The sequence below is a fragment of the Aquila chrysaetos genome, chromosome 5 (assembly GCF_900496995.4).
Source record: "Aquila chrysaetos chrysaetos chromosome 5, bAquChr1.4, whole genome shotgun sequence".
Classification (NCBI taxonomy): domain Eukaryota; kingdom Metazoa; phylum Chordata; class Aves; order Accipitriformes; family Accipitridae; genus Aquila; species Aquila chrysaetos.
The window spans coordinates 52,404,142-52,532,933 of NC_044008.1; the positions used below are offsets into that span (position 1 = coordinate 52,404,142).

The window sequence follows — 128,792 nt, forward strand, 5'->3', positions numbered from 1 at the left end:
TCATTGCTGAGCCACGTGGCCTGCAAAACCAATCAGAATAATATTTATTGAGTTAGAATCACTAGCCTGTGCCAAACTCTGGTTTTAACAACTAGAATGCTACTGGTAATCAAGCCAGCTCATGAAGACCTTGCCCAGTGTGTCTACCTACACAGCAGCGATCACAGCCTTAAGTCACAGCTCTGTCATGAGCACTGCTGGGCTTAGCCACAGCAGGATAAGGTTTCATCATCCCCCTCTGCATCTTTTTTCTCCTTAAGAAGTTTCCACCTTCATGGTGGGGATGGGAGAAAGGGATGGTAACCTACCTTATAATTCAGCTGGCCCAGGTCACAGCTTAAAGCAGTGGTGGAGATGCGTTAGTGCTAAAATGCTGGGTTATGAACTGCGGTATAGACACACAACCTTTTGTGCTACTTTTATGCTAGTGTCAATAATGTCCAGCAGAAAATACTGGGAGAGGCATTGATCATTTACAACACTACGGCTAAATGTGCTGGAGCTGGTCTGTCAGAGCCCTTGCTCTTGGAAGAGAGGAATTGGGAGAAATACAAACCATAAAACAGAAGGTTATCTACTAACAAGACATCCCAGTGTAGTTCAAAATCAATATTAAGTCTTGAGTAAATCAGAGAAAGTAAAGCAATAAGTAAACAGGAAAAATCATAAACATTACAGACCTATGTATTAGTCTATATCTAACACCAAAAAAGTTACTTCTCCAGGATTTTTTCTCCAGTGCTACAACAGATTTTCTGCATCATCTTGGGAAGATGCATAATTTCTCTCTGCCATGGTGTTAGATAATACTTCCCTACCTTATAAAAGCTCACGTTGCAAGTTGCTGAGTGTCAAAGAATACTCATTAGATAGGATTATATCAGGTCCTGAAGAAGGGAGAGGACCTGCAAAAGGCAGATAAAAATGGGATGAGTTCAGTTATCTTTGGGAGTCAGTGGAAGCTGAGGGCATGGCAGATGCTCAGGTGTTCTCAGGCTCGGTCTCTTGATAAGGAAGAATTTCCCTAACCAACATGCAGGGAGCAGGTTTAGCACAGGGGCAAGTATTCACACTCTTTAATACTCAGTGGGCAAACTGATTAATTGCAAAAGAATGTTGTTTGATTTCTCATTTGCACCACTTGTAGAAAATATTTCAGTGGAGTCAGCACTGACTCGTCTCTTGAGGAATGAGTTCCTGGTAAGGTCTTGGGAAACATTTGAGTAAAGTTTCAAATGGGTCAGGTCCTGTGAATGATGGGGTGGCAAAGAACAATCCTGCAAAAGCTTTGCTTGTTCAACAAAGCAGTGTAGTTATCAGATGTGCAGGGGCTGCACTAGCATGGGGGTCCCTGGTGGTGAAAAGTCTAAATACATAGTGACAAAGATGAAAGAAGACAGGGGTGAGCACTAGCAGATGGCTGGGCATGTTACTCCTTACAGCATTATGTATATTAACTTGAATAAGGCAGAATGGGAAACACTGAAGAGTGCCAGCATTTGGGAAGTCACCAGTACTTTGAATTCATCTAATAGCTAAACCAAGTGACATTTTTTATGCATGGGTTTTATATCCTTTAAAATGATTTCCACCTGTTATCAGTGTAATAACTATGGACAGATTAGAACAAGCAACACTGACCATTTCTGTGCACAGACAAGAATCTTCCACCTGCAGTTGAGTTCCCTTCCTTGGCTGTTACCTTTATTGCGTTATGTATACCAGAGCATCAACCCTTCAGCTTTGCAGCACTTTGTCATGTCCAGGTAATTAAAAGAATGCCACTGCACCTGGTAGAACTATAAAAATGTCCTTATAAAAGTCTCAGCAGCATTTAATATTTTATTCATTGCTATGTTGTTGTGTTTTGCCTGCAGTAAAACAGCCTCATGGAAGTGAGACATTACCACTGAGGCCTAACAAACATTCTCCCTTCAACATGTTATATTAGCTCTGTGTCTTTTTTGCCCTTCCAGTTTTGGATCCTTGTTTTTAACAATCTTTCTGCTTTCTTGAAAAGGAAAAAAAAAAAACAAAACAAACCATACCTTTCTTTTGCTAGAGCAGGGAACTAGGACAGGCAGTGTTTAAGCTTTCATCCCTTCTCCATATGTGGAAAAGACTGTCTGAAAACTTTATTTCCCAGGGAAATATATTCCATGTTTTAACCTTGTGATGTCTGAATAATTGCCTTGCATATAACATTATCTCTGCTATTAGTGACCCAGGAACTAGGAAGAAAAATAAAACAAAGTTTCATATATACAAAAACACTGATAGTTCTATTACAGAAGGTGTAGGAGGCCAAACCACACAAGCACAGACATAGCTATTAAAGGAAAATTAGAAAGTTGCCGACACAAGCTGTTCAGAAATAAATTTTCAGGTCCCCCAAAGCCACATGATTAGCTTACAGACTTTTGGTTTTCAAAATACAGGTTCGGTGTGCTCTTATGTGTCTTCACTTTTTGATATGCTGGGGAATCACATGAAACCAGCTTTATTTTACAAGTTTGGAGGCTGAAAGTTTAATAGATATTCTTGAGTGATAACATGATTCCAGAATTGAGAGATTTCGGAAAACCACCACCAAGGCCACATGGCCAGCGGTAACGCTTTAAGATTTAGCATCATTAGCCTGTTCAATTCTAGCAAAATAACTGATGTTCCCATACATGCATTTCCCTGTAGGCATGCTATGTTTTTCCATCAAGCAACTTTGTCTCAGAGAAAAAGGACTCTGTCTAGGATTTACAGACTTCTTGTTGCACAAAGGAAAGCAAAAGCAAGTTGGGACATCGTGAAATTCCCATTATGTTCTGTGTATGCTCAGATCATCCATAAGTACATATGCAGTATGTCTGACTCATCCCCAAATCCTGGATGTGAGGATAGGAGTCCCAGGTGGAGATTGTGCCAACAGTGCAATAAGCAACATGACTAACATCTATCATATGTAGTTTGTTTTCTTGTCCTTTTTTTCCAAGGGAAGGACCACATGTCTTGGCAGGTACTATTAGCGCTCTCTTTGTATCCAAGAACACAAGCTCTAGGAATTGCACCTAGCACAGGAAGCAAAAGGTGGTGGTGCCTGTGACAGCCATGAGCCCCTGAGGGCACTCATTACTTATTCTGGGATGGGGCCTGTCCCCCGCCCAGACAAGCTGCACTGTCATTTTGCAGAATCCCATTTATCCGAGGGATGCAGCTGCCAGCTAGGTGTTTAGTCTGAGGGTCTGGATGATGGGGTATGCCAAGTCCAGCCATTTGAGCATCTTGCTGTAATGCTCAAAATTCACGTCGAGAAAAGAAAAAAAAAATGAGACAAGGCTTGGAAAAAGAAAATACAGAATGATATTCAGTCTAACTGTACCAAGCTGTGTGAAGGTGAAGAGGTGAAATGAATATGCCAAGCCCAAGCCAAATCAGTGGCACAGTCAGCCATAGGCTGAAAGCGCAGTCTCAGGGGACAGTCCACCCTACTGTGACTTTCATCCAACACCAACCCATTGATACAATTTTTAAAAAGTCTCAGCAAAAGCAATTTATACTTTCTCGAGTATTTTGACATATTCAAACACTAAGTCATTCTGCTGATTTGAAAAGCAAAACCCTCATTCTAGATGGAAAAGGAAAACATCACTCATTTAGTTTCACTAAGTACAGTCAGTGACAGCACCAGTGTTGCCAATTCTGGACATTAGGTCTTACAATATTCACTGTTTTTCTGAAAACAGGAAATTATGTGTAGCTCATGAAAAACAAATGCCCTGAATTTCTAGTCTTCATGGTTGCAAATAAGAGCTTGAAGACCTGAAATGGGTGTGCATCACAACCTTAGAAAACCCAAACACTAACTGAAAATATGCATTTTATTGTTTTTGCTCATCCTTGTGATTTTAAGTCATGCATGACTTTTCTTGGAGGCCTGACTCACAGCTTTTAAATGTTCATATGGGGCTGCAGTATCCCACAAAGAATGAAATGCAACTGTAAGAGTTGTACCCATGTTATGGGGCAACCAAGAAAACATGAAGCATTTTGTATTTGCCAGCAATTTTTGTTTCATGTTGGCAAACACGAGGAGTCTCATGCTCTTGGTGTTTTATGGGACCAGAGAAAGCTGATGAAGAGCAAGGCGAGGGGAGGAAGGATTCCTGCCTAACTTGAAAATAGGTGAAAGTTGATCCTGAGAAAAAAAATAAACTGAATTTAACTGCTACCGCTGTGTTAATGAACGGTTGGGAAGACAGCAAGGGCAGGCATGTGTTTATATCGCAGAGCTGGTAATAAGGAATTCTTGTTCTTGCCCTGATTCTGCCACTGACTCATCCAGCAGGGTTAGGCCTACTTCAGTTCTCACTTCAGAGTAGATTAGACTTAACTATAGACCCAGCTGCTGTCACATTTACTCATGTTGAGTAACACTTTCTTCCCTGGTGACACTATTTGTGAAGGAAGAAACTCCATAGTTCACAGAAGGTTACTGACTGAGCCCCACTGTAGAAACAGAAAAGATAAGAAGCATCTGCAGCACAGAGGTGCTCTAAGGCCTAGCTAATTAGGTCTATGCCTAATGCATCTCTTAATTAGTTGAGCCGTATGTAGATATTGGGATCAGTTACTGATCTGCTTCTCTCCAGGCTTTCCTTTGGGAACAAATGATCAGGAACTGAGGAAGGTTTGGGAGTTGAGATTTGCTCAGCTGGCAAGCCCACGGACTCATCCCACGTAGCCGTCAAGGTAACAGAGGACAACCTAGACCCTCTTCCATAACTCTGAACCAGCGACAGAGAGGGTGAAGAATTCACAATATCTTTATGAATATGCTTCTAAAAATTCTTTTACTTAAGTCTAAGATGCTCCGCTCCAGAACTGAGCTGGGTTTGGAGCCCAGTATAAACCCCGTTTGTAGTGCTGCCAGCCTTCAGTGCACACAGCATACCAACACCCAAACTCGTTAGCAATCACTGACAGCACGAGAGTGCTATTCAGTAAACCCTTCCAGGGAGTTTTTTCTCACTTAGCCAAATGTTTGATTGAAAAATAAAGTTTTAAAATTCAATCAGTTGCATAGATCCCTGGACATCATTTGTTCAGGAAATTATTTGGTTAATACTGATGAGTATTATCAACATTAATATATATATTATTTAGAGGTGCCAGTTAATATGATATATCTGCTTTTGTCAATGTCAGCACTGTGCCATGCCTCCATTCCCCCTTGGAGGCATCCTTTGTAAAATGGCTGCAGATCTATTAATAAGCACTACATTAGAAACTAAATCTCATAAAAACTACATCTGTTACAAATGTATTATTGTGGCTATGTTGTTTAAAAATAAGAAGTGAACTTTTCTCTTGATAACCCCTCAGATTTCAAATAAACTACATGTGGAGTGGATTCAGGCCAGTGCATCATCTGTGCTCTTATGGAGGCCCTTACTTTTTTACTTTTGATTAGAAATGTTTTGCATCATCTTCCTTTGCTCAGTCATCTCAAAGAAAACATTGCCCTGCTACACTTCCCAATTCCTAAATTATCTAGTTCACATTTATTGTGATCTAGTCTGGTACACAAAAATCAGGCTGGGCAGCTAAAGACTATCTGGTATTAAACACACACTTCAGAACTTATAGCTGCCATAAACCCCTCACCTTTATGCTTACTGGCTCAAGAACTTCATGTCCCCCTTTTATGACACATCCATAACTTACAGCAACATAAAAACACATCTTGTCTTTCCTGATAATTTTGCCATCCTGCTATTTTATGAGCCAGTCGGTTGGTCTGCGAGTACATGCACCGGGTACTGTATCTTGATGAAGGAACTGGATTATTGCCAAATAAAACAGTCAGACTATTATTATGGCTAATATGCTAGAAGTGTTTGCAATGGGTTTTTAAATAATCCTCTACATTTATATTGCACCATTCATCCTGAAGAGAACCAAGGTGCTGTGGAGGCTGATAATGGGTCTTTTTGCTCATTGCTAAAACGTAACTGCTGCTAAGCTGGAGAAATAGTGACCATCCTGCACAAACAGCGTTATGTGAGTGCAGTAGGTAATGAAGCAAACAATAATATTGCCATTTGAAATCACAAGCTAATTACTTGATTTGAAATTTGATGAGGACATAAGAGCTGATATGCTGCTGCTTGTAAAAATATGCCCTGAAGTATTTTGGGGTTGTTTCATCACTTGTGAGTGATGACACTTCCACCACTGTTAGGTTCCCTGCATCACACTTGGCACGCTATTTCCAGCTGAGCTCAGGGACAAGATTGTGACTTAAGCACTGAAACCTTCATTTCTAGCAGCACACAAGTTTCTCTAAAATATTTCCTAAGCAGTCCAGTGACTTGTGAAGCCCAGCTCCCTTTGGCTTAGGAGAACTTGAGCGTACACAGATTTACTACAGCCCAAACACGTGATACACACGGGAAGGTGCCCGACAGGCAGCCTTCAGCCAGGGATGTGTCAGCGCTTTGCTGATGTCTGAGTTGTAATGCAGATAATACCACACTATTTAACAGACAGTGAATCTTTCCTAAATGTGGTAGGAGGACATGTAGCATTCTACTGGACTTGAGACGCATCAGTGGTGCATTCCCACAGTCTGCCCTAACTTCTGCTTTGGGGCTGGCTCTGCCACATATACTTAAAGGATAGGAAAATCAGAGTTGAATATAGGAAAGGTGAGAAATTCTTCTATCTAAATCATTTTTTTTTATTCATTGTGTTGCTATATGTAGTTATGAAAGGACTTGGTTATTATCTGAAATAGCAGATAGTTCCTGACAGACTGTCCATATCATGCTGCCTATATAACCTATCATTATAGCAATAGACCTGTACTGCAAGTGAAGACAACTGATCAGATCTTCCCTTTAAAAATTATTGCCAAAGGCAGATGGGAAGTACCGAAACAGCATACACCAAAGCTGAAATCTTGCTTACAGGGAAGATATGGGAAAAATTCACTACAGAAGTAGTGATTTGTGTCCAAATTGGATCCAACGCCAAATTCTTTGCATGTTAAAGATCACCTAGACCCTACAGCTGAGTGTCATTTTTGAAGCCAGGAGCCCAACTCAGTCAAGAGTTGCCCAACTGGACTCTTGAGACCTAGAGTAAGAAAGGTGCATTCCTAGCAGCAGGATAAAAGCTGGATTCATGGTACAGGCTTTGGATCCATTACAGCGAGCACTGATGTCCCAGGACATCTTTATCTTAATGCCAGTCTCCCCCTCTCACTTACAGTATTGGGAACTGAGGCATTTGCATTGCAGTGCTGTATTTTCTCTCTGGCTCCCATGCATCAAGCATAGTATGTCAAACAAACAGTTTCAGATAGTGCTTGTTTTCTGTGCTTAACCAAAATCATTAGGCAAATTATTTAGCAGGGTGCACAGGGATTTAGCAGTAGGATTCCCATTAATATGACAAGACATACATGGCTAAATCTCTGCACTAACATTTCCCTACACAGTATTGCCTTAATACTCTTTTTAACTTCAATAGTTTGTTCTGTCTATACAGAGATGCTATAGACAAACTGAAGGTAAGGCTCCCCAGATTTTAATCACTCAAGAGTCGATATTCCCTTTCTTTGGGTTCCTCAAGCCAGAATAAATCCTGTGATATTGCATGACAAAAGTACAATGTGCCAAATTAAAAGCACTGTAATAGCTGAAACCAATTGCTATTGATCAGTCCTTTGTAGGCTGATAACTCAACTGCTCTCTGGAAATAAATTTCTACAAATTCCTTAGGAGTCAACACTGACTGATGCAATCATTTACCCATGATAACAAGGGCTAGCCTGTGCTGACTCAGCATTCTTCCCAATTTAAATATGTCAGAAGGTACCAAAATCCCGAACTTTATTAAATTGGGGGTGGGGACTGGAGACATCAACATTAGTTTGTTTAGTGTTAAATATGACACAATGTCTTGTCACCATACCCTAACTCAAATAAGTACAGGGACACAGGCAGAAAGACACCACCAGTGAAGGTATTTAGCTTTAACAGTGAACTTCTTATCTATCATTTTGGTTGTTTAACCACTGAGCCTGCTGTAAAACATACCAGTGTACAGAACAAACTTTCACCGAATATCAAACAGGTACCTCAGGGTAGAAAGATGATTTACAACATTAATGCACCACCATTCAGATAGCTCCAGAGTCACATGCAAGAATCATCTCTTGAAGGCTCCGATGGACAAGTGGGATTGATTTACAGTAAGGCAGCAAGAGAGATTTGCCTCTGCTGTCAGGCTGGCTCAGCTCTCACATCACAGCTACTGCACTGCTCCAAACTGAGACCCAGGGGATTAAGGACAACTGAAATCGGTGTTTGTCCACCTTGATCTGCTGAGTTCTAGGTTGCAGCAGAGCAGATTCCGCTTGATGAATAGGTGAGCTGTCTTTGCTGGAAGGGGGAGAGGTGGGAGGGAACGACTTCTGGAAGAAGGAACCACAACAGTTGGTCGCAAGGCAAGTGATCAGCATGTGTGAATCAGACCACCCGTTCTGGATTGTTAGATCTCTGCAAAACCATTAAAAGGAACAAAAGAATAAAGCTGTGGGGAATTCACCTATCTAGCAGAGCCTGTCTTGGCTGGGAGTTATGAGCTACACACAAGAAGGTACTAATTTAAATTCTATGGTTTGTATTATCAAAGAGGGCTGACTGGATGATCTGACTCAAATAACCATACATTTATCAGAAGGAAGGAACCTATTTTGACCTTATTCACATCCAGTTGCAACCTGGCTAATGTAAATATAAAGCAGAGGTAAAATGCTACCAAGCCATGACTGCAATAACTACCTGGGGAAATGACTACACAGGGTATAGGGCAACCAACCTAGAGCACAACCTCTTTTTATGGCTGGCAGCTAAGAAATAAGTATTGTATTTTTGCATTTGGTCTGGACTTGGCGAGAGCCAATAATCCTGCAGCTCGGAAGTGACATTTTTAGTGAGTCACTTTTCACAGCAGAACACCACTTTCAGTGTATTACTGGGGTTATAAATGTTTGCCTCGGCACTCCTATCTTGTTAGTATCACCAGGAATCGGGGAATACATTTGCTAAAACTGAACCCTATTCCAGAGTATGAACTTCTGGATCACACTTTGTTATCCAGCCCTGTTTCCTCAGAAGACAACAGAAGTATTTGTAACTCTTTGGAATTGAGATGGAGGCTTTACAGGTTGGATCCTGCAGCTGCATACTACCTCCCTCCGCACAGGAGGATGCGCCATTAGTAAAACTTACATATGTGCATGTGAGGCTGCAGGACAGGGCTTTAAACCTGCAGAAAGGAAGAAAGAAGATTGGATTGCGTGGATGTTTTAGGATAAAAACATTAGTGTCTCAAAGAGACACAATAACTAGACATCTCCAATGCACCTAAACCGCTTCCTGATTTCACAGGGGGCCATGGTTAATGTAGAAAGTGTTTGGCAAGGAATTATTAGAATAAAACCCCAGTTATTTTCTTTGTTGGGTATCCAGCTGGACACCATGAACAGAAAACCTGACTACATCATGCAAGTGTGTTGTGCTTTTTATCTTCTAAGGGAGATCAGTTTCTATTAGATTTATAGTTAATTAACTATAAATGTAGTTTATTACCATTACAATTACTTCCAATTTTCCATTTGGAAAACATTACATACTTACAAAACTATTTTTTTATTATAAAATGAGATTTTTACCTTTTTATGAAATCTATCATTTTAAAATATTTTGGAGAGCTACACAACAAGTTAATTTAGTACACTAAACACTAAAGAATCTGACCATGACTGAATAGGAATCCACTCACAAATTGACTATGCAGAAAAAGTGATTAGCAAGTAACAAGGAGAGACTAAAAAAGAAGTGTTGTCCTACACCAGTTTCCAGATTATACAAAATTAGCTTCTATCTCAATGGTTAAAAAGGCAAAATGTTTTCAGGAGCAAGTACCTTGGATCAAAGATCAATGCACAAGAAAACAAATTGCCTCAGAGTGTGGTATCACAGTTTAATAGAATAATTTTACAGCTAGCAAGCCTTACTGTGAAAGAAAAGTGATTTGAAAAGATGAACTTGATAAAACCATCTTTCAGATTGCCTCACAAGCACTCAATCTTTGGTGACTTAACCAAAACATATGTGCAAAGAATTACAAGGTCTACATCTTTGGCATCTCTAAGGCAGATCTATCTGCTAGCTACAGCATCATGTGGGAGAAAAATGGGATCCGAGAGGTATACACACACATACGTATATATATAAACACCAAAACCAGCATCTCACTCTATAACATGCTACATTAGACTATGTATTAAAACTAGCACCTAGGCCTGGCTGAGATCAAGGCTCCAGCATGCTCACTGCTGTACAAATAAACAGCTCCACTGACTTCCAACAAAGGATGGAAGAAAACAAATATTAGGGCTCTGACTCACACACAGATGGCAAATGACTGGAGCGATGCGCCTTTGAGTCAGCTCTTACCTGCTTCAGCTCCATTTGGCTTGTGGCCACAGACTTGTTGTCATCAGTAGCCTAGGCTAAGACATCCCAGCATGACCCAGAGCAGCTGAAACACACACATAAAATCCCCCCTAACATGCCTCCTTGGGAAGGCTTCTAAATATAGGCAAAAGACACACACCTGAATGTAATTCTCTAATTTCCTCTATTTTAGAGGCGGGGAACTGAGTCACAGAGAGAGACCAGTAGTTTTTTTAAGGTTAGGTAAGAAAGCTGTGGTATAAGTAGAAAATTAAATCATATTTGCTGAATCAGCAAATCTTTTGGAGAAGCCCATCCAACAGATGGGGCAACCAAAACTCAGAGAGTTGGAGGGGTCTGCCAGGCCATAGGAACACCAAGTTTTATACCGAATATAATGATTCTAGGTTTTGCGGCTTGCCACCTTTTGTAGAGAGCACTGGTCCCTACCAATAGATCCAGCTAAGGACTGAGCTGTACTCAAGTGGGACAACAACTCTCAATCCCCTGTAGGCAGCCAGAAAAATGAACTCCCTCTGGAACTGCAGTGGCCATTTATTAACTCAGGAATATAAAGGAGGGATGTAAAGCAAACTAATTACGTTTGATGGGGGCTTTTTGGATCTGGGTTCTGAGTTGCAAAATAGATTGGGAATGTTTATTGTCAAGCCTCCAAAAGGAGATTAAGGGGAAAGGAGAAACAAGGATGTTGCTATTATTTACGTTGCTTGAGCACTGGCCATTGGAAATGCATTTCTCATTGAGTGATTAACAGTTGTCCAGCACAAAGAGCAAATAGAAACCTTGTCTAACTCAGTCGATCCCATTCTCTCTGGTCTTGCTGCATTAAATCATGTGAAACTGGCTGTTTTATTTACTGTCGCTCCTTAATATCATTAGTCTGCTGTGATGTCATGTTTCAAAATCAGGAATAATTAAGAAAACGTAAGAGATCTTTAACTAAAGTTCTTTTCCCTTGAAAATCGATAACTTTAGGCTTCATTTAGCTCCCTGTAGATAGATTCACATCCCTGCACAGATGAAGTTACTAAAATCAATAGAGCTTTGCTGAGGCACAGGGGGTCAGTCTGTGCAGAGCTCCTCTGACTTCATGAGCAAAGCACTCGCTGCTGGGTCCAAGCTTCCATCTGCATTTGGGTTTAAAAAGGTTTCTCAGCTCTAGAATACACTATGAAAGCCCTTGATTAAGTCATTATGATGCATAATACCCTGGCATGCCAAGAATCTAGTCCCAAATTGATACAAAGGCAAGTCTGCTAAGGATGAATGGGTATTCTGGGGTTTTATTGTGAAAACTCAAAATTACATACACTGAACTGCTGGTATGGAGTTTGCTTGCTGTTGCTACCGATAGCCATTAAAATGCCTCACGGATGAAATGCAATCATCCTCACTGTTGCCTAATGAAAGACTATCACGGTCCCGCTCCCGCTGTTTTGTGAAGCCAGTGGGCTTTGTGTCAGCTCAGCACTTCTCCCCACGCTTAGTGAGCTGGGGCAGGAAACTCCTCCTGGCTTTCATGGGTGAAACACCCAGCACAAGACAATCCCTGCTCCCGACTGGGGCCTTTAGGTGTTGCTTTATTGCCTGTAACAGTCAGCACAAATAAGTAAATGCTCTGCATTATTTGAAAGGGTCTAAAAGAATTTGGCTTTCTGAAAGACAGAGCATTCTAGGGCCTGAGCAGGCACTGGTATTAGCATCATTACTAACATGCTTACAGGCTTAATTCCCTAGATGAACTGGGGGCTCTATACACAGCCATGGCAATGAAGTGATGGGCAAATGTAATTCAAAGCACAGAGCACTGTAAAGTTATATGATTAAAAAATGAGCTCAAGAGCAAATTTCTTTCTGCTTTGGTTAAAGAATGGCAGCAGGTTTGGATAACTAGTCATGGTAGCATCAGCTTCCTTCACACTTATTTAATGGGATGTCATTTCACTTAAAAAGATTGAGGGGATAGTATTACATGCTCAGACAGCACAGCAATGAATGTGGTATAAATACCTGTGGAGACAGATTAGTTAGCTATTTCTGCTCACAGCCTTCTCCTAGGAGCACAGAAATGCCATCTCAGCATGCTTTTTTGGAGGATCAGAAAATCATAACAAACACATGGATAAAAATATACCATGAGAGTTACAGCTAATTTCTTGCTATAATTTGCAGCAATTTACACATAATCATTGTGGGTTTGAAAATACTGCACAGTGCCAACAGGAGAGTGTCTGCTGAAATGGTGCAAATCAGAAGAATGAGACATGCAGTTTGGATTAAAAAACCCTCCAGAAGGGTTGTTTGGGATATTAGGTTCACAAGTTCTTCCCTGCAGTTGACTTATGCAGGAGATTTTATTCTACCACATGCAGTCCAGTTTCTTAGGCTATAGGTGGATGGAACGAGTTTCATACCAACTGCTTTTAGACTTCAGAAAAGTCTTATCAAACAGCAATGTAGTCTGTGTCTTCCTCGTATGTTAGATGAAGGGATTTTTTTTTTTTTTTTTAAAAAAGGCTGTAAAACATAGGCCTTAGCACCACAACATTTTCATGCAAACACACATTTGAGAAGGTAATAAAATTGTAGCAAAATTACTGAATTAGGGTTCAGAAATGTGTTTTAATTTAAATATTTATTTCCAGCATATGAAAATTACTGAAATTGCATTACACATTAATTTCCTTAAACATAATTTCTATTCAACGATCTGGATTGATTATAAAAGAGGACAATATTGTACACTGTACATTTGTAGTTTTGTCCATTTTTATAACTTTAAAATAATTCAAAACAATTTGAAAGGGGAATAAAAACAAATGTGCCCCCAGACTGGAACCCTGCATATAAAACAAACTAAAGCTGAGCTATGAACCTCCATGAAGAGTGATTTATAGTAGAAATACTAGCATTCCTACAACACTTTTATGGGGTCATCAACAGAGGGGATATCATAAAAGGGGGGTGAAATGATTTATAAAAAGAATACATTATCTTCTAAAGGAAAGATATTTCATCTATGAATCACTAACACTTGACCCAGTGCAAAGGTTTCTAGTAGTAACAGAAGCAGATGCAGGCTTGATTTAAATAAGGGAGAAGTACAGGAGCAGATGCAGGCCTGATTTAGATGAGGGAGAAGCACAGAAGCAAGCACGCTCCTGGGAGGGCTGATGTAGAGGACTGCAAACCTCGGAGGCATCCAGGTAAATTGTACCTGGTGAAGTGAGCTTGAATTTTGAAGAAGTGATTTAGTTTAAAACCATGAGATACATATGCTTCCCTTGGAAAATCAAAGAGCAAAGAATTTAAAAGCATGCCTAACTTTACATTGTTAGTAGCCTTATTGAATAGCTCCAATTTTTTTTTCAAAGGTACCTAAAGGAACTGGGCACCTATATCCTGTTCACATTCAGTGGAAACTCTTTACCTAAATCTTGTTCATATTTGGAAACTCTCATCCAGTGGGACTCTGTATGCTATGTAAGGCTCAGATATGTTACTGAAATGCTGTCTCACCATATTTTGAGTAGCACCGCTATTTAAAGTAGCTTTAAAGCATTGGTGCAGCTGATGTTGAATGCCTGTCTCTCCTGATGGCATTATGTCTTTGGAAGACACAGATCTGAACCAAAGCTGCAGATCAATATACAGATGGACTTTGCACATGTCCACGTTGCACCTGCCATAGCAGAATGGACCAGAAGTCAAGACCACCCTTCACTTGTGGGTGCGAGGGACACACAAAGTTTTGGTGATCATATTGAGGCATGAGCTCTCGACTTCTTATTTCCTGAATACTCACAAGCAGACCTTTCTATTTTTTTTCCTTCTGGGAGCAAGTATTTTCAGCAATGAAGCTGGCTTCAGCAGACAGTGTTTCTGCTGGCTTCTGTGAGATCTTGCTAAGCTTCTACCAAGACTACTTGTTCTTGCTCCATTGTCTGGGAAGCTTAGGGAGCCTTACGTTTCTGTGGCTCACTGCTGACAGCTATGACTACTTGTTCAAATTCTTCTAATCCTAGATAAACATTTGGAAAGGCTTATGAGAATGTAGAACATGTGTCTACACACATGCATATGATGACACATGGCACATGCATAGTGGAGCAGCGTGTTCGGCCGCCCCGTTGATTCATCATGATGAGAGAAGCTGGGATCCAGAAGAAGCCAAGTTCTGAGCTGAGATGAGTTACCAGAGGAAGTGACGAGGCAGCAGCTGAATCCTGAGGAGCACAGCCAAACCTGGCCCTTCCCATAGTCCCCTTATGTCACTGGAGCGTATAGAGGAGTCATAAGGGGAGCAGAATGGCCTCTCGGAGAAATCTTCTCATGCTTCAGCAATGGAGAGCCACAGTGAGCATCTTCATATCATCCATCCTCCCAGCATTTGCTGCGTGGTATTTTGGGAACAGGAGAGAGCTTATGCCGTATTGCTCAGCCCGCAGTCATTCTGGACCTCACCACAGCTCAACAGTAAGCTGGAGCAGCTTCTTGCTTTAGTTTATGCTGGGGACCACTTTGGCTTTCCAATTGGCCCAGAAAATCTAAGTTGGCCCAGAAGATGCAAAACCAGCTACATCCTCCTATCCTTCCTGGAGTTCGTCTTCTGTGCTTCTCTGAGACACGCAGAATATAAGCTGGCTCTAAGTCTCTGTTTCACTTGCCACAGAATTTAAGATCCAGGATCCTGCTATTTCGTCTCCATCCTAGAAACATTAGGAGATGGGCTGAAGTGTTTTAGAATGAACTGCTCCCAAAACTTCTTACAGAGATGACCTTTCCAAGCTTTGGACGGGAGACTTGGTGCTTCTCAGCTGACGGAATTCTTCGGGAAACACAATACCATTTAGTAATTTAGATCATTGCCGGGCCTGAGCCCCAATCCTACTGTATTTTAGTTCTTTGCTGCAGAGCGAACCTCAAAGCCCAGAGGACCCGAGCGCGTGTACTCGCGGCCCGGGGCGGTGAGGGGTTTCTCCTGTGCCGGGCTCCTTCCTTCCTCTGCGTGCAGCCAGGACGGCTGCGACTAGGTGGCAGCACTCCACTGGGCAAACCCAGCCTCTGAATTTAGTACCAACTAACCATTTCAGCTCACAGAAAAGCCAGCTTGCATATTCCGGTTTACAGGAAAAACAGAGGGTAAATAAAAGTCACCAAAGCCTCCTGAAGTCTTACATCAGGGCTGTGCAGGACAGCTGGAAAGCTACAAGTGAACTGAGCTGTTCTTTTGCAATGAAATCCAATACCACACAAAAATCACCCTGGTTTGGACACCAGAAAGAGAAGAAAACCAGAAAAAATTCTGCAATAATTTTCTCAAGGCCTCAGACTGTTCCTCCAGACAAAGCTCACAGCTCCCACATTCACCTGGAACTGGAACAACTCTGGCAAGGCAGATGCCGCACAAATAGCTCAATGAAGCTTTTGTCATTTTGGCTTAGTTTTGCCTCGAACGCGATGAGATAACATCGTCTCTCACAAGTCAATTTTATGAGGATCTGTCAACTCAGTTCCCATCTGTTCTGGAAAATAAGCCTTTTCAGGTTAGGCTAGGATGTGGAGTCAAATCCACAGAACACAGATTTAAACTGAAGTATTTGAAGCCCCGTGCTATTGCCAGGTAGCAAGGGGAGGGTTCGCATTTGAGCTTCCACGTCAAGCTGGTTTCTGTTTCAAACCTTTTATTAACACTTACCATTTATCAAAGAAAAAGTGTATACAGCAAAGAGGAAAAGAAGGAAGAAGCAGTGCAGTGTATAAGAATGCAGTCTAAGCAGCACTGGGGAGACAGAGCAGGTAGGAAGAAAAGTAGAGATACATTAAGTTAAAGGTATTCACTTACAACTACAAAATGCAAATAAAGTCTGGTAGGAGAAGGGAAGGCACTGCCTAACGTAGAAAATGATAATCAGCGCGTTAGAGTGGCACAATACAGGCAAGAGATCCCAAAGCTGATTTCTTACAGCGCTCAGAGCTGACCATTAGAGCTTGGGACGATTGGGCTATGCACCCTGGTCTGACTCTGTGTGTGTGTATACAGATATATAAACTGTCACTGCTACTAAACATCCAACACTTGGAATTGCCCCCTTGGCTATATGCTATTGAAAAGCCAATGTATCTAACATTGAAGTCAATAGACCTGGGGGAGCTTCAACAGCTATATCCTGAGCTCTGGTCACCAGTGTCACAGCCTACTCTTAGAGATTCCTGCTCAGAGCTGCCACCCCCTTCTGGGAGCTGAGCACTGAGCTTCACCTTACAGCCCTTTCAGAGATCAAGAGACTGTAAGTGGCAGCATTTGCTCCAAAATTGCCAAGGTATTATCACTGATTTCTTTCAAAAATGGTGACATATTCATAGCCTTATTTCATCACCCTCCTCAGTATACTAAACACTTCACTAATGAAGAAATATCTGCTTCTGCCTGTGCTCTGCCGCTGTCCGTGGCGAAGAAAACAAAACGTCTCAGGTATTGTTCACTGTTCTCATGTTCAACTATTACTTATATTCACAAAGAATACAAAAAGCTTTTCTTTAATGAGTTATTAAGAGAGTCAAGAGTGATCTATAACTTCACAGACTGTGCTACACAGAAAAAGGATTCTTGTGATTTTTCCTCGAGTACTTCTCTCAGGCCTGTTTGCAGCAAGCATCTGACAAGAAGGAAGCTGTCTGGTAGGGCAATGCCTTTCCTTTGCCCCAGAAATTTCTGCCCAGATTTAGCTGAGTTGGGAAGAGTTAAGGACTGTCACATTCTCTTTTTTTTTCATTTGCATTTCTCATAAAATGTTGGCAGTTTGCTGAAATCACTGAACATAATAAAGGCAAATCCAGCCTAGCAGTTCTGCCAAAGCAGCAGCTGCAGGTATTGGATAGAGGACACCACTGAACTTTCAAAATGAGCTTTGGTAAGAACATGCATGTGTATGGAGGAGGTGAGAGCTAGCTTCCCACCCCCAGCCCATTCCCAGTCCTAGCATCACATCCTTCCCTGGGGGTAACATCTAACATGAGAGTTTCTCCAGCTCACACTGCCCTCCTAGACCCATTCTCTTCCAAAGGTGAACGCAGCACCAAGCCACCTCTTTCTCTGCTTCCAAAAGAAAGTGAGGGAAATGTTTTCCTGAATCACTGAAGTGATTTATGTCTGTGCTATGCTGGTGATAGCTTGAGATTTCAAACCCTGCTGCGCATGGAAGACTAATGTGTCATTCTGAGCCAGACTCACCACATACAGAAGAAAAAACCTGGTAAGGAACTGGAAACTACCCTGGTCTTCTACTGAATGGGTTTCTGCAAAACTGTGATGTCAGAGCAGCAGCATACACATTGGGGGGGGGGGGGGGGGCTAGCTAGGGTTAGCAATATACTGACACCACAGCTGTATTAGTCTAGATACGCTTTGCTCCAGTACGATTAGGGGCCAGTGCTATCCTGACTTCTGAGACTCTAGCCCTGTGCTGGCCCCCAGGCATGCAGCTTTGCTCATCTTCCATAGATCTGAGCATCAGGGAGCGCCTGGGACTGGAAACAGGCTCACTGCCATCCCTGGAGCAAAGAAGAGCTGTTGGTGTGTGGGGCTGGGAATGCCTTTTGCTTTCAGAGAAGGAAGAGGCATGAATGAAAGGTGGTAAGAAGTAGAGGGATGAAGAAAGGGGAATGGAGAAAGAGAAGGGTCTCCAAACATCAAATTGATTGCTGCTCTGAAGCCTTTGCAATGGGTTGAGGTTCTATACAGACACATCCTGACCCTTTAGCAAGATCAGGTTGCCTCAGGAGATGTTCGTAAGGAAAGAGTGGGTTAGACACCCCTGCCCTTTCTGCCCCCAAAAATAACTGCTTGACTGAAAATCTGAATCTAAGAGCAGTTGTTGTATCATGATACTTCTTCGTCACCTCTCATGAAAGATTCAGATGGTATCACACATCACTAGCTTGGCCCATATTTTCCATTCCATGTTCCGACATGCTGACTGCATTAGTGTTGTCTTTCATACTAATAGTGTCTTTTACAGCAGAACTCCCCGTGGGGGAAAGAAATCTTTGAAGCTACCCATTCAAATCTTCAAAGAAGGACCTTGAAGAGCACTCACAGAGAGAGTGTGGGAAAGTCTGGAACAGGGGATAATGCTATAAAGCTGGCTTTCCCTGTTTTCCATCCATACTTGTACCACTGTGGTGTTCCCACTTTTTGCAGTTACGTAAAGCTCCCTGAGTGCTGAAGAAAGTTTATCCATTCTTCCATCCTGTTGGAAATGTCTACCAGTTTCTTCAAAAAGTTGTGAACCAGAAATAACCCATTAACCTGCAAAACAGATTGCAGCCTTCACCCCTGGCAATGAAAAGATTGGGGTGAGGGAAGATGGGGGGGGGGGGGCTGCATCCTCCTATAGCATACACTTTTTAGGCATGTTTTTTCAAGCCAAATGCCTAAACTTTGCTAGCACACACCATTCTCAGCATTTTGTAACCCAAATGCCAAACCTTTGCTAGTGTTACATAGCAAAAGTCCCTAGCAAATGCCAATTTATACTGCTAAAGAATGTGGTAAAAGCTGGTAGATTTTAGTTGTGGAATCATACTATTTAGAGAAATAATAAATCACTCAAGAAGACATGTTTTCTCCCCTTGAGCAGACACTTTTTCTTTCATTTCCGCTGTGACATATTCCACAACCCACACAATCATTAAGTCACTAGGTTTCTACAGGAACTTCTGTGGTAAAAGCAAAAAAATTCCATTGAAACCAGATGATACAAAGCTGTGTGCATGTCCTGTGGCTGCTCATTACTGACCCTCATTAAGAGTGGTACACTGCTCTCTGTACTTCGTTCTAAATGGAAACTGCTGAGTTCTATTACGTTTATTACTTGGCTCAAGATTATCTGCAATATGTGCTTCAGGAATCACATCTTGGACCAGCCCAAACCAGGGTTGCTCATGTCTTGCGAAACATTGCATCTTCGCTGCAAGATCAAACCGAGGAGGCTCTCAGACCATTCTTGGACAGGATTGATATTACTTCTGTAGCTGTGGCCAAGAGAATTTTCAATGGTGTCATGGAAGAAAAATTTGCTGATGGAAATACTAACTGGGGACGAATTATGACCATATTTACCTTTGGAGGTCTTCTCACTAAGAAGCTTCAAGAGCATGGAGTTCAGCTCACTGGAGAGGAGAAGGAGCAGATTTCTTATTTCATCACAGAGTACATAATAAACAACAAAGCCGAATGGATAGATGCGAATGGTGGCTGGGTAAGTTTTTCATTTTCCACTGAAGTCTAGATTAGGAGATTTTGTTTAATTAAGGGAAACTACTGTTACAGACACTGTCAAAAACATTTTATTCGGGGTTTTATTTGGTAGTTTAATACTTGATCTCTGTAATGTCTCCTTGAGACTTACAGTGAAAACTTTGCTTCTGCTTTAAATAGAACGATGCTAAAAGACAACTTTCTTTTTAAAAAGGCACTTTCTGTACCTGTAACAGTTGAAACCCTAGAGTTAGTCTTGAATCATAGGATCATACAGTAATTCAGGTTGAGAGGGACCTTAGGAAATCATCTGGTCCAGCCTCCTGCTCAAAGCAGGTTAAACTATGCATGCCATGGAATACCCCATTATTATATCTAAAATTAAGTGGCATCCTAAGGTTAGTGCAGCAATTTTGCTTCCATAGAGGAGTTGGTCCAAAACCACTGAAGTTCAAGGTAAGGAAAGAATACACAGGTGTGATCCTCACAGCTAAGTCAGTACTCTTGCTGTGGATTTCAACAAAGCCATTATTTAATCCCCCGAATCAGTTTTACTTAAACAAACTTAGAGATAAGTGCAATTGGGGTTAAATCTTTTCTGTTTGGCCTGAGATAATCCTAGAACTTCCATCTATCAATGGTCAATGCTGACAAAAGCATTTGTCAATATGTGGATTATTTTGCCAAGCTGCTGAAACTCCCTTCTGCCAGGGGAGAGGAGGTCCCTTTTGCTCTGCAGAGTTTCATCACGCCAGTACTTTTTTTCTTTTGCAGTTAGGGGAAGATGAGAATCAATGACATCAGTGTCAGTTATTTCCCTGGTACTTTTTTCTTTTACCTATATGTAAATGTTACTCTTTCCATCCCACTCTCATCCCAGTTCTCTTGTATTTCCTATTTGCTGTTACTTTTTTCCCTTATTTGTTTTCTGACATCTTGCTTTTCCTTTTTGCTTTTTGCTTGTTCTGATCCTTCTCTATCTGGTAGCAGTAAAAAAAGGGGATAGTGCGTCAGGGACCCTTGATGCATCAGATCTATTGTAAAGGCTTCTCTCTCCCATCTCTTTCAAACAGAGTCAATTTCATTTAAGAGAAGTATCAACTCCTTGCAACATTCTGTCATAATAGGTGGCTCATCATAGTAGAATAAGGAGGCTTAAAGGAAGATATTTATAAGGATATCACTACATCAGAAACATAGTACTTGTATCTTCCTTGAAGGTGTGGGCAGGATGATACAGTTCACGTTCATTTTCTATTTACACAGGGAGGGCACAGTCTTGAGTTACAGATAAAACAAATATTCAGCAAGGTGCAGCTATTTTCAGCTACTGTTTTTAAAGCTCCAAATTCATCTTGTGGAGTTAGGGCTCTGAAAACCTCTTCCTCCATGTACAACGGTGTAGTGTTAATCTGATACTAGCAGAGCGTGGTGTGTTTTTCCTACATGTTATTTTTAAGCTGCCCCTAACTGTGCATGTTCTTTTCCATAGGAAAATGGCTTCCTAACAAAGTTTGAAAGAAGATCACTACTATCTTTCTCCAAAATCACAGCCATGTTCATAGCTGTTTTTTCCTTGCTCAGAGAGTACTACTGAAATAAATGGACCTGCCATTCATGTATAATCTAGATATTGCCACAAGCTTCATTGCTAAGCTTTCCTCCAAGCAATATCGAGAAAATAATTTTCTTCCATAATTTGTTTTTAATTTATTTGTATTTATTTTTACTAAATACAATGTTTAACATGCTATCCTAATTACCAAACCTGAAGATGAGATCCCTCCAAAGAGGAATCAACACAGCATCATGCAGCAATTCAAGTCACCCTTTCCAGGCAGGTCTGCTTCGAGAGAGAGATCATTCTCCACATCCAGACAGCTCTTGGAATCTCTGTTGCACCTCCATGAAAGGACATTGTTTTACTGAAATACAATCCAATGGGTTAAGAAACAAGTTATAATGTCATTTGTTTTGTAAATGAAATACTACTGTAATGCATTTTATTGCAACCTTTGCATAAGCAAAAGGGGGAAGTCTCTGTGAGGAAAAAGGAAATGCAAATTCCAATGTAAAAGTGGGTAAAAGTTACTGATACAGACTAAGCAATTTTTATGCAAAGAACAATTTGTGGAAGCTAGCAACTTAAAAATGTGCACTCACTGTTAATGCAATGGTATGTGTTTCTTTGTTGTATTTTTTTAATTGCTCATATATACAGTGAATGTTCTTTGAAATTTGTGTAATGCAGTCATTTGGCTGAACTTTTTTTAAACTATATGTTTTAAAATAGGCAAGTACAAAATATTTTTAAAAAGAGAAATCTGTGTAAATACACTAATATTTTTTAAAAATACATTAAAATATGTATTTTAAAGTCTTATGGTTAGTCTCATTTCTTTCAGAAAAATTGGAAGATGGGAAAAGGTCTACCTGAGTAAGATAACTCTTAGAAAATCTATCACAGTGCTACTGGAGAATCGAAGTAGTATATAGGTTTGACCTGAAGTCCATGGATGTCAAGACTTTAATTTTCTGTAGTACTTCTTAAATATTATCTGGTAGCTTGTATAAGAAAAAGACAGCTTGTGGCAAAATAAATGAACTGGATCGGCTCTGATGTCAGTAATTAGTGGTTTGGGATACAGTGCAAAGCTCAGCAAATTAATGAATAGGACCTAACAGACTTCCAGGTTTTTATAGTCTGGGGCAACTATTGTTTTGACTCAAATTCCATTTGCTTTCAAAGGTTAAACAGTAGTTCTTCAAGAATTTATTCTAGAAGGGTTTTCTTCAGCTGTAGTGACTCTCCTACATTAGGGAACTAAGGCTGTGTCTAAACACTCTTCTTTTGTAGACATGTTGGGAGGTGAACCAAACTGAGGCAGCAGTTGCCTGTGGCACACAACAGCATTATTCTCTGAGACAAATCCTCTAGACAATCAAGACTTTATGATACCAGGAGAATGAAGCAGCCTATTTCTGGTAATGGGTTCTCCATCTTTCATCTTGACGTAAGAAATTTTTTACAGTAAGAACAACCTCCCCAGGGATGTGGTAGAGTCCCCATTGCTGGAGGTTTTCAAGATGCAACTGGACAGAGAGCTATATAGTTTCATCTAGGCTCCCTTTCCCATGAAAGGTTGGACCAGACGATCTTTCGAGGTCCCTTCCAACCTGGGCTGTTCTGTGATTCTATGGTCTAACTTGGTGGGTTTAACTACAGAACACAAACAGATGCTAACATTTGCTAGAACCTGTATTGCTCCCTCTCCCTCTCCCTCTCCTTCTCCCTCTCCCTTTCCCTCTCCAATGAAAACAAGAAAGATTATTTAGCATGTACAGCAGGACTTCCGAGATAAATTTTGTTGCTGTTGAAGAAAAAATGGCAGCATCCTGAGGGCAAGGGGCAGCTAAAGGAAAATGCCCACCTCCAGAACACCTATGCAAGTTCCTGTCAGAAGTGACATTATAAAACATATTTTGACATGTATTTATTTATTTGCAGTCTAAATCTTCATGATAAGAACAGTAATTCTTACTCAGTTCCTTTTTGTGCACTACTGTAAGCGCATATTGTAGTGGCTAACACCAGCCTATTAATACCACATTCACTTCCGTTTACACTAATCTAGTAACCTCTTTTATACTGGGGAGTACAATTTTTTAATTGAATATAAAAGGCTAACCTAGCCTTTTCAAAATCTAGGTGACGCAATAATTTTAGAACTTGCCTTCATGGTAAGGCCTGGGTTTAAACAAAAGAAGCCTGGATTATTAGTGGTCCAGTGAGCTCCACATTATCTTCACCAGGACAAAACCTCCATTTGCTCTGCGCTTAAGAGCAAGAAAAGCCGTGATGAGATATACCAGCCAGATTCTCAACATACTAAAATGTCTGAAAACAACAGGGCTATTAGCCAAGCCTCATAAAATAGTATAGCTATGCTTTGTTAACTGTCATGAAGTTATCCATACATGACACCGAGTAGCGTTGCAGCTCCCGGGGCACTGCTGTTTAAGGGAGCCTTACGGCTGTCAGGTGATAAACAGGAGAACACAATGCTGTTTCTAGAGCAAAAGACGAGGTCAAAGAGCTGCAGAGCGCGACGGCAGATGACTTCATCAACGCGCACAGCAGCTAAATTGAGATGTCATCAAATGCCAAGTAGAACACGTTTATGAAAACAACTCTTCTCCTACAGAAACGTCCCTTTCTGCACTTAAAGGTGGGCTGGATCATTAAAGGTGCCAAAAAGCCTGCCGCGCCGCCCTTCGGACAGGGCTGCGCAGGCTAGCACACCTTCCCCGTGGGCGCAGCGCAGGCTAGCACACCTTCCCCGTGGGCGCAGCGCGTTCATTCACGACAGCCCCCTCACGGCCCAGGCCCACCCGCGGATGCCGCAGGGATACGAAACCGTTCGGTAGACGGTGGTAAAATATCCCGCCGACGTGTAACTTCCCTCTCTACATCAAAACTAGGAAAGGGGAAATGCTTCGTAATCCACGCCGGACAAAAAAATAAAGATGGGCCTTGCCAGGGGGTTGGCAGGGCCCAGGCTGGCCCTCCGGCACCCTCAGGGGCGGCGGTGGCTGAGGCCGAGCAGGGACGGCGGCCACCCAGGCCTGGCCGCAGCGACTCTCCGGCCGGCTGGCGGGCGGCGAGCGGGGCCGGGCGGCGAGCGGGGCCGGGCAGCGGGCCGCCCCGGGAGCCCTGCCCGGCAGCGCGGCCCCCCCCCGGGGCCCGCGAGGGCGAGGCCGGCGCCGCGGCCCGGCTCACTCGGCGCATGGAGCCGCCGGGGGAGGGCGGCGACATGGCGGCGGCGCTGCGGGCCGCTAAGCGGGCGCTGCGAGAGGAGCTGCGGCAGCGGCTGCGGGCGCTGGGCGCGGCGGAGAAGCAGCGCCAGTCCCGCCTGCTGAGTCGCAAGGTGGGTGCGGGCCGCGGGCCTGCCGCCGCACGGCGGCTTCCAGGAAGAGCGGCCCGGGGGCGGGGGGAGAGCCCAGGAGCCGACCCCGGCCGCGGTGCTGCGCGGGGAAGCCCGGCGGGGACTTTCCAGGCCCCGCCAGGGAGCGAAGCCGTGACTCAGGGGACTCGCCGGCTCCTCGGCCGCTGCCCCGGCCTTCCCGGGCCTGTGCGCCGAGCGGCGGGGGCGGGGGGTGAGCTCCGCCTCGGCCCCGGCCTTCCCGCCTCGTCACTCGCGGTTGGTGTCGGGGAGCGGAGCTGGGGGCTCCGGCGTGTGCCGCGAGTGCGAGGAGCAGGGCCAGCCGCCAGCAGGCTGAGGCATGGGGTGCTTGTGGGACTGGAGGCGAAGCCTGTCACGGACGCGATGGTCTTAAAGGTCTTTCCCAACCTGAGCGATTCTGTGAACCCCAAAGCGGCGGGGTTTGTCATGGGTTCGTGGTGGGTGTTCATCTCAAGATGTTTCACATCGGGCTAGCTTTATGGCCAGCTCCTAGCAATGCATATAAAAATTCAGCAACTGTCTCGATTTGGCCTCTTGTTTAACTGGCTGTCGTTTCCCTTCTGTATCTTTCAGTGGTATTTCTTCCGTGCGGTTTTATTTCTAACGTAATTTTTTCTGCTTTAAAAGGCACCCAGCAGGGTTTACCTAACTGGTATCCTCGCACAGCATGATACCGGCATGTACTTTTGAAATGTCCTGTTTGCGTTTGGATTACAAAGTTTTTATATAGATGTATTTTATCATTTTAATAAACACAATAAAATTTTATTTTGCAGTCACTGCATGTAATAGAGCACAGTCCTCATTTTTTTTGCAGCACCAGCGGGTGCTTCTAGATGATGTACATTTATATTGTTATTTGCCTGCCAGAGGATCTCAAATCATTTCATGGACTTCACTTAATACTAATGTATAGCCACTTCATGAGTGGGACGTGGCGGCACACAAACTTTAGGTCACAGGAAGTTTAACTGGAACTCATGTAACCTTTTTTCCATCGGGAATGCTTTTTTTTAAAAAAAGTGTGTAATGTCCTACTATCATGATAACGCATTTTAGTAATCACACATCCTAGACTTGAATCTTTCAATTTTCAGAAAATACCGGCATGCATCCTCTTCTAAAAGGCAGAGTCCTCTTCCAACTGTATAAGCACCTAGCCCATGTAGTACCGAATTTTTAGGAGCCCTCAGCCTTTGTCTAGCTGCTGCTGATAAACTCAGCAACAGAGCACTCATTTCTGCTAGTGAGAGCACACTAAAAGATGCAGCTTTTGTTTTGCTTAAAAGAAGGCATCAGGAAATACGACATATAAATTGATGTTATCTTGCCATTTTAATAATCTGACACAAATGGAAAATTCTGAGCTCGCTTGAGACAGAGTGGCATTGCGCAAGTGGCAGAAAACAGTTTGCTTCCTTACAGGAGGGCAATACAGCTGACAGGAAATTTTTGAAAATGCTGAGAAAATATTTGGAACAATATAAGGCCGAAAATGTAGCTTTATAACATATATCAGTGCTTGCAGCTCATAAAAGTGAGTAGGTTATTTTATAACACCTGAACAATATTTTTAGTTGTAAAATCTCATCTCAAAATGACATTTAAATTCAAAGTGAAATAGCTTCACAGGCTGACCGAGGCATCAGTATTTAATTAGCTTATGGATGATTAGTCTTTTTTAATGTTTATGTTCATGATTAAAGTCATGCTGTTTGCATGCTCTGATTCTGCAAAAATAGCCATCAGCTGGGGAAAAAAGGGCAGATAATATTTTTTAAGTGTGGAAATTTTTTCACTCTTCTCAGAAACTGCTCCGAGTCATATAGCAGCTTTATCTTCACAGTTCTGAAAACATCCGAAATTGTGTCTTCCTGCTAGCATGTGGTTTTACATCTTCAACCTCATTTTTTTCTGTACGGCATAATCGATGTGTTACTGGGCACGTTGGAGCAGATCAGACCTGTGTGGTGCCCATAGCACACAGCACCGCTTTGAAAGAGGAGAGTTTTGTGTCTCGGTTTCTCTCTTCTCCAAACCTGTGATAAGATTCAGCTCTGGAGGCCCTCAGCAACATGAATCACAGGCATTGTCTGGAGTCTGCAATTTGACTACATAGTCCGTTCTTTCAAACAAAAGCTACCGTGGAAATTCTGTTGTTTAAGAGCCTAATCACTTAGTTGGAAGAATCCATGTGTGAGGTTGGGCAAATTACAAAAGGAAGTAAAATATGGTTTTGAATTGTTAAGTCATTTCTATGGCCAAGCAACACATTACCTAATTTGGTCTGGAGTGGTTTTGGTTTGGGTTTTTTTTTCCCCTTACAAAAATATATCCGTCTTGTGAATATTTTACCTGGGCTTTTAACTGCTGTGCTGGAAAGAAAGAAAAAAAAGGAGTGAGAACCATATCTCAACTTAGATAGGGGCATTTATCTCTCAGAACGGGGACAGGGCAAAGGTTAAAGCTTAGAAGAGCAAGTTACCCTGCAGTTATGCAAACACAGAGCAGAGGATTTGGTGCTCTCTGTTCTGTAGATAAGCAGAGTTTCTCAATTGTCTGATATTTTTGACAGATTTTTGCAAGTGTGTAGAATAAGAATAAATCACATTTAAATGAGAAGGGACACATTTGTATTTGTTTTGTCCAGATGTAAGTAACAAAATATGTAAGGTACTAGAGAAAGAGAAGACAAATTTTTAAAAACCTTCTCTCAAATTTTAATGTGGAATTAAATCTGGAATGGGGCAGAGACATAGTGAGGCATGAATCTGCTAACACTTTTTTACCATATAAGCATTTTTTATTTTCCTTCCTATATTCAGTCTTTTATAAGCCCAGCACAGTGAACCTCATGAAAATCAAAAAATGGGAAGGCCATCTTTCCTTCAAGCTCTGAAAAATGTGCAGTAATAAGATCACCTATTAGAAGCAGGTAATGTTTGAAGTCATATATCTGAACTTGCTGTAGGGAAGGCGTTTCAGGTTAAAAAAAGAAAGAGAGGGACCTCATCTTGGAAGACTTTGTGCTCTGCAGTTATCTGATGCTAATTTTCTTTTGAGTTATTATCACTGATGCGCTTCTCATTCTACCTAGGCCTGGATGAGAGATGCAGCGTGTAAAAAGGGTGAAAGAAAAGGAGTGCAAAAACCTCGTGTCTTGCATAAACTTGCAGTTCTGACCTGCTGTATCTTTCTCCAGGGATGTTGGGCATTTGAGGATGCCTGCACTATATAGCACAAACGTTTAAAGGATCAGGAGATTGTCTCCAGAATTGTTTTTTTGCTGGCCCAAACCTGTGTTACAATGTTTTGTTTACTAGGTGCAAAAATTTGCCTATTTCGATTTCGCTGATGGTGTAAATGTTGGAGTAGGAAACAAAGTCAGTTTATTCTCTCTATGATGCATGGTAGTTTGTATCTCTACCTTTTTCAATGGATATTTTGCTCCAGCTGTGTGTTTAATTCAAGTTGATCTTTTAATAAACTTTTCATAAACTGATTGCATCAATTTCCCATGTAGGTGATTAGCCATCCCAAGTACCAAGAATCCAAAAGAATTGCAATCTTCCTGAGCATGCCAGATGAAATCCAGACAGAAGAAATCATTAAGGACATTTTTAAGGAAGGCAAAGAGTGTTTCATCCCACGTTACAAGCCTCACAGCAATCACATGGACATGCTGAAGTTATCATCAGCTGAAGACATTTCTTCACTTACTTTGACATCCTGGAATATTCTTCAGCCTAGTGATGATGACAGTGCAAGAGAGGAGGCTCTTGCTGGTGGTGAGTATTTTCTTCCTGCATTGTGGGGTTGTTGAGCAGGAGTAGCCTGGAGGCCAGTAGGAAATAATCTGATAGCAAGAGTGAAAAGAAATGTTATGCTTCAGTTTTATATGTTGTAGCGGTGCTTAAGTCAATGTTAGCAGACACTCCTTTCTCTTGCCTGTTTTTCTTCACCCTGTGCCACCCCTGTGATATGCCAGCAGGGCAGGAACAAGACTGCACAATTGATCCAGCTGAAGGAAACTCAACCCTCCATATAAATCAGCTTCTTAGTCCAATTCATGGACATCATCAGTACAGTCTCAGCAAGCATAACGTAGGGGCTTGTGAAGGAGGCAGGGCCTTGCCGGGAGTGGCTTCAGCTGCCATTGAAAGTCATGGGGATTCACAGTTTTAGGATGCACTCTGAGAACTTTAGTTTGCACTGTCTGAAAGGTAGGGAACTTTCCAGGTGATGCCTGTAGGCTGACACGAGAATTTTCTGAAATCTTTGATCCCGCAAATTGTATTGCATGGATGAATCACAATGCTGATACGGAGCTTGCCCATGCAGAACAGCTCTCTGGACTGAGACCTTAGGCTGAAAATAAAAGGACTTTCTTGTAGGCCTGGATGAATATTGCAAAGTCTTTTCCATCACTATTCTCCCACATTTTTATTGTTATCTTATAATGCTGTCTCAGTCACTGGATTCTTCATAAGGCTGAAAAGTTAAAAGTTCATTTAGATCTAGCTAGTGGCATGTGTGTTTTCATCTCCAAACAACCTCTTTCTTAACCTAAAATTCCCAACTTCTACAAACTCGTAAACAAACTTACTTTTTCTTTGTCTACATTCATTATTTGCATTCTTTTTGTAAACACATGTCTTCCTGTAACATCTGCAGAAATGTTTAATGTTATTAATGGAAAACTGATGTTGAACTCACGCTTGAAACCTCAGTCTGGGAAAATTTTCTCTAGGTGGAAATTCACCGTGCAGACAGCTTCCACACCTCACAGACTTACCAGCTCTTTAATGCTTGATAAAGGAACATAACATTTATATGACTCTGGTTGGTTGAACTTGGGTTTGTATTTGCTTTGAGATGCCAATGTAGTCTCCCAGAACACTTCACTGTGTTTGTTTCTCTTTTATTTTTGATCTCTACCTCTTTCCTAATTCGGAACCCTTTCTGTGTGCACATTTTAGCTAGCAAGGGATTTCACTGCTTCATACAATCATCTTCTTTACATTTAATATTTAGCACTGTTACTTCTTTTCCTAATTTTTGTCAAAAATTTGTGTATATTGATGGGATTTTGGGGCTTTTGAAGGTAACCCTTAAAATGTCCAGGGTTTTGTTGACTGAGCTTCGTTCAGGCAATCTGGACAAGCTTTTGTACTACTGATAAGGTGCTGTTAATTGAATTTAACGAGTCTGTTGCAGACATCACAGAGTAAACACACAACAATTTTAGGTGCGATGGGAGCAAGGGCTACCTGGTGTAGAGTGCACTGAGATATACCTGCTGGTGACGACCCAGGTGCCAGGCAGTGAAGATGGGGGAAGGCAGTAGCAAGCTTTGGTACCTGGCTATTTCTGGAGCTGCTGTTCTGTTCTCTGCACCAGGGCATGGTTATAGGCAGAGAGCGATGCTAAACGAGCTACTGCAGTCTACAACGAGATGCCAAGAGAGCAGTTGTAACAACTGGTGTATGTCCATGTCAGACTCGTTCTGCCTGAAGCTCGATTTTAGTCAGTTTATACTCAGTAACTTAGGAATAATTCGGTTTGGATTGGAAGTCAGACCTTGGTCCTTTATCCTTGGACAGCTTTTGTAGATTAGAGAATAAGTTTAAGTTTTATTCTCTATTGCATAATCAGATCCCCCCTCCCCTCCCCTCCAATTTGTACCTACAGAAACACACACTGCATCTCAATGTGTCTTTAAATTCCTTTTGCTGTATTTTTTGTGTCAGTTATTATATTTTTTGAACTTTGGTACATTTGTAGGAATGCAAATTGCCTTACTACTACATCCATCCTTCATTGTTGGAATTATGCATGGATGAAACATTTATCTCTGTGATGTTATCAAATACTGTGGTGATCTGAGGCATTTACATTGTTATAAGGAGATAACATGGTGTTACATTAGTAATGTTCCCATTGCTGGCATAAGTTGCTATGTAATTTCCAAGAAATACCCTGCAGGTATATAAATAAGTCATGTCATTTCTGAGTGTATTCATTTTGCATGACAAAAAGCTTAAATTCACACTGTCCTTAAAACTTCAGGCACGGTTATTGTGAAGAATAGCTCCAATATAAGACCAGGTATAAGTTTTGCAGAATTTCCCAGTCTTTGGTAGCACTCACAGGCAGTGCTGAATAGACATGAACCCCTCCTTTTGGAGACAGTCCTTTTTCTGTTGGATCAGGGTTTACCCATTTGCATCTTGGCAGTACACTACATTGCACCTTGTTGGCATAAACAAAGATCACTGCAGTTTGGTAGTAGGTCTGTCATCTTCTCTACTATGTATGGGTGACTAATTGTCATATGAAAAGTTGCTTTCTTTGGGCTAAATGGGCACAGTGACAGAAAGAACAAAGGTGGAAGAAGTTCAGATATTTTGTTTGCAGTAGGGGTGTATGTAGGTGCATGATTTGGTTCATTTCCAGCTATACCTGCTGAAGGATTTAGACAACTTCTGGAGCAAGCCAGTGGTACCTTGTCTTAAGAGGTACCAATTCCCATTTGTATCCTTGCCCTTCAGAAGTATAAATGTGCACTGGTATTGGGTTTTGCCCAAGGTAATACTTCTGGTGAAAGTTCAGGCGGGTTGCAGTAATTGTTTACAGGAGTGTAGATACCTTGCACAACTTTGGAAGGAGTAAATCAGATAAAACCATGCTCCCTGTTTGCTTTTTATCACAACTCCTACAGAAATTTAAAGGACATTTCCCCAGCAGCTCTAATTTCAATGTGGTTTAGGGAGGCGGTGTGATTCAGCGGGCTGGACATGGGTTTCCTCATTTGTAATGTTATTTATTATTACTTAAACCTGCTCTTAGAACTATGGGTGAAAAGCTAAGTTATTCCTCTGAAAAAGAGATTCTTACTGGGACTCAAAAGAAAAAAAATACTAGGTTGAGTATCTCCATATGGTAAAATTCTTGGAGGTGGCTTCTTTGAAGGGAGGCAGGTGGCCAACTTTGCACTGACGAATCTCAACTGGAAGTCTTGGACCTAAGCAAATATTATGCTTAAATGTTCACAACTAAACTGAACTACTGACTAGTAGTTGAAGGTGTACAATAAATTATAGACAACTTTTAAAACATTCACCTGGGTGATGGGGAGAGGGGTTTTGGCCTAGGTATTTTTCTTGGGCTGAAAAATGAAGAGTTACTAGAAATTATGGCTCTGAATCTGCTTACTCTAATGGATTGTGAGGTGCTGTCCTAAGAAATGCAAGAAAACGGGATTATGTGTCCAAACTTAATTCAGCCTCTTTATCTGTGTAAATTCTGCCCCGGTCTTTAAGTACATTATTACATAGTCCTTGCCCGTTTGATTTTGGCTCATTCAAAGATGAACCCAGATGGAATGATCTGGGCTTTTTCAAAGATGCAGAAGATGAACACTGCTTCCTGTTAATGAATGCTGCTAACCAGTATGCGCTCCGTCATTTGCTTTCTCTCTGTTCAAGTTAGAGCTGCAGGCCTTTTTTACCACACATTATTCAAACCTTGGTATGGAGACTGAGGTCGTCATTTCTGTATGGGATCTTCATCACTACAACATTCAATGACGTAAAGATATTCACTAGTATTTACAGATGAAGAAGCAGCAGAGGCTCGGGATCCTGGTTCCAGCCTGAGTTGTGCAGAGGAGCTGCCCCAGTGAACGGAAACTCTTTTGCTTGTTTTTCCAAACATTACAGTTTCTTCTGTGTTCCCTCCAAAATGATAATTTCCCAGACTTGTCTCGGCCTTGGGCTAGACCCCCTTTTCCAAGCTTTAATTTGTCTGCCACCATAATGCCCCTTTCCATCCTTCTGCTCTTTGCCCAGCCTAACTGAATCTTCTTCTCCAAGTGTCCTTCTCTGGCCTTTCTCTCCATATTCCCATTTCCTCCTGCTCTCAGTCCTAGCTTGTCATTTCAGGGGCAGCTGGGCCAACATAAATAGCTTGCCCTTGCCAAAAAGGAGGAGATCATGTGCTTTGTCTTATTTCACTTGTCCGCTTCCAGACATACAAGATTCACTGTCCCAATTTACTCATTTCCTTCCCCACTGTGCTGGCTTCTTTCTATTTTTCATTGGCTTAGAAGAACTTCTCTGTTAAATAGTACTTTTTGTACTAAACAGTACAAAGACATAGTTTTGTGATTGTTTCTTTTGGGCTGTGCCTGATTAAATAAGCCTTTGCCCTCTCTCCTCCTCTTGGTCCCCACCCCTCCTCTCCTGCACCAGCACAGATGCCCCTGCAGCCACGTTGGGAGCTATACTGGGAACCAGTCTCGGTTAGAAGTAACCCAGCACCAATAAAAGGCTCTTCTCTCAGACAGGGCCACCACACAGGTTTGGACTGATGCTACTGAAGGGCTAGTAGGAACCTGGTGATGAGGGGTTGTGTAAGCGGGTGGCATGCCAAAAAAAATCTTAGTGAAACTTCAGTCCTCATTTCCTTCCGTGTTTCAGTTCCCAGTCTTGCCCCAGTCAGCGGGACTAGGAGCAGCCACTGAAATGAAAGTCCTTTGGAGTCCTCGCAGTTGGGAGCAGGGCTGGCAGGAGGAGCTGAGCCTGCAGCTCTGTGTTCTGTCTTTGCAGCAATACTGGCTTAAGGGGTTTTTCCTCCTCATGTTTTCAGTGTGTTCCTGCCTCTCTGTGGTAAGCTGGATCAGCTTGCTGATCTGGATGAAGGGTATTTTCCTCCTTTCCTCTACCATGTTTTGGTTGGGATTTTTTTAACCTAGATGAGTGGATCCAGATTACCTGGTGGCCTTATCAGTGCAACATGTGTGGGGTGGGAATGAGTAGCCACAATGGAGGGAACATCCCCTGTAAACTGTCACTGGCTCGTAGAGAGAGTCGTGGGGCCACCCATGCCGTTGTGACTCCAGCAACGGTGTGGAGAGGCCCAGTGCTCACCCTAACACATCTTTCCTAAGCCTGTGCAAATGACAGGTTTTCAAACGTTTACAACATTGTGTAAGCCCAGCTCAAATGGATTTGAATGGGGCTGAAGCAACATCGTTGACACAGGGGGTACTATGAGCAAGATTTCAAGTTCTTGCCTCAAAGCATAGAGCAACAGAGCTTTCCCCATTGGTGTTTTTTGCTAGCTTTGTTCTTAGAAACAAGTGAACCATTTTGCCTGAAATAAAAGAAATATAACCCCTCGCCTCAGTCTGGCATAAATACCCAAGCTGAAAAATGTCAGCACTTGAAAATACAGCATCTTGTATGTAATGGGGAATGCTGAATAATCTGCTACTACTCTACTAAAGCATAATGTATTTTTGCTCCCAGAAATGAATGTATTAAGAACTGGACTTGTAATTTGCAATTTAGTTTGGAGACTTTTGGCATTTTTAGTACTGGAAACTTTGGTGGCCTACCGATCACAGTATTTGTGTTGTACCTTCAAGATACTTAGTGAAATATTACTAGATAATCCATGCTTTAAATAACAGTATATTTATTATTAATAATAAGGAAAGATCCAGATTTCAAACAAAGTGAGGAAATATGTCTAGCAGCAACTTCTTGCAGCTTCATTTTCACATAACCTTTTGAATGTTGGCTTTTAAGGTTAGGGTAGTTATATGTTTCTGCCCTTACAACTTCCAGAACACTTTGAGACTTGCGGTAGCATAAATTACAACATGCTGGTAGCAGAAACAGCCAGGGATAGTTTACCTGCATGGATCGTATTTGGTTTATGAGAGCTATTTATTGCCAGGAAGGGTGACCCTCTTGCAAGGAAAGTGCTGGCTACCTCTAGGCTACAGATCCAAGCAACCTCAAGTAGTTTGAAATTATTCTTGAGTGACCATTAGCCATATTTTAAACTTTGCCATTGGGATTTGCCCTGCAGAAACATTGTAGTCTGCAGAAGCTTTCTGTTATTTATTCATACATTCAAAGAGGCTGCATTTGCTGCCAGGACTGATGGTCTTGTGATGCCATCAGTATTCTTAGTTATTCCAAATTTTAACACAGTTCTTCAGAAGTGTGACTGAAGTGGTGGCAATACAGTCTTAAGAGGAATAGGTTTAACTTACAGCTGCAAAATAAAATGGGATGTAAAAAAAAAGATAATGGGTTGCCCCCCTCTCCCCCCCAAAAAAAGATGTGCCAGAAATGGGAGGGTTTTGAAATATGAGGCATGTTAGAGTTTAGAAATAAAAAACAGTGTGAGGAGAAAATGCTGTGCCTTGAAGCACAGGGAAGGTCTAATATGCTACTTCAGCTCCATTAGATGTTGTATAGCTGTACATGAAGGCATAATGGGACCATACAAAATGATGCTAATCATTCTGAAAAAAGACGTGTAGTAAATAATGCTCGGGGGTAACTGTGAATATTTAAATGAGATATATGCAGATTGGAATGTATCTGGAATAAATGAAATACGGGTATGTGAAAAGCAGGGATATTAAATATTACTGCTTAGGAAAAAAAAAAAACAAAATACCCCAAACAAGATTGTAAAGTGATTGAGGGTACTATTAGATTTTCTTTTCCTCTGGGAGACTTGATTAAAACTTACAGTACAAAATATGTCAAGGGATAGATTATAATTTAAAATCTTTTTACACTGGTCCTAAAAAAGAAAACCTGAGAGCATGGCATGAAACAAAATTGAAAATCAAGGCTTAGCTCTTAATGTAATTTATTTTTTAATGAAATGATTTAAAGTTTGGAATGAACTTCTGCTTGGAGACAATGAGCCATAGTATTTTGATATGCATAAGGAGAACAAATTCAGTGCAAGTGAGGCATTAACATTCTGGTGATGAGTTGTCTTGTAGAAAGAGGATGCTTCCCCTCACACAGTACAGGAGCACTGGACATGCAATCCAGCATCATGTGTTTTTACAAGAGTCAGGAAATCTCACAACTTGTAGCTGTGTAGCAATAACTGAAATTTCTTCCTACCTCTGCAGCTGCAGTCCCCGGCTTATCCCCTTACAAACAGGTTCTGGTTTCTCTTTACCTGTGGGCATTTGGAGTGTTCCTCTAAGCATCTAATTATATTTGTATTAAGCCCTTGGCTCCGCTGCCTTCTGACAGCTGTGAGTTGTACTGGTTAGTTAGTTGTAATGTGAAATATTATGTTCCTTATTATATTAATATCATATTATGTTCCTGTGATGTGTGAAATATTATGTTCCTTGTATTCATTTTAAATTTGCTGCTTTCAGTTCAAGTGCTACCTCATTCTTCTATGATAAGTGAATAAGGATGTTTGATTTATTTTCTTTTTATTATTGATTGTTTGGTTAAACCTGAATTATATCTATTGTATTTTTTTTCTATCAAACTTTGTCCATTTACTTACTCTCATATAGAAGCTTTTCTAGATCTGTAAGGGTTCCAGCCATTGCTCTTTCAACCTTTGCAATCCCTCTGATGTTATTTTGGAGAAAAGATACCTGAGAGAAAATTTTATGTCCAGGCAAAGAAATACTGTGAAATGTATGTAGTGGCACTATAGACGTTAATTCTTTCTGTATATACCATAACACTGCTTTTCAAATCAGGTAACTGGGCAAATCTTTTTCACTGGTTCTCACACAGGTATCCCACAATGATGCATCATTACAAAAATGCCTGTTCCAGTATTAAAGATCCGTAAAATAATTTTACATTATTCTGTCTAGCATGTTCTGTAACAGGTAGAGCTAGGAAAATGCCTGCTTGGAAATGAAATATTTCAGGTGTTGGACCCAACTGTGGTAGCAACTGTTACCCTCAGGGTTTTTCTGCATCCTAGCCTTCAGTTGAAAGATGTGGGACTTCATCCCCGGCGCTGGGATTGCTCTTTCCTGCAGCTGGTGTATGCCCTTCTCCTTGATGTCTGCACCAGCTTCCACAGCTCTCTGAAACAGCTTAATAACAATCAGCACCCAATTTGCTAGGTGAACGCAGACACTTTTAGCTGAGCTTCTCCTGGTGCTTCTGTTCAGAAACAGGTACGGCATGATTACCAAGAGTCTCTTTCTTTAAAAGGCTTTGAAAAAATGCTCTGTAATGCAAAAGTTGATGTGTTTATGTGGCATCGCTTTGTAATGCCCTTTGGTGTCCTTATGTCCTGAATTTCCTTGGTGCAGACTAAACCGTCAACACTGTATGGTTTAATTTGAATACCGCCTGTGCCAGGCTATCCTGCAGTGAACCTGGAGGGCTGAGAGCTCTTGGAACACTACAGCTTTTTGCTTTCATAAAGTTCATTAAGGCTTTAAAAGAGTGCTTTTCCTTGTAATCATCTGAAGTGTCACATCCATGTTTGCCTTCTTGCAGAAAACATTCTCTTTGCACTCAGCAGAACAACTAAAAAGATTACTTCTGCTATAATCAATTAAAGTTTAAAGAGAACTGAAAGCAACATAGGCGAGGGCTTTAAATTCACTGCAAGTGACTGTCAAGTGTTTTGTTTCAAAGAAGGCTAATTTTGCTACAGTGAGTGTGAAGAGTAGCATTGTCATTTTCTTCATACTGTTTCCTGGAGACAGGATTCTCTGAAAAGCAAGTAAGAGGTTAGGTTCATTTCTGGAGTGTGGCATGAGTCTGTACAACAAACTCGTACAGGGGAAATGCAAACATGCGAGTATCTTTGGCTGCAGTAATTAATCCGAACAGATATGTTTGTCTTCCTTTATTTTCATATTTGGAAAGGAAGAGCCAGCACCAAGCTCATCTCAGTGCCTTTGTGCATGTAATCTGGACAATCCGGAGAACAGGAGAGGAAGCTTTTTCCTGCTGCCCACCTGTGTAGGGTGATGTGGATTGAACATGTGGTTTGGTGAGACAGCTGAGCCCTGCTAGCACCCGGCTGGTGCCAGAAGGGGCAGTCCTGCTGCCTTTTTCTTGCTTCCAGCTCTGTGCTCCCCTCATCCTCCCAGCCCTGGTGCCATCTCCAGTATTCACTGCTGAGCAGATTCAGCTCATGAATCTGGCAGAAGATTGCTACTTTTTTTTCTTTCTTTTTCCTAGGATTGGTTTTCTGCCAGTTTAGTGGGCTATTAAATTAGGTCAGCACTTTTTCAGCTACGAAAGATTTGTCTTCCTGGCACAGTTAATCCCCACTGTCTTTACTGAGATTGAAAATACACTGTCATTTCCCCTGTACAGTGGGAAATTCCTTGGACCCGGCCAAGAGCCACTGACTTTCAGGGAGCGGGAGACTCATGCTGCTGTTTCACGGTGTAAGGATAGCTCTTGGTCTTCATGCTTGGCGTCATAACTGGATTCAGTTCCTGCTTGTGCTGGCTGTTGGGGATGTGAGAAGGGAATCAGCTTTTGGGGTGTAGATGGAGGGCAAGTTCCTCTCCAGGAGCGACATGAAGTCCATTGCCGGCAGGTGTCAGTATTCCATATATTTACTATGGAGCGTTGGTGTCATTTAGGCTGTTGCCATATAATTAAAATCTCATCCAGGCATTGTACTCACTCACACTGGAGAACATGTTCTCCAGCCTAATGTTCCCCAAAAAATCAGGGGTTGGAGTGAGGGAGGTGGAGGATTTCGGGGAGAGTTGGGATTTTTAAGCTGTGCAAGCTTAAAAAGATAAAAGAAAATCCTGTGATGGACGAAGCAGGATTTCTCAGCTGTTGTGATGTTAACAGGTCTGACACTAACAGTGAAGGTGCCATCACCTCCAAACCAACTGACTCTGCATGTTCAGTAAACCCTGCCTGTAAGCATGCCTAATGTTCCCATCAAGTGGTGTAACTCCTTACAGCAGTCGGGTTTATGTGCTGATGAAGAAGTTGATGCCTTAATTGTTCATATTTCACAAGCGGTTCTGTGTATTTTACAATAGGCTATATGCTGAGTGAGTCAAAGGGCATTGGAAATATTGATAGTGATGCATGATGTATTGAAAAAATCCCCAAATGATTCACTTCTGTCATATTTTGATTTTAAAATACCCAGACAGCAGCATGCAAAAGAGGACCAAGAGTGAAGAAATAAAGTAGTCCACATGCACATGTATCGAGTTGAAGTATTTAAATAAGTGCTCAGATAAACACTATGGGAAGTGTAGCTGATAAGATCTTAAAAGAATTTCACGTAAAAACACATAAAGATACGCAAAGATTCTTGTATCTTAGGCTGCAGCAGTGTTATGACAATCCTGACAAACAGTTCAAGCACCAATGCCTTGTGAGTTTCTCTAAAGGAGCAGATTTGCAGTCAGCATTTGCTGATTTAACAAGATGTGTTGATGTGCTGTAAAGTGGCTCTAATGCCGTTTGTCCTCTCTTTGGAATTGCTCCTTGGTACATCTTGTTTCAGAGTATTTTGGTGGTTTAAAATCACAGGAGAACCCAGGTGCAAGCCTTTGAACCAAACATTTTTCGTCGCCCTTGTTTTCCCAATCAAACTGTTCTAACTCTGCTCACATATCTGAATATCAGGAGCAGATAAGTCATTTTTCACAGACTGATAACTAAAGCATTTCTAAGCAATTATTTCCTTTACTCTGAATTTGCAAACCCAGACATTTTTGTAGGTGGCATTGAGTGATTATGGTTTATTTACAGGGCTTACACAGACTTGATGAATAATAGTGAAATAGAAAAGTACTTGTTCAAATTTTCTTTTAGGTAGGCATTTGGCAAATTCTGAAAATGAGACACCAGACCTCAGCTGACTGTAAGTTAAACCTCAGGGGAAATGAGTGTGATGGTTATAGCCTCGCAAAGTCTTGCCACATTGTGAAACCAGCTAGATTTGAACACCAGTCTTAGCCTTCCCTATACAGTAGCTTCCCTGATGACACATGAAAGGATATTTATTTGTGGAGCAGGATAGGTTTGTTCGTGCAGGGCTGACGTACTACAGTTGTTGCTGTGCAGTACACTTAACCTTTCAAATGCATTGGCACTACATTTGTAAGATTTTGTTTTAAATGAATTCAAAATAGAGGGTGTTTGCTTGGTCGCAGCTTAGTAGCACAGGAGCTGATCAAATAGCTTTATTAGTGTGTTTTGCAGGTTTAATAACGGGAGAGTGGCAGCCACTCGTTTGTTTTAAACCTGTACAACTGATAGCTATCATGTAGCTTCTCAGGGAGAAGTATAAATATTTTATTATGCTGTAGTTCAGAAGGGCAAGTGTGAACTGTGGAGACCAGTGTTTCATGCTGACACAAAGCACTGACATGGATGAGTAGACAGATAAACGCTGAGTTGCTCAGTGCTTGTTTGTAGATTCTGCTGATGGTTCTATTTTCTGCAAAATATTTTATTGAAGTAATAACAGAAGCTGTCTTGGTCATGCCAGTGGACCAATTACCTGGGGCGCGCGGATTGCAGGAGATAGTCTGCTTGGCATCTATATGTATGTAAAAGGTAGATTGGTGGGTTATGGGTGTACATAGATGTGGGTAAAAAGTTTTTAGAAGACAAAAGGACACGAAACCTTCCTGGTGCCTGCAGTTCCCATACATAAATAGGAATGAAAATAAAGCAAGTGATTGCCCCTGGTGTTAAAAGCATTTCTCCCTGGATGAGGTGAGCATGAGCTTTGAGGGCCTCACGGTGTGCCCCATAGCAGGAGACCATGGATGGAGCCTGTGGGATTTGGATGTGATACTTCAATTTTTGATTCCTGTGCCTGTCCAGTGCATACTGGGTAAAAAGTGAGCATCTCTCTGGCTCTCCTTCTAAAGCAACATATGTCTATGAATAGTCAGAAAACAGTAAGTCCTGCTGAAGTGATGTGGTACTGCACAATTAAAGGTGTTCACACAGGGGAAACACCTGGAGGAAAAGCTACTCACTGTGGTTTAAAATGAGCTGTTTTTTCAATCTAATATGAAACACAACTTTTAGTCCTGTTAGGTAACTGTTTGGGGTCATAAGGAGACTACAGAGTGAGCACTAGAGGAGGGCTGTTTATGAACAACCAATAGCAAATATCTACAAGAGAAAAGAATGGATTTTTCTCAAACTCATGTCAGTAACTCGGAATATTTTTCATGTCATTCCCAATATTAGTGCAGAGGGGGAGTCAGTGGGGCAATGCTGATTTACAGTAACTGAGGATCTGATTCTTTGTGTTGTAACTTGGGTTTCCAAGGAGATGAGAATTCATGCTGAGCTTCTGATACTGATTTTCAAAGGCTGTATCATGTGAGCAAATAGGAACTATTGGATAAGAGTTTCCTTTCTGCTGAAGGGATTGCATTTGCATTTTAGCAGACTGGCTGGGGTAAAGTTAAGCAACGTAACTGCTTATATCTGAGATCCCCTGTGTTACTGGAGGAAGCCAGCATCATTGTTTTTGGTTGAATGACTGTTTTTCAAATGCTTATCGATTGCAGCAAAGGGTAATGGTTTTGTCTCCTTGCTCATTTGACTGGGGATATAACAGTATCTGGCTTTTCCAGGGCTTACTTCGGATAAGGAATTGGTTTCCTCGGGAAGCAATCCCAGCCCTTCCAGGAACCATACACCTTTGTAGGGTCTGGATTAGGCCTGTTGTGAACAGATCTGGCATTTCCCTTTTTGACCTTATACCAAGGCGAGTGTGTAAAAGCAGAGATGCAGCGCTTGAAACCAAGGGCAGGTTTTTTCCAAAGGGCAGAAAACTTCTATGTGGAAGGAAATACTAAGCTGTTAGCAACCTCAGTAGTGGTGTGAGGGGCACCCCGGGCATTCTAGGGAGAAGGCTTTGCACTAGTCATAAAGGGGAAGGGATTTGTTTTGTTGCAGCATAATTGAAATATTTGCTTTTTTGGAGTTGTTTTCTCTGAGGTCTGGTGATTAACCCAGAGCACAGTGTTAGGTGCTGTCTAAATACAGAACAAGATGATGATCTGTGCCCTATAGAGTATATGTTGAGAAGCTAATACCTACCCAAGAGACCTAACTATGTTGATGCTGACAGTAGTTAAAGTTACAGTAACGACTCTGTCGTTAATTAGAACTTTGTGAGTTATTCCAATTCATTGGCTCATACCTTGCATGTTACAAGACTGATACTTAAAATGTTAGGATCAAGTGATTGAGTTAATTTTTTCCTCTCTGCTGGGGTAGCAGATAGAGAAGCAGCAGATGGTTACTGCACTCTTTTCGTTCTGAAAAGTAAGGTTTTCCTGCAAAAGGGTTTGGTTTTTTTCTCCATTGTGGTCCTTGCTAGATCAGAAAAGGACCAAAGTAAGCTTTCATTCCTTGTAAATGAACAGCTTTCAAATATTTGTCAGCTCCGCAGAGGTTGTGCGTAGACTGATCTGACATTGTTTATGGGCGTGCATAACACCATAAACATGCCTTTCCTTTAAACAGAAAGTTGTTCTTGTCCTGGTTCTTCTGGTCCTGCACCTTATGTAAACATTTACATCTGAGCAAAGAAGGGGAGTCCCTGACTACCACCGCAGTGCGAGCTGTGCCTGCTGAAAAGCTTTTTCCTGCCCGAGGTACCAGGCTGGGAAGATCAAGCCATCCTTATGGTGATGGAGTAAACGATGCAAAAACTTCCGTGCTTCAGGGAGAAGCTCAAACTGCACAGCTGCTGCCGTGAGGAGCAGCAGCAGTGGCATACAGAGCTGATTGCTGTCGACCTCTTGTAGGCTTGAGCTTAGAAGGCATCTGTGCTGTGAGCATGATTTTTATGAGCACGTTGCCATTCTTTACAGGGACACAGGAGTTGCTGCAGGTCAGCCTTTGCCTCATCCTCTTGTAAGTGCTTTGGAGGCGAGGATCAAAAGAGTCCTAGCTCCCACTTTGATGGGTCCCAGGGCCTTCACTGTGTCCACAAAGCAAGTGGCGGCGAGGGATGAGAAGGTGGGATGATAAAGTATTTCAGTTTCATCTTCCACGAGGACTGTCTCATGGAAGGAGGAGGAGATGAATGACCCCACACAGCTGGCGGCAGTGGGCTGGCGGAGCCCCGTCAAACCTGCAAGGAGAGGGGCCATGCTGGCTGTTCCTACTGAGGGCAGGACAAGTCCCCGGCAGTCTTTACATGACCTGTATCTGTGCAGTTTGATGGACTCTTCTGTAATTAACCATTGTCAAGAACACTTCTGAAAATGCTGGCTGGCATTTCAAATAGGAACATCAGATTAGGAGAAGAGAGGTAATGAGGTGCAAGGAGAAAATCCTTCCCTGGGGAACAAATCAAACCTGATATCATCATGAAGGGTAATGAGAAATGTACTGCCGAACTGGGGAGATTCACCGCAGCTGCCTAGAGGAAGCGAAACCATGTATTCCTATTTAAAACACCAGAGAGGGGATGCTGATGTTTTGGTCTGCTGGTTAAGTCAGGGGACATGCAGCTTGCACACCTGCCTTTTGCTCGTAGTTTTGCCACACATTTCCTGAGTCCTTGGGCAAGTCATTTCACTTCTCTGTGACATAAGGTATGTCTACATAGATGTTTGCGACTCAGTGCAAACAGAGTGTGCCTGTACACCCACATGGCAGGTTCTGAAGCTATGACTGTATCTACACTGCTAAATAACACAGGGCTAAGTGGCACAGACTAGTCCTGTCCACACTACACAGAACTTGGACTGTCTCTTCTTTTTTGGTGTCACACGATGCCTCTGTGGCCCCAAGGCAATGCTGGGGTTTTTTTCTCTTTTCCCCAGTTCATAGTATCTTTAATAATATGAGGCCTTATGGCAGACCATCACAGCAGTATTTTTGTAGCATCAGTCTGAGGATTTGGATTGAATATTCTGGCATGTGGCAGGAAAGCCTGTGTCTGGAGAAGCGCAAGCAGTTTTGTTGGTGTAGGAGGAGTGCACAGAGCAGAAGGAGCCAAACCTGTACTCTTCTGCCTTTACTGCCCATGGGAATCCTGTCCCCTGGAGCAGGCGTGGGTGTCACTTGGACTGGCAGTGCCAGACAGTGTGCTGACAATTCAACAGTATTGACCACCTGTGATCCTGTAAATCAATTTGTTTTCTGGCTCTGCTGTATTTAGCAGTATAAATGAAACCTGTGTGGCCGTGTCAGCATGGCTGTATGCCCACATTGATACATAAGTCAGGGTATATTACTTCACGCACGGTGCTACACAGTTGAAGGAGCTGTGGCCACAAGAGCTCATGTCATAGATACAGCGAGTATTAGGTGACTGTCATCATAATTGCTAACCTTACTGGGATACCTAGTAGCTTAATTAAGTGTATAAGAAGCATTGATATTCTCTACATAGAAGCTGGAGCAATACATTGTTGCTTGAGACTGTTTTCAGCCTTTAGCAATTTGCAGACCACAAGCGAGTATTCCAGGAGAAGCACGAATTACCTATAGCAAAACCCTCCTGACTGCGAGTGTGCTTTCCTGGGCTCTTGGCATGTAGTCATAGGACCCTTGGGGATCCAAGAACCACCAGTTAATGACTATGAACACGTGGGGGACAGTGGACATTACAAGGAGAGGGATAGAAGTAGGTAGTGAATGTGAGACCTCTCTTAGCATGTTTTACAAGGCACTAAAAACTGATTTGATGCTCAAATACCTGCTCTGTCTTCTCAGGGACAAGGATGCCATTTCACGCAGCGGTCTGTGGGAGCAAGGGGAGTAGGATGTGAGAACAGAGCAAGCCTGCAGGGTGTCCTGAGTGGTCCTGCAGGGCTGGAAGGGCCTGGGAGCATGAGGGCCCTGTGCCAAGAGGGGTAAGATGTTCTTACCCTCACCTGCCATCCTGTTGATGTACTCTCATTGCTGATAGTAATCTTATGTGTCTGCAATCTTGGTCTCATCTGTGTCTGCAATCTTGGTCTCATCTGTGTGTCACCTCTCATCCTGTGACAACTCTTCCCCCGTGCTGCCGCAGGCACCACAAGAGGTTTTGTTGCTCCCCAAGTTATGTGGCGGGGAAGCGTTTTCTCCGTGCAGCTCTCTGCCATTCATTTTAGATCCCGGGGCAGGATTTGGGGCTAATGCTGTTTGAACTGCCTTTGGGCTCCTTGCAGGGTAGCTGTGTCATTTTTCTACTGAAAGTCTTGCTTGGCTTTTTACTTAAATCTTGTGCAGTGTGAGTTGCATAGATCTCAGACAGCGTGTTGTGAGACAGAGCAAAGGCAGTATCGCAGTGCTCCAGCAGAAGAAAAATACTAGGGTAACTATTACAGTATTTACAGCATAATTTTTCATATTGAAACTTGCACAAGCTTGTTTGAGTTATTTGGCATAAAAAATCCGTGATTATAGAGGAGCTGACTCATTAAAACAGTCTGTTTCTCCAGAGAACCCAGAAGAAAACACAGTGCTTTAATACATCTAAGTTCACTCAAGTGTGCCTGGTGCTATCAGTTAAACTACATAGCAAATATCTTTCTTCCCTGCACTGTTCCTGCCAATTCCCTCTTTCCTTAGTCCTTCCCCTGACTTGTCTTCTTCCTGTCTGTAATACAAATGTAAGGAGAAATGGCACCTTTTTACTCTGCAGATTTGCCCCTTGTGTGCATTCTTACCTGCCAGCAGTAGTGACTGCAAATGTTTCCTGCTTTTTGACATGAGAGTCACATGGAGTGAAAACAGTTAAAAAGAAGTGTGTAAGGCAGAGTGTATTTCTTTCTGTGCATCATTAGTGTTTGGTACATACTGGTTTCTGGGCCACCTGAATACCTATGCAAAGCTGATGTAAAGCAAATTATGGAGAGGATAACTAGTAAGCCCAGGAGTCACTTGGGGAGGATTTGACCTGCTGAATCTATTACTGACCATGTTAAAGGGGAGATGATCAGCTGGTTTCTAGGTCCTAGTTCATAGGCCTGACAGTTGGCAAATACAAATTTTTGCAAACTGAGGAGATGTGACATGGTACGTCTACCATGATGTACATGGTGATACCATAAAAATGGCATCTCTTTTCAGGTGAGACCATACTTCTGCCCTCATGCCTCTTTTCCTCTTTGTTTGCCATTTGCCATTTGTGTGTCCTATGAGTCAAAAGTTGACTGCAGTGTGGTAAAACACTCAGACTCCTTTTCATTTCAACCAGTAATATTCTGTGGTCTGCCCTTTGGCTAATTCCCTCCTCTTACTCCTCTGACCTCTTTAAAAAAGCCTTGCTTCTTAACTGTATGATGCCGGATTTGCAAGATTGATCTTCTCTAAGCATTTCACACTGTGTTGCCTTGCATATTTTATATCAGTGTTTTAATTAAGTCATCAGGTCATGATGGATGAGTGTTCACATCAGTGACTTTTCTCTGAATGATGAACAATAGAAGGAAATCTCCAGGAACCTGGGAAGTGAGTGCAAATGAGTTGGTCTTATGTGAACTTTTAACATGCTTTTCCAGGCTGAGTTTGGACTTGATACGTGATCTCCAATGGGATCCCCTGGAAACTGAAAAACCCTGCTTAGCTCTGGCTTTTCCAGTACATGCTCCCACACATCTCCTTGAACGTTGGGCATCATTCCTCAGCTAGATGTAGTGAGAGCAGCTCAATCCAAAATGACAGGAGAGAGTAGCTTTGGACATAGGAAAAGCAGAAAAATACCTGATGCATCCTAGCCCTGGTGAAGGAGCAGAAGCTAGTTATAGAAAAGCTGCTCAAGGCTAAGTACCGTTCCTGTAACAAGGAAGAAGCAGTGGAATGAGACACAGTATTTGCTTTCTTTCCAGGCTCGGGTCAGCTGTGTTTTAGTCTGTGCTGGCTTTCCACTACCATTCCTGCGCTTCTCTCCTTAAGTGTCTGTCTGCTACAGCAGCAAGTAATGAAACTTTCTTTGCATTGTGAAACTAGTAAGTGGGATGTTCCTGCGTTCAGCAGTCCATTCCAGGCCAGCCAAGCTTATTTGCTTAGAGGATGTCCTTGCAAGACTTCTCACACTAAACAAACAAGCCTTGCATAAGTAATGGAAATCTGCACACTGGCTGCCTCCGTGCCCGGTGGTCGCTCAGCATGGCAGCCAGTTTCTTTTGCCTACCTGGCAGTGATGTGAATCAACTCCTGAAACAAGTGGGCAGCCAAGTGTGAATTGTAGCTGGCTACCTGGCATGATGCTGATCCAAATCTGTTTGCAGAGTATGAACAAAGCAAGAAAAAAAAGGGCTTAGCTGATCTTGCCTTTTTATCAGGATCTGGTTCGTGGGGTCTTTTGTCAGGGTTTCAGCAGCCAGTTGGGTCTGTTTTGTCCAGATGATTGGCAGCTTATGCAGCTTGTTTCAGTTTTTTAACTGATTTTGAGTTCTAATCAAGTGCAATCTCAGAAGAGTCTTGGGGACCCCATACATCCCTCCAGAAGGAGGGATATTCAGGGCAGGCAAGCAGAATGCCTGTGTGTGCTGCTGGAGCAACAGTGAAAATTGCTGGAGGCTCAGGAAGAAAGTTCTTTGGGAGAAGAGGAATGTGACATCATGAAGAGACAAGCCTTCAAATCTTGATCTTGATAAGAGGGCAAATAACCACTTTCAGAATATATTGTATTCAAGGCTCTTTAGTTTTGGGAGGTTGAGTGAAGGTTCATGATGTCTTACAGTTGGGTCAAGAAGATGTTCTGTCTCTCTTTTACACGTCTTCTTTTCATTCTGTTTTTCTTTTCTGTTTTTGTGGCTGATGTTGAAGTTCATTTGATTTTCTGATTCCTCCTGCCTTTAATTTCCCTGAGTTCAGTCTCTGCCTGGGTTTAGAGTCACAACCATTAGTATTTGGAAGTGTGGGGTTAAAATGATAAAATAAATTTGTTATAATGTAGGTTTTTTTCCTTCTAGCTTTTCAAGGTCTAATTATTTTGCAGCTGATCTAGTATGCAATTGATAAGATGAAAATGTAAATTTACAGGTTTAGCATTCAAAGTATTTTTTATCAGATCAAAGAGAGGGAAGCATTTTGCAAAACACAAAGCTTGCATTTTTGTAAATGTCTGAAGATATGTGGATGTAGTCAAGCCATCAGGAAATCCACAGTGCATCCACTTATGTTTATTTCATTTTTCTACAGGAGGTCTTGACCTTATCTTCATGCCAGGCCTTGGGTTTGACAAAAAAGGCAACAGATTGGGAAGAGGGAAAGGGTATTATGATACCTATCTTGAAAGATGTATGAAACATCCCAGGGGAAAGCCTTACACAATTGCCTTGGCTTTTAGGGAACAGATTTGTGAATCAGTGCCTGTGGCAGAAAATGATGTCCAAATAGATGAAATCCTTTATGAAGACTGCTGAAAGTATCTTGATACCAACCCACCTTCAAAGTGACCAACCAAAGACATCAGATCCATCAATCATGACTTTTTGGTAGTCATACATGACTTTGGGAGCAATAAAATACACTATTTGTGTTTGAACAAAAAAACCCAAACAGTGTAAATGTGGTAATAGTAGTGAGGATTGCATTGATTTGCTTTTAATTAGCAAATAGCTGGTGTGAATTCTTATTCTAGAATCGATAGAAACAAGAATGTGTGACTTCATTATGGTAAGGACCATTTCTTCTCATTGTACTTTTGAGGAACAAGCTACTTGATTCTTAACAGTTTTACTAAGAGTGAACTGTGTACTAATGACAGTTCTTGATCCATTCTGGAATTAGATACTTGTTATGGTGAAAGTTCTTAGTACTTAAATATTATGTGCATCCATGAGCAAAACAAGAAACTACCAGATAAGTCCTATAGTAACTGGGCAAAAAATGGTGATTGGAAAAAAGCCTTAATGGATTTTCGTGTATACAATAATTTTGACTGTTTACTTGGCTCCTTGAAGTTGTCTTAAAATAAAGGGAGTATCTGTTAATAAAAAAAGGTTCATGTCCATAGCTTTGGTGTACGGTTCTTTCCTTTATCTGAATACAAGATTGTAATGTAGTCTAAAATGCGGTCAGTGAGTTCCCCATCTGGAGGAAGACAGCTCTTTTTTTGTAAAATAATATTAAAAATTACTTTAAGTTCTATAATCTTGTACATGGGTCATTCACAATGTCAAAAAATATTGTGTGATGCATGAGTCCTATGTTAAAGGATAAAGAGATGCTAAGAATTGCAGAGAGCAGGTTTTACGGATTGAGTAAGTTTTTGGATGGAAGGTTGTTTGTTCTCCAGTTCTCCAGACCATCCTGGAAATCAGGAAGAAGATAGTGAGTCTACCTCTGAAAAAACTCACTATCTGGAGATAGTGAGTTTTCCTCTGCACGCTGTCCTCATCATAATAGGACACAATATTTCCAGTCAGGATCAATCAAACTGTCAAAATTCTGTGTTCTTTCTTCAGTGCAACTTCACTTTTTCTGTAAATGTTTAACTCCTCCTTTAATCAATAAATCAGTGCATTTATTTTCACCATACTACTCTGTGTCATCATTAAAATCCATGAATTCTCAAGGACCAGCTGCAGAGCAGAATGACCTTAAGACTTCCTCAACAATAACTGCTTTTGTGAACAAAACCATGCCTACAGTACATATGAACCTTTTCATCTCAGAATCCTTGTATTCAGTTTTATTTCCATTTTGCTAATACAGTAACTAATTAAACCCTCTTGCTCTGGGGTGAACATAAGCTTAGCAACTCAGGTCTCTCTGGCCTGTGCTCCCTGGTGCTTCTCCATCCTGTGTTAACAAAGGTCCATCTGGCTGGGGTGAAGATACCTTCAGTATTGGCCTGCTGGGCTTTCCACCAGTGTGTGCAGAAAAGCTGCAACCTGAACAAGACAGCTTGTAGCAGTTTGCAGTATGGGCTATTTAGTAAAATCATGGTGATCAGACTTGGCCTTCCATTGGTTCTTTATCAAACTATTTCATTCCACCAAGTGAAAGATGCAGAGTAAGGTGTGTTCATGTATCACAAAGGGCTGTGCAAGCAGAAGTTGAGATGACAGTATTGGTGCTGGTGCGTGCGGTGGAGCGTCCTCCGGCTCCTCTCAGCTCTACAGTGCTGCCAGCTGTACTGCCTTGCAGGAGGGAGACAGACTCTTTTGATTCAAGACCTTTGGAGAATAAATATGATGAGAAAATTGGACTGTTGTTTTTCACAATGTCTGTCCTGGCAGTATTTTAATCCCTTCTTCACTTCTGTTGGCATATGGAGAGCAACAAAAAAAAAGATGGGGCAGACTTTGCATGTGGCAGACCTATTTCTAGGTTTGTCTGCAAGCCTGTTTGAGTTCACCACTCACATTAGGCTGAGCACTATGCCGTATGGCATGGCCTGCCACGGACATCAACAAAGCTACACTGAAGCCAGTATTTTTCACAGCGGAAACCTGGATCCCAAATCTGATGATAGATGTTTTAAATGCATATATTAAGTCCAGCCCCATTCAACAAGCTACCTGCTTCCACCTCACCAAAACCAGTGGGTGCTTTTAGTGGTGTCCTGCCCCAAGGTTTAGCCATGGAGGTTAATCTGAGATCCTGAGACATGTTTACATGGTTTTGGTTAGTGTGACACTAGGCATGACTGCATGAATGCTGCTCCAGTTCTACTTTAGGCACAAAATTAAGAGGCCACATCAGCATAACAGAACATAATCAGAGGCTAATGACCTCTTGCTGCTACATTCAAGCTTAGGGGAAGCCACAATGTTTGGTTTTAAAACTGAATACTACTTCTTTGAACTGTTTTATTAGGATGCCTTGTGCCACATAAATCAAATGGCTAGTGTGAAAGCAGTTTTTTTATCCAAAACCTCTGCGCCTTGTGGCTTTTCTGAGGCATTCTTTATATAAGAGGGTATTATTATTATTATTATTATTATTATTATTTGCTCAGATATGAGTTTAGTCACAACACTTTATGGCCCTTTGAATTAGCTTTTGATCTTGCTACCTGAGCTTTGATTTGTTCACTAGAATAAGGGCTAGCTTGACTTGTATTTCACTACAGGACATACCAGGTAAACAACTGTGTACAAAAAGGGCAGCATATGATGAAGAGACTTCAGAGCCAGCACTATCAGCTGTACAGAAACAAAGTGCTTAGGGAGAGATGAGGACTTGGTCATATGTTTTGTTTTGTGGGAGTTCAAAATAGGTGGGAAAAAGTAAAAAGCAAGAGTTCGAATGCAAAATACAGGCCCCTGTCCAGCACAGCCACAGATAGGCACAAAGCTTTGTCCTCGTGGGCTCTCTGGAGCTGCTGGAATTAATTGGTATAGGACAAGCAAGCAAGCTTTGAAGGCTTTCAGGACTTGAAGCAATGAGTGTCCCCAAACTTCTTATTTCACAGATCACATTTCAATACATCATGGAGGCATTCTCTCCTTCTTTCACTCCAAACTGCCCTTTTGGCTACAGCTGCAGTGGGAAAGGATGAGGAAGCTATTTAATGTACTGTATCATTGGGAACAAGAGGAGCTGGTGCTTTGTTTCTTGCCAGCCTCTCCTGGGTCAGGAGGAGATCATCACAGGCTCATTGGCCAGGCTGAGGGAGCCGCAGGACCCTGGCTGATGCAGATAGCTCTTAACATTTGGCTGGTGGGGATAGTAAAACAATATTTATGTATATTGTCTTGAGAATCACGGAGCTAAATAAATGTGACAGCTTTCATTTGACATCCCCAACCTTGCTGCTGTCGCTCAGGGTTTTTCTTTTTGCCACATAACATGAAATCACTGTCAGTTTGATAGTATATAGCAGTGTTTCCGAAGCACAAAGGTTAGGGGGTTGGTAGGTGCGTCAGAATTATTTACGTTTGCTATGCATAAAATGGCACTTGGGGAGCAAGGCAGGCTGCCAAGAAGGAGAGGAATCGGGGCTGTCTGGTTGCTCTTTTGTATCTCTCCATGCTGGATTGCCAGAGTAGGATTTATAAAAATTGCTTCAAAACAGTATCATCTTTCCTCAAATGGACGTGCCCCCGTCTGTTGCAGTGAATGCCATTATTGCTATTCTTATGACAAAGCGTCTATCAATCTCTACTTTGTTTATAAACAAATCTGTCTGCCCTGCATAAGAAATGGATAGGCTAAGGAAAAATACCATTACCAAAGGAATAAGTTAATTATATTTCAGGATCTCAGCAGGGATTGCTATCTCGGAGTATTCAGTGAGATCTGACCAGTGGAGTTATAATTAAAAAATGTCCCCAGGGAGGAACTTGTAAATTATTTACTGTAAGGGGCTTTTCCAGGCTCTTTTAGTTTAATTACACACTCTGAAAGAGAAAGGCCTCAGAAACAAATTAACTAAGAGGTTGAAATGGCTTTGTTAAAATCATGTTCACGGCTAAGCAAGTGGAAGACAGTGAGCAAGGTTCAAATATAGGACGAATCTTTGGAAGCTGGCATTACTTGTGGTTTAAAAATCATATGGAAGGCACCAAAATGTCTGTGCATAGAAAATGCAATTACTGGTTTTGTCCAGTATTCCCACTGGCCTTGGAAGACTTTGTGTGTAGTCCAGATCTGACAGTGCCTCATGTTCTCCTGGCCATTTGCTTTGTGGGGAGAGAAGCTGACTTTTGGGGCCTTTTTGATAGGGTATGGATGAAGTCCTAGGAGAGGGAGATGAAAGATTAGAGGTAATGGAGAGGCAGAATAAGAGGATGCTGGGACAGTATGAATTTTCCATCGCTCTCACACCGCCTAAGGCATTTTAGCTCGAAACAGCCTGGTTAACCTTCAGTGGAAGGTGGGCTAAATGTGGCCCTTGGTGCCGAGAGACAGGCACCCATGCTATTACTGGTTCACTTTAGTCAGTGAAACCTGACTTGCTTGCCCTCCCACGTGAAACACGGCTTAAGTGTCTGCTACCGAAGTTGGGCCCTGGAGTTGGCCTTTGCTGGAAGACAGCTGGAGTGATCTCTGGTCAGCTGTGGAGAATGGAAGTCAAGAGGCCAGAGCTCTTCCCTCATCTCAACCGCTGACTCATTACTTGGCCAAGAGGGAGGCGTTATCTGTTTTCTAAGGAATAAGTCAGCCAGTAACACTGGCCTGCCTGTTGATGCCAAATTTTATGTCTGTAATGGCCTTTCAGCTGCGGTTGTCCTTGCATTTCTTTCTTTCTGAAAAAGCCCCACATCTGCTGTGGCACCCTTACCAAAGAGCCAACTGGCTGAGCAGGGCAACCAGCCAGGCATGGCTGCTGGTGCATACGTGCTTGTTAGCCCATATACATGCACACAGCATTTCTCTTTTCCTTGTGTCTCCTTTTTCTTTCGAATTTATTGCACTTACATGTCTTGCTTAGATGGAAGCTGCCCCAGAGTTAAGTCTCTCTACCCCCTGCATGGGTACGGCCTTCAACACATGCCATTTGATTATAGCCTGAGGGTACCGTTATCACATCCTAAACAATAAGTTCTCCACCTTCAGGCAAACTAGCTGAAAATCCACAGATGAAAGCTGCTTTAGTCATTCATCAGGCAGATGAGATCTCTGCTTTTATTTTGTTATATTGTAAATCTGCTGCTTAGTTTTCTAGTCTCTCTGAAAACTACTGAATCATAAAAATGCTTGTAGCAAATGCCAGCTTGTCTGTCACCAGAATAATACATTAAATGGCTTATCAACTCTAAGAGAAGACTACAATACTTTTGAGATGATTTGGATATATAGTTAGGGAAGAAAATATGTTGACAGCTTTAGAATTGTCTTGATCAGTAGATTTTATTTTGTATTTTACTGTAGCGTGTCCAGTAGTACTTGGGGAGGAAGGAGAAGATATCCCTAAATTCCTGCACTTACTGATGGGGAAAACCACAGAAGAAGAGTGGAGTAGAACATAAACGTAAAATGAAGGATTTTTCTTGAAAGGGCAGAACTGTAAGGTTTGAATATTCTCAGCAGAATTATTGCCATTTAATTATTAGGAGTGGTGAGTCCATATTAACCTTTATGGAAAAGTACTATAGACTATAATAAAACTGAATACTTTTCTATAGCCTTTTGTTATCACCTTGTCAAATTTAATAAAAAATTACTAATAAAGAAATTCTATTAGAAAGGCTAAAAAAAAAAGTACTGGAAAGGGTCATTTACTGTTAAATAGTTTAGATTCATAGAGTGATTGTTATTAGACCGTATTACAGTGTGTATGACTTTTTCATTCTGGATACAGCTGAAAAATGTAATTACAGATAAACTGTGCAGGGCCTTCGCTATTGTTGCCTTGCCCGTGAGCGAGCTTCTGTGGCTGGTTTTCTGTCACTGCTGTCCTGCACTCCCAGGGTAAGTCGGAGCGGAGCTAGGGACTGCCTGAGAGTGACCCAGGCGGGACAAGGCAGGGCTGAGCTGGAGTAAGATGACATGGGCTGTAACAAGGGTAGGGGAGGCAGGTAGCATCTCTGACCACGCTGGTTGAGGGAATCCGTCCAGAAGTCTCATCTGACAGAGCAAATGACCTTCAAGTCGCGCTAGCTGATTGTGAACCTGTGCTTCGGGTGCACTGACGGTGAAGAGCAAGGCTGCCAACCCTTACCAGCTGCGAGGGCTTTGCTTCTCCAGGGCCGGCCCTGGAGGGCAGCTCGCTACTTCCAGCCCTCACAGAGAGCAGTGGGAATCTCTTCTCGGAGAGGCCCCTGAGACTCCTGCAGCTCCAGGTCCAAGGTGGCATGTCAGGCAGGGATGCCAAGAGAGCACGGAACGGCTCCATTTTGCCTCTTTAAGGTCTGTAGTAGGGTCAGGCTGTGCAGAGGCTCTGACAGTTGAAGAGGCCAGACTTTGCTCTTCAATCTTAGAGGTTTTGCATCATTTCTGGTGTGGGGAAGGTCTGTGGTCCCCTGGGAACATCACTCTTGGAGCCCACCAGCCCTTTGATACAGTTTGGGGCAAGAGTAAAAAATATATCAAGAGAAAGCAGGTAAATTTAACCGGCAGCAGGATCTGAGGTGGGAGTTTGGGAGGTTTAGATACAATCAAATCACACTGGAAAAAGGGAAAGAGAGATTACCGTCTGTAAGCTGAATTGCGGTGACTTGGTGGGAGATGAAAGGGCTTAGCTCAGACTTCAGCAGTTTTGCAGCCACCCTCCTGGGGACACCTTGCAAGTCAGTGGCCACATGCAGACTACTCTCTTTACGACCGTGATAAACACTTTGCAAAGGCTAAAAAAGCAACTTTGCAACTCGTTAGCTGGGAGAGACTTGCTTCCCTGAGACTTTGGCTGCCTAAACTGGTAGGACTTTAAAATGCTACCGGATGCGCTGCTGTCTCCCTAACACGAAACTCTCATGTATGAACACTCTTGCTATAATAAATTAAGAGTAGTGGGAAAGGCCCTGGAAGTTAGCCATAAATCTGGTGGTAAGCGCCAGCGAGCAGCAGGGGCTCGGCTGTACATCATTAATAAAGATGTTGAAGAGGTGCAGGCAGCGTGTTGCTGTGGATATTGTTGCTCAGGTCTCCACCACAGCGGAGCTGAGATTTGATACGCACAGGACAATCAGTCAAAAACTCTCTGCTGTTGTAAACGTTACGCAGGTTACTGTTGGTAAAAGCTGTTGGTGGTGGCGAGGTTATTGTTTTGCTTTTATTTAAAGAAAGAAAAAGAGTCCAACTCCATTTTTCAACATAATACACATTCCTGAAGAAATCCCCAGCTTGTTGAACAGTGCTGTGAACACTTTGTTTTACATAATTTGCACCAAAATTAAAGTGAGGTTTAAAGCTCTTCAGGGCATTGGTCTTGTGGCTTTGTAAGCACAGTCTCCAGCACAACAGGCCTCTGGCTGGGATTAGTACCAGCACAATGCAGATTACTGAAGAGGGACAATAAAGAGGCAAGAAGAAGGTATTTAGTGCAAGAGGCTTAAATCTGGTTTTGAGTAAGGGCTGTGGAGCAGCAGCAGAACCAGTCAGGCTATTTTCTTACCACTTGAATAGTTCAAAACCAGCCTGGATTTATAATTTTATGGCTTTGCCTCTGTTTTCCCTGATGGGTACCCAAATTTTTGGAATAACCATGTCCTCCTTCAACAGTTGTAGGATACTCTACGGTGCATGGACAGAAGCCGTGAGGAGTTTGGCGGGTGTCTTCCTCAGTGTGGCACCCAGAAATGAAATGTTTTTCCCTCGGGTGAGCAGGGAGAGGACTACAGCCATCTGGGGGTCGTGGGGGGGAACAAGGAGCTGACAGGGTGAACGGCCCGGGAGGAGGGAAGAGACCAGCTCTGCACTGGGGGCTGTCACAGACTCATCTCCTGTCAGTCAGGAGACTTTATATACAGAGCCATGGGGAACACAAGTATTTGTGGATTTCGGGGGGGGAAACAGAATGTAAATTAGATTTTAAAACAAGCATTTGGCTAAAATTAGAAGCTATGGGCCTGATACGCTGTAGGCTGTGACAGGAGAAGTGGCTAATTGCAAGTGAGTTTCTACCCCACTTGATTATTGCTGTGACACGCAGATCATTAACATGATAGTCTAAACATGAAACAAATTGTTTAAATATTAAACTGTCAAGTGCTTCCTCGGATCTCTAAATCACTACCTAAAGTAGGGGGGATGTGTGTGTAAAAAATGAGCTTTGGGCTCTGCCACTGTCTGATGCCGCGTGGCTCCCCGTCAGCATGGCGACTACTGCCAGGAGGCTGCGAAATGGCATTTTCAATCACCTGCTTTGTTTGCAGATGTATTTAATAACTGATCACATGCGCTCTTCTGAAAGCTCTCACGTGGGCACGGAGGCTGCTGTCTCCCATGCGCCTCCCTCTTCGCCAGGTCTCCGGCACGACTGGCCCTGCCCAGAGATTTGGGGCATTTGGAGCAAGGGAGATGGGGAAGGAGAGGGGCCATTTGCCAAACTACTGCTCCATCCTTTTCTGCTGCTGCGGATCCAAGTGGGAACTGTTCAGTGGTGAACACCCAGTGTCCGACCGCCATACCAGCATAACGGGGCGGCCAGCGAGGAGCTCCTCGTGTTGCAGCAGTTGTGCAGGAGATGGTTGGCCTGGAAGGAGACTTTGGAGCAGCTGCAGACAACTTCTGTGCTTCCAGGTACAATGTCTCCTTTCCTCCTGGATTTGCAAGATCTGTGGGTTTGGGAAGATGCCCTAACTGCCAGTTCATGCGCTTTGAAACAAACAGCTGTCTTCAGGTGGAGGAGGAGGTGACCACAGACAGCCCTCCTGATGCAGGAGGAGCGTTGGAAGAGTGAGCACGCTCTACAGTATTTTCCCATTTTTTTGTAGCCCACAGAACAACACAAACATCCCCTTGGTGCTCAAAATACAGTAAGCACTTCCCAGAGAGGAAGAATTTGGCTGTAGCTGAACAACCTTCTTTGCGAAGTCTCTACAATGCTGTTGCTCCATGAAGTGACCTCAGTTCAGTGTCACCTTAAAGATGGGACAACAGCAGTGTAAGCACACTAAACTCCTATCATTTACAGTTCTGCCCTGTTGAATTTTATTTCTCAAATAGCTGTCGTGCCATACAAAAGGTGGTGTGCATAAAAGACCCAGTATAGAAACTGTTTTGCAAGAGAACAATGCTGTTGGGAGAAAAATACATGCATATTAATGACATTCAGCCAAGGGATTATTAAAGGCAATGAGCGCAGGGCACTTATTTAGGAAACTGTCTGTTCAAGGAGGAGACTAACAGCTTTGGCTTCATAGTTTCCTTCCTATGTAACACGTAAGAGCAAAGGAAGCCCGCTCTTAAATTCATGGGTCATAACTCTATCTGCTGAAGAGCTTGAGTAGGATCAATTTAAAATGAGTCCTAGCACCCTTCTGCCTTTCCCCAAGAGCACAGCAAAATTAATCCACCACTAAAGTTTCTCTCTGTCTGGAGCTAGGAAATACCAAGTGAAATTTGTGCTGATAATTACTTTGACAGCCATCACATGTGCATGTTGTAAAGGATCAGCACAGACACAGCTTCCAAGATGACGATAGTCCATGGTAATAGCTATGATTAAGAGGCAGCTAATTAGAATGCATTACACATTCAGTCCCCACAGTTCACTGTTCTTTAAGCAAATTTGCGTTTGGGAAGAGAGCCTTATTTTTAATATACATGGATAGTGTTGCCTGCAGACTTCCATTGATTTACACCATAGCCATTTGTACCAAAGCATTCTCTTTGGTAGCTCACCAAATATAGCAGCTTTCTTTAACACAGCAACAAAATTCAGAAAAAGATTTGTCCTAGTTCTCCTTACAGACAAGCATGTACAAAAATACCAAGCAGTACTTAGCTGGAAGAGAGATTTTAAAGGTTACCTAAGGAATTTTGTCCAATGCTACTTTTTTAGAGTTGCCTCGAACACTACCTGCTGTCAGTGTAATATGTAGAATAATGGGTTGAGGATAAGTAGATCTGTTTCTTACACACGCATCCCACAACCAGACTCGGAATGAGTTAGAAGCTTTTGAGTAGTACTTTGATTTCTAAGTCACGTAACTATTTGCAGTTTTACCCAGTATCAAGTTGCACATGCAAACAGACTAGTTTCAAGCAGCACGAGCATATTCAAATTATTTTGTGCTGAAGGTATTAATCCACATATGGATATTCAATTACTATCAGAACAAACTGTGCAACTGCACTAGAATCAGATAAAAATATGCAAAGCAGGTAGCTTGAGGCTCATTTTATACTAAAATTCCTCTAGCTGTTTGAAGAGACTTTGTAACGTCAGTATACTCCCACGTGAGTGTATTCTTTATTGTGAGCATTGTTAAGTGGCCTTCCTGGATGCAAAAGTTGGATCTGAATATGTTCATTTCAAGGGTGCAAGGTTTTTTTCTCTTAAGTAAAAAATGACCAAAGAGGAAAAGTAACCTAGTTATTTTCTTTCTTTCAAGAAATTATGGAATTTATAGAGTGAGAATTTGTGAAAAATGAATTAAAACCTGTATTATCCCTCTCTTATTTTCTCCTGCTTATCTTTTATCCTTTCTTGTCCTTGTCGTCGTTGCCCCCTCTCCCCCGCTACGTTATCATCCTTGCTATCCTTATCAGCATTATTACTTTTGTTGGTGTCCAATTCAAAAGCCTGCCATCCCATCACAGGTTTATATTTTCAGATGTAGGGCGGAGGTTTTGGATAGAATCCCACCTTTTGGGGGCCCATGGAGATGCATGGGGAAAAAAAGCAGATAAGAACAGTAAGTCTATAAATCTCCACATCTATAAATCTTAAAATGGATTACTGATGACAGTGACTCTTTAATGGAAAGAGTGACAGTCCATGTAGACGAAAGGCAGTGTAATTCATGGAGGCTATTAAATCTGAGAGGCCTTTTCATTCTCATTTGTCTTTCAATGTTATGTGTCGATTTCTGGGAGATTATTCTCTGGGGAGAGATGTGCCCTACTCATCAGGGCCTGAAAAGCACCTGTGTTTATTTGTCTGGCATTTGCCGTGGTGGGTAATATATTTGCTCCTTCTGCACCAGGGAGGAGAACTCACAGCACTGGTAGGGGATGGAGAAGAGGGAACCCAGCTGGCTGCCCTGCTTGTGACATGTGAGAGCCTCCTGGTTGCACCCACTGTGTTCTTAGGGCTAGAAGTGTCCAGAAACCCATCACAGGGCAGTAGGAGACTCATGGCCAAGTTCTCCACATGTATTGATCAGCTGGGATGTGGCTGTGCCCAGGCAACCCCTTCACGGCATGGCATGACTGTCACAGTACAGGGGTCACCTTCACCGCGTGGGATGCGATGATGGGGCTGTATTCTGGGAGCTCCTCTGCCGCAGCTTTGCAACGGGACTGAGGTCTTGGCTGAGAGGTCAAGCCACTACAGAAATAGACACCCAGTAGAAGCAGTTTGTGGTTTATAAATACTAATGCGTCAGAATAAGAGTGCAGAACAGCGAGCGGGCACTGGGGACGATCCACATCTGAAAGCACTCGCTTTGCCAAGGTTGCGTTCCTTCATTTTGATCATGGATTACGATTACCATGCAACATGTTCCCATGGGAAGCTAAAGGCCAGCTGAGTTTCATCAAGAAATGAGTTGCTTCTTTGACTCCAAAGAGGCTGGGAACAGGATGGTTTCACTCCACGGAGCAGGAGGATTTACTGTAACACAGTCATTTCATGCAGGTGATTGACTGTTACTGCTACCTGCGACAGCTTGAAATCTGTTGCCTTTGCATCCTTGCTGTTAGTACAATTGTTCATTCAGGGACTGAGACACTCGCGGCGCATCCAATTCCTCCCTGTGCAAGTGGATGCGATCCCTATCAAAATCAATTGACTGAAGTCAGACCCTGCATCTTCAGTTGCTAAGGAAAGAAAAATCAGTGTTGCTCATGAGAAGACCGCTGGTGCAGAAAGTCACTTAGCACTAGCAGCTGCTTTATGGCAGCAGAGCCTGGCAGAGGAGATTCAGAGATGCAAGCAGAGGCTGGAGCAGGATCCTATATTACGTAGGAGTCCTGGGGACATGCATGGGAGGAAACCTTGAGCAGAGGGTTGCTCATTGACTGTGTGTGGAAAATTCCCATTCATTTCTGAAGGGAAGTGCGTGTGTGTAGTTTATTTGTTTACTTATTTATACAGCTAAAAAGATCAAGGATGTTGCTGTCAATCTACAGAGATCTGGATCCATACCCTCTCACTGCAGCCAGGGAGCTGACAGGGGCTCCAATGCTCTAAAGTACTTATTAGCTAATTAGCCAATTACTATTACTTATTAGCATGTTACTATTAGCTAATTAGCCCTTGGCTGGCCGTTGCAGCAGCCCTGTCTTGCCCATGCCCTGCAGAGATGAAGACCTGCTCAGGCCCAGGTCTGCGTTCAGCCCAGGTCAGTAGTGGCAACCTAAAATTGCTGCCCTTTCCTATAGGGAGCGGGTGGGTTGGTCTCACCCTGAACACTGGTGCGTAGTACCTTTGTCACAACGCCCCGCTCGCGTTTTGGCAGCCTTGCTGTTGTTTTGGGGATGAGTCACAGGAGACTGCGCTATCTGGTTGGGTCTAGGAGAGGCTCAGTTTCGGTGCTGAGTCACTGGCAAGGCGCTGTAGGCAGCCCAGGGCTGCATTTGTATTGTGCCTCCTGCTTTATAAAGGACTTTCGCTTATTTTTGCCCATCTAAAAGGTCATGCATCCCTTTATTGATGTTCCTCCAGCACATCTAGCCAAGAATGGGTTTGCTGGTTCGTGGTCCTCACTGTGTAACATGAGGGTTTCATCACGGTGCATAACCCTCATCCACATTGTGGTTGCCTCCAGCCTGGCTCTGATACAAAGACAGATTCCACTTTTTCCAAATAAAACCAATATTGTTATTATTATGTATTATTTATACTGTGGAAAAATAGTGAGAGGAAGAAGTGGGAAAAATTAGCTCATTCTTTCTAGAATCTGCGAGCAGCTGAAAGGCAAAGAATATAGAATTTAAAAAAAACCCAACCCTCAGCTAATTTTGGAGCATATTTCATCTTCACAAGAGCCACTCATTTTGTAGCTAATTCTTTGTAAACCTTTATTCCTTTTGTTGCAAGTTTGGTATAATTTTACATTATACCAAGTTCAATGGAAGAAAAAAAAAGGGAATGATGGTTTGAATTATTCCCCATCCCCCCATCCCACAAGAAAAACTCGGGTTTGAAGATCACTTTTTAATATGCAAGGATCCAGCCAAGGACGCCCTTGCTAATCTTTCAAAATGCAGCATTGTGCTCCTTCAAAGTATTAAAAGCTGCTTGGATTTTGACTGAACGTGTAACCCTGTATTAAACTTCTAATGGCTAACGAGACAGAACTTGGTTATGAGGACTAAAATATAGAAAATATAAATCAGCAGCCTGGAATGAGCACTCATCCTCTTTTACTTTCATTAAATCCATTTTAAACTAACTTTACCATTTATCTTTCATGAGATTTTCATTACTTTCCCATCCATTGTGGACAAGATGGAACAGTCAGTTTTATTGTTCATTTGTCTAATCTTCTCTTCACTGTGGGTTATTCAGGCATTTGAGTGTGATATTTCACTGCCAGCCCAAGCTAGTGTTTTAGTCTGTGCTGTCCCTTCTCCTCCTTCTGTACTCTTCCTTCTCCTCCTTCTGTACTCTTCCTTCTCCTCCTTCTGTACTCTGCCTTTCTTGCAGCTGGAAGGACAAAATCTGCAACTTAAAAAAAAAAAAAAAAAAAATCCCTTGCACTGTTGTTCTAAGACGGAGCAAATCATGGAAATGATAAAAATGGCTTTTGTCAGCCCTGTTTCCCTCTAGACATTTGCATCCTTAGTCCATATAGATTTTTTCCTAGCTTGGAGTGACCTACTAGTTCTCCTGTCCAACAAGGCAAAGCTACTGCTCTGGATGTCCCTTAGGTTACCATCCGTCAGAAAGCTGAAGCTGAGTATGTCCAGTAGTGTTTCACTGGCTAAATCCTTCTTACCTCATTTGGGCAAAAAGTTGCACGAGTTACATGGGGTTTATCTTGCGTGAGTAAGTAGCAAAGTCTGATTCGGTAATGTCAATGAGATTTCTGACTTTGGCTAAACTATAAATATTTAATTTTGTTAATGCATACCTGTGAAATCCCTCGCAATGACAGCTCCTGTTATCTAGAAAACATTTGAAGGACAATAACAGGGTTTATATAAGTCAATTGTATAGTTATTTGTGGGGACTGCACTGTAGCTCTGCTGGAAATAATGGCAATTCTGCAGTTCTTCATGTCAACGGAGTGATGTTATTCCCCGATTGCTCTGCAATTAACTTGTGCCACTGCTGTAGCCCAGGAATGGAGTAGGTAGGATACGTTGTTAAAGAAAACTATGCATTTTTGAAGGGGTTCTCTTATGGCCACCAGCCCCCAAATAGTCGTTCTATTTAAGCGAGAACTAGCTAAGCATTAGCAGTGAGGATCCACGGCTATTTTTTTTGAAACTAAGCTCTGCGTTCAGCTCAGCGTTATTGATGGGGTCGCGTGTGAGGGAGGCTTACACCGAAGGGAAGAGTAATGGCATAAAGAGAGAAAATGGCAAATTGGCTGGCTGAGAAATTACCTGCATTCAGCCCCGCTGCGTGGAGCGCTTACGGCTGGGTAACCCCTTCGTGCTCGGGGCTGGTTGGAAGGCTAAGGCACAGCACGCAGCCCTTCTGTAAAAATACTCAAAAAGCCATTCTTAGTGAAAATACAAATACCGATAGTAGTTAAAGAGGACAAGTCAAGGCGCGTAGGCTGTTCCCTATGAGGCAGGATTGGATGGAGGGTAAAGGTTTGTTATTTGCATCTTTAAGGGGTTTTATTATTTTTATTGGGGACCAGGCACCTGTGATTGAAGCGCTAAGAGGCAAACCCCACAGCTGTGAGAAAGGCACGCAGGTCTCGGGAGCCACCCTTCAACCCGAGCGCTGGAGGAGAATTTACAAGTGATCGATCCCTTCATACCGAGTGGGTTTGGTTAAAACAAAGCGTGGCAAGAAGGCTAGATTTGCTGCAGACGTTATTGCCAGCGATAATTCCCTCACCTCCGCTCCTGTCAGCTCCCTCGGCAATAACCAGCTGCTGAAGCAGAGCGGAGAAGGTGCTGAGCAGTGACATGTGGCAGGGCAGCATGTCCAGTCACGGGCCTGGGGAACAGAAACCGGCACAGGCAGCTCCCGGCAGGCGCCTCGGTGGCTTCTTAAAGCCGTTTCTAGGGGCCGGAGTAGACAGAAATAGGGTCACAAGGCTGCAAGGAAAACAGATGATGCCGTTTCTAGGAAAACAGATGTGCATTCCCAATGTGTGCTGTTGCTTCTGTCTCAACAGCTGGATTGCGTCCTCATTCCTATCGCTCACTATTGCTGAGCTATTTAGTATGAGGCTTTTAACTCTTTTTATGGAAAGTGTCACCCAGTAATACATCTGCGTGTGTTGGTATTGGGCTGGTTTCTGTACAGAGATCCAGTGCTAGATTCTGATGAAGAGACCTGAGCTGAAAGGCTCAGTCCCCTCAGGGACACCACACAGGTAAATGGGGTGCAGGCTCTTCAGTCCAGTGGACAAGGAATAATTCACTGTATTTTCAAGCTTGGCAGCTTTTTTTCTTACAATTCCTTGAGAGATAGTAGTTAAATATCATCGCATTAGAACCAATATGTCCCAAGTAGAGAACTAACTCATATTCATAATTATGTAGCCATCACATTAAACAAATGAGCTGCTCATTAAAAATAGATGCAAAAGATTCAATTAGATCTAACGCTGTATTAAGGATTTGATGACATGCTGGCTTTATTTCCATTGGTTCTAGGCAATAATGAAACAGCTTTTCCTAGTGACCCAAGAGGAATATGTTTCTTTTTTAAATACCCATTTCCTTCTTAATCTTAAAACTACTATTAAGCACGTTTTCCTTTAAGTAAAGGGGGGGGGGGGGGGGGGGGAGAAAAAGGAGCTTTATTGTTTTCTAGCATTCCAGCTGGGTTTAGAGGCATAAAAGAATGAGGGATTCCAATTCTTATTCTGTGTGCCACCTCTAATATAATTCAGAACAATGTAATAGGAAATCATATCTCTGTAAGGATGATTATTGAATGTACAGAAAAGGATGATTATTGAATGTACAGAATTTCTTCTAACAGTTATCTGCCTCTCCTATATGTGCACATCATAGCACCAGAAGAGCTGTGTGACGGTTGCTTCGATCCAATTCTGCTGATGAAGCCCTTGTCTTTGGTCTGTCCTCCCCACACAGCTGGGCACTGGCTGCAGCTTCAACTTAAACTTAGCAATAGATCTTTCTCTCACAAACTGGTTTTATTTAAACCCTTGTCTGTGGCCCTGCCCCGTGTGTTTTGGAAGCACATTACATTTTGCCGAGCGATCAGGATTACGCTTGTTCCATTGCTGCTTTCCTTTCTCCGGAAAGGCTGCCCAGGGGACAGAGCTGTAAATTGCATCCCAGCTCCGTCTTAATCCATCACCTGGACCAAGCAGCAGAGTCCTAGCGAAGACTGAAACAAAATCAACTTGGCTTTTTCCCTGAATCTCTCACCTAGCTTGCAATGCAGATGCTGTCAACTTTTAATTTTGTGTGGGCAGATTATCCAGTTGCGAATGAACCATGTTACACCAAAAATAAAACACTTTTATTCCCATCATTGACCTTTTTCTACATCGTCACTCCAGTTTTCACTGTTTAATATAGAAAATAAAACATTTATTTTCACGATTTGATTTACACCGGTTTTGTTCAACTGTGCTTTACTTTATTTGGGTTAGTTCAGCTCCCTCCCCGAGTCTGGATAATCACAAGTTGACTGACTATAGTGAGGAAAGACATATTAAAATTTATAGTTATAAAATAGCCTGATGCAGCGTCTGCTGTAGATGGCAAAATAGATCGGATTGATTGGGCATTTGTCTCTGAAACAGAGGGTGGTTTTGATGTATGTGCATAATTTGTAAGTGAATTTGCTTCTCTCTAGCACTGCTGCGGTTGATGCTGCATAATTAAGAATTTCATCACCAATCTGAAAAGTGCCCTTCTGTTTAAAGTGTGGTTTGATTTCACAGAGAAATCACCTTCTGGGCACAGTGTATTTGGAAACCCCAAGAATCCCAGTTGCTCTGGGATATTTGCTATGACGGAAATTTAAGGGCTGTGTGCTTATGAGTGATACTGTTATAACGACCAATTTCTTGACTCCACCTTGTAAATCAGTATATTCTAGCGAAGGGCACAAGCCTGAAAAGTTGTCCATATAATATGTTAATCTACAAAAGATATGAAAAATGGAATATTTTAGGTAGCTTTTCAGTCCAATTTCAGCTCTTGCTGTTGTGTCCAGTCTAGAGAGAGCTGTGAAATCTCTCTTGCTTTTCAAGGTGTACTCTAATGTGGGAAATAACTTTGCAATGCCGCCAGCGCGGAACAGGAGATGATGGTGATGAGGTGGCATCACTTCGCCTGCCTGGCGCTTGCTGTGTTTCTACGGTCTCAGGAAGATACAGACTCCTTCAGAAGTGTCACAGATCCTGATTTGGTCTGCAGTGCATATAAACTTGTGGTTTTGGGTAGAGAACTGCAGACTGGAAAGGAGCAGACTGTCAGTCTCTGCTGAAACTTGAAGAACGTATTTTTTTCCACTTTTGCCCACATACTTTACCCTAGCAAGCTCATTTCCCTTTTAAAAGCTTTTTTTTTTTTTTTTTTTTCCCCAACCGAGTAACGATTCCTTATGTGCCATTTCATTGTCATCTTCAGGAATGGAAGAAATCTATCAGAGCATTTCTTCTGATAAGGGGAAAATTGTGACCATCCTTAGCTGAACAACTATTGGTATTTCCCTTCACACCACTCTCTGTTCCGAAAGCTCTTGACTAGAGAAAAAAAATATGCAAAAGGTTAGGTTTTCTTTACACTTATAGAGCCTTTCATCCCCCAACGACTGAATTTATTTCATCCATAAAACAAGAGTCTTGAAGGATCCCACCCTCCTGTACATGGAGTGGGTTGATTTGTATTCTGCTGCTGTTTTCTGTAAGATAACAAATACAGGAAGAGAACATCAATCCTGATTTCTTTTCTTTCTTTATCTCCCCTCCTGTTCTCTGTTGTGCAACGACTGCTAATAGCATTCTGGTTTAGTGGTGGATGTAATAAGATATGGATGCTGGATATTGTCTTTTTATACCTGTTGCACCTGTACGAATGTTGCCGGCAGACTTCCCTCCTCCTTTCCTGCGTCTCTCTGAATTGAATTAATTTACCTCAGAATTACAGAGTTGTAGTCACAAATCCATTGGGTCAGAGAGATACTTAGAAGAAAGATGTAGTCCACTCACCCCTCCTATATGCTCTTACATTGTTATCACTCCCTTGCCCTCTTTTTTCTTTTTTCTGAAAAAGAGGGACAAATACTCCTTTTTTTCACTTAAATTTCAGATCATTCACTAAAGTTGTTGTGTGTAACCAACTTTAATTATTTATAAAGGTGAGACTTTCTGTACTTGTAATAAATTTCTATACTCATAAAAAGCCAGGGATTCATAACACCCAGAACTAAATTATTTATCAGTCAGAAAAATGGTTGGATCCACAGTACAGGCTGTTTCTAAGGACCTCAGCTGACCAGAAGGTTCATCTCCTTCGGGTTAAGGGATTTGACCTTGCTCTTTTTGTTCGCTAGAGCTTTTCTGGCAGAGGAAAGCGGTGGGCATTATTCAAGCTCTGAAAGTTATACATTTACTAGGGAAAATATAGCATGGAGACATGATGTGAAAGTTAGGAACTGGATGTCTGTCCCTCATCCATCAAATGGGAAGAGTGAAGGTGACCGTCAGAGCTACTCGAGGCTGGTGATGAAGGGCAGCACCTTCTGCTGCTGCTGCTCACGTTTTGCCCAAAACCACAGACTTTACTGGTGCTGAGTCACCTGAGCGCACATGATGCAATCTGTCTGTGCTCTCCGTATGGTGTGGCCAGGTGGGTGTTGAAAGGCCAGCCCAGGGCCACTGGATGTGGGCTTGAAAGTGTGATTTTGGAGAGGGAGGCGGTGCAGATTGTCCCCACAGTCAACAAACTGGTGTCCCCAGTGGGCCAGGCTCCTCGCCCACCCCTGTGTCTCACCCGTTTCTACCAGGCAGCTCCATGGAGACCGATCCCTGATAACATTTAATTACCCCACGTGTTTTTTACCCATTGTGTACACTGGCCCAGAGCACATCTGCCTTCGCAGCAGCAATGTTACCTGGAGCTCCAGGCCAGAGCCTTTGCCTATGCAAAACCTGTTTTCTTCACTCTATTGATGAAACTGCAAAATAAGATTTTCCACCTGTGCCCAGGAAAGCAGAATTCAGAAAAAAAACCAAGAGAGAAAAACAGTCAGAAGAAGAAAAAAATTTCCACTTACCAGAGCTCTTAGCTGAACGTCATCACACATTCATAATTCTGCCTTCCACTAGCAGCAGGGCTTCAGGAAAAAAATCTCCATAGCAGACAGCAGCACAGGTGATCTTAGTGCAGAGAATCAAGGGCAGGAAGTTTTCCCCAGATTTGTGTTTTTATAAGTAACTGAGATTTTCAGTTTATTTTCATGATGAAAGAAGTGACCAGAAAAAAAAAAACCCAGCTCCTTCCATCATGAAATACATATTGTGGCAGAATGCTGCATGCCTTGTGTCAAAGGATCCATAGTATTGATTTCTTGAAATGAAAAATAAGTTTAAGGTGGAGTGCTTGGAAAAAAAAATCAATAAAATTTCAAGTGACTGAATAGAACTATCAACTGTAATGACAGCAGTCAAAAAGCTTTATCCAGTTCCATAACATTTTGGTGTCTGGACCTTTATTTTCATTAAATTTGTCATTGACAGAATGCTGACCTTACCTTACCAACCTGTCTGAAATTAGATTAAAATTAGTGCAGCTCAAAAATGCCTGTTTTCGTTCCACAAAATGTTTGTAAGCAAAAAATGAAAAACATGGAGCAGGAGTGTAAATGTCTGCAATGCAAATTGGGATGCTGCAACCCAGCCAACTGGGAAACATATTTGAAACTATCTCCTGAGATTTTAGGAACAGCCTCAGCCTCCAGTAGCTATCACCAAAACCATCTCCCGGGCTGTTAGCTGGAAGGCCAGAACATGAGAACCTGGGTCTTTTCCAAAACCCTCTCTTTTTGTTGTTTTTCCCCTTCACTCCCACAAGAATTGGATTATCAACAGTCAATAAATAATCAGCCCACGTGGGACTGAGGGCTGCAGCTCCCTGTCCATCTGACTCATGGTATGGGACTTGCATCTGAGCCATGCCCATCACCATCATCATGGGGCTCCTGGGAGGCCAGCGAGGACTCAAGGCTCGTGCCGTCCCCAGGGCCCTCAACATCCCATGGGATGGATCAAAGGGCACTTCTGGAGGCAGTTTGCTCTGCTTGGTGTTTCCAGGTACCTCCTGCTTGCCTTGGCCTATCCAGCTGAGTGTCTTGGGAGCAGGGTCAAACTCATTTCGATCCCTCTGCAGCCCGGCGTGCATTGCCAACATGCAGTAAATAAAAAGCATCATTAAAACTGCAGGAGGAGGCTGCTGGGGTGCTTGCACGCCTTGCAGAACAAACGCAGAAGACAACTGAGGTGCATGAGGCAGGAGGGAGGGCTCACATCGTCTCGTGGGCTGCTCCAGTGCCCTGGGCACAGCCGGCTGCCCTGAGCTCCTGGCACCCTGTGCTGCATAAATATTAAACGTGAACGAAGGTGCTAACAGGGCAACACTGGGGAAAGGCATGTGTGGGGAGAGCGGGTCAAAGCTCTTAGGGAGTGTCAGGTTTGTGCTGCTGCTCCAGTTAACATGGAGGAATTCGTTATTCATTATTATAAATCATCTTATCTCGCTATAAATCACGTAAACAGCACCGTCCTTTTCCACAGAGGATGCTCCCCGCACGCTACATCGCTGTAACCCCTGTGTGACCAAGGCGGTGGCTTTTCTGTGTGCCTTGGGGAAGAGCCGAGGCCAGGCAGGGACTGGCGGGTGTCCCCCCTGCTCATTGCTTCAGAGCCTCGCTCCCTCCTTCATGCTTCTCCCTCCTTGGCTGCTTTCCCTGCTTTTCCCCCTTTGTTCAGTGAAACGAGGCTGCCGCGTGCTGCCAGCTCGGCAGCTCCCAGGGGACGCACATGGCAGGTCCCCACAGCGAGAAGAGCCACTGTGAGTCCCTTCCCACCACGCTTTCCCCCCTCATGCTCATCCCCCAGCTGCTCTCTTGCTGCCCCACTGCCCTTCCTTCCCAAAGAGAGTGGGGACAAAGGGAGCCCGTGCTTTGTTCTCATACTCCACGCCCTTTCTATTTTCTGTCTTTTTCCTTCAGATTTCTTTCTCTCTTTTTTTTTCTCCCTACTTTTTTTTTTTTTTTTTTTTTTTTTTTTTTTTGCTGTTACAGCTTCCGAAAGCCTCACAGGGGCCACCTCCTCCTCTGCAGCCCCCAGAGCATCTCTCTCAGAGCAGCCCCCTGCAGCTTGGTGCACCCTTTCCCATCCAGTTTTTGACCAGCTGTAGCCGGGTTCCTCTCGAGCAGAAGGCACCTCTCCCATCTCCAACAAGTTTCCCTGCTCTGCAGTGAGCTAAGCAGCCATCTAGCAAAAAACATAGACTAATCCAAATATCATCAGAGCAATGCTCGTCTCTGCCTTTCAGGTAGCAAGAACCCATGTTGGCCGGTGCATGTAGGATTTGCTTGGCCAGCCCCAAACACCTCCTTGCTGCTCGTAGCCCAAGAGACAGTGAAAGTGTGGTTTCTGGCTGACCTTCTGGAGGCTGCAGGGGCTATGTTGTTTAGATACTGCCTTGCACACCTACAGCAGCCTGAAATGGTTTGAGAACCAGAGTGTTGATGTTGCTGTTTCGCACTCTTACCAAAGCCCCATATTATTTCTTTCAGTTTCCCCGCCTGTCTGTCCATACTGACCTGCTATCGCTTATCTTTTCCTGGGGCAGACAGAGGCAATGGGGTTTTTGTTTTCTAGCAGTAAGCAGGAGAGGAAGCCGTCCTGGGAGGTCTGAGCCTGTTGTGTCCCCTAGGAGAGTCATTCCCAGCAGTGAGGGACAGCAGCATCTGCGAACCTGGCATAGTCCCATCCTGTCCTTGCATTTCTTGGCAAAGAGCTATTCCTTAAGTCTCCCTGAAGTCCAGAGTGTGCGTCTTGCAGCTGCTGGCCAACAGAAAGTGCATCTGTATGTATCTTTCAGGGTAAAGAGTCTTGGCCACCCTGAGTCACTGCATGGTACAGGGAGGTCCATGCCTGTGGCTGAGGCCCATGCTAGCAGTACAAAAGAGAAAAAAAGCGCCTATATTTTCCAAAGCTCTTTTTTTGATTTGTTAGTCTAGGCTGGATTTTGATATAACTGCACAAATGGGTTGAATGCAAAATACTTGTTTTTACTTTGTATTGTTTCAAGACTGTTCTTACAAGGCATAACCATAAGGAGATGCATCTCAGTGTGCATGGCAGTGCCTCTGATATCGGATGCATCAAATGCTCTCATCTTGGCTATCATCAAAGGCTTCATGCCCTCCAGTATCTAGAGGTTCAGTCCTCCTCTCGGAGAATTTTGGCCTTCTCTTGTTCCAAACAATGACATGGAATTTGTAGCAGTTTCTGGGAAATACTTCTTTGTATTTAAAAAAAAAATCAAGACTGTAAATAAGAAGCTCAGTGGCAAGTGATTTTGTCTTTCTTAAAGCCTTTTGAACTTTTCAAAGCTCCAAGTGTTTGATTTACTTTGTGGTTCAGACGCCAGCTCAGGCTGATTATTTTCAAGACTTGTTCTCTTGTCCCGGGTCATTGAGTTTTGCACTTGATCTTCAAGAGCACCTTGGTTTCCACTACGGGGTTCCTTTGGGAGTATACAGGCTTGCATTCAGCTGCAAGGAAAGCAAGTATAACCCACCCCAAAGTACTGGAGTTGATTTACAGGAAAAGGGCCAATTTTTTCCTTTATCGCTTCTACTGTTGCAGAGAGATGAATTCTCCATGGCATAATAGCAGAACAAAAATAGATTGCTTCTGTAATACACTATACAACAGGCTGGAATTCATCAGCCTTTTTCCTCAACGGTTCTTTGACAAATGAAACTTTATCTAACTAAGTTCACCACGTCATTCTCCTTCTCCTTTTTGCTCCCTTTTCCCAAATTCCTGCAAGTGCCAAAATGGTGCTTCTGCAGTAACACGACTGTTAAGGTTGTGCATTACCTCTACTGCTGTGATGCTGCTACTAGAGATATGCAATGAGACTGTGAATACTTAGTTGCTTGCTGGATGGACAGAGGTTTCCATTTATGATGCTGCTGATGAGCAGCCGTGGTCGGGCACTCAGGCTCTGGGACAGGTACTGGCCAGGTTTCCCTTATTTTGGGCTGTATTTGCTATCACAAATAACTCTCAGTAATTTTTTGCACTGTTTCCCATTCTGTTCAGTCTTGATGCAGGAAAAGTATTAGGGAAATGCCCTTGTCTATAGAAAATCTTCTAATTAAAACAACTGCTTGGCTTCGCGCTATTGAAAGCAAACAACTCTGAAGGGAGCATTTGCTTTATTTGTACGTGAAGAAAAAGCAATAAATGCTCACAGTCTGGCTAAAAATGGATGTGAGAGTGAAATCCTTATTTTCAGGTCTACAAAAAGTAAAACCCTTTTAAAAAATTACGTTTCAGACTCTGGGGAAAAGCCATTCCTTTCAATCCGGGTGAAATGTTCCCTTCAACATGAGGACTTTATGGTTTCACCCTCCCCTAGCACCTCAGCCTAGTGTTTCTGTAAAAAGGGATACCAAATGAGACTAGCAGGAAACCGGTTCCTCCATATATTGGGATTTTGTATCAAATATGTGTGCTTTGACCACCTTTTTTTAACTTGATTTATCCTAATCTCCATTACACTTTGGCAAGCCCTTATGGATGCTTTCAGGGCTACATGCTGAAGGCTACTAGCTCATCCAGCCCCAAGAGAAAATGCATCTGCTCCTGTCCCACCTCCTTTCTGCTACTGCCCAATGAACTTTGCTATCAAATTCCGAGGAATCACCCATAACTGCAACATTATATAAATGTATCTGGAGAGTCTGGGTTTGGGGATGTAGGGACTGCTGCTCGGCGTGACAGGCACTGCACTCCCAGCACTCCTGTTGCTGCCTGGGGCCAGCGCAGACCAAGGTAATGCAAACAAAATGTTCTAGCAGAAAAAATGTGTATTTTATGATGGGTGAGGCTGACAGTTGGGTGGTACCTTGAATCTCAGTAGATTTCAAGAGACTTCACGCAGAAAGAACGGGCTAAACTCTTCTGCAAGAGCCACCTCAAGCAGACTTCCTTCCTGGGGTAAGAGCTAAAAGGCTGCGTGCCCTGAACAGTTAAAACATTCCCTTCATTGTCATCCCTGGGTGTGTTGAAAACACATCGTCAGCTATCTCACAGACAAACCAAAAACCAGCCCCATCTGCATTCCCAGAGCACAGTGAAGCCCAGCTCTGCCCCGTGACATGCCAGGGTCCCCGGATGACCATCCTCATGGTGGCATGTGGGTTTGCTGTGCCACAGGAGCCACGGTGTCCCAACTGGGGACAGATGTGCAAAGATGCTTGTGGGAAACTGCTGGTTACATTCAAGACTGACGAGATCCAAAAAAAGTAAATGATAGGTTTCGGCATCATTGCAGGATAACCCTCCTCCAACTCGTTCTGCCCAGCACCTCGACGCCCTGAGCAATGGCCTCGGCAGGCACTTTGGGTGAGGGCTGCCAGATTTTGGGTGAGGGCGGGTGGGATGCAGATGGCAGGCGCAGTTTGTGAGCTTACTTTTCTACCCCGGGGCCTGCTGGGCAGGATTGATTACACCACTCAGAAAGCGGCATTAGCAGATGTTATTGATGTGGGACTGGCATTATCCACAGCGCATGCTGTCGGCGTAGAGAAATACCACAGATGGCATCATTTTTTAAAACACCTCTGCCAAAATCTTTTAAAACAAAACTTGCCATTTCTGTTTGCATTGATGCTCCTTTCCTGCTATTGATTTTTGCTCTTTACCATTACTGATGCGAGGAACGGGCAGCGGCCGTTGTCACGCCAGCACATGGATGGAAGGAAATAATTTTCAGAAATCCTGTTAATGGTGGGGGGTCCTTGTTTTGTTTGGGTTTTGATTTTTGTTTTGCTCTACTCTTACTGCTCTATTTAACATCAAAATAACAGGGCTGTTAGACTGGCTACCAAGTCCCCAGATGGCCATAAGGAGAACTTAGTGGTGTATTTATGTGACGGCTGTACCATAAAAATGGATCAGTAAATGCTTCAAGCGGAGAGCTTGGCTTGAGCTGAGTCCCATGACCTGACACGAGTTGGAGCTGAGGAGGGATTGCAGAAGCTGAACAATGCATTTCCAGGAGGGCAAGGAAGAACAGGAATTAGGGATAATGCAAAAGAAAACCTGAGACCTGCACGGTATCAGGAACAAGGCTCAGTCCAACCTTTCCTCCGTGAAGGGGCCCGAGGTAAGTTTGAAATGTTGCAGTGGTTTTGAGCTTGCTTTTCATTTGCATGTTGCAATTTCAGTCCTCTGCTGTTCTCAGTCAGATAACACACTGCAGAAAATAGGACACGACTTGGCCTTACAGTTTCCAGGAGGAGAGTTAGTCCTGAAAGGGTATCCCTAAGGTATGGGTCTGCGCAGAGTCCTTCAGCAGCAGAGCTGGTCTGAGCCCATCTCTGCTGCTGGACCAGCTCACTGCCTTGTCTGGATGTCCCAGCACAACCAAGGAGGCAGTGACCTACATGGGGCAGGTTTTAGGGAGTAAAGAGCATATAAACTGCTGGACCCTGGTACTCTTAACCAGAGCCACTGTTAAAGAAGTTGTAATGTGAAACTGCACCTTTGGCTAGTACTGGGAGGAGGATCCAGGACCCCATGGCTTCTCCCCATGTGTAGCTGGAAAGAAGCCAAGCCAGAAGTGCAAAACCAGACCTTGATCTTTCCAGGCAAGTGTTGCAACCATGAGTCCTGTCCCCTCACTGCAATCCAACAGCCTTTCCCTGCTTTTCAAGCAGTGACACCACCATGTTAGAGTAGAGAGAAGATCACGGGACAGGTTCACCCTTGCTGCAAGTCTGATTTTGGCCTTTGGAACCTGTCTTTTATGTAAACCTGAATTACAGAAAAATCTGTGCTGTCTTTTGTACCAAGAAGGCTAATTTGTGCTCAGTGCATTCTCTGCTGGCCAAGCACAGCCGGATGAAAGACCTGATGCACTTCTACGGGATGCTGCTTATTACTGCTTTTAGCCTGCCAGCTCAAAAGACATTCGTTCTTAAGTAATTAGCCAGCAATTGTGTACCACTTGGTCAAGGACTGGGGTGGGATCCCCACACATGGAAATGTTTGAATATAGATGGGGTGTTTTTCTCCGTGAGTTTTTCTGGTGCAAGCAGGATCTGCTTGAAGAAGACTTACAGACTGCACTACACCAGAGATTGGACACAGGATCCCTTCTGGATACTCTGGTCCCTGTAGCAAAAATCATGCACAGACATAAAGAGATCCACGTCTCGTCTGCCTGGTGGTGATCAGCTCCGGAGAGGTGGAGGGAACACTAAAGACAATCTGATTTTATTCTTACTTGCTCCATTCATTCATTCTTATAAATAAGAAATTAGCTCAGCTCATCTAGGATGTAGACCTCATACTTCCAAATGAGGGGACAGTAGAGCAAACTGCTAAAATGCAGGCAGCTGTAACTGCACCAGAAGTATACAGTTTTGCTGAGAGTTCCCATATTTCAGCCCTCAGCTACCTGGATGCTGGCCCCTGAATCAGGGCCAAAAGGCCCAAATCCCCTTTTTTTTCCTAGAAAAAGTTTCAGGATTGAAAAATAGGACAATCCAGGAAATGCAGATGCCTGGGAGACCCAGCATTAAATGCAGAGCGTAAAGATTGTGTATGTTTTCAGCACTATTACATTTGCAGGAACAGGCCTTTTCTTGCAATGTATTCACATGAAGTTTTGTGTCAAACAGCAGATAATGGTAATCATCCTGGTTCCCATTACTTTGGTGGCAGCCTGCCTTGAATACAGCATTCAGTTCTGGGCCACCTCATTACCAGGAAAAAACAGACAAATTGGAGACAATTCAAAAAGCAGCTAAAATGATTTGGAGGCTGAAAAGATTGATTTATGAGAAAAGATGATGAACTAAATATATGTAGCTTCACTGAGTAATGACTAGGGTTACGGTTACTATGTTCAGGCAGACAGAAAAGTATTATTTTGTGTGCACAAAAATGTGATGCTAGGGGAGGCATGATAAAAATGGCAGAAGGGAAAGTCTGAGCTAAGAAACAGCACAAAATCTCTGTGAAATAGTCTCCTAAAAGGCATGGAAAAAACTCCCATCTTCTTATAGACATTTTAAAGAAGACAGGGAGAAATACAGACGATACAGTTATTCATCCAATTTATCCAATTGCTTTTTTATCAATCTATAACCCCAAAATAAATAAAATAAAAAAAAAGGGGGGGGGTGGTGGGAATTAGTTTATCCTATCCTCAGTATTCCTTAAAAATACCAGCTGATACTTTCTTGGTAAAACAATGATGGAGGAGAAATTTCTTCAGACTGTGGAACTCCCTGGGGGAGATCTGGATTTTGTAACCTTGGCAGTTCTCAGAACCCAACAAATACTCCCTCACACAGGAGACAACGTTTCTAACCTAATTAGTCTGTGGGTTTTGGGGGTTTCTTTTGTTTGTTACATGCTGCAGGATCCAGAGTCCGTGGGCGACACGTCCCCGTGCCTGCTCCTGTGCTCACAGCCATGCGTGGAGCTCAGCTGGTGGTGGAGCTGCCACCGGCCAACTTCTTCTCACCAGGTCCGGGATGCTTGCAAGGGAAGAGCCATGAAGAAACCCAAGCCCTGCTTCCAACCTGCTCTTTTGACATTGTCAGATGTCTCCGTACATTTGCCAGCAGTGCAGAACTGCTTGCCTAGCCCTGATATATAGGGGACATTTAGGCAGAATGGAGACCGATAACTGGACAACGTGAACATAATGGACAAAATCCTTTTATCTGATGTCCATAGGGAATGTTCAAGCCATGGAGGAAATGCATGGTGGGTGGAATGAAGTGTTTTCATCGGACCCATTTTCTGTTCAGAAATGGTCTAGTTTGAGAAAAATTACTTTGGTCCAGACCATCTGAATTCATTATTATCACTAACTTTGGAGGTTGCAGTCATGGGCCACTGTGCTTGGAGCTGCACAAAAGACTGTTGTCGATGCCATGTCCAGCTGAGAATTTCATGAAGAAAATCTGCACTTTTAAAATCAGCTAATCAGCAGAATAGCTAAAGAAGTAGTTACTTCCTTTGGATCACAACAATGCCAGCACTTTGCACAGCAAAGCATGTAAAAGAAGTAGCATGCAACATTAAGTGATACAAGTGAATATGTCATTAAAGAACCAAAGGTCTAATTTTTTCCAAATATGTCATTTAAAAAAAAAAAAAAAAAAGACACCTGATTTCAACTTGTCCAAAAGCTGCTAAACCAATTTAACACATTGCTGTTTACTTCTGAAAGATGTTGAGAGCTTATCTTATCTCCTCCTACCACTGTTCGAGGCTAATCACAATATATTAATGCATTCACAGTATGAAAATCTCTTTTCCATTGCAATAAACCAGTAAAATGAACTTAGAGATTTCTACAAACTCTGGTTACCAAAGACCTATTCTTTTTCTTGTCTGAAGTGCAGAAAGTGGCTAAGAGGTCAGAAGTGATGAAGGAACAGTGAAGCACTGGATCACCCAAGCTGCTATTCATGGAAGTGAACTACAAAAAACCTTAATGGGAAAACAGTGGGAGCTGAAAACAAGCTTAAATGACTCAGGCTGTCCCGAACAGGAAGGCTTTCCAAAATCCAGCCATCAGCAGGCTAAGGAAAAATTTCCCCTGCTAAAATCAGTCCTGTTTCCCAAAGGGGAAAAATATCAGCCCTGTAATAAAAATATCAGTTATCTGCTACCAGTGCAGCAGCCTGGGGTTACCTCCTCCTGCAGAGCTCCAGATCAAGGGCAGTGTGTGACACAGGCAGTGAATCAACCCACATTGATGAAACACTTTGATATGTGGCACACAGAGGGACTTGGCTTTATTTTGTTTGTTCTCCCTGCTTAGAGAGGGACAAGTAAACCAAGTGCGTTTCCATCCATGGCTTTCCTTATGCAAGAAGCTAGGGAGAAAATTTAGGGGAGGGCAGGAGAGACTGTAGAAAGCTTTGGTTGATAAAAACAAATGGGAAACAGCAAAAGGAGGTGACAGTGTGGTGCAAAGGATCTGGGGATTTGCTTGATGCATACAGTTGGAAGATTGCTTGCTTTCTCTCACCACCAAACAGATCCATGTTTTCCCCTTTCCAAAAAAAAAAAGAAAAAGCGTGGTTTACCAAGGGTCATTAGATTTATGGTTAGCTTTAAATCAGTGCAACTTCACCTGGGAGGTTTAGTTTTGGATGTATTCAGGCTGGAGAGTAAACGTATGAATTATTCTGGTATAGTGGTAGTAAATAGTCCAGCAGTCTCAGACCAATTTCTTTGGTGCCATATCTCATAAAGTCTGATAAATCCACCATGTGCAGCTGCTGAGGAGTTTTGGCAGTAGAAAAAGGCCTGTATACCAGTGAGTGTCTCTATACCAGAGACTCACTGACCATGTACCAACCCTATCAACTTGCTTCTGTGATGCTGAGATTTAGTTATGGCCTCGGTCTCCTGTGTTTTGGGTAAGGGAGGAGAGTAAGCAGAGGAGTGCAGAGCAGCCGCAGGTGAACCTGCTGGAGTGTGACGTACTGAATTCCCCAGGCTGGCAGGAAAGTGTTGTGTGTCTGGATCTCTCATTTACGAGTTCATCACATTTATAGCAGGTCCAGAGATTTGGGGGTTTGTTGCTAACTGATCTCTCAAAGTCCTCTTTCCTATCCAGAGGTAGTTGTTTGAATTCCCCGGGCCAAAGAAGGGGGTCTACCCAAGAGGAAAATGATCTCCAGCTCACCAGATTTGGGGAATTTTAGATATCCCTCCCCCGCTTCCCAAAGAACTTCTCCACTCCCTCACTCCCAAACATTAGTATAAACATCTTAGCTAAACACTGGGGTTTTTATTCCTTACTATTTGTAAATGAGATTCAGCTTTACATGCAAAACACCCCACAACTTTTTACTGTGAAACATAAAAACGATCCTTTTCATACAAAGTTGAATTTTATCTCAGGAGGAAAAAAAAATCATCCCAATCATTATCTGGTTCTCAATATTGGAAGAAGATATTACCATGTTAGATAATGAGAAAAGCTGTCTGTGCAGCTGGAACAGCGACTCGTGTCCACTACTGGAAATTAAAAACACAATTATAAAAATATTGTTGTTGTGTTCAGCACAGAAATACTGAGTGGCTCTTGTGAATGATCATGTTTTCACTAATGCTTCCTGGCAGAGCTGTATCCTTGTTCATGCTGAAATCACTGGGAGCTACTCACCAGGAAGAGGGTGGTTTAACATGTTTAGGAGGCTTGAAGAGCTGTCTGAAAGCAGTCAATCAGTCTGCACTGTGGTATTCTGGTTCTGACTGCATTTTGTTTAAAAAGCAGAGGTAAATGTTGCCTGAGGAAATAAAAAGATTTGAGAGAAAAATGTGACCATGGAAGGCCAGCTGTCAGTTATCCAAAACGTATTAAATCCTGGCAAACAAGTCTCCAAAATCAGCTCCAACCAATTTTCTCCTTATTTTCTTTTCCTCCGGCCACACACAATCTTTATTCCATCAGGGCACCTACAGAGAGCTGAAGGTCTCGGTTCCCTGACCACCACCACCACCATGAGGTTGGATAGACCAGCCCCAATGTCAAACAAAAGCCCACCAGGAGCACACCTTGTGTGGGACGTATCGGTGGTGAAAATTGGGTGTCTTGGCTAGCACTGAATACTGCGCCATGCTGCAGCAGAGCAAAACCAGAGCACATTCAGAAAACCAGCCCTGGAGACCTCCCTCTCAGTTATCTTGAATCATCCAGGACATGAGGGAGGTGTGAGACCTGCACCAATGTATAGCCACTTGTCTTTGAATTTACAAGGCGGAAAGCCATGGAAAATTGCCCTCCAAATCCAAACCTGACTTTCCTCAGATGGGTAAAATAGCAGGATTTTCCTGTCTGCAGTATCTTACACAGCTGAAGCTTTACTTGCTGAGTGCATTTCTGGTTGCTGTATATATGTATGTGGTGGTGGCTTTTTGCCAGAGCATTTTGGTTTCAGCAGCAGAGGTTGTCGGTTCAGCGTTTGCTTGATATTGCTTTTTGCTCAGGAGAACTCCTCTGTTTCCTCGTTTCCCTCGCAGCTATCGCTGTGCCTCTCTATGGTGCCCTTAGCACCATTTAAACCATGCCAGCACATCCTATTTTTACACACTGAGAAATGGCAAACCTATAATGAAATATGGGCAAGAAGGAGAGCAGTACAATAGGTGGTGCACAATGCTCACCGTGTGGATGAGTATATAAAACAGCTATGTGTATAACATCCCTGAGCCCTGCTATATTTTGGCAGCCTATTTCCTTCCGGTTACAATTCAAGCACTAGTGCAGTCTGTAGAGACTTGGACAGATTTGCTTTGGGGGCTGCTTGTCTGAAATACATACCTGTGCGTCTCTAGCCTTTCAGAGCAGTCAACATCGGATGGGATTTTTTAGGCATCTGATCTGGGAGAGAGCTCTCTGGGGCCGATGTCACTGCACTCCACATGCTTATTTCCCTGGCAGTCAGTCCTAGCGGGTGTTTGATGTGCAGCTTCTTTCAAGCTGCAGACTCAATGAAGGCAACAGCCAAAGGACCAGGGGGCTCCTGGCCCCGGCCAGAGAAAATTACCATCCCACATGGAGAATTGTGCATTGGAAGAGAAATATGAGATGCCCGATTGCCTGCTGATGGGCATCATGTGCAGCTCCCTCTGAAATTATTGCACATCAGCCATTAGAGGCAATGAGAAACCATCTCAAATTCGTGGGCAACCAGCAATCTGACGGAGGATATTCAGACATTTGCGAGGGCACTGCTGCCTTTCACCAGGCAGGCAAAGGGCACCTGATGAAGTAGTAGGATCAGCCAGCACTGTTTAGCTGCTTTCATAGCGTCACTGCAACGTGAAAGGTGGTAAAGTTGGGGTACAGAAATCCTCCTGGCTTTTGGGCTTGTTTTTATCATCTGGCCCTCTCCTTTTTTTCCCCTCAATACTGTAAAACATCATTCTCCAAGTGCATCCAAGTCATCTGAAGCCTCAGAGTGGCTGCATGTGAAGGTCTGAAAGCCTGCATGAGATAAGCCCCTCAGGAAAGCAAGAAATGTCCATTCCATGGGCTTGTTTGGAAGTTGGGGTCTCCCCCCAGTGTGACTTGGGCAGTGCTGTGGAGCCATGGATACGTGCTACATGGGCAGCAAGAGAAAAAGAGAATGTTCTGGGTGGAGAAGGGTGGCAAATATGGTCACTGTCCCTCCGTCCATCCCTACAGATGCCCTTGTAGGTTGTGGTACATCTGCTGTGCACCCAGAGGGACATAGTCCTGGGAGGTCTAGGAGTGATGGCGTTACAAGGAGGATCACGCTAGTCTGTCAATGCTTTTGCAACCAAGAGGCAACAAGGTTTCAGCCACAGCCAGCTTTTGCATCCCAGAATTTGGGGTTGCCCAGCTGGAGGTGTCAAGGCTGGCTCCCAGCACAGACCTGTGGCCACCACAGCCCGGTGACCCCAGGGCCAGCAGCAGCATGAAGCCCTGAGCGAAATGGGCCAAACACAGCCAGGTCTGGCCAAAGTCCGTGGGATCTCTGGAGACGCAATGCCCGCATAGATCAGCCCCAGGGGCTCTCTAACGTGAATAACAAAGGCAATTTGTCTTAAATTTATCCACTTAACACTTGTGCTTTCCCCACCTGATGATGGGAACAGGCAGCAGTGCAAGAGCTTGTAGTTTTCAACTTGAAATGTTTGCAAAACGTTCTCTGACCCGGGCAGAGCAGCTGAGACCCGAGCACAAAGCGCGGTTCATGTTTCTGCTTTTACGACCCAGATTTGCCCACTCTAAAGGCTGGACCTTGCACCGGGTTAGGGTTGGTGTGCGCCTTCGCCTTTCCTCATCAGTGCTCAATAGCCTGTGAAGAGGAAAGGCTTTGTTTTAGCGGGAGCAGGTGTTTGATTACCTCGCTTCTCTCTTTTCATATTAAACATATCCCCGGTTCACCTCTCTAGGAGGGATAAACTTGTGTTTGCAAAAGCGGCGAGGGAAATCACTTGAAAGGCGACATCGGAGGTAGGCTGTCTGCGCTGATAGTTTGATGAAACAAAAGAGGAAACGAATGAAAGAAAAGCATTTAAAATATTTTCTGCCTGCGGAGCACAGCTCGGAGTGATGCTGCAGGCCAGCCTGTCTGTGCAGCAGGGCTGTCAGCCTCGCAGCGAGCCACGTCCCCAGGGGGCTGGCCGAGGCTGGACCCTTGGAGATTTACCCAGAAAAGGGGAGAAATTTAGCCCTCTTCCCCATCCCCAGGGCTGTCTCCCTGCTCAGAGGCTGCTCTGGTGGTGGGTGCTCCCCTACCCTGGACAAAGGAGCTATGGCATCCCCTCGCAGGACAGCATCCAAGGACAGCAAAGGCATCCCTGAAGGGAACATAAGATCCATTACTGCCCGCGCCAGGCTGCAATCAGGCAGCAGTGTGGTGCCCAGGCACAGCAGCTGAGGACTTGGCACCTGAGCTGCCCTTGGCCTGAGCGCTGGGCTCAAGGTGCCAACGCCAAAAGGGATGGTGGGCTGGAAATGGAGAATCATTCAGGGCATGGACACATGGACCAACATTTCTGGATGTAGAGGAAGAACTGGCGGGAACCTTGTCTGGTTTCGGTGCATCCCATGTGAACATCCATCCCCTCGATTTCAGCCCGATTAAGTGAACAAGCAGAGAACCGTTATCCAGGTTACATCTTTGTTTCAAACAGAAATATAAGGTGGCCATGCCTCAGTGAATAAAAGCCCATTGCTTCGCTCTAACCATCTGTCAGGCTCCCTGCCATGGTGTCTGTGGGTTTGCTCAGGCGTTGATAGGGAATTACCCACCTTATATCACAGCAGATTGTCTTTCGCCTTCTCACTACTCCATTCCCCTTGTGAATATTTTGGATCTTTGCCTCCAGTGGCTCAAATGCAGGTGTTGGATTATCGCCATGGAGAGCCAGGGACAGAGAATAAAGAAATTCTTGGGTGTCTTTGGATGAAGATGAGGTTGGAAGGAATTTGAGTCGGCTTTCTGAGTGTTTGCAGATACCAGCACAGCAGTGGGATCAAAAGAGCCATTGTTCCCCTTGGCACGATGCTGGAGGATGTTATCTAGAGACTGGTCCAGAGTACAGACTCATGGCCAAACTGGAAACGTTTGCCTATTGGAAACAGCTGCTGTTCTCCTCTGCTTCTCATATGATTTGCCAAAATATATTTCTTGTACATTCCCAGCTCAGAACAGCTTGTTATGAGGTTTAATTCGTGATGTGTAATCTTGTGACACATTGCTGCCTGATGATGTAGGACATGGAGATGATGAAGGAGGACGACTGGAGTGTAAACGCACCAGAAAGAGGAGTGCAGTGCCCAGCTTGGAAGTTGTACAAAGTATTTTCATATGTGTTAGCTAGCTTTGCTGTTATTAGTCCTAAGAGCCAGAGAAAGTTACCATAGCCAAAGATAAAAGACCTTTCAACAAATGTGCCTCAGAATTGAATGTCCTGCTGAAATTTCCAAGGTTCCTCTGACGTCCTGATGTGATAAAGATGAGTGTCCTCCACTGATATCTAAGCTCCTCACTCCACATGTGGATATCTAAATACCCTCAGCCACTCTGCGTGCTTAGATGCCCTGTAAGCCACACTGCTCCCTTAAGAAGTCCCCCTGCACGGTGTGGCGTACCTCCCGTGCCCTAGCTAAATGCCACAGCTCCATCCAGCCCTTCAGTTTAAGCATATCCTGAAGTGCTTTGCTGAATTAGAGCAGGCCTTCAGTGCCAGGAATGGTGGGGATGCTCTCACTTCACCCCAGCTCTTTGGAGTTTCTCCAGGTTCGCCATCTCCAGTGTCAGAGAGTGATTTGACCCATCCTGAGCCTGGGATCTGAAATAGATGGGTTCAATCTATTTTGCTCTGATAATGCCATGGTCTCTCCTCTAACAGGAGAGGGAACACAGGAGAACAATTTGGCAAGACACACAGGGACAGAGAAAGTCCACCCCAACCAAATGAATCTGGGACTAGGTGCTGATGTTCAGCTCTTTCAACCAAAGAGATGCAAATGCTCCAAAAACTTGTTTCTTACTGATTTTTTGATTGGTTGAATTTAAAGGTCAAATACTAGACTTTAACATTACAGTCATGCTTTATACAAAAGATGAGTATATAAATACTTTATAAAGGGCTAATGAACAATTAATAGTTATTTTAAGAAATGGATAATCAAATGTTATGGATTGTTATACAGTCCTACAGGTCAATATGTTGCTTATGACCATAGCTGATTGCTACCCATAACACCTTGAGTGATGTGATTACGACCAGCTTTAACACAAGATGTTTGTGTCTGTGCAACATCTATTAACCCTCTCTCCACTATTCTAGAAATAGAAACCTCTTATAAAGCATGCTCAGGATTAATGGGTTATGATACGAACATAAGGCTGTGGGTTGTTGAGTAGCTCATTTGTAGCTCAAGAAGTTGATTATAGATGAGCTGAAAGAAGTAGAGAGAGATGAATTCAGACTGCAAACAACGAACAACATCTGCTAACTGAACAGGGAAAGCTCCGAGTGCCAGAATTGTACATCCAGAAATCCATGAGCAATGGGGCTTTTTAATGTGTGCTGGGGGGCTTTTGGGAGGATCCTAGAAATTCCTTCAAGGTTTAGTCGCATGCTTAGCTGTCTATCCTACTGTTTTAAAATTACAGCTTACAGAGCAGGTCATCTAACTACCCCATATGGGGCTGTGCAAGAGAAATTGCTTCTTCATTATGTCAGCCTTGCTATTATACAATTAATTCTGCTTTTAGGTAGTAAAGAAGCTCACTGGAAGTTGCCAGTTCTGATTACAGTGTGAAATATCTAACCTTGGTTTACAGTGACTACAGTTGTGTTCCTTGCAGCCTGGGATTTACTTGGTCTGAGACAGTGTTGGGTAAAGGGAGAAAAACAACCATGCTGAAACCTCCTGGAAGGCACAGACCACTTGCACGAGACAGAAACACGGCCGATGGAAGAGCGGTAAGGGCTCACTCAACAACCGGCCTCCCGAAATGCAGCCGCTAGCACTGAATGCTGCAAAGAGTGTTAACACAGATGCTGCTTATTTGTCCTTGGAGCTGCGAGGATCGCTTGAGTGACGGCTGAGGCATTTCACACATCAGTAAGCGCGTTTTCCCCAGGTATTTCTGATCGCCGTACATTTTGTTTGCTGACAGGTTTGTGGCAATATGGTCACTCCAGCTAAAAATTACACACTGGCTAACAGAAGAACAGACCTAATTTTCCTTGCTTTTACACTGGTTTTGCAATCAGCGTAACTTCAATGACCCTCTACTTTTATACCAGAAATAGCACTGAGGAAATCGGATTTAATAGAGTAGAGAGCCGTTCAGTGTAGCTATTGTAGGAAGGCAAAGATAGGCAGAGACATTTTTCCACTCCTTCTGATCCTGGCATGGGCCAAAGGCCAAATCTGCCACTGGTACAAAGTAGAGCAACCTTCCGGCTGCTTTAAACAGCCTTGGTTTGTAAAAGCTGCTAGAGAGACTTATGGTACCTCTGGTTTCTGCATCACCATGTGCATCCTCCTCCAAAACACAAGTAGAGCTGCTGCCCCAGTGGTGTATGAGATGGTTGTGTTCCCTGCATGGCTGGTTTAAAGCCATGCACGCCAGCCCAGCTACAGACATTAACATGAGCCCTACTCTGTCCCAAAGAACATCAAAGGAAACATTCACTGTTTTGAGGTCTCTGAATCAACTTTTTCTGTCTTCTTTCATTTCTTCTCCTACCTGCTGAGTGTTAGCTGCTTGATCAGTCTGGTAGAACATGCAAATATTAATATTTTTCTCCAGAAGTGCTGACAGCCTTATGCATGTCTTGCCAATGGGTGCAGCGAGTGAGAGATGCCGCTGGAACCTGCGCTGAGAGACTGTCCCAGGGAGCCGGCGCAAACCCCTCATGCCTGTGACCTTCAGAGGCAGCAGCAGCAGCTTCCCCTCCTTTTGCATTTCTTCGCTGGAAGGACAGCCCACAGGGAAAGGGCAAAGCAAGGGGGAGCTGAAGGTGGGAATTGGCTATGTTCCTGAAGGCATTTTAAACCATCTTGAGCACACAGGAGAAAATGCTTTTCAGCAAATGAATACCCCTCAGGTATTCATTGTGGAGAAAAAAACCCATCCTTTCCTCAGTACTTGTGTTTTCCTCAACACCAGTGGCCAAGTCCTTATTGGTTGGGGTTATTTTCTCTAATTTTTTAATAGTGATCTAATCCTTGCCTGTTTTGCTGTGGACATTGGGTTTTGTCCCCTTCTTTCACATGAGTGTAGGTAGGAATGGGCTAGGAAAGGAAAACTTTTCACTTGCGTGGGTGGTACAGTAGTATTCACATCTCTGCCATGTCAAGATGTCCATGGGAAGCTTCTGGCTTCCTTATCCCTGCAGCTGTGTCTCAAGTCAAGGGTGGGTGGCTGCTGTGGGTTCCCACGCTCACTCCATTCCCAGGACATCTTCCCAACTGGCTGAAGCTTCTTTAATGGAGGAAAATGAAAAATAAACCCTGCTAGCTTGCCAGTGCCTCCTGGATGGGATATGCAGCCTAGAGAAAGCAAGGTGTCTGCCACACTTGTCCTGGACAATGAAAGGAATAAATCAATTCATGTCCAAAAGTCAGAACTTCCGAGTTGATGGATGGCACTTGCTGAATATTAAACTTCCTTTTTTGTGGGATGGATGTTCTCCAGCCAGACAGATTTTGTCCTTTCACACTTCAGGTGAGGGAGCTGCAGTGAGCTATGGCATTTGCTGAGCACCGGAAGAGATAGCACCTGCCTGAGGCAAGTCTCTGTAGCACTTCCAGAAGCAGCAATCTCTGTTTTAAAAGAAGCTTCAATACAACTTAAGGCTGGAATTAGTAACCCTGAAAGATCTGAAAACAGCTGCATTCAGCAGGGGTCTCACTATGGGGTTTTATTTAGCTATCCATTGAAACACACAAAAAAGGGAATAAACTTAGTCTGTTGGATCGACCTGTCTAACAGTTCACATGATGCCGGTTCTCGTATTGTGTTTCCCAGGAGATCGTGTTCCAGTCCTCCTCCTCTTTTCCCATGACAGGTGATAATATTAGCTTTTATCTGTTAATAAGATAGCACGGGAATCCTTGTACAATTTTTAAATAGAGAGAAACACGTGATTTTTTTCACCCCCTCAGCTTACACTGTTTCCTCTTGGTTGTGAAGAGGACAGGTTTTTCTCCAGGGCAGGATGAACCATGTGTCTGCCTGGTCCGAAGGGTGGCAGGACCACTCATGCAGCAATGGGGGGTCCCAAAGACACCGCGGGATCAGATACTTGTTTCTAAAAACTAGCATGAATGAGAAGCAGAAAACACTAAGCCACCATGACCAAGGCAAGAAAGAAAAGGTGAACAATGGAAAGGAGTATGGGCCTTTTCAGAGGTCATCTAGTCCAGCAGGCTGCCCCGCAGCAGAAGCAACTCTACCGAAACTACTCCAACAAAAATTTCTCAAGCCCTTTCCTAAAAATCTCCCTTGGCATCAGTGCCAGCACTTAGTTACCCAAACGGCCAGAAGGCTTTTGCTGGTGTCTCACCTCAGAACTCACTGCATCATCTCACCTCCAGAGGCGGCAGGCATTAGCAGATGAGAGCTGAGGACTCAGCCTTTCGAGTATAAAATTGAACAAAATCTTAAATATCAGCATATTATACATGCCATGCAGCAGGCCTGAAAAGGCTCTGGGAAGGATGAGGCGTTTATGGTTTTCACAGAAAGAACTTAAAGGAGATAAAGATGAGTATTAACTTCTAAAATAAGGGCTGTATGTCATATAATAACTTTCATTATCTGGCGCTGCTGGCCTGAGCTGTGTTAGTCAAGTGGATTTGTGGACTTCTAATCTGAATTGTTCTGCTTGTTATTACCCTGCCGTTACCAAACAACTCTTGTGTCAGCTGTGAAATGGGAAAGGGTCATTCCTGTTGTTATTTCCCTTCTGAGTCTCCAGGAGCTTTTGGGGTTCCAGGGAGGTCTGACGCAAAGATAGACGGAGTCCAAGGGAAGTTTTCCAGCAGAGAAAAACCCTCCAGAGAAGACACCACAGCTTCACTTCCTCAATAGCAGCTGGTTTTGTGGCTGATGTTGACACAACTGGAGAACACCAGGACAGGGCTGGACTTTCAATACTCAGCAACCGTACTTTTCGACTTACTTCCACTTCTGTATATTTTCAGCATAGGAAAAGCTGCCGAAAGGAAAAAGTGTTGTCCCCAACCCCAGTTTCCTTCGTTCACCTATTTGTGTCACTCTTAGAAGAGAGGGACTTTTTTGGCCTGCGGGGAGCGGTACGGACACTTTCACAAAACAGTGATAATTATACCCCAGAACTCTTGTTTAAGTTTCATTACTTATTATGGGCAAACCCTGCCGCTTTGTTGTAGTCATGTCAGGCAGGGCATCGCTGGGTCCTCAGCTAGCTTCACTGGGAAAAAAGCAGATAATCACTTTCTACATTCATTACCTTCTTCCCAGGCAGTTCACAACACACCACTGACTGCTTCTGTTGGTAGACTTTGGGGTTTGTAATGCAATGAATTCTACCATGATGCATTTTTCCGGAGGTTCATTTTTAGCACTTACTCAAATGAGAGATTCTTCTTCTACTAATACATTAGTAGCAGCACAAGAGAAAAGAAATAGAGCTTAGAGAGCTTGCTATCTACTGCCCTGTTTTTCTTTCTCTCCTGAAAAGATGTAATAATATACAACAGTGCAACAGCTAGCTTGCACATTTTAAAGTCTTTGCAATGCAACAGATCTTCACTGACTTTTTGCAAAGTTGTTTCTAAGTGGCCTTGTTATTATGCTGTCTGAGTACCAAAGGTTGTTTTACTACCATGTGGAATTTGGGAAGTCATGAGTATTTAATCTGTGTTTTGATACTACGCATTTGTTTTCACTGGTATCTGATTCTTTCTGTCAAATAGGTTTGGCCTGTTTAAATTTTGCAACTTTCTCTAAACTAAATATAGAGTTTCACAACTTAGCCAGGTGGTATTTGTAAGCATCTTATGCAGAAAAAAAGAACATTTCACTATGAAAATAGTACAGCACTACAGAAGGCTTATACAAAACACTGCAACAGAACAAAAATATGTTTTTTTTCAAAAGAAATAATTTGGATTATTTCAATGTGCCCACAACTTGGCTGGGTTAGCTGAGTTGCTTCATTTCTGCCTAGGATATCATCACTGGGTTTTTTTATGTGATCTGCTTGAAAGGTAACTGCATGTTCTCACAAGTGTTAGCTTTGTACTGTCTGTTGAGCATTACAACAATCTAATCCTAATCTGCATTACCTCTGTTGCTTCAAGAAAAAGATTATTTGGAGCCAGTGTTGTTTTGATTCTCAGATCCTTACTGTCTCTTTAAAGAAGTCCTTTTGTTCTGTTGACTTATTCCATCATTAAAGTGCCTGAAATACTGCCTATGAGCTCAGGAATTTAGGGCTAGAAGGATCTTGCGGGTCACACAGGTGAGTTCCCTCTTACTGCAACAGTTTCATACAGCCCTTTCCATGAACTGTGTCAGGGCACTTTAATTTCATCAGCTGTAAGATGCAGATTATTACATAAAGATTGCTCAAGCACACACAATCTGCATCAGAGCCGCACAGTTAACCCCAGACATGCAGACACTTACCAAGAAACCAAGTTTTCCTCCTATGCATTTGGATGTGGAGAACTAGTTTAGGCACATACCTGGTACAAGATGAAGACAGTTCTAAGCAGAAAATTTTCTAATTTATTATTATCTTGTTTAAAGGAAAATAGAAACCACTTCATTGTAAAAGTCTGCATGGTTTAGCTTTACCTCTGCTGCCTTCCTTCTTAGTCTTAATGCAAAAGAGTATCTGAGAAGCGTATGCTTTTTTATTAGCAGAAGAGACGGGCTAAATTGGGATATGATTCATGCTTCCAATTTGTGCTTTCTCTTCCTTTATTGTCAATGGCTAATGAGAGGTAATTGCAAAAGCTCGCAGAGGGAGACACTTTTGGAAGGAGAGAGAAGAATTAGAGAAGGTGTGAGTAAGGTTGTTTTTACTATTCATAGGCTTTCCATTCTGCTGTTGGTCTGTTCGCAACTTTCCAAGGTTGCTTCTGTCAGGGCTGGATATAATTTCCAGAAGTTAGAAATTGCTGAAGTGGATCAGTAATTGTTAGCGTACCCTGGCCATTGCTCAGGACGAGTCAGGAAAGGCAGTCCAGCTATGCGATGAGCTGTCGTTGAGTCCTCATACTGGCCTGATTTTCAGATGAGCTCTCTGCTTTGAGGTAGCAACACATTTTAGTGCTCCCTAAAGATTGTCCCAGTCAAATTACCTGGGCACAGTTCACCGTAGGCACAAAACGGCATCTATAGATGAAAGCCCTGCAGCTTTTGTTTCCACAGAAGAACTAGCAGGATTGGGTACCCAAAAAAAGCTTGGAAGTCGACAGCCATTTCCCAGCATTAGGCTCCAGATTTCATTGTATTACACTTCTCCTGGTTTGATAATATTTATTATTAAAAGGCTTTTGTCGAGAACAGAGGCAGGGTTCAGTACGCATCTATGAGACAGACTGAGATCACTTGCCAAGAGTCATTCGAGGAGAGTGCTGACTGAGAGAATTTTTCATCCTTTATTACTCATTTTACCCAGAGACCTCCCTAAGCGGGAGCTGGCATCCCCCACGCAGGGGTAGCCCCGGTGCAGAACTTTTCCAGGTGACACAGCTTAAGTCTTCAGGCAGCTCACGGGAACACTGGCCCATGAAATCTCAGTATTCATCAGCTCCCTATGCCAATATCACTCCTCTCTCCTTGGCCGAGAAAGGACGCAATTAGAGCCGAGGACAGGCTCAGATTCCCTAAATCCCTCAGTCCAGTGCAACGTTGCATTCAGTTATGTAAAAGAACTGAGTTAAAGGATACTGCCATGTGTCCTGGTTGTTTCTGGCAATTTAATGATGAAACATCTTCACTGCAGAAGAAAAAATTTACATGACCAGTCACAGTCAGCTTGTGGCTTCGGACAGTTCATACATCCATGCTGTGATCCCTCATCCTGTGAGAAGCTGGAACTCCTCATTGTGTTACAGCTGCACGAAGGGCTGATGTCTCCTTTGACATGTGATAAGCCAATCTTCAGCCTGATAAACTATGGACAGCTAAACTAAGTACTGTAAAGAACAACTACCGATCAGTGATAAAAATAACTCACTCTGCAGTCAAATTCCCTGATTAAAATTATCTTTCTTAGTATGAAAGGTAATATTTTAGCTTAGTATGTCACATGCATCTCACATGACTCTCCTTAAACACTCTTCTGGCACAATCCTTTGCCACAATGTTAGTGCACGAAGACCATGGCCAGTTGCCTTGATGGATTTGGTCTAATTATCTCCTTGTACTTCTTTGTCTCTCTGGCTCCATCTATTGTCTCTTATGTCAGACTTAAATTGCCAGCTCTGGGACCAGACTGTCCATTGGGTCTATGCCTGATGCATCACGGTGGGAACTTCAGGCACTGGAGAGATGTGAATAATAAATAAATGGAAAGTGAAATACAACTTTTGTCCAGTATAACCCAGCATAGCAAGATCAGGTTCCCAGGGAATGGCAGTGTATTTGTTTTCCAGACCGTTAGCTGATGCAAAGGAAAGTGAGAACATTTATTAGCCTCCCTAAGAATCACCTTTAACAAGAATGAATATGCACCACTATAAATAAGACTGTTTCAATTAAGTCTGCACATAAAAATGCTCCATGTTGTCACAGAAGGCTGTGCTATTCAAAAATAAGTGCCTAGATGAAAGTATTTAAGGCTGTATTTGAGAACAAATTCAACTGCCTCACTTCTGGTGTTTCACAGTTAATCACTGAAAGTTATGATGTTTTCATCTTATCTGAACATCAGCCCACAAGTTGAGATGCAGAAGAAACCTTGGACTTGTTTTTTTCTACCTGTTAATGGCAATCTGGTACCATGATTGCTTTCTTGCTCAACCTTAGATAATATATTGTGTTGGCGATAGGTTTTATATTTCCCTGAGTATCACTAACAAAGAGCAGTTGCAGTACAGAGCTGCTCATTACAGCCTCCAGGGAACATCACCCGTGATGTGGCACAGTGACCCAGCCATCCTGTCCTGCTACACAGACTTGTTTTAGCATACCCCTCTTTTGCAAAAACACACCCATTTTCAATACTACCTTCAAAAATCTTTATGAATCAACACTTTGCAGGATCAGGTCTCTTGCAACAACCCATCTAGACAAATTCACGCAAGAAAATGTATTTTAGGCTGTTGAAGACCAGTACACTGGATCTCCAGCTCAGAAAGTCACTGGTCTTCTGACTACCAAGAGCTGGGAGAATATGTTGGGAAAGTACCGGTATTTGCTGCGATGTCCTTGCCCTGTGCCTTGGGAGCCTGTTCTTGGTTGTTCCCAGAGACAGGCAGCTAATGGGAACCATTGTCTGAACCAGTACAGCTGTTGTCGTGTTCGTCTATAAATGGCATCATTTACTGAAAATGAAAAGGAAAATAAAGAGAAAACAATGGCTCTAAAGTCAAACATTTGCCACAGGAAAACTAAGGATAGACAAAAATTTCATAAATTCATGGGAATAAGTTGGTGAACAATCTCTCCCAGCCAACCTTTCTTTTCCCATTCATTGAGAGAGCTGTGATGTGCAACCACCGTTCTTTAATGGATGTTCACCCCTTGAAGGACAGATGCATAGATCCTCCTCTCTTCTTCATATATGTGAATTTATCCATCAAAATAATACTCATCCTATTAAGAAGAACTCTGAAAAACATGATGCCAGCAATTATAGGGAATCAATGACAATATTTGCTGAAGTCAATAACCTAAATTACCAACAAAACGTAGCCAGTATAAGCAGTTCATCTATACTTCTCTGGGATAAAAATTAGAGCCTGCACCTAAATATGGTATCAGTGGCAACAGTAAATGATTCCAAAAAGGATTTAGCCTGTTACAAGACTGCCATAACACAGAAAAGTGGTAATCTACTCTGAAATTACAAATTAAATTCAGTTCATTCAATTCAAATAACTTCAGGAAAAGCTATATCAAAACTAGAAACCATGACAGCTGTGTCACCCCAAGTAACAAATACAATGAGGCTTTGAGATGAACACCTACTATTAAATCAAAGAGAGTAATCTATGGGCAGTCACGGTTCAGACATCCTGATTAGCCTTAATTAAAATTCTGATGATCAGGTGGCTATTTGAGGGACAAAACTTTTAAAGAATTTAGGCAAGTGCAAAAGGCTGGAGATAGGGTAATAATTAGGAATAATATCTCTTGTTAAATTTAATTCCTTTAGCCTTGAAATTACCATGACAGATTTCAAATTTAGTGGCAGTTTTCCAGTCACTAAAAAGAGCTTAATTATATAGTTTAAGACTTTGGGAGAACTGATTCAGATAAAGCTACATGGGGCCCATATCAACTGTGTGGTATGCTTGAATGGACTCAGATAAAGAAGGAATAGATAGTAACTTGTTCAAGAAGCTTGAGACATCACATACCTGAACATTTTTTTGAGACACCAAAAAAGTTTGGATAACTTTTTAAATTTCTCTTGTAATTAATAACAATCACTCTCATTCAATTTGCTTTTCTACTTCTTGATTTCAGCTGGGACTAAAAGCAAGACAGAGATAAAGCAGCCAAAACTCAGAATAGTGCTGATACTAACAGAACTTCTTAATCATTGGAATTGGCCTATCTCTAGAGCCCAGGCAAGACATCTAGCAAGACGAGCAAAGTTCAAATCTGCAAGCTATTCCTCTGAGTTACAGGACACCTTGTAAAAATCATCACTGTATTCTATTAACTGCTGTTAGTTTAGGAGAAAATATAAGATACTTAAGAAAATGTCAGATCCAGGAGTTCTGTCAAATGGAAGAAATATTTATTCTAATACGCAGTTCATGGCAAAGCTCTTTTGGGTTTTCAGGGCCAGGGAACATCCTGAACGATGGATGGATCAGCAAGATGATTAATAGCCTGAAATACAGATGCAGAACAGTCTCTTCTCATAGAATCAAACTCAAGAAGATAGATGTTAATATTATTTTAAAGCCACCCTCATTGGATTCTGCCATATCTATGTAATACACTTATATGATCTCATTGTCAGGTTAACTGAACACTTTACAGTTTTAAAGACACTTATTCTCCCAAGAGCCCCATGAAGTAGGAAAATACAGTTGTCCCATTATATAGATTTGGAGCCGTGGCACAGAGGTGCAACGTCACACATGGTGAAGCAGGGAATTGAACGCAGCTTTCCTAAATCCCAGGTTGTCACCCTAACTACTGTTCCTACATACTCTTTACATCAAAATGAATGGTTAAGCCAGAGTCCCTGCACTGTGTTTCCTTCTGTCTACATTAATCTCCAAGCACCTTAGCAAGCCTGCAAGAGTGCTACATCAAGAGGATAGAGTGGGTCAGTGGAAGAAGTGCCCCATTTATTACAGTTTCTCGTTCATGACTGAACTGATCATATGCCTTAGGATCCACTGACAAAGAGTAAACAGTTCCCAGAGGTAATCTTTCAGCTGATAAGAATGGGATACAATACCTTACAAGAGTACAAATGAGCTCCCAGAAATGATAAAAACAGGTACAGCCTGGACTCAATGAGCAGAAAAGGTTCATATTTCAGAAGTTAAATTCAAAAAGGGTTCAATTTTTTTAAAAAAACACAAACCAACAATCAACCTGTCCTGGTTTCAGCTGGGATAGAGTTAATTGTCTTCCTAGTAGCTGGTATAGTGCTATGTTTTTCAGTTAGGTATGAGAAGAACGTTGATAACACTGATGTTTTCAGTTGTTGCTAAGTAATGTTTAGTCTAAAGTCAAGGATTTTTTTCAGCTTCTCATGCCCAGCCAGCGAGAAGGCTGGAGGGGTACAAGAAGTTGGGAGGGGACGCAGCCAGGACAGCTGACCCAAACTAGCCAAAGGGGTATTCCATACCATGGGATGTCACGTCTAGTACATAAACTGGGGGGAGTGGGGCTGGGGTGAATTGCTGCTCGTGAACTAACTGGGCATCAGTCGCTGGGTAGTGAGAAATTGCATTGTGCATCACTTCTATATTCCAATCCTTTTATTATTACTATTGTAATTTTATTAGTGTTACTATTACCATTATTAGTTTCTTCTTTTCTGTTCTATTAAATTGTTCTTATCTCAACCGACGAGTTTTACTGTTTTTCCGATTCCCTCTCCCATCCCACTGGGTGAGGGGCAAGTGAGTGAGTGGCTGCGTGGTGCTTAGTTGCTGGCTGGGGTTAAACCACGACACAACCCAAGACTGGTCATGTGCAATCACCTTAGAATAGCAAGAAATCCCAAAGTGCTTGTTCTGATGCTGCTGAGCACAGAGGAGCCCTGGGAACCCCACAGCTGCCGACCACTGCAAGGAGGACACCAACTCCCACAACTCGGTGCATCACATTCCAGAGAAGATAATTATTCAAGATGATTCATTCTGACTGCCGCCATCCCCTCAAGTTTTAGGCCTTGTGTGTGTCCGTGCCTGTGGGTATTGAAAAGGGCAAACAGTTGCCCTTAAATGACCTCTGGACCCAATGTCTAATAGGCGCCATTTCTGAGCATCTTTGTGCACCTTAAGAGAATAGGACTGGGAATATCTCAGAGGCTCTCATCCATCTCCAACGTGGGACCAACTTTACTTACAGCATTCCTGAAGGACCTTTGTCCTGCACTGTGTGGCTGCACATTCTTACCTGATTTTCTTTCCTGTCTTTTCAACAGCATCCAAACCAGGGCCTGCGTGCTGCGCTTCTTCAGTATTGAATTAGTGTTCGCAGTCACGGTGCAGTTGTTTTATGAAAGTTTCTACGCATTTTCTCTTCACCTTAGATTACTGCAAGACTCTCAGCTGTAGACTATTCTTAGCTCTGAGCTGTTTTAAACTTGCTCTAAAAATTAACACCTATTTGAGGTTTAAACCTAATTTTTCCTAATACAGATGTGACTCCACCATCTGGAGCTTGGCACAACCACACACCCAACCATTTTTAGGGATTAGATCAAATGTGGAAGTATTGCCAACATGCTGCTACACAAATACCTTTGTCTTTCCTCCTGGATGATACAAACATTTCACAAACACGTATTGCAACATATCCTCTCTTCATGCTAGTTCTGCCAGGACAGATTCATTTCATCATGCATGGAAATTGAAGAATTATTCCAGTTACATGGTCCTAATTGCAACCCCCTTTCTCTCCTAGGCTTTCTCTCTTCTGTGACCTTTTCTAAGTCACATTTGAATTTGAGGTTATAAGTCCTTGGGGAAAATTAAGATGGCCCAACCATCTTATTTCCCAAGGCTGAATCTCCACGTCTTCATTAATCTCACAGCAACTTCTGCGATGTGAAGCTGGAGAGGAAATGATGGGATGTTTTTGAGATACAGTGACTGAAGGCAGACGCAGTAGAAATGATGGGTTTCCACGTCTCCTTTGACTACAGTCATAACAGCATTGCCAGATTTAAAGCCTTTAAGATGTGGAATAGACCACTGATGAACGTGACACCATGAGAGCCAGGAAGGAGGGGAGAAACCCCAGGCAGGAGGGCACATGAGCCGAGGAGAAGCAGAGGTGATGATGGGGAGTCCTACATGCCCTACAGTCTAATGAGGCTTTTAGAGAATAACATTGCCTATTGCCAGCCATACGTAGCAGACTGGGACTACTTCTGCACATTGCTTCTGCTGAAACCTTTGTCCAAGTAATACTATTTTAATAAGGGGTGCAGGATTTGTGAATGTACTACAGGAAATCCCACATTATACGGGACAGCTGGTGTCGCAGCGTGTGAGAGACTGGAGCCAACATGCTGTTTTCCCACCTGGAATTGTGTCCCATCTCCTTTTATAAGACACCTGTGGCAAACTCACCCGTGACAGGAGTCTTTTCTGCTCCCTGAAAGATGAAGGTCCCAGTCTGTGGTTTTATTTCTTTTTAATAAAATTGCTGAACCTTGTGCTCCTCTGTTTTTATTGCAGAGCTTAGCTTCCCTGTACCCCATATTTTCTCTCACGGTTAAACTAAAAACTCTTAATTTTTCTGCTCCAGTGCCTCCACTTTGTTAAGAAACCACAGTACCGAGCTTCTCGTGTGTTGTTCTAGTAAAAAAGTTTTCAGTCAGAAATCAGTGTATGATACAGGATGCCAGGAGAGCAAGATCCCAGCTCGATCCCAGCCTTTCCATTACTACAGGGGTAAAGAGACCTTTCCCCAGTTCTCTGTGCCAGGGGCAACATTAATCATTAGGAAATAAAAGTAAAGGCTGAACTAAGTTTTAATGAATATGCACGGTCTGGATCTCTGCAAAACTGAAATAATGTACTCTGGGCTTGTGATTAATTATGGGCATACCGAGAGACTTCTTACAAGCTAATATAAAGGGAAACCAAAGCTAAAGCAGTTTAATTCAGAAAAAAGAGTTATAAGGATATGATGTAGCTCCATTAAATATAGACGTTGATTCTTTTACTCTGCCACTGTTCACCACAACACAGAAATCTGAGCCTTTTTCCAGGGTGTATATACACGCACATGTGATAATAGTAAAGCAATTAATGACACATGCTCCTGAGAAACAGCTCTCTAGCTTTCTTGCATAAACATATACATCTGCAGAAGTTAGCTTATTGTAATGTTTACATAAAATTCACTTCAGTAGCCCTTGAATTTATTTTTCCATGTTGCTGTGAATAGAGACACAACGGTGCTCTCTGCCTTGCCACCAGGCCAGCCCCACACTAGGGACAAGCAGGGCTTGGAGTTGTTGCACAAATACTGGACAATTCCCCGAACATTAAAGATAAGTAGCAGTTCCTAATTGTTATCACTTGCTTTCATGCCTCTGACTCATTCCTGAATTTTTGTTTTAAACAATATAGTTCATCTCTAGTGGAGTAGCAAAAGGGCTTACAGGAAAAAGAAAGAAGCACTTTTGGCCATTTTTGAAGGCTTTGTGGCTGGGATACATTGACAAAATCCAAGGGCTAAATTGCCATTTGTAAACTGTTCAGGGGAGGAAGAAAAACATGAAACAGAAATATAGACTCCCTTTGATGAAACAGGTCTTAGGTCCTTGCTTTCTGCTGTGCTAAAACCCAGCTATTCAAGACAGATGCTGGTGGAGTTATCCTGCAGCCTCTTTAGAGAAAAATACTTAGAAGTATAATAACAGCATGATTTTAATATTGACATATTTATACCAGAGAGCACAACCGTGAGAGTTTTTCAGCATGAGCTTGTAAGCAATTTAAAAAAAAAAAAAGAAAAAAAAAAAAAGGGTTGAAACATTATGCCCCCTCACCGCTACATATTCTGGATGTGCAGCAGTTTGTGGACAAGCAGCTTTAGAGTGCTATTAAATTAATATTTCCAATCTATTTGCTTTCCCCCCTTGCTGGTACAGAAAGCTCTGTCAAAGTCATGAATCCAGCTACTCCAGCTTCAGAGAGAGTGTGCTAAATTCTCCCTGACACATCGCCGAATAAAATCCAAGCCTACGAGGACTGAAAACAAGAGCCTGATCCCACCAGAGAGAATAATTTGACTTTCTAGATGCCTAGAGCACCAAAGAGCCCTAATGGTTCAATTGCCCCTTGCCCATCACCCGTCCCAGCCCTAGTACAGCACAATTGCTTTTGCAGGAGGAAAAGGAGGAGACCAGCAGAGCCCAGAGAGGTGAGAGCAGGACTCACCATCCCTACAGCAGGGTCTAAGCAAAGGCATCTCTGCCCAAAGCAGAGAGGTGCCAGTTTGGCCATAGCACCTGCTGCGTGGACCTGACAAGCCTGAAAGCCCAGAAGCAAAGTGTTGAAAGGTATAAGAGCAGCATCACATAGCGTGACCCATCACTAACCTCTTCTCTTCCTACCCCACATCACCCCCCACAAGCAAACCACCTACTTACCTCCCTTTCGTTTCCTTCTAAAACCTTGAGCTTGAGAAGGCTCAGCTTTGCCTTATTAGCTCTCAGCTGGTAGCATTTCCCTGAACTGCCTTTGAACCTTGACAAGGCATTAACTCCTGAAATCCTAGGCTTTGCCTGGCTCAGTAGGGTTGATGCAGGACACTGTGAGTGAGATGGGGAAGCCTGGCCAGCAGGTAGGGTGCTGCAAACACCCTGCACGCAGGGAAAGCATGGAGCATTCCTAGGGTGGGATGCTTTCCTCTGTCTTCTCCCTTTGTTTGCTCCACAAATGGTAGCAAAATTGCTGGCAGAGGAAGACTGATGCCCTATGGAGCGTGTTTGCACGGGCTGGAAGGGTGACAGCACTCAGCTGTCAGGATGCTGACCCAGTCCTCCAAGCTCGGCAGGACTGTGGCTGCCGCCGTATTGCTCAGGGCAGAGAGCTGCATAAGTCTTTGTGCTGCTCAGAAAGGGGAAATTTAACTTCACCCTCTATATTATGGAGCTAGGCATTTAAGTGTTTGGGAACTTATGGGGTCTCTCCTGATGGGATGCATTTTTTCCATTAAAAATGTAGAAATTAAAAAAAGCCCTGTACAAATTGAGCATGTCAGCTGAAGTATGAAACTGTAATCTATGTTCTTATGTGAGCTCTAATTTTATGCCTGCTGGTACTCACTTATACAAAACTTCAGCAAACATTTATATCTCTCTTAATTATCCTTTTTCCCTATTAATTTCTCTTATGTTCGATAAATGATCCTTATGCCTGTTGGTTTAAGGCTTCCTTGCAAAGTTGTTTTTCCCTGCTTTTCCATAAGCCAGATATTTTAATTTCTTGCACTATGCCTCATTTGCTAGTAACAATGATGTATTTTCTTTTTCCCCATGTATTTATTTTTACTGAGAGATGCAGCCGTTCATCACACTGAAATGAAGAATTATTACTTAGCTATTATTATTATTGCTAGTGATGGTATGTAAACAACTATAATGATGTGTGGGCTTGTGTAGGAGCAAAGACCACAATAAAGATGTTGCCTTAGGGGGAATGAATGAGGAAAACGTGCAAAGATTTAACCAGCCCACCCTCTCCTTGCTGGTTTTGTCTCCTTTAACTGCTCGCTTCAGCTCCATGGCCTATTTCCTTTGGTCTTGTTTTCCCACTAGATTGGATTGGGAGCAACTGGTCAATGGGGAGCCCTCCCCAAAATACAACTCGACATAACTACCACAAGAAGGACACATGCCAAGGCACTTGAGAACATGAATGATGTGGGGAAAGGGTTTTTGCTAATACTGTTTTGAATATGGATGGGTGCGTGTGATGAGGAAGGGGTGTTTTAAGTGTGTGGGAAAGAGAAGAAGAGAAGCAGAAGATATATTACAGAGATGATGGCCCAAGCAAGGCTGCAGGACAACCTGGAATGAAGCTTTCAAAGGCCACTACTGGGTCAGTTTGGGTGTTCTGCATAGGAACAGACCCTTCTTTCTTTGGTTTCCTTGTCTGGGAAATGAGTCTTTTTTATATACATTCCTAATACATAAACAGGGTTACTCCAAAGGTATGAGACTCTGATGTTCATTTCTCTCCTAACTGGAAACAACCAACAATAAATCATGTATTTGCTCAGCTGCTCCATGGCAGTTACACTGCTACCAGGTGCCAACGACTTTGTCTAGAGTAAGTGGGTAGGTGACAGGGAGAAACAAGGCCCAGGCTGATTTTTATGGTCTTTAGTTATGTTTGCAGGCAAAGAAAAATCAGCAGAAAATAGGGAGGGAGCATGAAGAGAAGCCAGAACTGAATGGAAAAAACCCAGCTCTTTGGCAGACCCATAAAGAAAATTCAGACTAATAAAGAAAGTTCAGTCTCTTTATTCTGTGCTGCCAGCAATTTACTGCCCTAAAAATGAAGGCAGTTGGCTTTAGGAGGATCAGCCTTGAAGACAGTAAAATTTCAGTGTCATGTATTAGCCTGGCTTCCCTTCTCACGAGTAGGAGTGTGAGCAGAAGAAAGAGGCATCAGCCCGGTCATCCCTCATCCCACAGCTTCTGGCTGCTGCGGGAGACCAGCCTGACCTGACAAAGCTCTCGAGGGAAGGGATGTTTGTAAATATGGGACAAACAGTATTTTGCAGCAATAGGTGTTCCTTGAAAATGGGCCACCTTGGTCATAGGCTTCCCAAGACCATTGCAAAGGGCTTCTCTTGATCTCAGCTCCTAACACCTGGCTCCAGGACAGACCCACCCGCATGGTTCTCTGGAGCCACTGTGAGCTTTGTGAGAGCTGGTTTCCCACCTGAAGATCCAGGCTTGCTGCTTTTGGAGGCTTGTTTCATTTTTTCAGTATATTCCTTAATGCCAACCCATTCCTGGTTCTGTCTGAGTTTCCTTTCTAAGCTTCTCTTTCTAAAAGCTTGTGGGAGCATTTTAACACCAATGATTTTCAACAATGAGCATTGTGAGCAAACCAATGAGAGGAAAATCCACTTAGGATCTCCAAAGAGCTTACCAAGCAGTTTTTACGAAGAGCTGACAAAAGTGGAAAAATAACTTAAAACATATTTTATGAATTCAGAAACCAGTTCCGAGATAAATATTTTAGCCTTTCTTCTCCAAAAAGGGGTGAGAGAGAAAGAAAGACAGAGAAATGAAAAAATCGTCTGTGTCAAGGATATGGCAGATATCACTAACCAAACTCTTTCAGGATTTAACATATATCAGAACCTGAAAAGCTTACATATTTATTACAGCTATTTTGTGTTCCTTACTGGATTTTGAGTGAGCTTCCCTAGTTTAAAACCATTCAGATCGTCTGTCACTTTTGTTCCCACTTGCTTCAAACCAGCTAGAATAATGTGTGTAAAGTAACGTATGCCCTATGCAATTCCTCTGTGCCACCAAGGCACAGACTAGGTCCAATGTTTTTAATAATGCTAATGGTGCTGCTCCTGGATGTCGGTTTCTGTCAGAGTCATCGCTTATCTAACGTGATCAGGGCAAAGGGACCAACTCACTCCAGAAACACAATGAGCTATTAGGCTTCCAGTGACTTTCGGGGACTGGGAGCAAAAGCAATCGTCCCCACTGGTCCCATGCAGCTGAAGACCAGAGTAGTCCTTATGAATACCAGCATCGCTTTGCGTTGGGTTTGGATCTCTGACCCACTCAGTGTAGGGTAACAAAGACATTCTTATTAAACTCCCCCCATGCCTTTTCCCAGCCTGAACAACAGCCCTTATGAACATTTAAATGGAAGATGGTACACTATGGGAGCACACTGCAGTTTTGGGTTGAGCTGGAAGTGAGATTATAGTAGAGTTTTCACGTCTTCACATAGTTCCCCAGACATAAAAGTCCACCCCATGTGGAAGAATAATGACAAGTTCCTTGAAAAATTCACGAGCACCATAAACAAGCGTTTAAATTGTGCTGGACGTGAAAGGAAGATGTTGCCAGCAAAACTGGGTAGCACCCACTGATATTAAGTCGCTGGGACTCGGGGGGGGAAGTGGCCACTGCCTCTCGCTGCAAACTCCAAGAGCACACAGCAAAATGCAGAGGAACAGGGAGACAAAAATAGTCAGATCTGTGGGCTCCAGATGACGGGAGTTGAGGGACACAGATCTGTTTTTCTCCGATAATCATACCGCCAAAAATTGTCCTGGTTTGGGGATATTTCATGTAATATTCTCACCATTCTTCTGTTGTAGCTTTGCCGCTTTTATACGTTTTTTTGCCATTGGTTGATGGTTTTTAACTCTCCATCCCTTCCTCCTAAAAAGACCTTTCTCAGCTTGTTTGTTTGCTTGTTCCCTTCCACAAGATTCTTCAACAAAATCACAGTCTGTCAAAAGCAAGGCGCCTGCATTTCTGAGCCCTCGCTGCTTTCCCGGGTAATTTATGAAAATGGAAGAGCCTGTTTCAGGCGTAATCCAATTTGTTCTCTCTCAGCATCATAAGCACATTTGGAGCCAGATAAGACAATTATCACATGGATCTTTAATACCTGCAATTTATAGCTAAAAGGTTTATTCTGATAACTTTGTTTTCAAGTGCCATGTCCTAAAGCACAGTGACGGGGGCTCTGCAGCAGTGAGACAGCAAAACTGTTCCTGCAGCGGTTCCCCTGGCACGTCCATGCAACGTCAATGCGGGGCACGTTTTTGGGGAGCAGACATACTCAGAGCAGCAATATAAGAGCATAGATTGCATTGCTCCTCAGGGGGAAGGGGTACAGGGCAGGCAGAAGACAAGCCTCGACTCCTCGCTGCATGGTGACGTGTGGCTTCCCCATGAGATGGCATGGAGTTGCTCCAACGCTTCCACCACCTTCGACATAGAGGAGGATTTCAGAAAGCATCCGGAGAGAGAAGGTTGCTACTCAAATGTGTTTCCATAATCACTTAATTTTCAGTTTCCAAATGTGACTTGTGTATGTAACCTTCAGCGCCTTGCAGAGCAGGAGTCCGCAGTCTAACAGTGACATTCAAGGCTGAGCACCAAAAAGTCAATATTTTCAAGAGAGCTCAGTGAAGTTGCTAGCAAGCCTGCAAACATTTGCTTTTTAGCACTATGCATGAATACTGATATCACAATGTATAGTTGCTCATTAGAAAAAGAATCTGATTTCTAATTGAATTACTAGCTTTTTATCATTGTTTATGACTCAGGGTGCAGAAATGAAATATTCTAATTATTTCATGATAAGAAATGAAGATAGGGACTTATGATTTCATCATGTGGAATGGTCTGTGACAGTGTCTATTGTCAAAAGATAAGGTCTGGTCTGATAAAGAATTAACTTGGTTCACCTACATGAGCAGAACCAACAGATACCATAACAGGTAGCCAGGGGTATTTTGAGAGCTAACATCAGGCACTTTTTAGTTCAATTTAACGTGGAACCTTTGAGCATTATTAGTGTTTGTATTTCGTCAACAGTGAAAAATCAAGTGTATTATGACCACACACTGTAGGTTTGCAAATTAAAAAGTGATATATTTTTGTAAGGCAAAAATTAATTCATTTCAAAATGTTTGTAATTCTATAAGAGTAAGTCACCACAACAGTTTAAAAGCCACACTCCTTCTCATAGCTATGCATCTAGGGCACTACCCTACTTTCTTATCAATCCAAACATAAGAATATTTTATAACAGTTAAGACTCTTTGATGTTCATGTGCTGCTTTGGTGAATTTTACTAGGAAGATATTATATCTAATGCTATTTTAGCTATCTCTTGATATATCCAAGCCATCAGAGTATCTCAGCTCAGAAGGTCTGTGGTGCATTTCTTTAGGGACTTCATTAGTGGAAGATATCCTGACTCAGTATACGGGCTACTTTTGATGCATCATTCATACATACAATTCAACTCTACATCACAGGGTTGGGGGGGGTATTTTATGTAGCAATTTATAATAGTTACCCAAACAGTGTTCTAAAATTAAAAAGTATTATTTGCATACGTATAACATTAACTAAAGACTTTCAAACAATAAAAACCTCTCTATCAGCTCATGCCCACATGACCGATTAGCTTTTTCTCCACAGATAATTTGACCTGCAAATTGCCCAGGATGTTTCAGAGCAAACAGCCTGATCTGTACCTGAATCCGGAGAACATGAGTCGGGGTGAGTGCGGGAAGCCAGGCTGCAGTAGTACACAAGGGGATGAGAGGAGAGAGTGGATGCTTCGAAGGAAGGAGGAACTGGTCAGATTTGGGATAACTGAGGAGTGAGCTGAGCTGCTCAGAGGATGGTGCTTCTCCCCTATGACTTTGCCTTTTCGAAGGAACTGCAACGGCTCAGAGTCAAAGCAGGTAAAGTCCTTGTGTTAGCCTGCTGACCCCACAGGAAATCGTTCACATTTAGCCAGAAAGAAAAATCTCAATGAGTAAATGATGAAATGGGAATTTTACCTTTTCTGGAAGATGGTATTTGGCCCTAAGACAGGCAGAGATTATCCATTCTCTATGCTTCTTATTTATACCTTGAGGAGCTGACAGCTCTTCTAAAAGCAGACTGAGGGTTTTTAGACAGTCTGAGGTCTAAAATTAGGCACTGGAACTAATAGGCTGTTATTGTCTCATAATTATATTTGACATGATGCTCTTAACTCTTTTCTGAAACATCATCCTGCATTGAATGGAGTCAGGATGCTGTAACTTTGTCTGCAGCAGCAGACATCAACCACGCCGTGACACGGGGGTATCACAGCTGCTGCTCTTCCCACCTCCCTCTGGATGACACGCAGAGGCCCCAGCTTGATAGAAACCCACCTGGGTGAGGCTATACCTTTAGCTGCAAACTTAAATGAAGGGATGCTGCTTAGGATTGCTTCTTGGAGACCTACCTGAGAGGCGCAATTCCTGCCCTGCTACTTCCTTGCACTGAGAGCAGAGGAGGCAATTTGTTGTTGGCCCATTCTAGCAGCTCCTTACAACCCCTCCAGCAGTGGTTCAGGTGTCCTGGCTGGTGCAGCACACCGCCAGAACCGAGCCAAGCCAAGCCAAGCAAGGGCTTGCTTTCCTCTGCTGCCCTCCTGGCAGTGTGGGAAGCTGAACAGACCTTTCCTTCTTCCCTTGGCGTGGCCCAGGGATCTAAGCAAGCACGTTTTCATCGCAGGAGTCAGGCAGGCACCAGCCTGCTGTCAGCAGAAGGAAAAATAAAGGGTTGCAACTCAAGTCCCTTTAGTTACACAAGGCACTTAGGAGGTTCAGGTTTTAGGGTTTTTTGCCCAAGCTGCTGGAGCTGTGACCTTCAAGGTATTGCCTTGACAACTTGTGCTTTTTAATAAAGCACAGTCTGGTGGAAGGGAGTTAATTTACACGGGTTTTCATTCTTCGAGCTCTGTCATCAGTGCACCAGCCTCACTTATTGAATTCCCCTGTCGATAGAGCAACCAACTGCAGCACATTCACATCCAAGTGCCCAAATGAAGCACCTGTTCTCAGTTACTTGAGGATTAATTTCTCTTTTCCACTTCATTCCCTTTCTTTCTCTGTTTTTGGCTTCTGGTTCTCCTGGCACAGACACAAATGCTAGGAGCTCCAGTTGGGGATGCAGCCACCTTAAATAGCCTTTTTATTTGCTTAGTGCCTTTTCTTTATTTGCCTTGCTCTGCTCTTTCAGCTGCCTCTGTCTCATCGGAGGCCCAGTTCAAACCAATCTGTGCAATCTAATGCAAGCCAACATGATTTTTTTGGTAGAGTTGTATAAAGCCAATAAATGAAAAAGGAAAATACCCCCATATTCAGGGTAGGTCTCTTAGTCTTACCAGGTTCTGCCATCAGATGTAGCATCATCCAAGCAAAACGCTTGAGCATATGAGTACCTTAAAGAACCAGGCTGATCCCCCAAAGCCACCCCTTCACCTGGGCTGCATAGTCCCATGAGTCCTTAGTTACCTCCCAGATGAAGAGCAGAGGACTTGAAGCTTTTTGCAGTGCCAAATGCATAGGTTGCGGTTTGACACAGAAACCATTGTTTTGTTTCTCCAGCAGTTGTGCTGGGATAAAGCAAAGAATGAGATCTTTTTGAGTGTCTAGGGATGGTTGTTATGGGTTAATTAATGATTCAGCAGCGGTGATATATAAGGGAGAGTTATGCATGTCTAAGGTGATTCATGCCGCCTCACTGGATTTAAGTCTAATGGGAAACTTATTTCACTGTATTTATGGGTAATGTCCATCCATATCCTAGATATCTCTCCAGGGAGGCTTCTCTCCACGGCCATCCAACTCCTATGAAGAAATACGGACTCCTCTGTACCCATCTTGGCTGTAAATCTGCAATTAAGAGAACGGTCCATTTACTTCTCTGCGATGCCGAGATGCTACTAACTCGTGGCTCCATCAGGCTGGTTCCTCCAGCCAACAAGCCTTTTCCCCACCTGCCCTGCTCCAGCCCTCCCAGCCTGCCACCCCCACCCAGAGCAAGAAAACCACTTTCATCGGGGAGCTGCATCTCCGCAGGTTGACTTTGCAGCTCTTTTACTTTTCTCCCACTTCTCAGAGCCATTGAACACATCGATGGGATAGATCTGAGCCTGGCTTCTGGCCATATGAACTGCTCCCCGCTCCCAGCACAGCCAGTGCTGCCCTCCTCCCCCCATCCCCTGAGGTTTGATTCACTCGTACCCTCAAGGCAGAGCCATTTTTGCATTAGACCTTCAGGGCTAGCTTTTCTTTACGTGACGTTATGTGATTAATTTCCTGCTGAGGTGGCAGGAATAGAACGGTGACACGACAATCTGTTTAAATTCCCTTTTCTATCTTCTTTCCCCCCCCTTTCTTTTATTGTTTCTTGGCTTATGCTAAGCCTCAAGGAACTGCTGTCTGGTAACCCTGCACCATCTGCTGCGCTGCTAGCAGAGAGGAGCTATGGCCGGAGCCGTTCTTTCTTCCTTTTTTTTCCCTTTCCCCTCTGCCAGGATTTTGCATGCTCACGGCTCCCTTTGAGCATATTCTCCCTCCTCCAATTCAGGGTCCACAAAGGTCTGGGCTGCTAAATTATCACGTAGAAATATTAGCATCAAACTATTCAGAGCCCAGCATTATCCTGGTATATACAGAAATATAGGAGAGCATGCATGTAGCACTCTGTATACCTAACTCCTCCTGCAGCTGTGTACAAGAGTGCGTAAACAACCTGAGCATGTGAGTTTGGAGGCAGAGAGAGGCAGAAGGAAGGGAAAGGAGAAACACAAATTCTGCCAAACTCCCTTGCACAGTTCCTGGAGCAACGCTGAACTGAAGCCCCGATTACCAGCGTGGCTGGATCCAGAATCAATAGAGAACTTGCTTGCACTGAGAAAGCAGTTAAGTGCCACCAATTCAGAAGACTTCCTTGTCTGAAATGAAGCCTGCAGGAACAGAATTTCAGAGAAAACTCAATTGTCTGTGTAAGCTGAACGCTTCTACAAAGGGTTTTCATTGCATTAAGAAACACCTTCAAAACCCATTTTTCCCATTAGGCAAGTACTGGTGGCTGCAGTAACAGTCTGGAGGTATCAGTGATGCTTTTGAAATATGCTGGAGACTTTGTGCATATGAATGTGTCTGTGTCTCCCATAGCACAATAGGTTCCTGACCTATTTGGATGCTAGGCATGAATATATAAATACTAAATAACTGTTAAACTGCTACATCAATTCAATATCTTGACAAAAACCTTTGACTGAGGCTTTTTCAAACCAGCAAGATTTAGATTGTTTTCCCTTTGGGACAGTTTTATCTAAGTGTATTGCCACGTTTACCCCATTAGAGCTTTTTGCTGAGTCGAGTTAGAATACATGTTGAACAAAAGAAAGCTCAAAGATTTCTTAAGGCAACAAAGAGAAATCTTAGTCCAATCATGTCCCTGTTACTGCTCAGCCTGAGCTGCAGGAGGCAGCTGGGGCTGAGTGCAGCATCCCAGCATCACCCCACAGGTTGGTGACCACCAGCCACAAAGCACGAGCAGGGAGCAGGAGTGTAATTTGGCAGCCGAAGGCTCACAGTTTTAGAAACAAGCTACGTCTGCCCTCCCTCCATGTCTACAGGGGACCACAATGGTGCAGATAGCTGGGAAAAGAGAAGGAAAAACAGCAAAAGAGGTCCATCAAATACACGTGTGGAGAGAAGGTGACGGTACCCCACATCAGTGTGACTGCATGGGGTTTGGACCGTCAAGGTGGGTTTTGCTGGAATGAAAAGCAGTGAACTTGGGGATGTGGATCACGGCATGCCAGAGTATTTAAGCACTGTTTGTTGCTACTGACTGTCTGTCTCAGCTGGTCCCTTGGCTCATTTCCTAACCTTAGACTTCATGTCTGACCCCCATACCCAGAATCACCCATAGTTTGAAAACCCTATAGCTCACTGAAAGTAAAAACTGGTGCTTCCCTCCTCCTTTTAATCCTGCTTTAGTATAGAAAGTGGCTCCCCATGGTCTACATGGCTGTGACAGGTAGTACGATTTATTGGAGTGGTGGAGAATGGGGGGAGGAGAGAGGAGGAATGGTGCGGGAGGGTTTGCTTGCCCATGCCACTGGCTATCACAGCATGCATCCCTGCATCACATGAGACAGTCCCCTGGCTGTAAAACCTCCCCTCGCCCTTCTCCATCTGCTCTGGACCAAGGTCTGGGCCCATTCTCCAGCACAGATTTGCGACTGGACCTGGAGGGCACGGTGGAGACACGGTGCCTCTTGGGCATAGGGCTTTTGTCTTTCATCCTAATGTTTTGAAGACATACTGTTATTTAATCCTCTTGGGCCAGTGTCTGGCAAATTGATTTCTGCATGCAGTCTTTCCTTGGGAATTACTTCGGGATACCATTTACTGCAAAAAGTTCTTTCAATGGCAGCAGCAAGAGCCATGCTTTTCGATAGCAACGTTGAATCCAACACCAGGGCAAGGCATGTTGATGAATTTCCCAAGACTGTGTGAACGACTAAGTAAAACTATGTTGTTATCAGCTCCCGTACCAGATTTTTCTGAATTAGTTAAAGACTTAGGGTATCTCTTAAAAGATTCTTGTGAACTGAATTTTATGGAATATATAATTTTTCACAGATGTCTCCTATGGTCCGATCCAAGACATGCACCAGATCTCGGATCAAGCTGAGATAATCCAAACCATAATAAGAGACAATTTTTATCCCAGAGACACTAAATAAGTTGCCCAGGGTGGCAGAAGCAGGATCTCCCTTGTACAGCAATTCAAAGAGATTAAATGACTTGTCCGAGGTCACATAGGAAGCCAAAGCCTAGATTTCAACCCAGTTCTCCAGCAAATGCCTTAGCCCTTAAGTCTACCCTTTCCTCCTCAGCACAGAGTGAGAAAAATTATTACAGAAATCTCAAGTTCAAACTACTTGCTGCTTGGACAGGAGCCCACGTCCTGGCTGCTTTATCAGTTTATGTGGAAAGACTCCAAGACATTACTTATATTGACTCAATATTAAATGGCAATAACCACCACGACAGATTTACTGTCTGGCGATGTCTTCCTGTCTGCTATAGTAACAGTAATGATAAATTTTTTCCTCATTAAAAGAATTGGGCACTTAGTCTCTCTAGCAATATTTTGAATTTTCCTGTTCCTGGGAAGATCAAATCCCTATCAACAATGTTTTATCAGGGAAAGATCACACCTGATGGTACCGTACAGTGCAAGGCAGGTTTTGCCTGGGAGTGATGCTGTGTTTGAAGGCACCATTTGACTTTCATGCTGTCAGTGCCACGTGGCAGCAACCCACGGGCAGATCAGGGATGCTCTGGGAAGATGCAGTCAGCAAACATCTGCTGCTTTCTGAGGAAGGTTCGGCTCCGGTGCTGAAAGAAATGCCTGACAGTCATGGTTAGAGGCAACGAGTGGCTCTGGCATCGCTGTTGCTGGCTGAAAACCGGCAGGATGCGTAACAAGAAAAAAATCTTAATTACGGACCTCCGATAAAGTAATACATTCTCTCTCTCTGTTGCCTTGGGGGAGGGTCCAAAATTGAGAAAATTTTAGGAACCTGGGTTTAGGCATCCCTTCATTGTAGCAAGACAGGACTTTAAAGCTGTTACCTGTCAGAAACCTGCCATAGCGCTCAGTCTCAGGGTGGAACGAGCACCTCCCCGTCCCAGCCTTCAGAGGCAGGGTTTCGAGCACCCAGCTGCTACCTGGAGCTGTCATTAAGCAGGCAGATGGGCCTTATTTCCACAGAAATCCTGTACCTACTGAAGCTGGCCTGTTTGATACTGATTTCAGCAGGACCAGGCTTTCAAGCTATGTTTGCTCATCAATTTATCTCACCTTTGCTTGCCTAAGTATGGTGTAGGTGACTGAAGTGATGTGACCATTTTAGTTGCTCTTTGGTTTTCGAGCTGCAATTTGCTCTTGTCTACTGTTACCAAACCACACGAACACTCATCCAGCCTGCTGCAAACATCAAAAATAGCCCAAATAGCCCTGGTGCTCCCTTTTGCATTACTGAAAATAGCAGGAGGCAACAAAGAAATAGAATTAAGGAAGGCCATGCATGCAGCACTTGCTCCTTGTTTGTGCTGGCTCCATGCATGCAGACGCCGGTGCGAGGGACCTCTTCATGGCTGAGCCATATGCTGGAGGGAAGCAGTGGCAAATGTGAGATGAATGATTTTTCTGACACCTCCTGCACTCAGACGGGCTCTGTGAATCTCACCTTGCTCATCACTGCTGTTGCTCTCTCATTAGGAGCAATTACCAGACTGTTAATACCCCAGGGGAGCATGGTGGCCTCTGCTCTGCATCGCCAGGCTGTCCCCTAGCTGAGCTTCTCTTCTCTCACTCACCTCCCTTTAAATCTAGATATATATATATTTTTTTTTTAACACACATCAAAGGGGTAAAGGGAGAGAAATGTCAACAATTAATCTCAAGATTGGTGCTGAAGATCTGTTTTTCCATGCTAAATGTCAGAATCTGTGTCCACCCCTTCAAGAGATGAAATAAAGCTAATGAGCTTGCCGTGCAGGAGACGTGGTTCTGCACTCGACCCTGGAGGGACAGAGGAGCAGGCACTAGAGGAGATATTATAACTAAACACTTATTTGCTGAGTATCTCTATTCCCTGCCCACTCTTTGATGATAGGGTGTCTCATTATTCTGTGCTGAGCAAGCACAGAACCGGTTCAGGATGGTGCTTAAGTGCATGTTTAATTTTAAGCTTGTGCCTCTGTTTTTGCAGTAGTTCAAACATGCAGAAACACCGTCCTGAATACTGACATGCTGCAGAGCGGGGTAGGAGAAAGGCAGAAGCAGCTACGGTATATGACTCAGAATCTCATTAAAGAGTATCTCTGTCCAGGCTTTTCCTTCTTTGTTGACTTTGATTACCCCGTTTGGTATCCAAATGCCACCCATCAAAACTAACATGTATTGCAGGCGACGAACACCTGCGGGCTTTCATGGAGAGAGGCTTTCCAAGTAAGCAGATGGGACGCATGGGCTCAGGCAGCGATCCCAACCCAGGCACACAGAACACACTCCTGGTGACACCCTCCAGCCTTGGTCATGACCACGGGGTATTTTTTTCCTGCATGGGATCACAAGGCATCTTTTCCACCTGTTGCACACACCTGGCTATATGCACAAAGCACTCGCGTTTCCCGCTCAGACAGCAAGTCCCTATAAAGCCCTATATGTATAAATGCTACGCAAAAGAGTAACTCCAGGTGAGGGACATACTCTGCTGCACACTGCGCATCAGGCTGTGAGAATAACCCCAAGCAAAAGCCCAACGTGCTACTCCATGGTGGCAGCGGCAGGATGGGTACCATCACAGGCCTATGCATGGGAAATCGGAGTCAATATTTGTACAGTATTTTGAAGAGGTAAGGTAGGACTGTCTGAATTATTCATTCCAATTATATTCTTTGCAAATGTTTCCCTTTTCCTCTCATCTTAATTCATTTGTGAATGAGTTTGAATTTCATTTGATGCATTTCTTATAATTGACCAGATGCTGTTTGGGCACACAGTTTCCAAACAGCCCTTGCCGTCTCACAGGCAGTGCTGTCTGACTCTTCCACCCCACACAGATCCCCCCTCCCTCTGTTCTTGATTATTATTCCAGCTATGTGGCTGGCCATATGTATTCTTTCTGCTTCCTAATTACTCTGAGATTTTTCCAGAGGAAAACTGAACAAGCATACTCCTGTTTGATGGGGATTTTTTTGGTAGGAGATCTGAGAATTATTCTGAATAGGAAAAAAAAAATGCATTCACCCAAGGAGCTGTGAGTAATGAACGGCAAGGGGCCAAAAAATAGACTGGGCTGCTTTATTGGTAAGAGCAATCCATCTCTCCTCTCCTCTCACATCTCCTCTCCTTGTCCTCTACTCTTGATTTTCACATGTTCAGCCTTGTAAAAGTGACATCATCACCAAGCTCTGGAAAGTGGAAGATCCTGGGGTTTCCACGTAATTTTGGATTTGCACTGAAGTTTGTCAGTGGTGTTGGTGAGAAATGTGCGGCACCAACCACAAAGCAAGGTCAGGGAAGGCGAGTCATCACTTGCATAAGCTGTAGCGTCCTTGTTGCAAAGTTTAACCTTCTTAATAAGCACCGGCAGTTTGATTTAACTAATGCTAAGTGATGCCGGCTGGATTTCACCTGGGGTCCCTGCTGTAGGTATTCTGCAGCTTTGATGGGAATATTCCTATTAATCTACAATGAGGACAGGTTTTTGCTTGATGTTAATGATGCCAGTGTTGCAAGCACTTGCTTGGATCTGGAGAACTTTTAACTGCTGACTGCGTCTATTCTTACTTTTCTCTTCCAGCAGTAGGAAATAATGATCCATCAACTCCAGTGGAGCACTGCCGATTTACACCTGCTGAGCATCCAGCCTAAGGTGTTTCATTGATTCCCTCATTGAAGAAAAATGAAGTGGATCATTCTGGTCTAGATTATGAAAATATATTCTTTCTGATGGAGCATCTGGGCAGCACATTTAGAAGAGTTTCTCCTCTCCTGCACAGTACCAAGTAGTGGTGTTATTTTGTATCATGTGATGATTTTTAAAAATGTATTCAGCTTTCACCTTCTATTATATTGGATCATTAGCCAGCATCCTGTTATGCAATGTGATCAGCAAAGCTTGGTGCAGTATCTCACAATGTGATATCATTTCTCAAACAGAGCATGCAGTGGGGAAGAAATTAATTTCTCAAAGCTGCGGCATCATTACTGACACGGTAAAATGAGATGGCTTCCCTAGTTGTTTTAAAGGTTTTAAATGCTCAGGCTGAACACTGATCTGAGAACACTAGGGAGTTATTTAATATATCCATTTCCAGGACAAGAGGGCTATTTTCTTTTAGGACATGATTACATTGGTGAATGATACCTTCCTGTGCTCTCCCAGGTTTCCCTTTTCTTTGGAGCTGTCAGAACAAACTCCGATTTGTGGGCATAGCCTAGATATAAGGGGGAATGAAGGCACAGGGAAGAACAGATGTCCATCCACAGGCTCTCTGATATCCTCCCGGAAAGCAATAATTTAATGAATGCCCCCAAGGCAGCTCCGCTATCCCTGCGCAGGGTGCAAGCTGGGGACCTGACTGGCCATAGATTCATCAGACAAGTCAGTGTACTGCACGTATGCAATACAGTCGCAGAGCATCCCTCGCCACAGCACAGATGAGAGATGTGGGTGCAGCCCCCCAGCCTGCCCATTCTGCAGGGCACAGCACTGTGCAGACTGAGATGGTTCAATAGGTCTTTGTCCCAGGGGACAATGAAAACGGTTGTGTGATTTTCTCCTGAACAGATGACACACTGACCTTCCCTGGATAAGCCACTGGAAACAGAAGAAAAATGCTATATGTTCTTGTTCAAACACCTGGACCCCTTTTGTACATGCAAAGTTTAGAAGCAGGAATCACTCATGCAGAGGCATTCATGCAAATAAAGTGCTGTGCACCACTTGGAAAAATTACCTCTAGAAATATGGTTCAAATGATGCAAATCCAAGGGATGCGATATGGTGTTGAGAACTCATTGAAACCTTCGCTTCAAGAAATTTCCTTAAAAATTGTTGTCTGTGCTGGAAACAGCCACACAGTCTGAGCCTGAAAGCAAAATTAGTTTGTTTCTTCCTTAGGAATGGAATAGCCAAAGTTCATTTCAGATACTTCCTTGCACTTTTTCACCCCTAAATTGTTATCCACATATAAATAAAGTAGATAAGATGTTTGTCCTTGCCCACCAAGCCCAAAAGGTGTGAGAGGACATCAACTTTTCTGCTTAAGCTGTGACATGCTGTGCATGTCAGCAGCTGGTGGAATTGCCTCTCTGAGGCAAAGAGGACACCTCCCCATCTGCTTTGCATTTATTAGCCTTGACTTAAAAAAACAAACACACATTTTGCAGCAGTGCTGCTGGAAAACTTACTTTTTGCCAGGATGCATGTCAAGCAGCCTACAGGAATCCAGTTAAGTGCCCCAATGTCATAATAGCCTAAAAACCTGAGCACAAAACGAATGCACTGAACCAGCCCAGTGGAGATGTTCCTCCACCCTTACATACAAAAGCAGAGACAAGCAGCTCCCATTGAGGTAATCGCAGCAAAATGCCTAATTCTTCTTCATCCAGCCAGGATCACAACAATCTCCTCTTTCTGCTCTGGGGACCACAGAGTCATAGGATTTCTGAGGATCGCTCATGGGCAGAAGAAAGTGACACCTAAGGCTCCCCACGTCACTTCTGGGCTAAGCCTGGGTGACCTGGTGTTGTGGTTTAACCCCAGCCAGCAACTAAGCACCACGCAGCCACTCACTCACTTGCCCCCACCCAGTGGGATGGGGGAGAGAATCGGGGAAAAAAAAAGGTAAAACTCGTGAGTTGAGATAAGAACAATTTAATAGAACAGAAAGGAAGAAAATAATAATGTTAATGATAGCAATGATAAAATGACAATAATAATAATAGGATTGGAATGTACAAGTGATGCACAATGCAATTGCTCACCACTTGTAAACTGATGCTCAGTTAGTTCCTGAGCAGCGATCCACCCAGGCCACCCAGTTCCTATACTAGATGTGACGTCCCATGGTATGGAATACCCCTTTGGCCAGTTTGGGTCAGCTGTCCTGGCTGTGTCCAATCCCGACTTCTTGTGCCCCTCCAGCCTTCTTGCTGCCTGGGCATGAGAAGCTGAAAAATCCTTGACTTAGTCTAAACACTGCTTAGCAACAACTGCAAACATCAGTGTGTTATCAACATTCTTGTCATACTGAACCCAAAACATAGCACTATACCAGCTACTAGAAAGAAAATTAACTCTATCCCAGCCAAAACCAGGACACCCAGTCCTGGTGAGTTCATTTTCTCAGATAGCCTGGGCTCCAGATCACACAGCAGCCAGCAAAGTTGCCCAGCAGGTAGCAAAGCCCCACTGCTGACCACGGCTCCAGCACTAACATCCTCCAGTGGCCTGAAGCAGCTGCTCCACAACCACCCCACCCTCGAACTCTGTTAGTTTTGCAATGTCCTTGAAACTTTCTCCAAGGGGCTCTGGAAACTATTTTCTCCCCTTATTTGTTCTCTTCTCCTTTAGGAATATAGCATTTGTGAGCGTGCACTTGCATCGGGCAGCCCTGCACGCTCTGAACACCAGCTTCTGCAAAGAATTCTGCCTTTCTAATGCACATCTTAGGAATGCAAATTTTTGCAAATGAGAAATGTTCTCAAACATTATGGATACAGTTTATGGTTTTGTGGAGATCAGAGAATCTGGCAATGTTACACAGTGATGACATTATTCCAACTCTGAAAATTCAAAAAATCATTGAAATGCTGTCAGTCATGGATCTAGTTTTTCTTTGTGGACTGCTGCTCCTACCAGCTGCCTGTGGCTACCAGTTGGTGAGAGGAAGGGCAGAGATTAAAGGCACATTCCAAATGTTTGTCTTTCCCACACATTTTTCAGAGGGAAGCAGCATGTTTCAAAGGGAAGCAGGAGATTTCTGTTTCCCCAATCCAGCTAGACCTTCAACTGCTTTAGGAAGAACTTGCAATGAAAGCAGCAAAGCATGAATTGCAGATATACCAAACTTTTTGCCTTTCTTCCTCTCTCTCTCTCTGCTAATATTGGGCAAATTTTACAAATGGTACAGTTATCAGGTGTCTAAGCAATATGACATCGCTACTTTATTCACCTTGTTGCCCAAAGCTATGCTTGATGGGACACATAACTCAGTGCTAAAAGGAGAGCGATACTGCCCGAGTCTTTAACTCATTTTTCTAAAAAATTGAACTCATTTCTATTATCCTGTATAAAACCCCTGGCAGCAGAAAGTGGCAGGGAAGGCAGGTATTCATCCTGCAGCTTTACAAAAGAAACCAGGATGGGAAGGTTAAATGATGTGCCCAAGGCTACACAGCACAGGAGTGTCAAAGTGTAGGTGGAAACTAGCAGCCAGTGGTCCCCTCCCTTCACTTAACCAATATGTTGTTGCCCAGTTGGAAGAGGCATTTCTTCCCCAAGCCAGGAAGGCTGGCATTTCATTGCGTGCAGCTTCTGTCAAGAATACTAATTTAAGTTTCAGTTACTCAGTTTACAAAGAGAAACACTAAAGGGAATGTTTGCAAGCAATTTCCTGAAGCAAGCATGTAAAGCAACAAAGATTTTATACTGGCATATTTCATGTCTGCATGAAGGACCTGGGGAGTGGCCTAATGAGGGATAGCAATTCATTTCCATTCCTTTTACTTATTTTTGCCTGTTTTCCCATAAATCTGTTCTTTGTTTGACGTAAAAAAATATAAAAACTTAGGATGGCAGCCTTAGATATGAAAGATTGATGAGCTGATGGGGAAGTGGCTGAACAGGCACTGCTTCATTACCAGGGAGTAACTCACTGAGGAACTTGCCTCTCTTCTGCTTCTAATTCAGAAGGGTTTGCAGTTTGTTAAGGATTTTGGAGTACAATGTTGTTTCTTGTTTGCACATGCATCGAACCTATGAATACCCTGTACGTAGTTCAGTCTGGTTTTGCAGTAGTCAGGTGGGCTTTTGGTGGGAACAGGGATGCTGGCTTAGAGGCAAGATGCACAGGTAGGATACATCATTGTCATCACATTAGAAAGGAGGCTTTTCATATTCACCCTGCTGGTAAATCTCCAGTGGCTCAATTGACCCAGAAGCGTCAACACTTCCTCTGCAGGTATCGCAATGGACGTGATGAGTATTTAATGGTCAGAGATAGGAAAGATGAAACCTGGCTTGGAAGCCCACAGGAGGATTCAGAGAATTTCTGCATCCCTGAGTAGCCCTTGGTCATCTCTGTCGTCCCACTGAAGGAAAAGGGATGACTCTGTCACTAAAACCAGCTTGACTGACAGAAAATCTGCAGAATCCATTTTAGAGCCAGGTAGAGATTAGTAGATGAAATCCTACCAATATCATCAGCAAAAATGCCATTGATTTCAGGGGTGTTAGGCTTCTTTTCTTGTCCAGGGCCTGAACGAAAGTCCAACCAAATCCATTGAAAATCTGTCATTGTTTTTGATGCTGTGTTGCACTTTGTTTATATGCAGACTTCACAAATGAAATGCTTGTCAAGTCCCTGAAATTCGTGACAAAATTCCTATGACTTGAAGTGGTGTGGACTTTTGCATCAGCCATACCCAATGCTACCCTTTTTTGCTCTAATGACTTGCTTCACTTCCTCGGGAGCTTGTGAACAATGTTGCTTTAGGAAAGAAATAGTGAAAGAAAGTTTGCCAAGAGCCTTATTTCTGTATTCGACATTCACAGATGGTCAAAGAAATAACCTCTGCCAGAAGGATGCACTAGAACAGCTTTAAAAACCAGAGCCTGTGTATCCAATCTTCTGAGTTCATGAGCTTATTAAGTTTTTAAAACCAATTCTGTAATTCCCTTTAATTCCAATAACCTTTGCATGGGTTGTTGACACTTCTATTGAAACTGCCAGATGCTGTTAACTGGAATTGCCCGTCAGTTTTACATGTGCAGGTGCTGCTGTTGTGAGTAGTTTTGTGCAATTAATTCAGCTGTCACAGAGACTTTGGAAGGCTGTTGTAGATCAGATTGTATCGGTCTATTTTAGGGCTGATCAAGAATTGTCCCCAGCCAAAGGTAATCCCTAGATGGACCACATAGGCATTAAATCCCAGCCCACTTCCAAGGGGGCACAGGGAATGCGCCCTTTCTTCCCCAGTCACTGTGGCCAGAATGACCAGTTTGAGGGAAAGAAAGTAGCTGCTCCAAGGACTGGAATAAATCATTTCCTTTCCTAGTCAGAGGCTGTGACAATACTGCCCCAGGGCAGTAAAGCTCTGCCTTACTTGCAGGGTTACTTGAAGTTTACAACACATCATTAAGCACTTTCGTCTGGATTCATCTCACCCAGCACGAAACCTCTGCAGAATCCCACTCTAAGAAAGGCAACCAGGTGTGCAAAGAAGCCACTGGATACACCTTCCTGGGGAGCCAGACTAAAAAAAAAGCCAGCATCTACCCCGTGCCAAGTACCCAAAACCTTTCGGTAGTAAATCTTCAGAGCTGGTTTGACTGTCCTGAAGTTTCTGCCTCTTTGTGCCACTCTGCTTTGGAAACAGATTGCCAGCCCAAACCCTCCCGGTCTGACTGCCTGCATCCAGTTAATGTGCTGCTCCATGGTAGTTTTAAATGGAGATTATTGACCAAATGCTTTTTCACCCTGATAAATACCCAGATTGATACATGAGGGAAACCAATATCGATAAGCACTAAAGATCAGCACAACGCTTCCCATCACAGGATAAATGCTAGGTTATTATTATCATCACTATCTCTTGAGTTAAGCCTTGCTCCACATTTTAGAACCCTAGAAAATTAGGTGGGAAGATAAAAATATGTCATGGAAAAGAGAGACCGTGGGTCGTAAGTAAACACCTAGCCGAAATGGGCAAGGTGGCTCCCGAGATAGGTCGCTGACCTTGAATTACTCTTTGCTACTCAGTGTGGCAGGGACTCATCCTCCCCCCGGACAGATGCATGGTGCCTTAGAAACATCTTTGGTTCATTGCAGCTCCCTGCAGTCCCTCAGGGGTCAGGTCTCCACCGAGACCCCTGCGTGCAATGGCACCAGCAGTCACCAGAGCTGAAAGCAGACCACCCGCCACCTTAAGCTCCTTGCCTCAGGCAACTTTATTAATCTCCTGTCATTAATTGCAATGGAATTTCTTCTGCTTTAATATACTGTTACCCAATACCATCAGCACTCCAGATCTGAACTGTTTCCAGAGCCAAGAAAAGACAGGGGTCTTATGGTTGTCATGAGAGAGCACTTCTAAAGCAGATTAGTATGTTATCCTTTCCACAGCCCATATCATACTGCTGCTCCATCTTTTCAACAAGGGTCACCTGGCACTCAGCTCTCAGGGCACTGCTATTTTTCCTCTGCAATGCAACATGAATGAGAAATTCAACAGTCTGGGGAAACAAGTCATCTGGTGTGGGGCAGACAAGAAGGGGCCCCTGTAAGATTATGGACTCCTTACGTATTTGAGGAATTAGGGAGCATCCTTGCTTTGTCTTAGCAAGTCACGCTTAGGCCTGGGCTCCAAGTTTGGTCTCCGCACCAGCCCACCCTGTGACCTTGGATTAAACACTTACCTGTACCTCCACTTCTTCCATTTGATGATGACGGTGGGTATGACACAGATCTCCCTCGTTAAGTCCCTCATAAACATCAAGTATTTTTATATTCTTTTCTGAAACCAACCTCCTCTTGGATTTTGATCCGGCTGTGAATCTGACTTCACTGGTCCCAGACCAGTTGCCACCAGGTGAGGACCCAGCTCTCCCGCTGCCTCTGGCAGGCAGCTTCCCCCAGTGCCACCCTCCGGGGTGATGCTGAGCAGAACCGACAGGCAGATGGGTGGTAGTGGTTCCCCTGTGCTGCAGTCAGGAGTGTTTTGTGTATCTCTCTCCTCCTCTTAATAATTACAGAATATTATGAAACAAAGTAAGATTTCTCACCTAATGTCTGTACTTCATAAAAGCGTGTTTAGACAGGCAGTTGATAGAAGAGAGGCAAATCCTCCTACCCTGCAACTTGAGATTTAACAGCATAACTTAAACAACGACACTGATTCCTCAGTGAAGCATTGGAAAGCTGTGAGCAATGGAGCTCTGACATAACATTTAGTCAGGCACAGCACGAGTTAGGCAGCAAACCACCAGAATCAGCATATTTTCTTTTGTTTCCCTTACAAACTCTCATGTCAACAGTCTCAGCAGTTGTTCTTTGGAGGGCATTTATACTGTCGCACATCGCATTACACCGCTATTTATTCTTTCCTGGCTTTGTGAGAGGAAAGCAGAACGGCAGACAAAGGCATGTGGAATTAACACATCCAAGAGAGCAATTCAGGGAGCGAATATTAAAGCAGGAGAGCTATGCGACACATCATCGCCCTGAAGCTGTAGGTTTTTTTCATTGAAGTAACAGTGCTGCTGCCTGCGTGGAATTCATCCACTGGCAATAACGTGATGCTGGTGGCGCGTTAATCCTATGAATGCTTAAGCAAAACCAGTGGTCTCCCTGGCTCTCTATGCTGTGAAATTAAGAACAGATTCAAGACTGGCTTTACGAACACTGATCGCTGGCTATGTTGGCACAGATCTACCATACACATCCACGGTGAAAGCTTTCAGCTTGCATTCCCATCACATACCCTATCAGGTATGGCAACCACCCACCTAGTTACTAAAGTTATGTTTATATACGTTTGGCCTCCAGGACTGACTTTCGCAAGAGCACAGCAAAGTTTGGAGGCTCCCCTCCTAGGGATTTGTGTTCTGGGTTTTTTTCCCCACATACATGCAGTACAAACCATACTGATTTTGTCAGCTGCTGGCCCAGTATTCCCAGACTCACCAGTACTGGCCAGCTTGGGACGTTCCTGCTTGGCTGATGGAGTAGGTGATTTCTTTCCTGCTCCCAACAAAGCTTCAGCGGCTGCCGCCGCGCAGCCAAGCACTGCACTGCTACTCCTGGTCACAACAGCACGAGAAGCACCTCACCAGAACCTATCTCCCATGCCAGCTCCTCCCTCGTGTTGCTGGACGAGGTGTGTAACAATTCTGAGCTCGCTTCAGCCTCTGGATCTGTGATTTTGTAACACTCAGCCATATTGCCCCATGTCCTCTCCTCTCCAAACGGGGAGACGCAGTCTCTCCTCATGAAGCAGCAGCTCATTCACCTCAACCATTTCAGACTACCTATTTTTCCCTGCTAATGGACTCTTCAGACACAGCTACACAATCAAGCCCAATGGCCAGAAAACTACCATCATTTCAGTTCCAAATCAGTACCACTGGCAGGCTAACACCTAACCAGACGTGATATATTCATGACCTACAGCAACTACAAGATCTGCATGAGTGGTTTGTCAGTTTAAAGGAAAACTTGCAAAACACTACAGGTTTCCAGCACTCTGCTGACCTCAGAGTCCTCCTCTCTTCTCCTCAGACCTGTGAGTAACACAGATTTACCCAGAAAGTGCCATTCTCCAGGTCAAATAAAATCCCGATGAGAAGCAGTTGGCTCCAAAACAACTGAGACAAGAGAGACAGCCATTGGTGAGCAGCTGGGACCGTGGCAAAATAATGGAAAAAAACCAAGTTACCTCACCCTGTGCTCACAGCATCTCCTCTGTTCAAGAAGACGGATGGTCTTGGGGTCATATAAGCCTCATCTGCTATGGTAACAGCCATGGCCAAAACCAAGCGCTGATTGCTAAGTGAATTTCCACAGGCTCCTTTTGTGCCAACTCCCTGAAAATAAACCACCTTGTACGTTCACGGGTAGGAGTGCTCAGTGAGTATGGAATTTGGGCCATCTGTACAGTGGGGTGCATCATTATCCTGCCACCCACACCTCAGATACCAGGTTGTGAAGGGAAATAACCATCTCCCCCCTACTCGGGTAATTGCTCTCTCTGTGAGAAGCAGAGGTTTAGCTCCTTCCTCCATGGGCAGCAGATGGTCCAGCTGCACCAGAGAGCTGGAGGATGTGTGCTGGGCCAGCTGCAGGCAGATGCAGGCTCTGCCCTCCTAGAACAGGGAGGCAGACCGAGACGTCAGTTGTACATCTCTGGTTGCTCCTGAGGCAGCCCAACGGGTTCCCCTATCTTCTTGTCCAGCCAGCAGCCATTTCTCCGTGGTAATGACAGAAAGTTGTTTTATAGCATCAGTGCCATCATCAGTCTCAGACTTCTTGGCCAGGCAAAGCACATGAACTGCGCATGGAAAATCCAAAATGGGGCAGCTGCAGCAAGCAAGGTGCAAGCAGACCAAAGGGATGCATATAAAGGCTTCTAATAACCAAAGCAGGAGTTTTTAAATGCAAAGAGAAGCAAAAGGTAAATTCAGCAAATAACCAAACCACTGTCAACAGTGTTTCCTAAGGCTGGCCTTAACCACCCCAGAAAGTTAAGGCAACATCAGAAAAAGATACGCATGAACACAAAGATCTGAATTCCTGTTCCCCTCGAGTGCCCTATTGCCGGGTTTAGGACTGATGGTAAATACACTCAGAAACCGCAGCTGATCCAGCATGTAATGCCACAGCTGCTGACTTGTACAGGCTGGAAAAGCATATTCTGTCCTGTTCTGTTCAGCTCACATTTCCTGGCACAGGTAATTCACATCCTGACTCTGCACCCTAGAGCAGCAGCACAAGTAGCAGAAGTGGAAGATTTTTTTTTTTTAGAATGAAAATTTTCTTCCCTACTTCATGGAATCAAAAAGCTGGAAAGAACCTCAGCATCTCGGCAATTTACTTTCTTTACTGCCTTCCCCTGTGAAAGCTCAGCCATGGCTATGTCACTTTTGATAAATATTTATCCAGCCTCTGCTTGAAGACCTCCAGCTGTGGAATCCCTACAACCTCCCCAGGAAACCCTCATCCTTGCCATTAGAAGATTTTTTCCTCCTATTTAGTCTGAATCTTCCTTGCTGAAGTTTAAGCCGTTACCTTATCCTTGAGAGAAGAAAAGATGATTCTCTTCCTCTTCGCAGCAACCTTTATAAGTCTCTCATGTTAAGTAGGAGATCAGGGAGACACAGCAAAGGCTGAAGCCCTGAAGCTGTTTCCGCCTGTTTTAGCAGTTTTCCTCACTGAAGGTAATTAAGTGTAAAGAGGTACTTTCTCCCAGTACAACAGGCATGTCGCTAACATGCAAGTAGGCTTTGTGCCATCTGAACAGAGGCACATGCATGTAGGCAAGAAAAGGCCGTGTTTGAGCATAAGGCATGAAAATGGAGTTGAAATTTAGACGGAAACAGTCATATATTTCTAATATCATAGTTTTACAAGAAAGAAGCAGAAATTAAATGTGGGTACAACGTCTTATCAAACTATGATAGTTCCTTTTTTTCCCCCCTTTCTACATTATTTATCCTTTTGAAATCAGAGTTCAGTAAGTTGTTACCAGCACCCAGAAACCAGAGCCGGGGATGCAGCATGGAGTGGCACCAATATTCCTGCAGCAGGTGGGAAATGGCCATCTCCAGGCCCACCAGGCAGTGACAAATCCCCCAAAACCTGAATCACCAGCTGACAGGAACTTCTTCCAGAGTACCAAAGCACATGTGCCTAGAGCTATTTACCCCATTCGCTGTAAGCTCACAAACCACAGCCAGCCTGTAGCCCACATTGGTACAATGTTGAGCTCTTCTACCGGCTTGCATCAGGGCCCACACCTCTGGCTGCCGTCCTCAGGAAGATGGCAACTGTCTCCGACTATAATCAGTTCCCTCCATCCTTTCTTGCTCCCAGAAGCAACTGTCCAGTCTAATGCCAAGAGCTGCGTGGAGCTAACAAGAACCAAAGAGGCAGCAGGTGGTTCCAGCTGAGTTCATCACATCTTTGCCCAAAATAATCTGCTGGACAGCTGTGAGGAGAAGAATCTCAACTGGTTGTGAATCAGCATAAGCAGGGGAGATCGGATGTGGAGTCAGGCAGAGAGGCTGTCGTGGATTATTTATGTTTCTCAGTGGACGGACAGCTTTCCTAAGTTAATAACCCTGTAGTCAGTGCTTTTTTTGGTACTCCTAGAGCAACAAAGCACATCTGGTCTCACTTCTCAGGCTGGCAAGTATTAGATTGCTAGGGAGATAGTGTCCTTGATGCTAAGAGGACTTTTCATCTTATTTTGTGGTATATACCAACATAATCAAGAGGCAGCACTGGGGAAAGAGAGTCCCATGTACTTTGTCTCTGCCAGAGACTGCTATATTATGAAGCATTGAGGATGCTTCTCTCTGCAGGGCTTTGCAAGAAGGAAATTGCTGTCTGTCTTAGGCCAAGAGACCAGCAGGTTTGTGTCAGACCAGGACTACAGAGGGCAGAGAGCAATTCTAATTAAAATGTTTTTACATGCTGTCACTCACGCAGCTTTTCTTTGTGTCATCCCAGCTTTCCGAGGTGGTCACCCACCTTTGGTGTTTTCCCTGCGAGTCTCTTCACAGAGTGTATCTTTAGCCCGAATCACTCCTGAAAATAATTCTTATTCCTAAACTGCAGGAGGAGATAAAGGAGATTGCAAGTTTTAAGATCACTCCCAAGGGTCACAGCCAAAGTATTAAGGCTTCCCAGAGCATGGTTTGTCGGTTGGATGGAGCGTCCAGCAATTATCTACTCTGTTGGATAAGCTGTTCATATCACATATCATTTCTCTGCATTAAGCTGATCTATGTTGACATAAGTGGGATATTGGGGAGTACGTACTGGGACTCCTGATACTTCACACAACGCAGACGTGGATAATTGAAAAAGATTCTCCCTTCCACAAAGCACTGCAGGCCACCTCATCATCCTTCTCTTTCTCTTCCTCCTTTATGGGTAAATTGAAAGTGAGCGCATTGCTTGCCTCCCGCTGCTCTTCCCACTGTCTCTCTTTCATGCTTCTGGCAGCAGAGCTCAATGTTAATGAATAAGCAAATGGGAGATGCCCATTACACTTCTGCTGTTGGGCCATGTCACCGTGGCCGGGAGGCAGGCGGTCAAACAGGGCAAACCTGTCCTCAGATAAAACCCAGACAAAGACCACTAGGAATCACATCTTGTTCCTGAAGGCAGTGTCTGGATCCAGCTTCCCCTCCTTCTGACTTCTAAATGCTTCAGCATTTGCGTTTAGATAAAACAGTTCTCATTGCACACAGCCACTTAAGAAAGCAATCCCCAAAATCCCAGGCCAATGGTCAGGGATGCAGGATGAGAAGAAGGACCCCCATGGGCTTGTCATTCCAGTCCACTGGACCACCCACACACCTCCACACCCCCACTTATTCCAGTCCTCTGCTCAGTGACCAGAGTAACTATGCTAAAACAGAGGGAGAGAAAAGCAGAAATGCACTGCTCGGCACCAAGCTGCTCCCACCCAGGTGCAGGGATAACCAAGGTAGCAGCTGTGTTGCTTGCCACCGGGACTTCCCAGGGACACTGTGAAGCTGGTACCATTTATGTGCCATTATCCACAACCTCAGCCTAGCCTTGGCTCTGCCTGGCCCCTATCGATCTGTGGTCTGGGCTCCAGGGAGGTGCCGCTTTCTTCCAAGACCGTTCTGTGCTGCGTATTTTGACTGGAAAGCATGATTAAGTCTGAATGTCAAAATGTACTGAGGGGTTGAGGAATAAACTCAAGGGAGATGAATGTAGTGAGATGTGCTATTATTTAAAAATACCCTGGATGATTTATGCACCTTCTGCAGCCCTCGTGCACCCCCCTGCTAATGCTTATGCATTTATGGACTTTAGTTTTCAGCTGGCAGCGCCGTGTTTCTGCCTTGAGCAGGAGATAAAGATTCCTGACACTGAACTGAGGCTCGTAACCCACTATAAACCCAACACCGCATGTTCCTGGCCTTCTTCCACACTTAAGAACTAGGAGGTACCCAATGATATGATCAGGCCACAGGTTTATGACAAACAGGAGGAAATTTTTTTTCCCTCCATGCGTAATTGAGTGAGTCTCTGCCATGGGATAATGAAAGGATAAATAAATTCATGGACGGATTAGATAAACTTATAGAAGACAGGACCAAGTAGTGGCTATTAAGTGGGATGATCGAGATGCAATTTCTGCTTAGGAAGTCACCAAATTCTGATTGCTGTAAACTAAGGCAAGAAGGGGAAGATAAGCCAGATGCTTAAGGAAGGACTGCTCTGGATGCTCCTCCAGTTCATACTCTTGTTTAAGCATCTGTGAAATGCCATTGCCAAAGGCAGGAGCTGGGGACAGAGGGATGACTGGTCTGATTCAGAATGGCTATACTGAAGTTCCTACCCCAGCTTGGTCAACTCCCCCCCAGGCACCTGCATCTCGATCCAGACCTGACTCTCTGACTCAGCCAAAATGTGTGGCTTGAACTGCAGTGAAGTCACCCGGCATCAGTATCAGGGTGTGGATCACTATCAGCAAGAGGCTGTTCAGCAGCAGTGAGCATTAACTTTGGGAGGAAAATAAATTATAGAACTCATTTTGGGGGGTTATAAAACCAGTTCATTCTGCAGATATAAACATTATAAAATAAAACATAAAATAAATCATTAAAAATGGGAACACAGCAGGAGAAGAAAGGAAGTAAGGAGAAAGGAAAGGAGAGGTAATGAATCTGGAAGGACAGATAAGCAGCTGGAAGATGAAAGAGGAAAATAAAATTAGAAAACAGACCTGCAGTGGAAGGAGAGTGTCACAGAAATACACATTTGAGGGGCAAGTTCATTTGGTGACTGAAGTCAGTGGATTTAATGTTGCCTGCAGATTTTCAGCTTAAACTTTCAAGGAAGTAAACTTCTGATATTATAATGTCGTTTAACCTTCCAGAAATATCACCAAGTAACTAACATTTATATATGCACGCATAAGTGTATATATATGCACATTATATGTAATTTTACTTATAAATACACACACATGCATATTTTTAATATACACACATATATTTTTTTAGGACTCCGGAAGAAAAAAAGCTTTTTGTGAAAGTATCTATGTTTGCTGTTGTCAAAGAGGGAAAGCTACATACATTTCATCTGCTGTTATTTCCTAGCTGTGCCAGAGGTATATCGCCAACAAGATGTTACCCAACAAAGCTTGGGAATATGACAACTTTGAGTGAAAGCTTTGCGAAAACACAGACTGAAAGGTTTGTAAATGAATCTGAAATAAAACAAGTATGGCAAAAAAACCATCCAACAGGACAACAAATTTTAAAATTCAATGCTATGTCACCAGTGATGGCAGTTTCTTGAAAGGCGCAATCGCGTGGGGAACTTGCCATAGCCCCAGTTCCCTGCACACAGCTTCTGCCTGTGGCTGAGCTGGTGCTTGGGGTAGAGAGAGGAAATTCTTGTGCATGCACACACACACGCTGCAAGTGTATAAGCCATTACTTTAGAGCAGCAAGGCTTTCTCTGACCTTTAGATATTGCATATCGGAAAATGGCACCTCATTATGCAGCTGTAAGAAGTTGGCGTAAATGCTGGGTTTTTTTTTTCTCCACTGTAAAAAACAAAACAAAACCAAAACCCCCAAAACAAATAAACAAACAAGTCCAAACCTGTCCTACAGCCAAGATGCATTTGAGTTCTCTCCTTGGTTCAAATCCTCCTCTGTAGAGTAATACAGCTCAGTGAATAAAAACATGCCCCTCCTTCCTAATTCACTCCAAAGTAGAGATGATTAAAACTAACCATTTATCATGGTCCCTTCTGCACAGGGCCAACCGCTCTGAGCTGCAAGGAGAAGGTGTAGTATCGCTTAGTAAGGAAATTCCAACAAGGACATGGCACACTTTCTTAGGACCAAATCCAATTAAAACATTTCCATTTTCATCTCCTGACCACCCGAAGTAAAGCAGAGTACATCTAGCTCCAGAGCACTTCAAAGCACTGTTTAATTGTATGAATATTTTAAATGTAACACAAGAGAGACAGATTCTCTGCTGCTCTCAATTAGCACAGCTTCACAAAGCCAGAGCGATGCACACCAGTGAGGAGTCTGGCCCCAAACGGGGCTTAATGAAGAAAAAAACAAAAACAAAAAAAACCCCAAACCCACAATAACACAGTACTGGAATTCAGCTTTTCCAGAACATTTAAATATTTCTAGTGTTGCTTCTCCAAATGATGCTCTATATGATGCACAAATTTACAAACAAAGGTCTGATTTTAGCTATCATCCCTGTCTGGCAGGGCCAACCTTGCTTCTACCTGGTGGGGTTGCAGCCTAAACACCCGAGTCCTGCCCAGCCGAGAGCTCCTGCTGCTGCCTATCTGTCTGTCCTGCCTTAAACTCCCTGGCTGTACAGGAATCCCGATCCCCAGTAACATGAGATTAACCATTTCTGAAAGTCTTAATTCTCCAGGCTTTAGCGAAAAAGATAATTTAAATACCACTCGAAATGTGATAGTGAGTGCTCAGTGTTGGAAGGCAGCCTCGTCTCCTGCACTTCGTGTATCACTCTGGGGCTCTGTGCAGTGTTTCTGGTACAGTGGCTTTCTTGGAGTTGTCTCATTTAAGGAAATAAAACAAAACACACATTGAAAACAGCCTCCTGCTATTGAGTCCAGTGTTCACAGCATTCTGAAGCTGAAAAGGCCAAGGAGATTATGAAACAAATACTTATGTTTCCTTTTATGTGGAAAATTGCAGAATTTCAAGATCTCAACAGGAAAAGATACACTTGACAGGAAAACATTTAGTAGAGTTTAACAGATTTACATTACTGCAAGAGACATATTTTGGATGGCTAAACCCCCCCCAG

At 43.4% G+C, this 128,792-nt stretch overlaps 2 protein-coding genes across 7 annotated transcripts; both read left to right on the forward strand.

Annotated features, from left to right (window-relative positions):
- Positions 1 to 19,251: 19,251 nt before the first annotated feature.
- On the forward strand, positions 19,252 to 22,120 carry BCL2A1 (BCL2 related protein A1). Its single transcript, XM_030016440.1, has 2 exons — positions 19,252 to 19,807; positions 21,299 to 22,120. Exons 1-2 carry the CDS (start codon positions 19,388 to 19,390, stop codon positions 21,401 to 21,403), a joined length of 525 nt encoding a protein of 174 aa, XP_029872300.1. The 5' UTR covers positions 19,252 to 19,387; the 3' UTR covers positions 21,404 to 22,120.
- A 2,396-nt stretch (positions 22,121 to 24,516) lies between these two features.
- Positions 24,517 to 112,875, forward strand: MTHFS (methenyltetrahydrofolate synthetase). 6 transcript variants are annotated; one of them, XM_030014825.2, is made up of 4 exons: positions 24,518 to 24,734; positions 28,294 to 28,558; positions 104,047 to 104,127; positions 112,790 to 112,875. In XM_030014825.2, exons 1-4 carry the CDS (start codon positions 24,594 to 24,596, stop codon positions 112,858 to 112,860), a joined length of 558 nt encoding a protein of 185 aa, XP_029870685.1. In that variant the 5' UTR covers positions 24,518 to 24,593; the 3' UTR covers positions 112,861 to 112,875. The 6 variants fall into 6 exon arrangements, with proteins under 6 accessions (XP_029870684.1, XP_029870685.1, XP_029870686.1 ...); XM_030014826.2 differs by lacking the exon at positions 112,790 to 112,875 and adding an exon at positions 106,198 to 106,259; XM_030014824.2 differs by lacking the exon at positions 112,790 to 112,875 and having other exon boundaries at positions 24,517 to 24,734; positions 104,047 to 104,249.
- The last annotated feature ends 15,917 nt before the right edge of the window (positions 112,876 to 128,792 follow it).

Coding starts and splice junctions, on each gene's coding strand:
- BCL2A1 (XM_030016440.1), top strand. CDS start 19,388: ATGGAAACTGCTGAGTTCTATTACGTTTATTACTTGGCTCAAGATTAT. Junction 19,808..21,298: donor TAGATGCGAATGGTGGCTGG/GTAAGTTTTTCA, acceptor TCTTTTCCATAG/GAAAATGGCTTCCTAACAAA.
- MTHFS (XM_030014823.2), top strand. CDS start 24,594: ATGGAGCCGCCGGGGGAGGGCGGCGACATGGCGGCGGCGCTGCGGGCC. Junction 24,735..28,293: donor CCCGCCTGCTGAGTCGCAAG/GTGGGTGCGGGC, acceptor TTTCCCATGTAG/GTGATTAGCCATCCCAAGTA. Junction 28,559..47,698: donor AGAGGAGGCTCTTGCTGGTG/GTGAGTATTTTC, acceptor ATTTTTCTACAG/GAGGTCTTGACCTTATCTTC.